Consider the following 144,179-nt stretch of genomic DNA (forward strand, 5'->3'; position numbering starts at 1 on the left):
AAAAATTAAGGAGGGGGGGGGGGGTGTTATGTGTGCCTTTAAGACAAACAGTTGTTTGTCTCTCTGGAAACAGTGTGCAAGCTGCAAGCCTGCTCCTAAGCAACAGCAAGAGAGAGGTCACATGCCGTATTTTATCAGTTTGACTTTGTGTAAAAACTGGCTCAAATCGGTTTGATCTGGCAGATCAGTGAAGTGTGCTCTCATTGAAGGAAGGAATTGGGTCTCTCAGCAAAAAATCTACATTGGCCTACAGGCTGCTTTTCACCTAAAGAGGAAAAAACCCTGAAAAGGAATATTTGCATTGTTGGAGGTAGCAAATTCCTTTTTTTTTTACTTCCAGTAAAGTCTCTGCCTCAGGCGTGACTATCTGTCGCCTTTTTGTGTTTCTGGGAGTTCTGGAATTTTCAGTAAAGTTTCCACTATTAGACTGCTAATTTAAAAATCCAAAGAGGCCTGTTGCTATACCCCTTGTTGAAAGAGCCATGTGATGCCTGCTGCAGCCGAAGTGCCGTAAATGCCTAACCATTACAAACTGTTCATCAAATTTGCCTGGAGACTTCAAGTAGCATCTAACTATTCGAATCTGGGACACCTCACCAAACCGGGAACGTAACCCACCAAGACTTACAACCCAGTTATTTTATTATCCTAACAAACAGCTTTAATTTAAAACATAATTTTAAAACCGGTTAACCTTTAGTTTTTTAATGTATATGTGTGTATGCATGAGAGTTTGGAGGAATTAGAAGTTATAAAGTCTTTTCAGATATAGATTTATCTCAATATTGTTTAAGATTTAGTTTATTAATAAATAGTTAATTTGTTTTTGTTTGAAGATACCTGGCTTGGTATATTTTATTCTGGGGGTTAATAAAGTGCTTAATTTAGCTAATTTCCAGTAGGTGGGAAACTTTAATAACTTTACTGTGGAGTAATGGGACTGAATTGGCAGTGCATTACCCCTGCCTTGGTCATAACAATATTGTCCTCCATCAATTTAGTCAGCTGTTCAAAGAATTTCTGTAGACTTCTGAGGCTAACACTATGTTGCCTCTATACATATCCAACCAATGCAGCACAGCAATCAGCAGACCCAACAAAATGTTGAACTACAGAGCAGTAGAGTGTAAATCAGAGGAAATTGTACTAAAACTGTACCGCACTCTGGTCAAACCCACCGCCATCTTCTCATGAATGGGAAGTAAATTCTTGCATTGCCAGTGACTCCAAATTCTGAGACCAATTTTCTTTTTTTTACATATAAAACAAGCCTTTGAAACGAAAATGCTTTCTGGTCTCTGAGATATAAAGATGACATTCAAGCAATGGAGGCAGTGAAGAGAGGATCCACAAGGATGATCCCTAGCCTTCAACATCATGGTAAATACTAGAGACCTGAACTTTGAGAAATGACATAGTGGCATGTTGTTTAGTCTAACTTTCGGGTCATGTTTTCTTCTTGGTATAAATGATTCTAATTTTCTAAGAGTGAAATAGTTTTGTATATAATTTGCAGTGTTACTGAAGAGAGGCCTGGATTTAACTTCAAAAGCATCTCTGATTTCCTGGAAGGATACAAGTGGAATGCAAATGTAAAATGTCAGTTAATTAGTTCCTTATTGTCCCTTCTCCTACCCACCCCCCCACCTCACCCACCCCCCCTCCAAGACTTTTTAGAAATGTCTAGCAGTTCAGTGGTTCTGAAAAAAAATCAGTGGTAGCTGAGAATACTGTACTAGTCCCAAGTCAACTGCCTCGTGCCCCTCCTCCAGCCCAAACTTTTACAAGTATGGAATTAAAATATGTTGGAAGTGTTGAAAGAAAAGAATATTCTATGCTTGTCTAAAGTATTCTTTATGATCAATACTGGGGATCATATAGATGTTAACCCATCATAGACCAGAGTCCAAGCGTGAATGCCTTACTTCTGAAAGCATTTGACAACCGTAGTGATAAGAGCAGTGTGTCCAGTAGCTGAGGAACAGAATCTGAGGAATAAAAATACACTTGGTTTCTATTTGCAAATATAGATAATGAACATTAATGACAATATAATTGGCTAAAGTACCAAATGAAAGCAATTGTAACAACTGCGGCTTTCTAACTATAAATGCGATGTAGGCTCCATTGGTTAAAATGTGACCATGATTTCTGCCACCCAAGATCTGTCATATGATGACTGTCTCATATTCCAGCAGTGTTTTTGTCGATAATATGATAATCATTATTAATATGATGTCAATAGGAGCAATGAATGATGGGAAAGATCATGGCCGTGAGGCAGCCCAGGGTCCATTTGGCCAGTGAGGCAGTGACTTGTGCATTGGTTAAGCTATTCATGCAGTGAAATGTAACACTTTCATTGAAGATGTAGCTGTGCAGTTTGAATGCTCAGACCTAAATTTTTGAACCAACAGGGGATAAGTGAGACTTTTCATTTTCCAGTTACATTGAAGTATAATGCATGCAGCTGCCGGTGGAATTTAATTAGATTATAAATAACAATGCAGTTATTACGAAATGCTGGCAGCTATTGACAAAAATGGTTTAAGACTGCCTGTTACTATATTCAAATATACTAAGCAGAAGCTGTTGACTGTCGTACTCAAAGGCCTGGTACAATCATTACATTATTGTATCTGTCACAGTTGGATAATGTAAGGTACACTTACTGCTTAAGAGATTTCTCTGGTAACATTATTTACATTTGTCTGGTTCCATGTTATCACCAGGCTGGGACTGTTTATCTGGGTGAGGAGCAAGAAACTGAGGATGCCACAATCACAAGAAAATTCTGAGAGGTTGGACCAGTTGTCAATGTTGTGTCCAACACGCATGCTTGGATTAAGCATGACTAGCTGCAACGACAACAAGTGAAAGTGTGATTATCCGGACCACGTAGATTTGGCTTCTGCTGTTTTCACTCCATAACCAAAAGACAGATTCTTTTATAAATCTGTTTCATGAAGCAAGTATTCTAATGCCTGTGCAGTCAACAAAACAACAACCACCACTTGCTTTTCTACATTTTCTAACATTGTAAAACATCCCAAGGCGCTCTAGGGGAACATTATCGAACAAAATTGGAAACTGAGCCAAGCAAGTTGCTGTTATTTGAAGACTTGGAGTCTAGTTTCTCAACTATGATCATATCCGTGGATGTACACCGAACATTCTGTACAGATCTTTTTCCCCTCTACTGTATTTCTGGAGGGCGACATTTGGCAAAGGCACATTTCCCTGCAATATATGTGCTAACTGCTGTTGTAGAAACAATACACTAGGGAGGATGGAAGACACTTTGGGTGTTGCCATAGTGCTTTGTAAATTGAGAGGAGCAATTCATGAAGACACAGCATCTCCAGATCCAGTGATACTTCAGGCAGTATACATTTATACAGGCAGGTCACACATTTAAAACTGAGATGCGAAGGAATTTCTTCTCTGAGGGTGGTGAATCTCTGGAAGTCTCTACCTCAGAGAGTTATGGAGGCTAGGTCACTAAATGTATTTAAGGAGGAGGTAGATAGATTTTTGAAATCTCAGGGAGTCGAGGGTTATGTGGAGCAGGCCCGAAAGAGGAGTTGAGGCCTGGGACAGATGAGCCATGACCTCATTGAATGGCAGGGCAGGCTTGAGGGGCTGAATGGCCTACTCCTGCTCCTATTTCTTAAGTTTTTATACATGCTTCTCTGAGGACCTAATGTATAATAATTGCAGAGTGCACCATTCCTACCGAGATATATTAAAGGACACCCATTCTCAGTGCCTACACTTCACTCCAGTGGTATGCTAGCTGCTGCAGGCTGGCTTACTGATAACAGATGAACATACGAATTAGGAGCAGGAGTAGGCCACTCGGCCTCTCGAACCTGCTCTGCCATTCTACAAGATCACGGCTGTTCTGATTGTAACCTCGACTCCACATTCCCGCCAACCCCCGATAATCTTTCACCCACTTACTTATCAAGAATCTATCTGCCTCTGCCTTAAAAATATTCAATGACTCCGCTTCCTCAACTTTTTGAAGAAGAGAATTCCAAAGACACACGACCCTCCAAGAGAAAAAAATTTCTCCTCTTCTCTGTCTTAAATGGGCAATCCTTATTTTTAAATAGTGACCCCTAGTTCTAGATTCTCCCACAAGAGGAAACATCCTTTCCACAACCACCCTGTCAAGACCTCTCAGGATTTTATATGTTTCAATCATGTCACCTCTTACTCTTCTCTTACTCCGACATTCTTCCTTAAAAAGGAGACCAATACTGCACACAGTATTCCAGATGTGGTCTCACCAATGCCCTGTATAACTGAAGCATAACCACCCTACTTTTGTATTCAATTCCCCTTTCAATAAATACTTACAATAACAATAAATACTATTATCTTTCCTAATTACTTGCTGTAACTGAATATTAACCTATTGTGATTCATGCAACAGGACATCTCGGCATCACAGAGCTCTGCAAATTCTCACCATTTAGATAATATGCTTTTTTATTCTTCCTGCCAAAATGGACAATTTCCATTTTCCCACATTATCCTCCAATTGCCAGATCTTTGCCCACTCACTTAACCTATCTATATCCCTTTGTATCCTCCTTTTGTCCTTTTCGCAACTTATTTTCCTACCTATCTTCATGTCATCAGCAAATTTAGCAACCACACCTTCAATCCTACATCCAAGGCATTTACATAAATTGTAAAAAGCTCAAGCCCCAGCACTGATTCCTGTGGCACACCACTCTTGCTAACCAGAAAATTACCCTTTTATGCCTACTCTCCATTTGCTGTTAGCTAGCCAATCTTCTATCCATACCAATATGCTACTCCCTAAAGCAAGAGCGTTTATTTTAGCAATAACCTTTAATATGGCATCTTATCAAATGTCTTCTGGAAATCTAAGTACAGTACATCCACCTGTTCCCCTTTATCCACAGCACATGTTACTTCTTCAAAGAACTCCGATAAATTGGTTAAACATGATTTCCCTTTCTTTAACTTTGATAACATCTTTCACTTTTTCAGTTAAGCACAGATGGTGGGTCCTCTCCTTGGAATTTTCTTTCTGATTGGAATGTATCTATTCTGTGCATTCTGAAATATCCCCTTAAATGTCTGCCACTGCATCTCTATTGACCTCTCTCTTAAACCTACTTTGCCAGATCACTTTTGCTAGCTCTGCTTTCATGCCCTCAAAATTGCCCTTATTCAAGTTTAAAATACTTAAGCTTAAACTTACTCTTCTCTCCCTCAAACTGAATGTAGAATTCAATCATATTATGTTTGCTGCTGCATAGGGATGCCTTCAATATGAGAAAATTAATTAATCCTATAACAGCAGCAGCTGGTATGGTTCTTCCTATAACTATGAAGAGCTATAGAGATATGTTTGTTTGTGAGGTAAATCAGAATTGTTCATGTTTATGAAGAACGCATTTGGTGACAACACAACCCCAGATGTTAAATGCCATATAGATGGAGAACTCTTTCACCTCATTTGCCTCAGAGCCAAAGCCAAAGTGACTGCCATAGATAAGCATGATGTACAGTTTGTGGATGACTGCATTGTTATTGCCCAGGCCGCACCAGATTGGCAGGCCGCTCTCAATCTTTTCAATTAGAAACTCGGCCTGTCCCTTGTACCCGAATCTTGGCAAAGGGGACCTCATCCAGTCACTTAGAGCAGTCTTGTAAAGGTTTGACACCGACCTATGGGAACATTTTAAAAGTCACGCTCTTACGTTTGTCTTTACTTAATACTGCATTAAACACTTGTTGATTCCTTGCCCCACTCACCTGCAACTGCACTTCCAATATTCCAACTGTCTAGCGTCTACTTTTGTGTACGCACACAGGCAGTTTCATTTTTAACTACTCCTCTAAGGACCATATGTTTTGTAAATGATTACAGTTACACATTACAGGTTAACATATGTCTGATTATTATTCTTTACACCATTAATTTTATGGAGGAGCTTGTTTGTTGCAGCATAGGCACTTGAAGTTGAGAGAAATCTAGCAATGAACCCCGCCCCCACCCCCCCAACCCTCACCCCGTACATACTGTCTCACTTCCATGTTTCCTTTCTCCATCATCCTTCTTCTGGACCAACTTCACATCATTCCTACCATTCTGCTGCAGACCAGCTTGGTGGAGATGTGAAGTGTTGTAAGGCCACAGATAATAGTATCTGTCATCCTGTTTAAGGCAGCAGACATCTCCTGCATGGCTGTGGTCAGGGCCTGCATGGACCCATTTCAGAGCCACCTCCATGGAGGTGTCCACTCTCTCCATGGCAGACAGTCTCTGGAACCTCCTCCAGTCCTACGATCGTCCGAACTCCCTGGGCTCCTTCAATTCTGACCCCTTCCATACCCCCCACTTCCATCACACTACAGTTGGCAGCTGGGCCTTCAGCTGTCGAGGTCCCAAGCTATGGAATTCCCTCCCTAAACTGCTCTCTCCTTCTCAAAATCTACCTCTTCAAACAAGCTTTTGATCATCTGTGAAGCACCTTGGGGTGTTTTACTACGTTAAAGTGACTATATAAAGACAAGTTGTTGTTATTACCTTACACTGGTAGACTCAGGACTGCCACACAAACATTTTAAATCTCCACAGAATAACCACCTCAGTAATTTTCAGACTGGGAACTTAAACCTGCCGTTTCACTTTCAGTCAGGAACAGATCACAGTTCTACACCAATCTCTGATCTTACAGCATGTTTCCAGCATTTACTGTCATTCTTCCTTACTCTAAAGCAGCCTTCCGTTCTGTGCCTAGGAGCTCTGAAACATGGTCACATTTTTTATATGCCTCAAGATTAACCCGCACTTTCCGTCTTGCATGTGACTAAAAGCAGTAATAACAGCAGAATCCAACCCCTGCCATCAAAAGATTGTTTGTGGATATAAAGCTCTTCTCACAGTTAGAACATCTGTAAGATCTTTTATCTGTGTGAACTCACTGGTGTGTAGTGACATGGGTGAACATGTGAATCCCTTCCCACACATGCAACTGGTGAATGGCCTTTCCTACACATGCACACGCTGGTGTCTTAGCAGATCGGAGGAATGGATGTATCCCTTTCCACACACTGAGCAGGTGAATGGCCTCTCCCTGGTGTGAACCCGCTTGTGTGTCAGAAGGTGGGACGAACAATTAAATCCCTTCCCACACACCGAGCAAACGAATGGTCTCTCCCCAGTGTGAGCATGTAGGTGTGTCAGCAGGGTAGATGAATGAGTGAATCCCTTCCCACACTCAGAACAGGTGAACGGCTTCTCCCTGGTGTGAACTCGCAGGTGTGTCAACAGGTGGGATGACTGAGTAAATCCTTGGGCACAGATGGAACAGGTGAATGGCCTCTCACCAGTGTGAATTCGCTGGTGTTTGATGAGCTGTGATGAAGAAGTGAATCCCTTTCCACACTCAGAGCAGATGAATGGCCTCTCACCAGTGTGAACTCGTTGATGTGCTGGTAGTTGTGATGACTGAGTGAATCCCTTCCCACATACGGAGCAGGTGAACGGCTTCTCCCCAGTGTGACTGCGTCGATGAGTTTCCAGCAGCGATGGGTAGTTAAATCCCTTCCCACAGTCGCTACATTTCCACGGTTTCTCCATGTTGTGGGTGTCCTTGTGTCTCTCCAGGTTGAACAATCAGTTGAAGCTTCCTTCACACACACAACACGTGTACGGTTTCTCCCCACTGTGAATGATGGGATGTTTTTTCCGACTGTGTAACTGGTTAAAGCTCTTTCCACAGTCTGTAAACTGGAATACTCTCACTCGGAGTGGGGTGGGGGTGGGGGTGGGGAGGAGGTTTCTCTGTGTTTTCCCAGTCACGCTAATGTTTGAAATATTTTCCCACAGACAGAACTGATAAACATTTATACGTCCGCATTTGAAGGCTGATAATATTCAGGTCCTGATGAGCTGAATGACTGTCAGATCTGGATGTTTGGTTTGAGTTTCCCTCTCTGCAAACCCTCCACTTCTAATCCCCTATAAAATGAGTTTACAAAAGTCATCACTGTAAGTACAGAATAGAAATTCGGAACAGACATTCTAGATTCTATGGCATATTTTTTCCTCTCTTGTTCCCCCAAAGCTGTAAATCTCTGTCCCACACACTCTCCCTCCTCCCTGTGCTGAAATCCAAACCCATCACACCATTTCTTTCCTCCACTACCAGTTTTCCCCCTCTCTCTACTCTGGTTGGGTTCAGTTCTCCAGCCCGTGTGCAGAGTAGAATAAAATCAATAGCCGGAATTTTTGGGCTCTCAAACAAGCGGGCTGGTAGTGGGGGACAGCGTAAAACTGAGTGGGAGGTGGTGGGGGAGGGCCCGTTCCCAACTCCCTCCTCCCCCACTGCAATTTAACCGGGGCAGCGGTGGAGAGATACAGCCCATCTGCTCCAGGCCAATTAAGACCCTTAAATGGCCAATTAACTGGTACTTAAGGGCCTCCTCCCGCTACCGCAGGTATTCTACCCTTGGCGGCCGGACGGCAAAGGCCTCAGGAACCCTGAAATGAGTCCAGAAAGTGCCGGAAATACTGAGCCGGTCAGGCAGCAGAACATTTCTGATGAAGGGTCACAGACCTGAAACATTAACTTAGTTTCTCTCTCCACAGATGCTGCCCGACCTGCTGAGTATTTCTGGCACTTTCTGTTCTCATTTCAGAGTTCCAGCATCTGCAGTATTTTGCTCTTGCCTCAAGAACCCCGCCTGCTCAAACCAGACAGACCTCTGGTGGGTTGTGGGGGAGGAGAACCTTCCTTATCAGGCACCCTGTGCTCCACAGAGGGCCGCCTTCAAAGCCCCAACCGCTCCCAATGCACAACACTCCCCCCCCCCCCCACCCCCAGGCCCAGCAAGTTGTCCCCAGCAAGGTCCTAAAAACTTACCTCTGTTCAGGCATCCTTCCACTTGCCTCCCATGGCTGGGTGCAGTCTCAGCAGTGGCCACTGCTCCCAGTGGCGTTGCTGGGACTAAGCTGCGAGCCCGCTGATTGGCCAGCAGTGGAACTAGGGGGCAATTAAAATTAGGGGTCACCCTTTTAGGATAGAGATGAAGAATTTTTTTCTCTGAGAGTTGTGTGACTTTGGAACTCTCTGCCCCAGAAGACAGTGGTGGCAGGGTCATTGAATATTTTTAAGGCAGAGGCAAATAGATTCTTGTTAGGCAAGGAAATCAAAGGTTAGCGGGGTAGATGGGAGTGTGGAATTCAAAACACAAACAAATCAGCCATGATCTTATTGAATGGTGGAGCAGGCTAGAGGGGCCGAATGGCCCACTAATATGACTTCCTCAAGGAGGTGGAAGTCCCGCTCAAGACCAATTAAGGGCCTCGGGTGCCAAAAATCCGATTGGGCTCCCCTAGCCAGCTTCCCGCCCAGCCTAAAATTCCGAGCAATGATTTTCTCTCCTGCTCCCCTAAAGCCCCGCCCATTCTCTGTGCCATCACCAACATGTCCACGCATGCGCTCCGCTGCCCGCTCAAATAAGATGGCGGGCATTAAGCGAATGTTTCCGGAAAAAAGCCCCGGAGCTGCAAACGCCGGACCTGGAGGTTCTTATTCGGGTTTTACGGCCTACACCAGTTTTTTGTGGTCGCCCCGCCCACCCACCTGCTCGATTCCTCCCCTGCGCCCCACCAGCTCTCACCCGCTGCAAAAGCGTCTCCAGCCCTCCCATTGCTCCGATCAGTGACATTGCGCATGCTCCAGATACAGTCCAGCACCGCGCCTGCGCACTGAGCTCCTTTGGAGTCAGCACGATATCCCCACCTCCGCGGGGAATTCTCGGTAACACATCCGCTATTCCAAGCAATAAACGTGAATGGGAAATGATTTTCTGTGATCCTATGAGTCATACAGAAACACGAGTGCATGGATCCTCCGCCATGGTTCAGTGCTGGATGTGATTAATAACAACTTTGTGTACAGTAATATAAAAACGAAATACTGCAGATGCTGGAAATCTGAAATAAAAACAAGAAATGCTGGAAATCGGAAATAAAAACAAGAAATGCTGGAAATCCTCAGCAGGTCTGGCAGCATCTGTGGATACAGAAGCAGAGTTAACTTTTCAGGTCAGTGACCCTTCATCAGACCTATTGTATTTGGTCAGGTAACTAGATGGAGAATAAACACTATGTTTGATTTTATCCAAACGGGACAAGATGTGGATGGTAATCGTGCTCCTGGGCTGTGCCCAGGCTGAAGTTCTGTTCCTGCCGTACGATCCTCCCCAAAGATTGTCCTTTCTGAGCTCCAGCCAGGTGATGCTAAACACTCAGATGGAAAAGACAAAAATCTACAATAATGTTTTTTAAACAAAGCTGAATTATTTCACATTTATCCAGAATATTAAACTCCAGCCCAGTTAGAGGGGTTATTATCAGTGAAAACAAACCCCAATGGACAAAATGATCATAGTTCAGTCCTGGATGTGATTAACAGCAGCAATAACAGCAGAATTCAACCCCTGCTGTTGCATGTGAACTCTCTGGTGCGTCAGTAGGTGAGTTGACTGAGTGAATCCCTTCCCACACACAGAGCAGGTGAACGGCCTCTCCCCTGTGTGAACTCGTTGGTGTCTCAGCAGGTGGGATGAACAAGTGAATCCCTTCCTACATACTGAGCAAGTGAATGGTCTCTCCCCAGTGTGACTGCATTGGTGTTTCAGCAGGTGGGATGAATAAGTGAATCCCTTCCCACACACAGAGCAGGTGAATGGCCTCTCCCCAGTGTGACCTCTCTGGTGTGTCAGCAGATCCCTTTTGGTCTTAAATCTCCTCTCACAGTCAGAACATTTAAAAGGTCTCATGTTATTGTGAACAAGCTGGTGTCTCAGTAGGTGGGATGACTGAGTGAATCCCTTCTCACACATGGAGCAGGTGAATGGCCTCTCCCCAGTGTGAACTCGCTGATGTATCAGCAGGATGGATGACTGAGTGAATCCCTTCCCACAGTCAGAGCAGGTGAACGGCCTCTCCCCAGTGTGAACACGCTGGTGTATCAGCAGGTGGGATGAACGACAGAATCCCTTTCCACAGTCAGAGCAGGTGAACGGCCTCTCCCCAGTGTGATTATGCTGGTGTGTCAGCAGCTCATTTCTGCTTTTAAAGCTCTTCTCACAGTCAGAACATTTAAAAGGTCTCTTATTGGTGTGAACAAGTTGGTGTGTAGTGAGGTGAGATGCACAAGTGAAGCCCTTTCCACACAAGGAGCAAGTGAACGGCCTCTCCCCAGTGTGAACCCGCTGGTGTACAGTGAGTTGAGATGATCGCCTGAACCCAGTCCCACATTGAGAGCACCTGAATGGTCTCTCCCCAGTGTGAACACGTTGATGGCACGTCAGTTCCTCAGAGCTTTTATAGCACTGGCCACAGTCTGGGCATTTAAAAGGTCTCTCGTCAGTGTGAACTCGCTGATGCTTCAGCAGGTTGGATGAATTACTGAATTTCTTCCCACACTCGGAGCAGGTGAACGGCCTCTCTCCAGTGTGAACGTGTTGATGTCTCAGCAGATCCTGTTTGCTTTTAAATCTCTTCTCACAGTCAGAACATTTAAAAGGTCTCTTGTCAGTGTGAACATGCTGGTGTCTCAGCAGGTGGGATGACTGAGTGAATCCCTTCCCACATGTGGAGCAGGTGAATGGCCTCTCCCCAGTGTGAATGCGCTGGTGTCTCAGCCGGTGGGATGAATCAGTGAATTCCTTCCCACACACGGAGCAGGTGAATGGCATCTCCCCGTTGTGAATGTACCTATTAGGTCCCAGCTCAAACAGGTAATTAATCCTTTCCCAATGTCCCCACATTTACACTGTTTCTCTCCAGTGTGACTACAGTTGTGTCTTGACAAGCCAGATGATCGGTTGATGATGCCTCATCCACACACAGAACACATGTACAGTTTCTCCCGAGTGTGAATGGTGCTGTTTGCTTCAATGTGCAAAGGCTGATGACATTCATATCTGATGAATTTAGTGCCTCTCAGATCTTGATGTGATGCTTAATTTGAGCTCCCTATCTGCAATTCCTCTCCTTCTAATGCCTGTAAAATTAATTTAAAACAGGGGAAAAGGAGCGTGAGATAGAAGCCATAAAAATAAAAAGGCACATTGTGAAATTGAGCTGAATGACTCTGGTAAGTGGGGCTGGCACTAGAAAAGGTGACCATGAAGGCTGCCAGACTGTTGTAGAAACCTAACTGCTTCACTCATGTCCTTCACAGAAGGAAACCTACCAACCAGTCTGGGCCTACACAAGACTCTGAGCCACTATGGGAGGAGAGAGGTAGGAAGGCGTCAATGAGCGGGATTTTATACATCAGCAATTCTACCAGAACTTTGACAGAATCTCCCAAACCCACAATCTTCACCACCTGGCAAGACAAGGGAAGCAGGTGCATGGGAAAACATCACCTCCAAGTTCCACACAATCACGACTTGGAGATATATCGCCGTTCGGACTGCAGTGGTTCAAGGAGAACACTCATCGTCACCTTCTTAATGGGCAACTGGAGATTGGTGACAAACAAATGTAGGCCTTGCTGATGATGCCCACATCCCAAGAATGAATTAGAAAATTGGTATATGTAAAATAGATAAGGAACCTCTAAATAAATACTTGGTTCTAAAATAGTATTCTTTTACCTTGCACAGACAAGACCTGTTTTGCAACCCAATCTCCCCCAGAATCTACCTCCCTTGACAGTCCCATATCAGAAATTGTTGGGCCCAACTAGGCTCAAAGGTACTCGGGGATAAACACAGCAACTTTTCCTGTCTCCACTCCAGCTCAAATTGATGCAACAAAAAACAGAGAAGGCCAGAGACTGAATTCCCCATGCAACATGCACGCTGATTATAAAATTACTCTGCGTTTCTAGACTCCGTTCTAAGGCCAACATCTGTAATAAAACAAAGGCTGCGATGGCTGACAATGTAACCACAAGGTGGCGCAGTACTGGCACATGCAAAAATGCAGACTCATTAACTGAAATATCACTGTCTGCGACGTCTCAGCCAGCTGCCAGTAATAAAAATGTAGTTGCCCATTTTGTCACAAAAAACAAATTAAACCCAAACCCCCTTAATGGCTGCGATCACCGTCTCCATCCCATCCCCAACAATACCCCGCTTCTCTTTTGCTCTCTCCCGTGCCCGTCTGCTCACCGCCTTGCCACTGCCTCCCGTTTCCCCCCCTCAACCACTCGCTCCCTGCCTTGCCACTTCAGCCGCTCGCTACCCAGCTCGCTCCCCACCTCGCCGTTTACCCCCCCCCCCCTTGGCCGATTGCTCCCCACCTCGCCGTTTACCCCCCCCCCCCCCCCCCCCCTTGGCCGATTGCTCCCCGCCTCACCACTTCGGCAGCTTACTGCCCACTGCCTCCCCACCGGCTGCTCGTTCCCCACATCACTGCTGCCTCCCCTCAGCCGCTCACTCCCTTGTCAACTTCCCCGCCCCGCCACTTCGGCAGGCAATGTGGTGGGTAACAATCATCAGGTGGTTGCGGGGGGGAGGTAAGTGTGAGATACGAGTGGCCGAGGAGGGCAGGCAGCGAGGTCAGGAGCAAGTGGCCGAGGAGGGGAAGCGGGAAGTGAGCAGCCAATGAGGGGGGAGCAGTGACCTGGAGTGAGCGGCCGAAGCGGGGAACTGTTTGGGGGAGGGGGAGGGTCCTTTGGAGGTGGCATATGGAGGTGGGAATTGCAGCCATTGAGGGGTGGTGATGCAACGCTCAGACGTCATTATGTCTGGAGTTATTGCGTAATGACGTTGGTGCGTTCATGCACAGTTTCATACTGGCAAGCTGGCAAATGTTCGGATGCACTGATGGTGTTGACGATCACTCTGTGCATGCTCTGCATTGTCATTAGACATTTCGTAAAACAAAAGCAAAATATTGCGTATGCTGGAAATTTGAATAAAAAAAGATGCTGGAAACATTCAGCAGTTGGTCAGTATCTGTGGAGAGAGAAACAAAATTGATGTTTCAGGTCGCTGACCTTCTGTCAGCCTGCAGTAAAACACTTACCAACAGCTCTGACTAATGGCGTCCGCAATTTCCACAATTCTCTGCGTCCCAGAAATGGCTCTATCCAATGTGCTGCTTTCCCCCATGCACTTCAAGTGCGCATGCTCCCCAGGTCCAGACGCACAGCATTCTGGGTGACTTTTTGTCCTTTGTTGCGAATCGGACTCGGTTGAAATGGGAGAAGCCGGGAAGCGGCGAGCAGGATGGGGGAGGCGCTGCACCATCAGGTTAATGGTGTCCCCAAACCCCCGGGGTCCTCGCCGCACGTCCGCTAAGCCCAACGGCTTTGTTTCAGGGCCTGAGAAGCGCTGAGATTTGGTTTTGCTGAGGCTGCGCTCGCTCCTGCTCAGCTTCCTGGAGCCGCATCGCGCATGCTCTGAGTAGATGGGCGGGTTTCGGGGGCGGGGCCTTGCTGCGCCTGCGTATTGCAGCCCTTCTGATGGAGAGGGGCTATCTTCTACCGCAAGGCTGCCATTGTGCCAGAATTGTCAGCATCGCGCAAGGCTAGTTTGGCACAGTTATCGCATCGGCTTACCGGTCGAGTTGTACTCGGCCCTGTGGGACTGGGTCGGCCCGGACCTGCTGGAAGTATACGAGAGTATGCTCCTGGCCGGCAGCATGGCAGAATCCATGAGGAAAGGCATCATCACCCTCATTTACAAGCAGAAGGGGGAGAGGGCAGAAATCAGAAATTGGCGGCCCATCTCACTGCTTAATGTTGATTACAAGATTCTGTCCAAACTCATAGCCAGTCGAGTCAAATCTGCTCTGGAGTTGGTGATTCACCCCGATCAGACCTGTACTGTACCCGGCAGGAAGATCTCTGATAGTCTCGCGCTACTCAGGGATACGATCGCCTACGTACGGGACAGGAGGGTGGACACCTGCCTCATCAGCCTGGACCAGGAGAAGGCTTTTGACAGGATATCGCACACCTACATGATGGACGTGCTTTCCAAAATGGGGTTTGGGGAGGGAATCTGCAATTGGATCCAACTACTCTACACAAACATCAGTAGCGCAGTCTCAATCAACGGGTGGGAATCGGAAAGTTTCCCGATCAAATCTGGAGTCAGACAGGGCTGTCCTCTCTCCCCAGTCTTGTTTGTTTGCTGTATTGAACCCTTTGCTGAGTCTATTAGGAAGGATGCGAGCATAAGAGGGGTGACAATCCCAGGCAGCGGAGGCACTCAGGTTAAAACCTCCCTGTACATGGATGACGTCGCCGTCTTCTGCTCGGATCCGCTGTCCGCGCGCAGACTGATGAGCATCTGCGACCAGTTTGAACTGGCCTCGGGAGCCAAAGTTAACCACGGCAAGAGCGAGGCCATGTTCTTTGGCAACTGGGCTGACCGATCCTTTGTCCCCTTCACCGTCAGGTCAGATTACCTGAAAGTGCTGGGGATATGGTTTGGAAGGGCCGGGGCGTGCACCAAAACCTGGGAGGAGCGAGTAGCCAAGGGTACGACAAAAGTTGGGCATGTGGGGGCAGCGATCTCTCTCCATTGTGGGTAAGAACCTGGTCATCAGGTGCGAGGCGCTCCCGTTGTTGCTCTACGTGGCGCAGGTCTGGCCCATACCCCACTCCTGCGCTGTGGCAGTCACCCGAGCCATTTTCCGCTTCATCTGGGGATCTAAAATGGACCGGGTCCGGAGGGACACGATGTTCAAATCTCTGGACAAGGGCGGGAAAAATATACCCAACGTGGCCCTCATCCTGATGACCACCTTCGTGTGCGGCTGCATCAAGCTGTGTGTAGATCTCCAGTACGCAAACTCCAAGTGTCACTACGTGCTGAGGTTCTATCTGTCCCCGGTGTTGCGAAGGATGGGCCTGGGCACATTGCCGCGGAACGCTCCATGCAGTTGGGCCATGCCGTACCACCTATCCTTCGTGGAGCAGTTTCTGCGGGAAAATACCTTTGACCACCGGTCCATCAGGCAGTGGTCTGCACGGAATGTCCTCAAGGCCCTACGGGAAAAGGAGACGGTGGATCCTGTCGGATGGTTCCCCGAGCAGCCCGTCAAAGTCATTTGGCGGAATGCCTCATCACCAGAACTTTCAAACAAGCACCAAGACGTAGCTTGGCTGGTGGTGAGAAGGGCCCTCCCTGTCAGATCCTTCATGCACACCCGAAGTCTCGCCCCCTCCGCACAATGCCCCCGCGGTGGCTGTGGTGGGGAAGAGACGGTCGCCCACCTCCTCCTGGAATGTGTCTTCGCAAAGCAGGTGTGGAAAGAGATGCAGTGGTTTTTGTCAAAGTTCATCCCAAGCAGCTCTGTAACACAGGAGTCTGTGCTCTACGGGTTGTTCCCAGGGACGCACACCGAGACAAACATCAACTGCTGCTGGAGGACTATCAATTCGGTGAAAGACGCCCTTTGGTCTGCCTGAAACTTGCTGGTCTTCCAGCGCAAAGAGTTGTCCACCACCGAATGTTGCAGACTGGCACATTCCAAGGTCCAGGACTACGTGCTGAGGGACGCACTAAAGCTTGGGGCAGCCGCAGCAAAGGCTCAATGGGGAAAGACCACGGTGTAAGGTCCCCCACCAAGCTGGACTGAGGGGCTGGATCCATGGGAAACCCCTCAAACTGTATCGTTAATATTTTCATTTACTGTAAATGTAAAACTGTAATTGGCATGACAATTGTGAAATGGAAGGGTTGTGAAGAAACTCATGATAGTATTGAAGGAAACTGATCTCCCTTGCAATGTTTGTATTTTTTGGTGCTGTTTGAAACTGTTTGGCAATGTAAGTTTTACAGATTTTTATGAATAAAGTATATTTTGGAAAAAAAAAGTTATCGCATTAGTCACTTATCAGTCCATTTATTGGTAAAACAGAAGGACCCTATGCGCTCTACATGCCTATACCAACTGTTTTTAGAGCCACTGAGTCCCACTCCCCTGCGCTTCTGCACGGTTTGAAATTCTTCCCATTCAATTCTCTATGCAATTCTGTTTTGAAAGTTACTATTGAATCTGCTTCCAACACCCTTTCAAGCAGTGCATTCCAGATCACGACAACTCGTTAAGTCTAGAAATGTTTCCTCCTGTCCTCTCTAGTTTTGCCAATCATCTGAAATCTGTGTCATCAAACCAGCACGTGCAGGAAATACTCAGCAGCTTTGATTGTATTTGTGAGGAAGAAACAGAGTAAATGTTTCAGTTCAATGACCTTCCATCACAACTGGAAAAAGTTATAGATAGATCAGGTTCCAAACAAGAGGCAGAGAAAGGAGGGAGGGGAGGAAAGAACAAAAGGGAAGGTGGGTGATGGGCTGGAAACCAGAAGAGATTAAATGACAAAAGGGATGATGGTGCAAGACAAAAGGAGATGATAATAGGACAAATAAACAAACAATATGAATCTAGAAAAGGTGAAAATGGTAAAAGCAGAATACCAACAGCTGCCATCCAAAAATAAAATAGGGCAGAGGTTATGATCTGAAATTGTTGAATTTAGCATTGAGTCTGAAGCTGCAAAGTGCTGAATCGAAAAAGGAGGTGCTGTTCTTCGAGCTTCATTAGAACTGTGGAGAAGGCTGAGGACAAAGAGGTCGGAGCGGGAGTGGTGCAGAAAATTAAAGTGACAGGTGACCAGAAGCTTACTGAATGGAGGTGTTTTGCAAAGCAGTCACTCAATCTGTGCCCAGCTCCCCAGTATAAAGAAGACTACATTGTGAGCAGTGAATACAGTAGACTAAATTGAATGTAAAGAGTTTTCACCTGGAAGGAGTGTTTGGGGCCTTGGACAGTGAGAAAGGAAGATGGAAAAGGGCAGCTATTGCAATTCCTGAGCTTGCATTGGAAGGGGGTGTTTGGGGTAATTGCAGAGGGCATCAGTGTGTTGAGGAAAGAAGATTCCCTATGGAATGGTGAAAGGGGAGAGAAAAGGAAGATGTGTTTGGTGGTGGCATTGCATTGGATGTGGTGGAAAATGCAAAGGATGTGGAGGCTGGTGGGGTGATAGGTGAGGGCAAGAGGAACCCTGTCATGCTAGGATGGAGGAGAAGGGGTGAGAGCAGATGTGTGGGAAATGGAAAGCACACGGTCGAGGGCCCTATCACGAATTGAGGGGGGTAGCAGTCCTCGGTTGAGGAAAAAGGAAGACAGACTGGAAGCATAGCTGTGGAAGGTAGCATCGGAAAAACAGGTACTATGGAGACAGAGAAACTGGGAGAATGGAATAGTGTCCTACAGGGAGCAGGGTGTGAGAAAGTGTAGTCCAGGTAACTGTGAAGATCAGTGGGCTTCTCGTGAAGACTGATCGATAGCCTATGCACATAAAAGGAGACAGAGAAGTCAAGTAAGTTTAGACTCAGAGATGGACCATGTGAATGTGAGAGATGGGTGAAAATTGCTGAAATTTTCCAGTTCAGGTTGAGAGCAGGAAGTGGCACCAATACAGTTATTAATGTATCTGAAAAAGAGGTAAGGGAATGGGCCTGGGTAAGATTGGAACAAAAATGTTCCACATGTCCCAGAAAAGGCAGGAATAATTCAGACCTAACTGGATATCCATAGTAACACATATTATTTGGAGGAAGTAAGTGGAATTAAAGGAGATGTTCAATGTTTACCCGGGATTCCTGGCATGGCAGAACGTGCCCCATCGATGGCTACAGGAGCCGAGTTCACATACTCAGCCCAGAACTTTACTCTGAGCATGTGCAGTGTGATTCTCACTTTGCTCATAGGAGACGTACACCTGAACCCAGCCAGAGTAGAGCGAGGAAGTAAACTGGAAGTGGAGGAATGGAATGGTGCAGATCATGCAATGGGTTTGGATTTCAGCACAAGGATGAGGGAGAGTGTGTGAGACGGGGATTTACAATTTGGGGAAACAAGAGAGGAAAGTTTTTTTTCCAGAGTGGTGACATAGGGGTATGTCTACGCATGTTATTTATGTGGACATAACAACGGTATTGACAAAGATTTTTTAAAATCTTTCATGGGATGTGGGCATCGCTGGCGATAGCAGCATTTATTACCTACCCTAATTGCCCTTGAAAAGGTGGTGGTGAGCTGCCTTCTTGAACCACCGCAGTCCATCTGGGATAGGGTCACCCACAGTGCTGTTAGGAAGGGAGTTCCAGGATTTTGACCCAGAGACAGTGAAGGAACGGCGATATAGTGCCAAGTCAGGATGGTGTGTGGCTTGGAGGGGAACATGCAGGTGATGGTGTTCCCAACCATTTGCTGCCTTTGTCCTTCGAGGTGGTTGAAGTCACTGGTTTGGAAGGTGCTGTCTAAGGAGCCTTGGTATGTTGTTGCAGTACATCTTGTAGATGGTACACACTGCTGCCACTGTGCGTCGGTGGTGGAGGAAGTGAATGTTTGTGGATGGGGTGCCAATCAAGCAGACTGCTTTGTGCTGGATGGTGTTGAGTTTCTTAAGTGTTGGTGGAGCTGCAGCCATCCAGGCACGTGGAAGTATTCCATCACACTCCTTACTTGTGCCTTGTAGGTGGTGGACAGGCTTTGGGGAGCCAGGAGGTGAGTTACTTGCCGCAGGATTCCTAGCCTCTGACCTGCTCTTGTAGCCACGGTATTTACATGCCTACTCCAGTTTCTGGTCAATGGTAAACCCCAGGATATTGATAGTGAGGTAATGCCATTGAATGTCAAGGAGAAATGGTCATTGCCTGGCATTTGTGTGGCACAAATGTTACTTGCCACTTATCAGCCCAAACCTGGATACTGTCCATGTCTTGCTGCATTTCTACACATACTGCTTCAGTATCTGATGAGTTGCAAATGGTGCGGAAAATTATGCAATCATCAGTGAACATCGCCGCTTCTGACCTCATGATGGAAAGAAGGTCCTTGATGAAGCAGCTGATGAAGGGCCTAGGACAGTACCCTGAGGAACTCCTGCAGTGATGTCCTGGAGCTGAGATGATTGACCGTCAACAACCACATCCATCTTCCTCTGTGCTAAGTATGATTTCAACCAGTGGAGAGTTTCCCCGATTCCCATTGACTCCAGTTTGGCCAGTGCTCCTTGATGCCATATTCAATCAAATGCTGCCTCGATGTCAAGGGCAGTCACTCTCATCTCACCTTTGGAGTTCAGCTCATGTCCATGTTTGAACCAAGGCTGTAATGAGGTCAGAAGCTGAGTGGCCCTGTCGGAACCCAAACTGAGCATCACTGAGCAGGTTATTGCTAAGCAAGTGCCACTTGATAGCACTTCGATGACACCTTCCATCACTTGACTGATGATTGAGAGTAGACTGATGGGGCAGTAATTGGCCAGGTTGGACTTGTCCTGCTTTTTGTGTACAGGACATACCTGGGCAATTTTCCATATTGCCGGGTAGATGCCAGTGTTGTAGCTGTACTGGAACAGCTTGGCTAGGGGCGTAGTATGTTCTGGAGCACAGGTCTTCAGTACTATTGCCGAAATATTGTCAGGGTCCATAGCCTTTGCAGTATCCAGTGTCTTCAGTCATTTCTTAATATCACGCGGAGTGAATCGGATTGACTGAAGTCTGGCATCTGTAATGCTGGGGACCTCAGGACGAGACTGAGATGGATCATCAACTCGGCACTTTTGGCTGAAGATTGTTGCAAATGCTTCAGCCCTACCTTTCGCACTGATGTGCTGGGCTCCCCGATCATTGAGGATGAGGATATTTGTGCAGCCACCTCTTCTTGTTAGTTGTTTAATTGTCCACCACCATTCATGGCTGGATGTGGCAGGACTGTCGTGCTTGGATCTGATCCGTTGGTTATGGGATCGTTTACCACTGTCTATCGCACGCTGCTTACACAGTTTGGCACGTAAGTAGTCCTGTGTTGTAGCTTCACCAGGTTGACACCTCATTTTGAGGCATGCCTTCCTGCACTCTTCATTGAACCAGGGTTGGTCTCCTGGTTTCATGGTAATGGTAGAGTGGGGAATATGCCAGACCATGAGGTTACAAATTGTGGTTGAGTACAATTCTGTTGCTGCTGATGGCCCACAGCGCCTCATGGATGCCCAGTTTTACATTGCTAGATCTGTTCGAAATCTATCCCACTTAGCATGGTGGTAGTGCCACACAACATGATGGAGGGTATTCTCAATGTGAAGGCGCCACACAACACGATGGAGGGTATTCTCAATGTGAAGGCTGGACTTTGTCTCCACAAGGACTGTGCAGTGGTCACTTCTACCAATACTGTCATGGGCAGATGCATCTGCAGCAGGCAGATTGGTGAGGACGAGGTCAAGTAGGTTTTTCCCTCTTGTTGCTTCCCTCACCACCTGCCACAGACCCAGTCTAGCAGCTATGTCCTTTAAGACTCGGTCAGCTCGGTCCTTAGTGGTGCTACCGAGCTACTCTTGGTGATGCACATTGAAGTCCCCCACCCTGAGTAAATTCTGTGCCCTTGCCACCTTCATTGCTTCCTCCAAATGATGTTCAATATGGAGGAGTACTGACACATCAGCTGAGAGAGGGCAGTAGGTGGTAATCAGCAGGAGGTTTCCTTACCTATGTTTGACCTGATGCCATGAGACTTCATGGGGTCCAGAGTCGCTGTTGAGGACTCCCAGGACAACGCACTCCTGATTGTATACCACTGTGCCGCCATCTCTTCTGGGTCTGTCCTGCCGGTGGGATAGGACATACCTGGGGATTTAAGGCCTGCTACCTGATCCGAACACGACGACATGTGCCGGATTCAGGTCCGGCTTTCGGGCTCGGGTTGGGTCGGGCCGAACACACACGGTAAGTGCTCTGCTGTTAAGTATAAAAAATAAAAAACTTACCTGAGCTGGAAGTCCGGGACGAAACTGAATCTACGCAGTGAGCAAGTGACGTTACTATGATGTCATCACTCATGCACTGCAGCTCCGTGGAGCTTCCCAGTTGGAAGGTAAGTAAAGGGATGGTCGGGTTGGGTCGAGTCGGGGGCGGGCTCAGGTCAGGCCAGCTGTGGATCGGTCAGGTTCTTTTTCCCGACCTAAGCAGGCGATTACCGGGGATGGTGATTGGCAGTGTATGGGACATTGTAAGGTATGATTCTGTGAGTATGACAATGTCAGGCTGTTGCTTGACTGGTCTGTGCGACAGCTCTCCCAACTTTGGCACAAGCCCCCAGATGTTAGTAAGGAGGATTTTGCAGGGTTGACAAGCTGGGTTTGCTGTTGTTTTTTCCAGTGCCTAGGTCGATGCCAGATGGTCCGTCCGGTTTCATTCTTTTTTATTGACTTCATAACAGTTAGATACAACTGAGTGGCTTGCTAGGCCATTTCAGAGGGCATTTAAGAGTCAACCATATTGCTGTAGGTCTGCAGTCACACGTAGGTCAGACCAGGTAAGGATAGCAGATTTCCTTCCCTAAAGGCCATTCGTGAACCAGATGGGTTTTTACAACAATCAACAATGGTTTCATGGCCATCATTAGCTTTTTTAATTCCAGATTTAGTAATTGAATTCAAATTCCACCTTCTGCTGTGGTGGGATTCAACCCATGTCCCCAGAGAAATACCCTGGGTTTTTGGGTTACTAGTGACAATACCACTGCCTCCCTTTTTATACCTGTATACTGGGCCTGTATTATCCAGAGTTTCGAAGAATGAGAGGTCATCTCATTGAAACTTACAAAATTCTTATAGGGCGTGACAGGGTAGATGTGGATAGTGTTACGATCGACCGCTCAAGACAAAGACCCCAATCAAAATATATGATTCTGATTGCGGTGGGAGAAACACACTGTTGATTCAGTTCCCCCCTCCACAGATTGCCTAACATATCATTTTAAACTTTCCAAATTAAAGAACCAGCCAAAATGTACCATCTATTAACCCCGAATGAGGCGAACCAAACCAGGTATCTATAGATCAATAAATTAACTGTTTAATTAGAAAAACTAAATTCATAAACTACTGAGATATAAACAACATTTAAAATAAAAAATTAGTGTCCTTGCAGATTTACGCTCCTGCCGCAGTGGTATCTTCCAATGTAGAACAGTCCAAGGTTGCTTGAAGTCCTCACCGCCGTCCGATGGGGGAAAAGAAAATGTCCAACATCCGAAACTGCAGCTCCTCTTTCGTCCAGTGATGACCTCAGCCAATCAACAACTTGCAAACACTTCAATGAATCAATTTGGCTTTAGAATTTTGAGGGGTGAAAAAGTGATCAGTCTAAAATTCACCTTCCTTCAGTTTAAACTATCAGAGAACTCAGTTAAGTTCATGCTGGTCCAGCTGTCTGTCTGTGTCTGAGAGTTAGAGCAGTCTGTTTCCACTATAAGCCAGTTCAAAATTAAATTGCAACATTGTATCTCTCGATCCTCAGAATGCACTCTTTGACTCAGTTCCTGAAACTTGCTGCCTTAAAGCAGTACTGATACATTTCCAGCCTTAAAGGCATACCGCATACTTCCCGGAAAAGAAAAAAAAACGACAGGACCATAACACCTTCGCCCCGGCAGAATGAAACGCCATTCCTGATATGCATTTTATTAGAATCTGTAAAAAAAAATACAATGTGAAAAAAAGCGCTAACACATTTTTTCCCGCATTTACAGATGTACAATCTTCTAAAATGGTACGATTCCAGTAACAAGCTCCACCAGAACAATTGCAGCTTTAAATTTTTTCAAAGTTTGTCCCAATTAACCCATTTCAAATTTCCAAGCATAGTCTTCCAGTTGTTTCGTGTTTGCCTTCCAAGTGTCCCTATTGTCCATCACCTCAGCTAGGTGAACTACACAGCTAGGAGCACTGACCACTACAGGCTTCACTATTCTCTGAGAAGTTTCTCGAGTACCCCCTTAATCTACGTGGCATCACTTGACACTGGAAAACCCTGTCGGGTGTAACAGAAGCTGAATTTTTCTTACCCTGGGGTGTCAAAGGAATTTGACAGTATCCCTCCGACACATCTGTCTCTTTAAGACACACTGTTTTGCCCACTCTGTCCATACAGTCCTTTAAATAAGAATTTGGGTAGGAGTCTGCCTTCTTTACCACAGTGACTTTTCTAGAATCTATGCAGGTTTAAGCATCAAGACCACCTGCGAATTCCAGCTGTCCTGACGAGATTCAACTTAGCTGCCCTTCAGCATGCATTATACCTCTGCTTCCACTTGGGCATGTCTGTCTGGGCCTAAGCAGCAAGGATGTTGTTTTAAAGGAATGGCTCCCCCTATACCCACATCATGTGTGGCTAAGGTTGGACATCCCAGCTTATCCTTACAAACTCTTTGTATTCGTTAATCTGATAGTTGAAGGTATTGACAAATACATGAATAGGATGGGAATAGAGGGATACGGTCCCCGGAGGTGCAGAAGGTTTTAGTTTAGGCAGGCATCAAGATCGGCGCAGGTTTGGAGGGCCGAATGGCCTGTTCCTGTGCTGTACTGTTCTTTGTTCAATCTGAGAATTTCCTAGGCCTGCTTCTACCTCATCCTCACTATCCTTTTCCCTCTCAACAGTCCCCATTACCTGGCATACCTGTACTGGCTTATGCTCCTCCCTGCGGTAATATTGCTTCAGCGTATTGATGTGACACAACTAGTTCTTCTTCCGGCGATCAAGGATGTCAATCATGTAATCTACCTTACCCACTCTTTTGATCACTCTATATGGGCTACTGAACCATGCTTTTAATGGTTCTCCCTGTAACAGTAACACCACTAGTACTTCATCCCCTGGTTTTATGGTAGGTTGTGGTTTTCCCTCCATTTGACAGGTTGGCATGTCCTACAAAATTGTCTCTCATCCTTTGTAAGACCTGGCCAGTAATGATGTTTGCTTATGCGTGATTTGGTCTTCCGAATTCCCCTATGTCCTGCAAAAGGAATGTTAATAATCCTTGTTGATATTTTGGGTGGTACCATTATCTATTCAACAACTGTCCAGTCTTCGTCGACAGGTCTATGAGGCGGTCTCCATTTCCTCCTCAAAACCCGGTTCGCCACATAATAGCCGTCCGGAACTCCCTTCACCTCAGCTTCTGACAGAGCTGTCTGTGCTATTTGGTACATCTCTGGATCAGCTTGCTGTGCTGCAATGATAGACAATCTGTTAAACATCTAATTTGGATTATCTAAATTCCCAAATAAGGTTTCAGATACTTGGCTGTCTATTTGTGGTGCCCCTTTAACCTTAAGCTTCATGCTGGTCCAGCTGTCTGTGTCTGAAAGTTAGAACTATAAGCCAGTTCAAAATTAAACTGCAACACTGTATCTCTTGGTCCTCAGTCTGAGTGGCTGTACCCAAGGGCAACCAGAATGCACTCTTTGACTCTCAGTCCCTGGAGCTTGCTGCCTTAAAGCAGTACTGATCCTTGTCCAGCCTTAAAGGCACACTGCATACTTCCCGGAAAAGAAAAAAAAACAATAACAATAGGATGCTTCCTGTGTCTGGTGAGTCTAGAACCAGGGGACAAAGTCTCAGAATAAGGGGCAGGCCACTAAAGACTGAGATAAGGAGGAATGGCTTTACTCAGAGGATGGCGAACCTTTGAAATTCTCTACCCCAGAGGCCTGTGGAAGCTCAATTACTGAGCATGTTCAAGACAGAAATCACTAGATTTCTGGATACTAATGACATCAAGGGATATGGGAATAGTAGGGAAAAATGGCGTAGAGGTAGATGATCAGCCATGATCTGTTTGAATGGCAGAGCAGACTCGACGGGCTGAATGGCCTGCTCCTTCTCCTATTTCCTATGATCCTATAACCCTGAAGCCCCGCCCACACTCCATGCCGTCACCAAGATAGCCGAACATTCAATGACCCTGCCTCCACCGCTCTCTGGGAAAGAGTGTTCTACAGACTCATGACCCTCAGAGAAATAATTTCACATTTCTGTCTTAAATGGGTGCCCCATAGTTTTAGTCTCTCCTACAAGGGAAAACATCCTTTCAACATCCACCCAGCCAAGTCCCCTCAAGATCTTATATGTTTCAGTAAGATCACCTCTCGTCCTTCTAAATGCCAATGAATACAAACCCAATCTTTCCTAAGAAGATAATCCTCTCATCCCAGGAATCAGCCGAATGAACCTTCTCTGAACTGCTTCCAATGCAATTACATCCTTTCTTAAGTAAAGGAGACTAAAACTGTACACAATACTCTAGATATGGTCTCACCAAAGCCCTGTACAAGTGTAGCAAACCATCTTTACTTTTATATTCCATTCCACTTGCAATAAACAACAACATTGCATTTACCTTCTGAATAATTTGCTGCATACTAACTTTTTGTGTTTCGTGTACTAGGACAGCCAGATCCCTCTTCATCTCAAAGTTCTGGAATCTCCCTCCATTTAAATAATATGTTGCTTTTCTATTTTTTCGGGCAAAGTGCACAGGTTCACACTTTCCCACATTATACTCCATCTGCCAAATCTTTGTCCCCTCACTTAACTTATTTACATCCCTTTGCCGATTCCTTATGTCCTTTTCACAACTTGCTCTCCTACCTATCTTTGTATCATCAGCAAATTTAGCAACCATTCACTGTCCCGTCATCCAAGTCATTGATATAGATTGTAAATAGTTCAGGCCCCAACACTGATCCCTGTGGCACTCCACTAGTTACAGCTTGCCAACCTGAAAATGACCCATTCATGTCTAATCTCTGTTTCCTGTTAGCTAACCAATCCTCTTTCCATGCTAATATGTTACCCCCTACACTATGGGCTCTTATTTTGATTAGTAACCTATGATGTGGCACCTTGACAAATGCCTTCTGGAAATCCAAGTACACCACATCCACAGGTTCCCCTTTATCCACGTTGCTTGTTACTTCCTCAAAGAACTCTAATAAATTAGTCAAACACAATTTCCCTTCCACAGAACCAAGCTGACTCTGCCTGATTGCACTGAGATTTTCTAAATGGCCTGCTATAACCTCCTTAATAGATTCCACCATTTTCCCTATGACAGATGTCAAACTAACTGGCCTTTAGTTTCCTGCTTTCTGTCTTCCTCCTTTCTTGAACAGAGGAGTCACATTTGCTATTTTCCAATCTGATGGGACCTTTACAAAATCTAGAGAATTTGGGAAAATTAAGCCAATGCATCACTATCTCAGCAACTACTTCTTTTAAGACCCTAGGATGAAGTCCACCAGGACCTGGGGACTTGTCAGTTTTTAGTTCTACTAATTTTCTCAGGACACTTTCCCTGGTGATTGTAATTGTTTTAAGTTCCTCCCTCCTTTTCAGCTCTTGATTCTCAATTATTTCTGGGATGTGATTTGTATCCTCTACAGTGAAGACAGATGCAAAAAAATCTGTTCAATTCCTCCACCATGTCCTTATTTTCCATGATTAACTCACCAGACTCTCACTGTAGAGGAGCAACACTTACTTTACTTACTCTTTTCCTTTTTAAATACCTGTAGAAACTCTTACTATCCGTTTTTATATTTCTAGCTAGCTTTCTGTCATACTCCAATTTCTCTCATTATTCGTTTAGTCAATCTTTTGCTGTTTTTTTATATTCTGTCCAATTTTCTGACCTGCCACTACTCTTGGCTGAATTATATGCTTTTTCTTTCAATTTGATACTATCTTTAACTTCGTTAGTTAGCCACAAATGGTACATCCTTTCCTTAGAGTCTTGCTTTCTCACTGGAATGTATCTTTGTTGAGTGTTATGAAATATCTCCTTAAATGCCACTGCATCTCTACTGACCTAATTAACCTAATTTTCCAGTTTACTTTAGCCAATTCTGTCTTCAAACCCTCATAATTACCCTTATTTAAGTTTAAAACCCTAGTCTTAGATCCACTCTTCCCACCCTCAAACTAAATTTGAAATTCAATCATGTTGTGATCACTGCTACCTCGGGGCGCCTTTACCATGAGGTCATTAATTAATCCTATCTCGTTACACATTACCAGATCTAGAGTAGCCTGCTCTCTTGTTGGTTCTAGAACATGCTGCTCTAAGAAACTGTCCCAAAAGCACTCCATGAACTCATCTTCCTAGTTTCCTTTGCCAATCTGATTCGTCCAATCTATCCATAGATCAAAATCACCCATGATTATTGCCGGTCCCTTTCTCACAAGCCCCCATTATTTCTTCCTGTATACTCTGTCCTACAGTCTGGCCAGTATTCGGGGGCCAATAAACTACGCCCACAAGTGACTTCCTCCCTTTACTATTTCTCATCTCTACCCAAACTGAATCAACATCTTGATTTTTAGAACTAAGGCCACCTCTCTCGATTGTACTGTCATCCTTAATTAACAGAGCTAACCACCCCCCCCCCCCCTTTTTCATTCTGCCTGTCTTTTTGAAATATTGTGTATCGTGGAATATTTATTTCCTAATCTTGGTCACCTTGTAACCATGTCTCTGCAATGACGATTAGATCTAAACCATTTATCTCTATTTATGGCACTACTTCATCTATCTTATTGCAGATGCACCACGCATTCAGATAAAGTGACTTCAATTTTTTTTTACTACTATTTCCTGCATGGATCTTACTCTCTGATGCACTATTACTGTTAAACTCTCTGTCCCTTCCTGTCCCACTCAGCTTCTCTTTACCTTCATCAATATACTTTTCCATTGCCTCAACTTTCATCTTTGGATTGCTAAATCTCCCTTCACCCAAACTATCCTTCCCCTCTGATAGTTTAAAGCCATTTTCCCCTACTCTGACCTTATTTGCTGGTGCATTCTTATGGTTGTATGCTCTGTCCCTTCCTGTCACACCCTGGTTACCATTACCTTCCCTAGTTATACGACTCATCGGGACATTGGTCCCAGCATAGTTCAGGTGAAGACTGTCCCAACTGCTCTACACCTCCATCCCCCACCAGGATGGTTTGAGGGCTCTCCGCTTCTTCCTGGAACAGAGGCCCAACCAGTCCCCATCCACCAACACCCTCCTCCGCCTGGCTGAACTTGTTCTCACATTGAACAACTTCTCCTTCAACTCCATGCATTTCCTTCAAGTAAAAGGTGTCGCTATGGGTACCCGCATGGGTCCTAGTTATGCCTGTCTTTTTGTGGGATACGTCGAGCATTCTTTGTTCCAGTCCTACTCAGGCCCCCTCCCCCAACTCTTTTTCCGGTACATTGATGACTGTATCGGTGCCGTTTCCTGCTCCCGCCCCGAACTAGAAAACTTTATCAACTTTGCTTCCAATTTCCACCCTTCTCTCACCTTTACATGGTCCATCTCTGACACTTCCCTTCCCTTCCTCGACTTCTCTGTCTCCATCTCTGGGGATAGGTTGTCTACCAATATCCATTATAAGCCCACTGACTCCCACAGCTACCTCGACTACACTTCTTCACACCCTACCTCCTGTAAGGACTCCATTCCATTCTCCCAGTTTCTCCGTCTTCGACGCATCTGCTCTGATGATGCTACCTTCCATGACGGTGCTTCTGATATGACCTCCTTTTTCCTCAACCGAGGATTTCCCCCCACTGTGGTTGACAGGGCCCTCAACCGTGTCCGACCCATTCCCCGCACCTCTACCCTCACCCCTTCCCCTCCCTCCCAGAACCGTGACAGGGTTCCCCTTGTCCTCACTTTTCATCCCACCAGCCTCCATATCCAAAGGATCATCCTCCGCCATTTTCGCCACCTCCAGCGTGATGCCACTACCAGTCGCATCTTCCCCTCCCTTCCCCTGTCAGCATTCCGAAGGGATCGTTCCCTCCGCGACACCCTGGTCCACTCCTCCATTACCCCCACCACCTCGTCCCCGTCCCAGGGCACCTTCCCTTGCAATCGCAGGAGGTGTAATACCTGCCCATTTACCTCCTCTCTCCTCACTATCCCAGGCCCCAAACACTCCTTTCAGGTGAAGCAGCGATTTACTTGTACTTCTTTCAATGTAGTATACTGTATTCACTGCTCACAGTGTGGTCTCCTCTACATTGGGGAGACCAAGCGCAGACTGGGTGACCGCTTTGCGGAACATCTCCGCTCAGTCCGCAAGCAGGACCCTGAGCTTCCGGTTGCTTGCCATTTCAACACTCCCCCCTGCTCTCATGCTCACATCTCTGTTCTGGGATTGCTGCAGTGTTCCAGTGAACATCAACGCAAGCTCGAGGAACAGCATCTCATCTACCGATTAGGCACACTACAGCCTGCCGGACTGAACATTGAGTTCAATAATTTCAGAGCATGACAGCCCCCCACTTTACTTTGATGTTTAGTTATTTTTTCTTCCTTTTTTTTGCATTCCTTTTTACATTTTTTACAATCATTTTTTTGCATTTATTTCATTTCATCTTAGTTTGTTCAGTTTGCTTACCCACTGTTTTTTTCAGGTTGTTTTTCTTCAGGTTTGCACTTGCTGATGTTCAATATTCAGTATATTCACACCTAATCTGTACTAATGCTTTGTCTTTCAACACACCATTAACATATTGTTTGCCTTTGCTCCGTGACCTTTTGGTCAGCTACGTGGCCTGGTCCAATCTGCACCTTCTCCTTTGTTATCTCTTGCCCAACCCCCACCTCACTTGTTTATAATCTGTGACTTTTCTAATATTTGTCAGTTCCGAAGAAGGGTCACTGACCCGAAACGTTAACTCTGCTTCTCTTTCCACAGATGCTGCCAGACCTGCTGAGTGAATCCAGCATTTCTTGTTTTTGTCCCTCTTTCCCCAGTACTGCTGCCAGTCACCCATGAATTGAAACCCATTTCTCCCATACCAATCTTTGAGTCACACATTCAACTCTCTGATCTTATTTACCCTAAGCCAATTTGCTCGTGGCTCAGGTAATAATAGAGATGATCATCTTTGTGGTTCTTTTTAAATTTAACCCCTAGCTGCTCACACTCCCTCAGCAGAATCTCTTTTAATTCTACCTATTTCGTTGGTGCCCACATAGACCATGACATCTGGATCCTTCCCCTTTCACTCTAAGTTCCTCTCCAACCCTGAGGAAATGTCCTTAACCCTGGCACTGGGCAGGCAACACAGCCTTGGGGACTCGCTCTCAGCCGCAAAGAACAGTATCGATCCCCTAACTATACTGTCCCCTACCACTACATTCCTTATTACTCCCCCCACTTGAGTGGCCCCTGCACCACGGTCCCATGGTCAGTTTGCTCATCCGCCCTGCAGTCCCTTCCATTGCTACCTTCTGGATCCCCATACCTGCCTCACTTGTACTCACACCCTGCTATCCCAGACACCAAATCTGAAGTACCCAGTCTAAGGGGTGTGACTGCCTCTTGGAACAAAGTGTCCAGGTAACTTTCCCCCTCCCTGATGCACAGTGTCCAAAGCTTGGACTCCAGCTCATCAACTCTGAGCTGATGTTCCTCGAGCTGCAGACACTTACTGTTGATGCAGTTGCAGTGGATCACATTGGTGTCCACTAGCTCCTACATGCTACAACTGCAATACATCACCTTCCCTACCATCTCTATTGTGTTTTATTTAACTAATTAGGCTTCAAGTTCAGAAATAGCACTGATAATTTGTAGTCATATTAAATAGTTAGTTAACCTACAAATTTAATGCAATACTTATATCATCCCAGTACCAATTTAAACTACTGCCCCAGTTTAGAAAGGTAAAAAAAAAACTTAACTCACCAAGAAATCACCTACCTGCTCCCTAATTAATGCCTCTGGGCTTCAGCTCAAGTGTCACTGTCCCTGGTTCCCGCTCTTGGATCACTGCATGTTCTGTAAAAGACCAGAACATCGCCTCCTCCTTCACTGCACCAAATTCCCGAGGACAGAGTCAAGCAGAACTTTGTGCGTTAGTAAAACCTCCTGTATCTTTACTAGCTGGAATTCCAGAGACCGGAGTCGGGCCCTGCTGACTGGGGAACCAGTTCTAACTAGCTACCTAAGTAACCAACTTTGCAGCTGCCATTTGCAGACAGCTTGTTTACCATTGAATAAAACTGAAAGAAACTACAATTTAATGTTAAAGTTAAGTTAAATGTGAAATGCAAACTTGACTATATTTTAGAAAATCAACTCTTGAAATTCCCACACTCACCAAATACCGAGTTAAGCACTCGGTCACATAGCACTCAGTCGAGCAAACTTCATGCTACTTGTGACTCTGTTTCATTAATCCAGAAACCGTGAGTTTGAATCCTGTCATGGCGGTTTGAGAATTGGAAGTCAAAATCTGGAAATAAAAAATCTGGTTGTAAGAGTGAGCATGAAGCTGCTGGATCGCATTTTATACAACACCTTTCCCGACCTCAGGGCATTCCAAAGTGCTTTTCAGCCAATTATGCATCTTTAAAATGTGTTGTAGTATTATGTTTGATGTGAGCAGCCCAAGCTGCACATAGCAAGATCCCATAAACGACAAGGAAATAGACAGTCCCTTTTTTCACAATTGGCATAAAATTGGTTCGTTAATGCCCGTCGAGGAATTGAAACCTCTGGACCTGTATATGTGACTGAAGTCATACACTAACATGGTTGCCTATTAACTGTCCCTGGAGTGACCGAGCAAGCCACTCAGTGGGAGCAAACTGGTTCAAGAAGGCAGCCACCCCCAGCAGCACCTTCTCAAGGGGTGACTAGTAAAGTCTGGCTAGGGTATAAAATTCAAACCCGACCTGGGCCCGACCAGACCACAGCCAACCCGGGCCCAAGTCCTTCAATTTTTTTTCATGCCCTACCCGAAAATATCAAACATGTTATTAATACAGAAAAATAAAAACACGTCAAAACGTAGATTAAAAAGAAAATACAAAACAAAGCTCGACCACAGCCAACCCGAACCTGAATGCTGGACACCGAATATAGACAGGTAGTCTATAATAAATGCCAACTTTGCCAAATACGCCCACATCCCAAGGATGAGCCTGTAAAAATCTGCAGCCAGTCCTTTCCTCAGAGACCGTAGAATGATAGGTAAATTGGCCATTGTAAATTGCCCCTAGTGTAGATAGGTGGTAGGGAATATGGGATTACTGCAGGGTTAGTATAAATGGGTGGTTGTTGGTCGGCACAGACTCGGTGGGCCGAAGGGCCGTTTCAGTGCTGTATCTAATAAAATAAATAAAAATCAGAACCCCACCCACCGGAGACACTTAACCCATCCAAGCTCAGTAATTATCAATCCAGTTTTCTAACACCCATTGCCTCTCCCCTCAAAGGCTGTCATTAAGAAACCCTGTATTTCAGCGTTTTGGGTGGCCCCAGTCAGATTGGTGATCTCCCCTGGAGAGAGGCCAGTCCAAGGCCTGCCGCCTCCCACTCGAGCCCCAGGCTCTCTCTGCGGCCTTACTCCCGGCCGCTCACCTGCTGCTGCTCAGCCCTACGGCCCAACTGTGCCAGCGCACGCCTTTGCCAAGCATCATTACAACCCCCAAAATCCCAACCATGGCAACGGCAGCAACCGTTTCCCATTCAAAGTTCTCGAGTGGGGTGGGGGGAAGGGGAATCCTCGGCGTACCGACAACAATTGAAACTCGCGCAACAGCAGCTGCGGTCAGCGCCGAATTATCAGGCGTCCTCGGAGTTTGCAAACAACACCCCCATCGTCGCCATCTTTGTTAGGGGCACATCTTGGCCAACGCCATTAAGCCAGGCGAAATGAAGCCCCACTGTCCCGTAGAAAAATGGACGCCACTCCCAGCGGGACATTCCATTAAATAAAAACAGAAAGTGCTGGAAATACTCAGCAGGGTCTGACAGCATCTGTGGAGAGAAAAGCTTGAGTTAACTGTTTCAGGCCAGTGAGCTTTCATCACCATCCGCAGTATTTTGCTTTTAAGGACATTGCATTGCTTGTTTTTAAAAAAAAAATAGGTATTTATCTTTTGCAAGCCGAGATGGACCTCATTTGCAGGGCTTCTTGGGTAAAATATGTAGTTATATTTTAATCTTGTTAGTTTACTTGTACTGCTTTGTCTCCGCTTACAAAGATGGCCGAAATCTCCGAGGCTGTTACCCAGCAATGAAGACAGCAGTGAATGTGCCACAGTCACACAACGGGGCCAAGCGCAGTGCCATTTAGATCACACCCTGAGTGCTACAGATGCTTTTGAGGTGGGTGAGGAGAATTGCAGAAACACCTGGTGTAGGCCCCAGACCCCGCGTTTGTAGCTACGCGGCTTTTCCCGGCAACAGGTTCAGGTTAACGGCCGCCATTTTAGTTGAGCGAGGAGCAGAGCGCATGCGCGGGCGTCTGTGACGTTCATGTATAGGCGGGGCTTTATGGTCCCATGACCAGGAGAGAAAATCTTTGACACAATCCCAGAAAGTGCTGAAAATACTCAGCAGGTCTGGCAGCGCCTGTGGGGAGAGAAGCAGAGTTAACGTTTCAGGTCAGTGACCCTTCATCAGAACTGACAAAGCTTATAAATAAGCAAATAGAGTGGGAGTGAAAGAGAACAAAAGGCAAGGTTTGTGATAGGGGGCCAGAATGATTACTGACAAGGAGATTATGGGGCAAAGGCAAAGAGAGTGTAGGAACATAGGAGTAGGCCATTTAGCCCATTGAACCTGCGCTGCCATTCAGTATGGTCATGACTGATCATCCACTTCAATGTCTTTCTCCCACACTATCCCCATATCCCTTTATGTCGTTGTTATTTAGAAATCTGTCAATCTCTACTTCAAACATACTCTGACTGAGCTTCCACTGCCCTCTGGGGTACAAAATTTCAAAGATTCACAACCCTCTGAGGAAAGAAATTTTTCCTCATCTTGGTCCTCAGTGGCTTCCCCCTTATTTTGAAATTGTGTCCCTTAGTTCTAGACTCCCCAGCCAGGGGAAACATCTTACCTGCATCTACCCTGTTTATTCCTTTAAGTATTTTGTAGGTTTCAATGAGATCACCTCTCATTCTTCGAAACTCTAAAGAATACAGGCCCAGTTTTCCCAATCTCTCTTCATAAAACAGTCCTGCCATCCTGGGAACAAGGCTGGTGAACCTTTGTTGCACTCCCTTTATGACAATAATATCCTCCTTAAGGTAAGAGGACGAAAGCTGCACACAGTCCTCCAGGTGCAGTCTAACCAAGGTTCTATACAATTGAAGCAAGACTTCACGTCTCCTGTACTCAAATCCTCTTGTGATAAAGGCTAACATACCATTAGCCTTCCTAATTGCTTGCTGCACCTGCATGTTAGCTTTCAGTAACTTATTGACCAGGACTCCCTTTGTACATCTACACTTCCTAATCTCTTACCATTTAAGAAATTCTCTCCAAATCTGTTCCTCCTACCAAAATGGATAACCTCACATTTTTTTCACATTATATTCCATCTGCCACATTCTCACTAACCCTGTCCAGATCCCCTTGAAGCCATCTTCCTCAACACACATTCCAACCTAGGTTGTGTCATCTGCGAACTTGGAAATATTACATTTGGTCCCCACATCCAAATCATTGATATATATTGTGAACAGCCTGCCAACACAAGAATGACCTGTTTATTCCTACTCTCTGTTTTCTGCTTATTAACCAATCATTAATCCATGCCAGTATATTACCTCCTATCCCATGTTCTTTAATTTTGCAAACCAACCTCCTCAGGGGACTTTATCAAAAGCCTTCTAAAAATCCAAGTATACTACGTCCACCGACGACTCTTCATCAATTCTGTTAGTAACATCCTCAAAAAACTCCAACATGTTCGTCAAACATGATTTCCCATTCATAAATCCACATTTACTATGCCCAGTCAGATCATTATTATCCAAGTGTCCATTTATCACATCCTTTAGAATAGATTCTAATATTTTCCCAATGACTGATGTAAGTGAACAGGTCTGCATTTCCCTGTTTTCTCTCTCCCTCCCTTCTTAAATAGTGGGCGACATTTGCTGTCTTCCAATCTGCAGAAACCGTTCCAGAATTTGTAGAATTTTGGAAGATGATCACCAATGCATCCACTATCTCCATAGCTACCTCTTTCAACACTCAACAGAATATCAGGTCCTGGGACTTATCGACCTTCAGTCCCATTCATTTCTCCAATACAACCTTCTTACTAATACGAATTTCCTTCAATTCCTCATTCTCCCTAGTCCTTTGAATCTCTAATTCTGGGAGATTTCTTGTATCTTCCTCAATGAAGACAGACACAAAGTAATCATTTAGCTTCTCTACCATTTCTCTATTCCCCATTATAAATCTTCCTGACTCTGCCTGTAATGGAAATGTTTCCTTTTTATGTATAGAAGCTTTTACAGTCCGTTTTTGTTTTTTGATAGTTTACATTCATATCCTATTGTCCTTTTCTTTGTCAGTTTCTTGGTCCTCTGCTGTATTCTAAAATCCTCCCAATCCTCAGGTTTACAACTATATCTGGCAACTTTCTAGGCCCTTTATTTTAATCTTATACAATCCTTAACTTCCTTTGTTAGCCACGGTTGACTGCCTTTACTTTTGGGGTTTTTGTGCCTTGAAGGAATGTATAGTTGCTGTAAACTATGGAATAATTCTTTGAAGACTATGCATTGTCATACCTTTTAAGGTATTTTCCCAATCCACCTCAGCCAATTTGCCCCTCATACCTTCATAATTTCCTTTGTTCAAAGTTAACAGCCTGGCTTCAGATTGAACTACCTCACTTTCAAACATAATGTAAAATTCTGCCATATTATGATCACTCATCCCTAAAGGTTCTTTTACAACAAGATTATTCATTCGCCCTTTCTCATTACCTAATACTAGGTCTAAAATAGCGTGTTCTCTAGTCAGTTCCTCATACTACTCTAGAAAACTATCCCTAACCCACTCGAGAAACTCGTCCCCCACAGCATTAGTGCTCATTAGGTTTACCCAGTCTATGTGCAGATTGAAGTCACCCATAATTACTGTATTACCCATGCTACATGCTTTTCTAATCTTCTGATTAATACCATGCCCCACACTACCACTACTGTTTGGTGGCCTAGGAACAACAACTACCAATGTTTGCTGCCCTTTGGTGTTTCTTAGCTCCACCCAAACAGATGCCACATTTTGTTCTTCCGATCTGAGATCGTCCCTTACTAATGTACTGATCCCATCCCGTGTTATCAGTGCAACAGCACCTCCTTTTCCTTTTTTCACGTCCTTCATAAATGTTAAATATCCTTTAATATTCAGTTCCCAGTCTTGGTCATCACCCTGTAGTCACATTTCCGTAATTGCAATTAGATCATACCCATTTACCTCTATTTGTACCTCTAAATCATCTAACTTGTTGCAAGTGCTGTGTGCGTTCAGGTAGAGTGCCCTTAACGGTGTGCTGATGGTGTGGTGAAAGACAAAGCATTAGTGCAGAGAGAGTGTTCATGATAGAATAATGAACAGCCCCAGCCAAAAGCACAAACATGAAAAAAAACAGTGTAAGGCAGACACATGGTTAAAAAAAATGAAATAAACTAAAATAATAACAAAAAAGGGCCAGCCATACTCTGAAATTATTTAACTCAGTGTTCAGTCCTGAAGGCGGTAGCATGCCTAATTGGAAAATGAGGTGCTGTTCCTCAAGCTTGCATTGATGTTCACTGGAACACTGCAGCAGGCCAAGGACAGAAATGTAGGCATGAGAGCAGGCAGATGTGTTGAAATGGCAAGTGACCAGAAGCTCGGGGTCATGCTTTCGGACTGAGCGGAGGTGTTCTGCAAAGCAGTCACCCAATCATTGAGAAAATCATTGACTCATTGATATTTATTCTCTCTCTGCACTCACGGGCTGGAGAACTGAACACAGCCAGAGTAGAGGGAGGGAGAAAACTGGCAGTGGAGGAAAGAAGGTGCAATGGGTTTGGATTTCAGCACAGGGAGGAGGGAGAGTGTGTGGAATGGGGATTTACAGCTTTGGGGAAACGAGAGGAAAAAATATTCCATAGAAACTAGAATTGTCTGTTCTGAAATTCTGTCCTGTACTTACAGTGATGACTTTTGTAAACCCCTTTACAGGTTAGTGGAAGGGGACAATTTGCAAACAGGAAACTCAAACCAAACATCACAACAACATCTGACAGAGTCACTCAATTGATCAGGACCCGAATGTCATCGGCCTTTGAATGTGGAAGGAGAAATGTTTGTTGTGTGTGTGGGAAAAGATTTCAAACATCAGTGTGCCCCCACTCAGTTTACAAGTTGAATCCTGTTTCTCTAATTGTATTTCCCAACTCTGATTCATAGTTTTTTATTTATTTTTTTAAATTTATAGATACAGCACTGGAACAGGCCCTTCGGCCCACCGAGTCTGTGACGACCAACAACCACCCATTTATACTAACCCTACAGTAATCCCATATTCCCTACCTACACTAGGGGCAATTTACAACGGCCAATTTATCTATCACCTGCAAGTCTTTGGATGTGGGAGGAAACCGGAGCACCCGGCGAAAACCCACGCAGACACAGGGAGAACTTGCAAACTCCGCACAGGCAGTACCCAGAATTGAACCCGGGTCCCTGGAGCTGTGAGGCTGCGGTGCTAACCACTGTGCCACCCACATTTGTTTTCTTCCTCTGAGCCTCCTGAACAACTTCTGGCAATGTCATGTTGATTGGCTGATTGGTTGTCCTGGGAAGCAATGGGGGCCGGAGGGCCAAGGGAGCTGCGGCTTCTGTAAGCAATTGTGGGCTTTGAGGGCTGGAACCTGAGTCAGCCAGTCAGGCGAGTCAGTGTGAACCCCAAGCAAACAATTTATCCTTTCAAAGTTAAATCATTGTTTCTTTCATCAACTAAACAGTTTAATATTTGCCAGTATTTTCTTTTCCTGGAATTCCTATTCTGAGTTTCAGACACTTCAGTGCCAAGTGGACCAGGTGTTTAAAAGTCATTCATTTCTCTCTTTCCATAGAATCATAGAATAGCCTCCTTCATGTTGTAACCATTCAGTCCATCATGTCTGTGCTGACTACATGAAGGAGCAATTCACCTATTGCCACTGCCCCACCTTTTCCCCATAGCCCTGCACATTCTTCCTTTTCAGATATTAATCCAATTCCCTCTTGATTGCCTCGATTGAACCTGCCTCCGCTACACCTTCAGGCAGTGCATTCCAGATCCTAATCAATCGCTGCATAAAAAAGTTTTACCTAGTGTCGCCATTTCTTCTTGTGTCAATTACCTTAAATTTGTGCCCTCTGGTTCTCAAACCTTCCATCCTTGGGAACAGTTTCCCTTTATCTACTCTGTCCAGACCCCTCATAATTTTGAACACCTCTATCAAATCTCCTCTCATCTTTCTCTTCTCCAAGGAACACAGTCCCAACTTCTCCAGTCTAACCACATAACTGAAGTTCCTCAGCCCTGGAACTACTTTCATGAATCTTTTCTGCACCCTCTCTAATGCCTTCACATCTTTCCTAAAGTGTGGCACCCAGAACTGGACACAGTACTCCGGTTGAGGCCAAACCATTGTTCTATACAAGTTTAACATAACTTCCTTGCTTTTGTACTCTATGCCCATATTAATGAAGCCTAGGATACTGTATACTTCATTAACTGCTCTCTCAACCTGTCCTGCCACCTTCAATGATTTATGCACATATACACCCAGGTCCCTCTGCTCCTGCACCCCCTTTAGAATTGTACCCTTTATTTTATATTGTCTCTCCGCATTCTTCCTACCTGTTACGACCAGGTGAGAAAGGTGTCTAGGGGTACCTCTCAGCCTCCACCTGGTCTTACCGTGACAGTGTTTAATTTTAAACACACCGTGTTTTTAGCTCCCCCTTGGTGAATCCTTGTTCACAGCTTTCCAATTATAAGGCAAAGAAAGCAGCGCAAATAGGTTTTCTTAGGTTTAAAGAAGAAAGATTGAAATTTATTAAACTTAAACTCTAATTCGGTTAATGCCTACGGTTACACAACGTGCCCACGCTAGCATGCCTACGCTATACACACATGCAGATAGAGATAGAAAAGAGCAGAAGAAAAGTGGAAAAGTTTGAGGCAATATCTGAAGAGTTTTTGTTATGGTTCTTCGAGCTCACTGTAGAGTCCTTGATTTTAGGTAGGTTTTGCTTTTTGTTGGGGCCCAATATTCTTCTTAAGCCTTGTTCGATTTAGGAGACTTTTCTCTCTTGGGGTTCATGTGTCTTCAGTGGATTTGGAGTTCTGTGAGAAAGAGATGGGAGCAGACAGGAGAGATCTTCTCAGTCCAGGAGCAAACAGACAATCTGAGTTCAAACCGTTTGTACAATTCAGAAAAACCCAGATTGCCAAGCAGGTTAGTTATGAGACTAAGTGGTCTGACCACGTCTTGGATTGTATCACCTTAGCAGTCTCAGGAATGCTCCTCTTACACACAATACCTGGTGATCAAGGTCCATTGTGGGTTGAATGTGTCAGGGAATGGTCCTTTGTCCTTCCAAGCACCTTCTGTTAACATGCAAATGTTTTTTCCAGCCACAGCTGATCTGTTTAACAAGCCCTTTCTTCACTCCAGTAACATTTTGAAATCAATGTTTGTTACAAAATTAATGTGCCTCATTCTTGGCAGGTGGGGACCTAGCATGACACTACCAAAATGAATCACTTGACACGTTTCTGCATTAAATTTCATCTGTCACTTGTCCGCCCATTCCACCAACCTGTCTACCTCCTTTTGAAGGTCTAACTATTCACCTCACAGTTCAGTGTTTCCAAGTTTCATATCATTCACAAATTGTGAAATTATGCCCTGTACATCAAGGTCTAGGTCATTGAATATATATCAGAAACAGCAAGGGTCCTGACCCCAACCCTTGGGGATATGCACTACAAATCTTCCTCCAGTCTAAAAATTATCCATTAACCACTACTCTGTTTCCTGCAGCTCAGCCAATTTCATATCCATGTTGGTACTGTCCCTTTTATTCCATGAGCTATAAGTTTGCTCACAAGTCTGTTGTGCACCACATCAACTGCATTACCCTGACCAACCTTCTCTGTTGCCTTATCAAAAAACTCCAGCAATTTAGTTAAATATGGTTTGCCCTTCACAAATCTGTGCTGGGGGTTTCAACTACCCTGATATTAATTGGACAAAAAAGGGGATAAAGGAATGGTGTTCCTACAATGTGTATAGGACTTTCTAACCCAATACATAAAAAGCCGAACAAGGGAAGATTTGCTATTGAATCTAGGAACGGGGAATGAACCAGAGTAGGTAAGAGAAGTAAAAGTAGGGGAATATCTAGGCAATAGTGACCATAATATAATAAACTGTAAGATTATGATAGAGGAGGACATAAGTATAACAAAACCATGTTAATTGATTGGAGTAAAACTGATTTTGAGGGGCTGAGAAAAAGCACTTGGAAAAGTAAAATGGGCAATAATATCGGCAAACAATGAGTAGAACAACAATTGGAAACATTTAAAATGGTGTTCAACTGGCAGGGAAAATATATTCCACTAAAAGCAAAGAAACTAAACACTAGTGAGACTCCATGGATGAATAAAGACATAAGAGACCAATTGAGGGTTAGGAAAGAGGCATAAATTAAGTATATAGACATCAGAGGTGTGCATGACAAGAGAACAGAAGAGATTAGGAGAGAAGTCAATAAAACAATTAGGAAGGCAAACAGGAACTATGAAATTAAATTATCAAGGAACATGAAACAAAATAGTAAGTATTTTACAGGCACAGCAATAAAATAAGGAAGGCTGTGATGGGCATAGGACCATTAAGGGATAACGATAGAGAGACCGCAGAAATATAAAATAGTTATTTTGCTCTAGTATTCATCAGGCCCCTCGAGCCTGCTCCACCATTCAATAAGATCATGGCTGCTCTGATTGTAACCTCAACTCCACATTCCTGCCTATCCCCAATAACCTTTCACCCCCTTTCTTATCAAGGATCTATCTAGCTCTGCTGTAAAAATATTCAAAGACTCTGCTTCCACCGCCTTTTGAACATGTTGTCACGTCCCAAGTCCATGTCCCTGTTTGAATCCCTCCAATCAGGTTTCCTGCCACAGTACCGAAACAGCTCTTATCAAAGTCACAAATGATATTCTGTGTGACTGTGACAAAAGTAAACTATCCACCCTCATCCTTTTCGACCTGTCTTCAGCCTTTGACACGGTTGACCAAACCAACCTCCTCCAACACCTCTCTACTGTCATCCAGCAGGGTGAGACTGCACTCGACTGGTTTCACTCTTACCTATCTAATCATAGCCAGAGTATCATTTGCAATGGCTTCTCTTCCCACTCCTGCACAATTACTTCTGGTGTCCCCCAAGGATCTTTCCTCATCCCTCCTTTTATTTCCCATCTACATGCTACTTCTCAGTGACATCGTCTGAAATCACAGTGTCTGTTTTCACATGTACTCTGACAACACCAAGCTCTATCTCACCACCACCTCTCTCAACTCCTCCACTTTTGCTAAGGTATCAGATTGCTTGTCTGATATCCAGTGTTGGATGAGCAGAAACTTCCTCCAATTAAATATTGGGAAGACCAAAGCCATTTTCTTTGTTCCTGCTGCAGACTCTGTCCCTAACTATGGACTCTATCCCTCTCCCTGGTAGCTGTCTGAGACTGAATGAGACTGTTCACAGCCTTGATGTCATATTTGTTTGTCAGCTGTGGCTCAGTTGGTGCACTGTCACCTCTGAGACCGAAGATTCTGGGTTTAATTCCCACTTGAGGAATTGAGCACAAAAGTCAAGGCTGATTATCCAGTACAGTACTGAGGGAGTGCTGCACTGTTGGAAGTGCCATCTTTCAGATGCGATGTGAAACTGAGGCCCGTTCTGCCCTCTCAGATGAACGTAAAAGATCCCATAACAATATTTTGAAGAGCAGCAGAGGAGTTATTCCTGGTGTCCTGGCCAATATACTTTCAATCAACATCGATTCGATTCACTGCACGTGATATCAAGAAATGACTGAAGGCACTGGATACTGCCAAGGTTTTGGGCCCTGACAACATTCTGGCAATAGTACTGAAGACTTGCGCTCCAGAACTAGCCACACCCCTAGCCAAGCTGTTCCACGACTGCTACAACACTGGCATCTACCTGGCAATATGGAAAATTGCCTAGGTATGTCCTGTGCACAAAAAGCAGGACAAATCCAACCAGCTAATTACCGCCCCATCAGTCTACTCTCGATCATCAGTAAAGTGACAGAAGAGGTCATCGACAATGCTATCAAGCGGCACTTGCTTAGCAATAAGCTGCTCTGTGATGCTCAGTTTGGGTTCCACCAAAACCACTAAGCTCCTTCCCCAATGACCTTCCTTCAGTCATAAGGTCAGAAGTCGGGATGTTCGCTGAAGATTGCACAATGTTCAGCACCATTCATGACTTTTCAGATACTGAAGCAGTCTGTGTAGAAATGCAGCAAGACTTGGACAATATTCAGGCTTGGGCTGACAAGTAGAAAATAACATTCGCGCTGCACAAGTGCCAGGCAATGTCTATCTGAAACAAGAAAGAATCTAACCATCTCCCCTTGATACTCAATGGCATTATGATTGCTGAATCCCCCACTATCAACATCCTGGGGGTTACTATTGACCAGAAACTGAACTAGAGTAGCCATTTAAATATCATGGCTACAAGAGCAGGTCAGAGGCTAGGAATCCTGCAGTGAGTAACTTACTTCCTGACTCCCCAAAGCTTGTCCACCATTTACAAGGCACAGGTCAGGAGTATGGTGGAATAGTCTCCACTTGCCTGGATGGGTGTAGCTCCAACAACACTCAAGAAGCTCGACACCATCCAGGACAAAGCTGCCCGCTTGATTGGCATCCCATCCACAAACATTCACTCCCTCCACCACCGACATTCAGTGGCAGCAAGATGCACTGCAGCAACTCACCAAGGCTCCTTAGACAGCACCTTCCAAACCCATGAAATCAATCACTTAGAAGGACAAGGGCAGCAGATGCATGGGAACACCACCACCTGCAAGTTCCTCTCCAAGCCACACACCATCCTGACTCGGAACTATATCACCGTTCCTTCGCTGACACTAGGTCAAAATCCTGGAACTCCCTTCCTAATAGGACTGTGGGTGTACCTACCCCATATGGACTTCAGCGGTTCAAGAAGGCAGCTCACCACCACCTTTTCAAGGGCAATTAGGGATGGGCGACATATGCTGTCCTAGCCAGCAACGCCCACATCCCATGAACGAATAAAAAAATCATAAAAACAGATTATCTGGTCAGTATCACATTGCTGTTTCTGGGAGCTTGCTGTAGACAAATTAGCTGCTGCATTTCCTGCATTACTTCAAAACTTACTGTAAAGCACTTTGAGACATTCAGTGCTCATGAAAGGCACTATATAAATGCAAATCTTTCTTTTGACCCCAAGATGTGCTTCCGACCACATATGCACACAATCACTCATACCAACTACTTCCACCGACTCTGCCCCTGCTTCCCAGTGTGAATGCATTGGTGTATTATCAGTTCCTGTTTGCTTTTAAAGCTCTTCTCACAATTAGAACATTGAAGAGGTCTGTTATCAGTGTGAACATGTTGGTGTGTCAGAAGGTTGGATAAAGTAGTGAATCCCTTTCCACACATAGTGCAATTGAACAGTTTCTTCAGTGTGACTGCACCTGTGAGCTTCCAGTTCCAATGGGGAATAGAATCCCTTTCCACATCCCCACATTTATACCATTTCTCCCTACTGTGGGTGTCCTTGTGTCTCTCCAGGTTTGTGTATGGTTTCTCCCCAGTGTGAATAATGTAATGTTTTTTCAGGCTCTGTAACTGATTAAAGCTCTTTTCGCAGTCAATGCACTGGAACACTCACTTGAGTGTGTGTGTGTGCTTTTCCAGCCTTAATGATGATTTAAGTCTTTTCCCACAGACAGAACAAACAAATATTTCTCCTTCCATAATCAGAGGCTGATCATACATGAATTAAGTGATTCCTTAAGATCTTGCTGAGGTTTTTGGTTTGAGTTTGCTGCATACAAACCCTTTCCTTCTAATATCCTGTCAAAGGAGTTTACAAAGGTCATTACTGTAAATAGTTACAACTGAGGTGGGAGTAGTGCACTGTCATTTCTATCCCACTTCTCTACAGGTCACAATAATATATTTTTAAAATGTTCATCTAGTTACCGATTTGGTCAATCATATACACTACTCTTTATCCTGGAATGAAATACACCAACCGGATTTCTTTAATAAACAACAAAGTTTTCCATTTATTATATAAACAAGACTTAGCCAGTAACAGAGCAAAGCATTAACACACAGATTGAAGTATGAAAGTACCTTTTTTAAATCCCCCATACACAAAGGGGAGGTGGTGGTGAAGTGATAATGTCACTGGACTAGTAATCCAGAGCCCAGGCTAATGCACTGGGGACATGGATTTGAAATCTCACCACGGCAGCCGGTAAAATTTGAATTCAGTTAATAAACCTGGAATTAAAAAGCTAATCTAATGGTGACCATGAAACCATTGTCGATTGTTGTAAAAACCCATCTGGTTCACTAATGTCCTTTAGGGAAGGAAATCTGTCGTCCTTACCTGGTCTGGCCTATGTGTGACCCCAGACCCACAGCAATGTGGTTGACTCTTAAAATGCCCTCTGAAATGTCCTAGCAAGCCATTCAGTTCAAGGTTGTTTAGGGATGGGCAGTAACTGCTGGCCTAGTCAGCGACGCCCACATCCCACAAATGAATAAAAAAACTCACACATACACTGAAAAGATCAATTCTCTCTGCAGCACTGTGTTCCAGAAAAATGACAATAAAGGAATACTTTGGCCAAATACATGCTAATTTTTGAAGATTAAAAAGATATGGAAAGATGTCAGTTATCTCTGTGGGTCTGGCATCCCAGTACACATAGACATAGCTGGTTTTTTCCAGCTTCTCAGGAGAAATGTGGCATCAGGGGTTTTGGTTATCACACTGACTGCACAGAGTTTTTACAAAAACAGGAGGAAAGAGGAGCTGACACACTGGACCTCTCAGGGTCTCTTAGAGAGGTGCAGGAAAGATGAGCTAGTTGTTATTTCCTTGGCAGGTTGATCTTCAACTGCTTTTCAACACTGTCCACACCCCAACCGAACCAAAACAATATCTCAGAATCAAAATCCCAAACAGCAGGTCGAAACCTCCTGACCGCTATAAATCTTAACATGCCACTTCTCTGTAAACATTATCCCAATGTCACCAAGATTTGTATTATTTATTGAGCAGAAGGCAGGTGAAATCTAGTAAAGGTTGTTTCAAACACAACATCTCAGTATCCTTTCAGTGAACTATCAAAACAAAACAAAGTCCAGAAACTATGAAATTTTCAGCCTTCCAAAATTGAATCCATTTCCACCATTTAAATATGAATCCTCAGAAAAATATTTAACAAAAAATGGAAGCATTTTCAAAACACCTCCAGGAATGAAATGCCATTTTTAAATGCATTTCATTACAAAGTATGGAAACACCGAAAATGAAAAAAATAATTAAAACACATGTACACTCTCCATTCTCATTCACTCTTTACCTGCAGCAAATACGTATCTGCTTTGTACCATCTTTGCACTCAGATAACTCAAAGCAGATTTAAATCCTAGACAAATCCTAGGCATTATGATCGCTGAATCCCCCACTATCTACGTCCTGGGAGGGTGGGGGGTTACCATTGACCAGAAACTGAACTGGAGTAGCCATATAAATACTATGATTACAAGAGCAGGTCAGAAGCTAGGAATCCTGTGAAAAGTAACTCACCTCCTAACCCCCCCCAAAGACTGTCCTCCATCTACAAGGCACAAGTTAGGAGTGTGATGGAATACTCTCCACTTGCCTGGATGGGTGCAGCTCCAACAACACTCAAGAAGCTTGACACTGTAAATCTGAGTTCTTTTTGCCCTCAGTCTGGTTCAGTAAATATACCGAGTCGGATGTGTAGGTAAAATCAATTACTTTATTTGCGCATTAGCCGGCGGACTTATTCTGACACAGCGGCACTGACTCCACCGGAGTCTGTCGGGTCCACCAGAGTAAGTGACCGTTTGTGATACAGATACTACTGTTTATACATTAAGATTCATGCTACACCTCCTTGTTTAACCAATCAGTGCGGTACAATTCAACTTCACCCACGTGGTGACATGCAGTACATCTGTTACTGAGGTTAACAATATACTCCATTCTCCATACATACTTGTTACTAACATAATATTGTTTTGCACCAGCAAGATAAAAGAAAGCAGACAAGCAAGATAATTAGCAAGAGCATAGGAATCATCAATAAACATTCTGGTCTCACTCCCTACATTGATCATGAGTTCTGTCTCTACCTTGTGACAAGTAATTGCGGCGCATCCTGCTATCTCTATTAGGTTTGCATTCCTGAGTGCTTCGTGCAGTCTGCAGCTATATCATGCAGTGGCAGTACACGAAGATAAGAGAGGCCCTTCATTCCTTATTATCACTCACACAGGGATGGACAGCATTTGTTTCACAGGAGTCCATTTGTTCCAAACCACAGGGAGTCCACACAATCAGGCCATAAAAGAACAGATGTCCTTGCAATTACCGGTGTCGGCTAGTCTTCACAATCTCACACTCTCAGCTTTTACCTTTAACTATCTTATTGTGGTTTCTGCCACTTAAAATCATACTATCAAAGCTCAGCAAAGCTACTATTCCTAACTTGGCTATATTTCCCATTACGCACAGGGCCATGCTGTTCTGCTCAATTCTACAACACCATCCAGGACAAAGCAGCCCACTTGATTGGCACCCCATCCACAATCACTCACTCCATCCACCACTGAGACACAGTTGCAGCAGTGTGTACCATCTACAAGATACACTGCAGCAACGCACCAAGGCTCCTTAGACTGCACCTTCCAAACTTGCGACCACTACCACCTAGAAGGACAAGGGCAGCAGATGCATGAGAACACCACCACCTGCAAGTTCCCCTTCAAGTTACACACCATCCTGACCTGGAACTATATCGCCATTCCTTCACTGTCACTGGGTCAAAATCCTGGAACTCCCTTCCTAACCGCACTGTGGGTGTACCTACCTCACATGGACTGCAGCAGTTCAAGAAGGCAGCTCACCACCACATTCTCAAGGGCAATTTGGGATGGGCAATAAATGCTGTCCTAGCCAGCAACGCCTACATCCCATGAACGAGTAAAAAAAAAAGCATCTGCAATTACTTTATGTTGCCCCACAATGTGGATAATCTTAAACTGATATGGTTGCGATAGTAAACTCCATCGGAATAATCTGGCATTCTGGCTTTTCAATTTTTCCACAAAGGCGAGGGGGTTATGATCAGTATATGCCAGTATCTCTCTGTATTCATCACAGACATAGATGTCAAAATGCTTAACAGCTAGTAATAAGCCCAGAGTTTCTTTTTCCACCGTTGAACATCTTTTTTTGTGTTAATTTAGCTTGATTTCTCACTTAGTCTTAGAGGTAGGGAACTCCACCAATACTTGTACTTTTGCTCTTCTTGGCAACACTTCTCCTTACCCTACTATATACCCGAGGTACTTACTCTGGCTTTTGAAAATTCACTTTTGGCAAGGTTTATCACTAAATCAGCTAATTATAATTTTCTAAACAGAACTTCTAGTTGTTCCAAGTGGTCCTTCCAATTGTCACTGTATACCAGCACATCTTCAAGATAAACCACACAGTTAGGAACATTGGCTACCACTTGGTTCATTAGTCTCTGAAAAGTGGCTGTGGCAATTTTTAGTCCAAATGGCATCAATTGGCATTGGAAAAGATCGTCTAGTGTGACAAAGGCCAATATTTCTTTAACTTGAGGTGTCAAAGTAACTTAAAAGCAAAATACTGCGGATGCTGGAAATCTGAAATAAAAACAAGAAATGCTGGAAATACTCAGCAGGTCTGGCAGCATCTGTGGAGAGAGAAGCAGAGTTAACGTTTCGGGTCAGTGACCCTTCTTCAGAAGAAGGTTCTGAAGAAGGGTCGCTGACCCGAAACGTTAACTCTGCTTCTCTCTCCACAGATACTGCCAGACCTGCTGAGTATTTCCAGCATTTCTTGTTTTTATGTCAAAGTAACTTGCTGGTATCCTTCTAACAGATCTATTTTTGTAAGAAATGTGGCACTGCCCACTCTGTCAATAGTCTTCCAAGTGAGGAATTGGGTAGGAGTCTGCCTTTGTTACCGCATTAACCTTTCTGTAGTCTATGCAGAATCTAACTGAACCATCAGATTTAGGCACTAACATGACGAGGGAACTCCAGCTGCTTTGACTGGGTTCAGTTGGATGGTTTTTCAACATGTATTGGATTTCTGCTTTCACCTGGCCTGTTTCTCTGGACTTAAGTGATAAGGATGCTGTTTTATAGGAAAGGATTCCCCTAGATCCACATCATGTGTGGCTAAGGTTGTACATCCTGGTTTGTCTCTACAGACTTTTTTAAATGCTGTGAGTAGCCTTGTTAGGTCTTCTTATTCTTCTGCATCTAAATATGAAAGCATAGTGTCCAATCTCCCTAGCAATTCAGTATTAGCTAAGTGGATAGTAGGAGGTTCAATTTGACAATTGTGTCTAGGTCTCCTTTGCCTCATCCTAACGATCCCTTTCACCCTTCACTGTCCCTACTACCTGACCTACCTGTGCTTGCTTATCCTCCTCCCGGCGGTGATATTGTTTCAACATATTGATTTAACACAGCCGATTCTTTTTCCAGCGATCTGGGGTGTCAATCAAATAATTGGCTTTACCAATTCCTTTGACCACTTTATATGAACCACTGAACTGTGTTTTCAGCCGTTCACCCTGTAAAGGCAATACTACTAACACGTCATTCCCTGGTTGAAATGTTTGAGTCTTGGCATGCTTGTCTGCCCATTTCTTCATGGTTGTTTGGGAAGCTTTCAGGTGTTCCTGAACCATTTTGCAGGCTCTCATGAGCCACTCCCGGAACATGGATACATAGGGCTGAATTTTAATAGTGGCGAGCTTCCAAGATGGCGCGGCACATGTCTCACCGCCACGATATTGCGGTCAGTGACTCATTAACATGGAGGGGGATGAACGCCCATCCCAAATGATGTCGAGGGGGCGGTTGCTCATCCCCGGCAATGGCGCCTGGTGCCACTGCACAAGTGCAGGCACTGGCGCTATTTTTAAAGGGCTTCTAGCCCTTACTGGTATTTTTACTTTTTAAAGTGATATGGATGTAACACGGACAGTAATAAATTGAATGAAAGATCAAAGGCCATCTCCCATCCCCCCAATGACCATACACTTCATTTATTGTTACCTCCCCACTATTGACGTGGGATGGCTGTCAGGACAAGGTAGATGTTTATACAGTCATTATAATTTATTTAAATATTTATATTAAGGCTCCGCTGCCGATCGGCAGGGGCCCGCCCCGTGGCTTCGCCATCGATAAAATGGGGCAGGGCCTTCCTGGCACTGAGGCCCTTGGCGGGCCTCTCCCGGAAGTATTTTCCAGGCCCCCCTGCCACAACCCCCCGACGCCAGGGTGCTGGTAAAATCCAGCCCTATCTAACACAGAAGATTTATTCCTCTGTTCAAAAATCTTTTCTTTAATTAGTTTTAGAGGACCTCTTATTTTAGGGTTGTCCAACATACAGTCCACCAAAGATTTCCATCTGGCCCACGGGTGTAAACTGTATCGGGGCTGTTCCTCAGTCTCATCAGTGGTCCGTGACTGGAAATGGTCATGGAAGTATATATTTTTTTCTATTTAAAACAGTGTGCCTTTAAGACTCTGTTTGAAAAACAATGTGCCTTTAAAAACAAAGGGGGCACAATGTTCCAGCTGCATCTGTTTCCTAGGTCACAGCAGGAGAGAGAGAAGGTCACATGGTGCACTGTAACTTTTAACTGTGGGTAAAGACTGGCTTTAACTGGAGAAAAATGAAGCGTGCTGTTCACTGACGGAAGAAGCTGCCTTTTTCTCAGCAGAGAAAATCTACATTGAGCTCAGATGTGTTTGCCTAAGGAGAAAGGAACCCTGAAAAACAACAATTTGCATTGCTGGAGGTAGTAAATTGTGTTTTACTTCGAAACTCTAAGAAGTCTGCTACAGAAGTAACACTCTCTATTGCGTGTTTGCTGGAATTCTCAGTAAAGTTTCTACCAAAAGACTGCCAATTTTAAAATCCGAGTAGACCTATTGCTGTGCTTCTCGTTGAGGGAACTGTGTGACACCTGCTTTGAATACTTTGAATGCCTATCTGTTAAAAACTGTTTCGTCAAATTTGTCTGGAGACTTCGCGTAGCATCTGATTACTCTACTCTGGGACACCTCAACAACTAGGAATGTAATTCACCAGGACGTACAACCCAGCTACTTATTTTTAGTCCTAAGAAACACTATTTTTAAAACCGATTAGCGGTTAGTTTTTGAATGTATATGTGTGAGCATGGGCGTTAGATTAAATAAGAAGTTATAAGTTCTTTAGACATAAATTTATCTGAAGAGTGTTAAGATTTGATTTATTAATAAATAGTTAATTTGGTGTTGTCTAAAGATACCTGGTTTGGTGTATTTTATTCTGGGGGTTTATAAAGTGTTTAATTTGGCTATTTTCTGGTTAGGTGGGAAAACTTTAATCATATGCTGTGACCTGTGGAGTAATGGGACTGAATTGACAGTACATTGCTCCCGCCTCAGTCGTAACATATTAATTGGGGGCTCATCTCTGGGATCATATTAATTGGGGGCTTGCGTCTGGGATATCGTATTAATTACTCTCGTCTCTGGGATCGTATTAATTGCTCTCATGTCTGGGATCATATTAATCGGAGACTCGATTGTCCAGGATCCAATCCAAATCCAACGTCAATTACGTGAATTATAAGGGGAGTAATAATTTGAAAGAGAAAAAATAAAAGTAACCAGTTTTATTGTATATAAGGGTATAGGCTGTCTCATCAGAATGGCATTAGCAGTTGCAGCAGAGTTTCTGGGAAAAGAGATTGTGTCCCTCAGTGACCTGATAACTTTAATTAAGAACAAATTAAAAGAATTGCCAACAAAATTGGGGTTAGAATTGAAATCAGGTGCCAAAAAAGCAGTGATAATTGACCTAACAGCCCAACATCTGGAATTGGAAGAAGAGGGAAAAGATAGTAAGTCAGAGAGTGATGCAGTGGAATTGGCTAGAATTCGGTTAGAAATGAAAAAACTTGAGCAGGAAAAAGAAATAGCAATAAAAAAACTTGAACTTCAGAGAAAAAGTGAAAGAGAAGAGAGGGAATTTAGGTTAAAAGAGATGGAACAGAGACAAAGGGGTGTCTTGAATCCAGGGAACGTTCTGGTCAGAAAGAATCTGAATTCATCCCAGGATCCAGTGAAAAGCTGTTTAAATTTATACAAGCTTTTCCTAAGTTTGAGGAAAGGGATGTAGAGGAATTTTTCATATCTTTTGAAAAAAATAGCTAAACAAATGAAATGGCTGAAGGAAAGCTGGACACTGCTTATGCAAAACAGGTTGATAGGCCGAGCTCATGAAGTTTATGTCATGCATCCTGAAGCAGCTTCTGCAGATTATGAGATGGCAAAAAAAGCTATTCTTGCTGCATATGAGTTAGTCCCTGAAGCTTACCGACAGAAATTTTGGAATTTACGGAGATTGGCTGGGCAGACGTATGTAGAATTTGAGAGGGTTTAGCAAATTAATTTTGACCGTTGGATACGGGCATTAAAGATGGAAACCACATATGAGAACCTTAGAGAATTGATTCTCTTGGAAGAGTTTAAAAATTCCATCCCTTCAGTAATGAGTACTCATATGGATAATCTGAAAGTTTTGAAAGCTAGGCAAGCAGCAGAAATTGCTGATGATTTTGAGCTTGTGAATAAGCCAAAACCTTTTTGTCCATCACCCCCATAAACCCGTGAAGGATAGAAAGTGGGAGAGTGAAAGGAAGGCAAGTAGCCAGGAACAAGAAGGAACAGCTGGGAATGCCCCAGGATCACATCCTCAGTCTGAAAGGAAGGTGCTGAGGGTACGAGTGAGATTAACAAGCTGAAGTGTTATCATTGCCATAAAATGGGTCATTTTCGCTCAGAATGCTGGAAATTGCAATGTAAACCCTTGGACTTGTTGGGGTACACAAAGCTAATGCAGAGAAAGTAGCTTTGACAGAGAGTACAACAGACCAGGCTGTAGGTTTAACGGCAGCTGTAAAACCAGTTACAAAAACTAAAGCGAGTGTAGAGGTTGAGAATAAGATACCCGAAAGCTATAATGAATTTTTGTCAAAGGGGAAAGTAACTCCGTATCCTGTAACTAAGGCAGGAAAACCTATCATTATACTTGGATATAGGAGCAACCCAAACACTCTTGCTGGGGAAAGATATAACATCTTTTACCAGAGAGCGCCCTGAACGCTAAAGTTTTAGTTAATGGAATTGGCAGGGAGTATATACCCATACCTTTATATAAAGTGCATTTAGAGTGTGACTTAATACCTGGGATGGTAACTGTAGGAGTTGTCCACAGTTTGCCAGCAGAGGGAATTGATCTACTCCTAGAAAATGATTTGGCCGGATCAAAAGTATCATTTTCTCCTATAATTACAGAGGAATCAAGTGAAGTTAGAGAAACAGAAGAATTACAGGAACACGTTCCTGGAATATTTCCTGCATGTGTAGTCACCTGAGCAATGGCAAAACAGGTTCCATTGTTGGAGGTAAAAGTGGCACCACAAAGAGATAGCCAAGTATCTGAAACCTTATTTGGGGATTTAGGCAATCCAAATGCGATGCTTAACAGATTTTCTAGAACTGCAGCACAGCAAGCTGATCCAGAGTTATATAGAATAGCACAGACAGCTCTGACAGAAGCTGATGCGAAAGGAGTTCCAGAAGGCTATTGTATGGAAAGCTGGGTTTTGAGGAGGAAATGGAGACCACCTCATGGACCTGTGGATGAATATTGGACAGTTGTTGAACAGATAGTGGTACCACCTAAAAATCGCCAGGGATTATTAAGGTTAGCACAAGACATTCCTTTAGCAGGACATAGGGGGATTCAGAAGACTAAATCACGTGTAAGCCAACATTATTACTGGCCAGGCCTTACAAAGGATGTGATACAATTTTGTAGGACATGCCAAATTGTGGGAAAACCACACCTACCATCAAACCGGCACCACTAGTTACCATACCAGTGATGTAGGAAACATTTAGCAGGGTATTGGTAGACTGTGTAGGATCCCTGCCAAAAACAAAAGTGGGATATCAATATATACTTACTATCATGGATATGGCTACTCGATTTCCAGAGGCCATTCCTTTGAGGACAATTACTGCTAAAATAGTAGGAGAAAAGTTAACCCAATTCTTTACGAGATATGGATTACCACTTGAAGTTCAATCGGATCAAGGTTCTAATTTCATATCTAAGATACTTCAAGAAGTCATGGGCATTTTAGGTATCAGACAGTTGAAATCTTAAGCATATCACCCACAGTCACAGGGAGCTTCAGAGAGGTACCATCAAACTCTCAAAACAATGATCAGAACATAATTTCACGAATATCCGCATGACTGGGATAAAGGGCTGGACTTTATTTTATTTGCCACCAGAGATTCACCGAATGAATCTACAGGTTTCAGTCCTTTCGAACTGGTTTATGGACATGAAGTAAGAGGTCCTATAAAACTCATCAAAGATAGATTCTTAGAACAAAGAAGTGAATCTTCGATACTAGTCTATGTATCTGTGTTCCGAGAAAGGTTCACGAAAGCTTGCAGTGTGGCTCAGGAACATGTTAAAGCATCCCAAGCCAATATGAAAAAATGGGCTGACAAGAATGCAAAGACCAGCAATTTTCAACCAGGGGATGAAGTATCGGTGTTATTACCATTACGGGGAAACCATTAAAAGCACGGTTCAGTGGTCCATATAAAGTAATTAAAAGAGTGGATAAGGCAGATTACTTGATTAACACCCCTGATCGCCAGAAAAAAGAACCGGTTATGTCAGATCAATATGTTAAAGTATTATTATAGCAGGGAGGAAGATAAGCCAGTACAGGTATGTCAGGTAATAGGGAGGTGACGGCGTAGTGGTATTGTCACTGGACCTGTAACCCAGAGACCCAGTATATTACTCTGGGGACATGGGTTTGAATCCCACCACAGCAGAAGGTGGAATTTGAATTTAATGAATAAAAAAAAATCTGGAATTAAATACGAAACCATTGTCGATTGTTGTAAAAACCCATCTGGTTCACTAATGTCCTTTAGAGAAGGAAATCTGCTAACCGTACCTGGTCTGTGACTCCAGACTCACAGCAATATGGTTGACTCTTACATGCCCTCTGAAATGGCCTAGCAAGCCACTCAGTTGTATCTAACTGCTATGAAGTCAATAAAAAGGAATGAAACTGGACGGACCACCCGCCATCGACCTAGGCACCAGAAACAACTACAGCAAACCCAGCCCTGTTGACCCTGCAAAGTCCTCCTTACTAACATTATATCAAAGTTGGGAGGGCTGTCCCACAGACTAGTCAAGCAACAGCCTGACATAGTCTGCTCACAGAATCATACCTTACAGACAATGTCCCAGACACTGCCATCACTATCCCCGGGTATGTCCTGTCCCACCGGCAAGACAGGCACAGTGGTATACAGTAGGGAGGGAGTTGCCCTGGGAGTCCTCAATATCGACCCCGGACCCCAATACGTCTCATGGCATCAGGCCAAATATGGGCAAAGAAACCTCCTGCTAATTACCACCTACCGCCCTCCCTCAGCTGATGAGTCAGTACTCCTCCATGTTGAACACCACTTGGAGGAAGCACTGAGGGTGGAAAGGGCACAGAATGTACTCTGGGTGGGGACTAAACTGTCCATCACCAAGAGTAGCTAAGTAGCACCATAGCTGGCTGAGTCCTAAAGGACATAGCTGCTATACTGGGTCTACGGCAGGTGGTGAGGGAGAAACATACTTGACCTCGTCCTCACCAATCTGTCTGCCGCTGATGCATTTGTCCATGACAGTATTGGTAGGAGTGACCACCGCACAGGCCTTGTGGAGACAAAGTCCCGCCTTCACATTGAGGATACTGTCTATCGTGTTGTGTGGCACTATCACCATGCTAAATGGGATAGATTTCGAACAGATCTAGCAATGTAAAACTGGGCATCCATGAGACACTGTGGGGCAGCAGCAGAATTGCACTCAACCACAATTGGTGACCTCATGGCCCGTCATGTCCCCCACTCTACCATTACCATCAAGCCAGGAGACCAACCCTGGTTCAATGAAGAGTGCAGGAGGGCATGCCAGGAGCAGCACCAGGCATACCTCAAAATGAGGTGTCAACCTGGTGAAGCTACAAGACAGGACTATCTGCGTGCCAAACTGCGTAAGCAGCATGCGATAGACAGAGCTAAGCGATCCCATAACCAACGGAGCAGATCTAAGTTCCGCAGTCCTGCCACATCCAGCCGTGAATGGTGGTGGACAGTTAAACAACTAACTGGATGAGGTGGTTCCACAAATATCCACATCCTCAATGATGGGGGAGCCCAGCACATCAGTGCGAAAGATAAGGCAGAAGCATTTGCAACCATCTGAGTTGCTGATCCATCTCGGCCTCTTCCTGAAGTCCCCAGCATCACAGATGCCAGACTTCAGCCAATTCGATTCACTCCGCGTGATATCAAGAAATGACCGAAGGCACTGCAAAGGCTATGGGCCCTGACAATATTCCGGCAATAGTACTGAAGACCGGTGCTCCAGAACTTGCTGCACCCCTAGCCAAGCGGTTCCAGTTCAGCTACAACACTGGCATTTACCCAGCAATGTGGAAAATTGCCCAGGTATGTCCTGTACACAAAAAGCAGGACAAGTCCAACCTGAGCAATTACTGCCTCATCAGTCTACTCTCAATCATCAGGAAAGTGATGGAAGGTGTCATCAACAGTGCCATCAAGCAGCATTTGCTTCCAGTAACCTGCTCAGTTTTGGTTCTGCCAGGGCCACTCAGCTCCTGACCTCATTACAGCCTTGGTTCAAACATGGATAAAAGAGCTGAACTCCAGAGGTGAGGTGAGTGACTGTCCTTAACATCAAGGTAGCATTTGACTGAGTATGGCATCAAGGAGCCCTAGCAAAACTGAAGTCAATGGGAATCAGGGGGAAAGCTCTCCACTGGTTGGAGTCATACCTAACGTAAAGGAAGATGGTTGTGGTTGTTGGAGGTCAATCATCTGAGCTCCAGGACATCACTGCAGGAGTTCCTCAGGGTAGTGTACTAGGCCCAACCATCTTCAGCTGCTTCATCAATGACCTTCCTTCAATAATTAGGTCAGAAGTGGGGATGTTCGCTGATGATTGCACAATGTTCAGCATCATTGGTTAAAAAGGTAAGAGCCCATGGGATCCAAGGCAATTTGGCAAATTGGGTCCAAAATTGGTTTAGTGGCAGGAGGCAGAGGTAATGATCGAGGGTTGTTTTTGTGAGTGGAAGCCTGTGACCAATGGTGTACCACAGGGATCGGTGCTTGGACCCTTGCTGTTTGTAGTGTACATTAATGATTTAGACGTGAATATAGGAGGTATGATCAGTAAGGTCGCAGACGATACGAAAATTGGTGGTGTCGTAAATAGTGAGGAGGAAAGGCTTAGATTACAGGACGATATAGATGGGCTGGTAAGATGGGCGGAGCTGTGGCAAATTTAATCCTGAGAAGTGAGAGATGATGCATTTTGGGAGGACCGACAAGGAAAGGGAATATACAATGGATGGTAGGACCCTAGGAAGCACAGAGGGTCAGAGGGACCTTGGTGTACTCGTCCATAGATCACTGAAGGCAGCAGCACAGGTAGATAAGGTGGTTAGGAGAGCATATGGGATACTTGCCTTTATTAGCCAAAGAATGTAAGAACAGGGAGGTTATGATGGAGCTGTATAAAACGCTAGTTAGGCCACAGCTGGAGTACTGTGTACAGTTCGGGGCACCACACTATAGGAAGGATGTGATTGCACTGGAGAGAGTGCAGAGGGGATTCACCAGGATGTTGCCTGGATTAGAGCATTTCAGCTATGAAGAGAGACTGAAAAGGCTAGGGTTGTTTTCCTTAGAGCAGAGAAGGATGAGGGGAGACATGATTGAGGTATAAAAAATTATGAGGGGCATTGATAGGTTAGATAGGAAGAAACATTTTCCCTTAGTGGAGGGGTCAATAACCAGGGGGCATAGATTTAAGGTAAGGTGCAGGAGGTTTAGAGTGGATTTGAGGAAACATTTTTTCACCAGAGGGTGGTTGGAATCTGGAACGTACTGCCTGAAGAGGTGGTAGAGGCAGAAACCCTCACAACATTTAAGAAGTATTTAGATGAGCACTTGAAACGCCATAGGATACAAGGCGACGGGCCGTGCTGGAAAATGGGATTAGAATAGTTAGGTGCTTGATGGCCGGCACAGACACAATGGGCTGAAGGGCCTGTTTCTGTGCTGTATAACTCTATGACCATTCGTGACTCCTCAGATACTGAAGCAGTCCATGTAGAAATGCAGCAAGACCTGGACAATATCCAGGCTTGGCCTGATAAGTGGCAAATAACATTCGCGCCACACAACCGCGAGGCAATGACCATCTCCAACAAGAGGGGATCTAACCATCTCCCCTTGACATTCAATGGCATTACCATCACTGAATCCCCCACTATCAACATCCTAGAAGCTACCATTGATCAGAAACTGAACTGGAGTAGCCATATAAATACCGTGGCTACAAGAGCAGCTCAGAGGCTAGGAATCCTGCGGCGAGTAACTCACCTCCTGACTCCCCAAAGCCTGTCCACCATCTACAAGGCACAAGTCAAGAGTGTGATGGAATACTCTGCACTTGCCTCGATGGGTGCAGCTCCAACACTCAAGAAGCTTGATACCATCCAGGACAAAGCATCCCGCTTGATTGGCACCACGTCCACCAACATTCACTCCCTCCACCACCGACGCACAATGGCAGCAGTGTGTACCATCTACAAGATGCACTGCAGCAACGCACCAAGGCTCCTTAGAAAGCACCTTCCAAACCCACGACCGCTACCAACTCGAAGGACAAGGGCAGCAAATGCATGGGAACACCACCACCTGCAAGTTCCCCTCCATGTCACACACCATTCTGACTTGGAACTATATCGCTGTTCCTTCACTGTCGCTGGGTCAAAATCCTGGAACTCCCTTCCTAACAGCACTGTGGGTGTACCTACCTCACATGGACTGCAGCGGTTCAAGAAGGCAGCTCACCATCACCTTCTTGAGCAATTAGGGATGGGCAATAAATGCTGGCCTAGCCAGTGATGCCCACATCCCACAAATGAATAAATAAATAAATAATCGGCACTGTTGAGAAGGAAAAGGATGGTGAGGATGAGGCACAAGGAGGCCTCGAAAATTCTCAGATTGAATTTTCAACTATCCGGTTAGTGAATACAGAATGGCTAGGAAAATTGGACAACGTGCTTTTCCACTTAGAAGCAAAACAACATGAAGACCTAACTCGCTTTCACAACATTTAAAAGAGTTTGTCGGGATAAGCTGGGATGTACAACCTTAGCCACACATGATGTGGATATAGGGGGAACCGTTCCTTTAAAGCAACATCCTTACTACTTAAGTGCAGTCAAACAGGCCCAAGTAAAAGCAGAGATCCAATACCTGCTGGAAAACAACTTGATCGAACCTCATCAAAGCAGCTGGACTTCACGAATAGTTCTAGTACCTAAACCTGATGGGTCAACCCAGTTTTGTATAGACTACGGAGAAGTCAATGCAGTCACGAAGACAGACTCTGACCCAATTCCACATTTAGAAGACTATATCGACAGAGTAGCCAGTGCTAGGCTTCTTACCAAGATTGACTTGTTGAAGGGATCCTTTGACTTCTTGAGCCAAAGAGATATCAACTTTTGTAACACCAGACTGTCTTTATCAGAGCTGGGTGATGCCATTTGGGCTAAAAATGCCCCAGCCACTTTTCAAAGATTAATGAATCAGGTGGTAGCCAGTGTTCCCAACTGTGTAGTGTATCTGGATGATGCACTAATATACAGTAACACTTAGCAAAAACACTTAAATCAGTTAAAAATTCTGTTTAAAAAAACTACATGAGAAGGCTGTTTAAAAACTTTAAAAAAACTATGAGGGGCATTAATAGGATAGATGGGAAGAAACTTTTTCCCTTCGCAGAGGGGTCAATAATCAGGGGGCATAGATTTAAGGTAAGGGGCAGAAGGTTTAGAGGGGATTTGAGGGAAAAAATTTCACCCAGTGGGTGGTTGGAATCTGGAACACACTGCCTGAAAAGGTGGTAGAGGCAGGAACCCTCACAACTTTTAAGAAGTATTCAGATGAGCACTTGAAACACCATAGCATACAAGGCTATGGGCCAAGTGCTGGAAAATGGGATTAGAATAGATAGGTGCTTGATGGCCAGCATGGACAAGATGGGCTGAAGGGCCTGTTTCTGTGCTGTACAACTCTAAGACTTCCTCATCATTTTGATTTGGAACTTGCTTCGCCTCAGCTTCATTGTGTCACTCAGCTGATTGTGTCACTTTATTTAAGTCTGGATCAGCTTGCTGAGCCTTGATCAAAGAAGATTTATTGAACATTTCCTTCAGATTATCCAAATCCACAAAGAAAGTTTCAGATATTTGGCTCTCTGTCTGTGGTGACAATTTTACCTCCAACAATGGAACTTATTTAGCCATTTCTCGGCTCACTATACATGAAGGAAAAATTCCTGGAACCTCTTCCTGCAACTGTTCTGTCTCTTTAACTTCACTTCGTTTTTCCGTGAAGAGTGGAGAAGCTACTACCTTCGCTCTGGTCAAATCATTTCCCAGCAGTAGGTCAACTCTGTTTACAGGCAAACTATGGACAACTCCTACAGTTACCGTTCCAGACATTAGGTCACACTCCAGGTCCACCCAATACAAAGGTACGGGTATATGCGCCCTGCTGATACCATTCACTAAAACCTTGGCATTCAGTGCGCTCTCTGGTGGAAAAGTTATGCCTTTCCCCAGCAAAAGAGTTTGGGTGGCTCCTGTATCCCTATATATAAATATAGGCTTACCCGCCTCACTTGAGGGATAAGGGGTTACTTTCCTTTTGATAAGAATTCCCTATAACTCGCAGGTATCTTATTCATGACTCCTGCACTCACAGCAGTTTGTGTACTTGGCCTTATAGAGGCAGTCAGAGCTGCAGCCTGCTCTGTTGTACTCTCAGTCAGGGCCCTATTCTCTACATTGGCTTTGTGTACCCCAATAAGTCCCATGGGTTTACCCCACAACTTCCAGCATTCTGCACGAAGGTGCCCCACCTTGTGACAATGGTAACATTTAGGCTTGCGGACCTCACTTCTGCTCTCAACATCTTCCTTTCTGGCCTGAGGCAGAGATCCTGGGTCATTCCCAGCTGTCCCTTCATGTCCCCAGCTGCTTGCCTTCCTTTCACCCTCCCACCTTCTTTTCTCGTGTTTGTGGGAGTGACGGACCAAGGGTTTGGATTTGGAAACTAGCTCATAATCATCACTAATTTCAGCTGCCTGTCTGGCTGTTGAAACCTTCTGGTTCTCTACATGCATCCTTACTAATGGATAGAGTGAATTTTGTAATTCTTCCAGGAGAATTAATTCCCTAAGGGCCTCATACGTGGCCTCTACCTTTAGTGCCTGCATCCAATGATGAAAATTAATTTGCTTTGCCCTCTCAAATTCTATATAAGTCTTCCTAGGCTGTCTCCAGAGGTTCTGAAATTTCTACCTGTACGCTTCAGGGAGCAATTCATAAGCAGCGAGAATAGCCTTTTTTGCCATCTCAATCTGCAGAAGCCTCCTCAGAAAGAATGGCATAAACTTCATGAGCTCTGCCCATCAACCTGCTTTGCATAAGTAGTGTCCAGCTTTCCTTCAGCCACTTCGTCTGTCTGGCCATCCTTTCAAAAAAAATGAAAAATGCATCTACATCGCTTTCCTCAAACTTGGGAGGGCTTGCACAAATTTAAACAGCTCTCCACTGGGTCCTGGGCTGCAGTCAGAACTTTCCTTGGAGCCAAGGCCACTCTTTTGACTTAATTCTAGCTTTTCAACTTCGAATTCCCTTTCTTCTCTTTCTTTTTAAATGCTCTCTCTTTTGCCATTTCCTCGCTGTCAAGTTCAAGTCTTTTCATTGTCAATTCTCTTTCCTGTTCAAGATTAAGTTTTTTCCAATTCCTCTCCCCGTTCAAGTTCAAGTATTTCATTTCCATATCTTTTTCTTTGTCAAGTTCAAGCTGCCTATCTGTAACTGGAGTTTACCTAATTCAACTGTACTATCATCTGGTTCGCCTTTTTCTTCTTCCAATTTCAAATGCGGTGTGATTACTTCAATTATGTCTGCTTTCTTAGATCCTGGTTTTAACTCTAACTCCAATTTTGCTGCCAACGCTATTAGCTTAACCTTGGTTAATTTTCTCAAATCACTCAGCGATAAGTCCTCCTTCTCCAGAAAGGTTGTAGCAACTGACCAAGACATTCTGGTAGTGTAAACCAAGGTTTCTGTTGTTTTTCTGAGCCTAAGGCAGGTAACATCCAGTAAACGTTGTTTTCAAACACAACGGGCTGAATTTTACAGACCGCCCCCCCGACATCAGGGGCCCTGGCGAGGAAAGCCGGAAAATGCCTCCAGGAGAAGCCCGTTATGGACCTTAGCGTCGCAAAGGCCCAGCCCCATAATTGCCGGTGGCGAGGTGGTGTCGTGGTGGCAACCCCCCCACCCCCCCCCCCCCCCCACCCCCCCAACGCTTGGCAACGGGAACCAAATTTCAATTTGTTAATTGATGTAAATAAATGAATTAATGACTGTCGTGCACCCGCTGTTCATCCTGGAGCAATATTGGTGCCGGTGGCCTGCACTCCCGTGCCTTCAGATCCCCATCCGAGGATCCGAGGCAGAACACTATTGCGAGTGCAAGCAGGTACGTTTTCCAGTGCGGGGGAGGGGGTGACGGGGAGCAGGCTGAAACTCCTGTCATTGGTGTAGCGAATGGTGGGAATGGGTAAAATTTAAAGCTTATGAACTTTGGGGAGGGGGAGAAGGTCAGGTGCACAAGTTAAGTAATTTGGGAGGGGGAAGAGGGCAAGGAATTAAATCTGTGGTTGATGGAGAGGAGGGGCAACATCAATTAATTTAATTTTCTAAAATCCATTCTCCTTTAAATATTTTAATTTAACGATAGGGCTTCCAGCCCTTTTAAAATGGCATAGTGCCTGCGCAAAAGGCAGCTGACACCTTTGCCAGGGACGGACCGCCTGCCCCCTCCACGTCATCGGGGGCGGTGGGGCTGCAATCTGCCCCGGCCATTTAAATGAAAGCAACAGCTCCGTGAAGTGCGGCCCGCACATTGTTTACATCAGTCGCCTTTTATCTCAGCGTCCTTCCAGTGAACTGTCAACAACAAACCAAAGTACAGCATCTATGAAATCTTCAGCTTTTCAAAATCAAATCCATTTCCACCATCTAAATATGAGTCCTCAAAAATAATAACTAAAAATGGAAGCACTTTCGTAACAAAGCACAAGGCAGAAATTCAGCACAGACAATTCTAGTTTCTGTGGAACATTCTTTCCTGTCTTGTTGCTCCAAAGCTGTAAATCCCTGTTGCACACACACTCCCTCCTTCCTGTGCTGAAATCCAATCCCATTCCCCTTCTGCACTCAGTGTGCACTCTGCACTCTCTCAGAGCCGCTGGAAGGGGTTTCCCCTCCTCAGAGATGGCCTGGCTGCGTGGCCACCATTTATTTTTTTTAAAATGGAAACTTCACAGGGCACCTCAAGATGGAGGCTCCCCTTGTGGTTCCTCCTACAATAGCAGGGCCCACTGACAGCCTGCAGTACACTGGGTCAAAAACAATCACAGTACCACAGGAGCTGATGGTCCAGGTCCATACATGCAGGTAGTTCAGTCCCACCAGTGCTGATGTCTAGATCCTCACGTGCCAAGGGACCATGTCCCAGAGCTGCTGCTGTCTGCCTTCTGATACCTCACCCTAAAGGTTGTGTTCAATTTATACACCATGCCCAAGGTTTATTTGCACAGAACCGTTACTATTCCTGTATTGTTCATTAATTTTGTTTCGACTGGAGACGAGATAGCCAGACACCAGACAGATTAAAATCCTGTTTTAGTTCATTCAATATTTATACAATATATAATCCATGATACAGTATGATTCTCACATCCAGAATTTGTATTTATAAAGCTCCTTTTACAAACTTCCCAAGGTGCCTCACAGTCATGTTATCAAACAAATGTTGACACTGAACAACCGAAGGAGATGTTAGGGAACATGGCCAAAAGCTTGGTCAAAGAGGTAGATTTGAAGGAGAGTCTTAAAAGATGAAAGAGGTGGAGAAGAGAAGAGGTTTGGGGAAGGAATTCCAGCACTTACTGACTGCTAACAGTCTTCCCATCTACCTGTCAAAATCTTTCATGATTTTGAACACCTCAAAGAATAATATGTGGAAACCTGCTTGCTTAATTTCCCACAGTTTGAGAGGTCAATCTTCCTCCTGTTTCCAAATCTCTCATTTAATCTGATTGTTCAGAATCCTGGCTTCAAGCCCCCAATTTGTTATAGATGGGTGGGAGATGGTGCAGCTGGTTTCCACTATTCACCTCTCAACTGACCACAGATTGTGTTTTTTGTGTTTTGTTTCGGCCCCTGTGGCTTGTTGGCCAAATAAACAGATAATGACAGGTTTTCTCACGAGCTTAAAACAGAAGATTAAATTTTCATTGAACAATAATCACCAAAAATGTTCACAACACCACCCATGCACACATTGATGCACACATGCATACACAAGAAAGGAAAGATAGATAGAAAGGGTAAGAGGTGTTAAGAATTAAAGTGTCATAGTCTGTTGCTTCAGTGGGATTCTCTTGGAAGGTACGTTTTAAAGTTGCAGGCATGTTTGCCAGTTGACTTGCACTCACTGGGTTGCTGAAGTCTTCTGGCAGTCAACACTTCAGTTTGAAGACGGTGCTGGTATTTCTTAGTTCAATTCTCACAGGTTGAGTAGTTGTTTAAAAAGGTACTCTCTTATTCTCTGCTGCAGCTGGTTGCCAAATCGTCCCAGCAGGGTTCAAATGTCTTAGCTGGAAATGATTTCTCTCTCTCAGTCGTGTACTGGAATTCAGGACGGCTTTCAAAGTTCTGATGATTTGATGATTGATGAAACTGTTGTTCTCCAGAAAAGTTACCTTTAAAGGGAAACTCTAAGTGTAGTCTTGTCCATGTGACTTTAGGTTTGGGGTTCCTGAAGGGCTATACAATAGCTTCTGATTGCAATCCATTTGATGAGATGAAGTATTTTCACACTTTATTCTAGTGACTAGCTGTGGACGGAGCATCTGCTGGTGCCTTTGTTTTATCTCGCTTTGTGGATAGCTCACAGCCATGTGTGATGAGCAATCTAATTTCAATGCAACTGGGTTAATGAGCATGGATAGAGGTTTAGCTAACTCACAGGAAAGAGAGAGTCAGGATAAATGGGTCATCTTCAGGTTGGCAAATTGTAACTAGTGGGGTCACACAGGGATCAATGCTAAGGCCTCAACTATTTACAATCTATATCAGGGTTGTCCAACACATGACGTACAGGCCAGGATCCGGCCCATCAAAGGTTTCCATCTGGCCCGGGGATATAAACTGTACCAAGGCCATTCCTCATCGTCGCCAGGGGTCAATGACTGGAGATGAGAAATTTCCCATTGTCAGACCGGCTTTTTAAAAAAGATTGCAGTTAGTTTCACAGCTGATAGATCCCGCCATTTTTTAAAAAGTCTGCCAGAAAATCTCGAATCTGTGCAAAGTTCAGAAACTGCTAATCCCGATGTCAGGATCTGCCAGCTGTGAAACTGACTTGCAATTTGAAAACAAACTTGATCAGCCATCTGCTGAGCATTCCCGCTCTCTGCATCTGTCAGACAGAGAGAGAAAGGGGACAGAGAGAGAGAGAGAGAGAAAAGGGGACTGAGAGAGAGAGGGGGCAGAGAGAGAGAGAGAAAGGGAGACAGAGTGAGAGAAGGCAGAAGGGGGCGGGGCAGAGAGAGGTGGAGAGAGAGTGATCAAGATCACTCCTGACAGAATTACATCTATCCAGAATACTCTGCATCACTACAACTGTGCGGACAAACATTGACTACTTGTGCAAGCAAAAAAATGCCAGGTATCTCACTAAATCAGTGTCCAACATAGTGACCAGAAAGTCAGTCAATAAATTAGTCTTTTCATTTAAAGCTTCTTCACAAAAATGCACCTTTGTTGTTTTGATTAATAGTAAGATAAATTTTTAATGCCTTTATCTTTCCAAAATTGTCTCACCGGCCCCCCATGTAAGTCAAAAATTGTAATGTGGCCACCCACGCAAAAAGGTTGGACAATCCTGATCTATATTAATGGCTTGGATGAAGAGAACAAGTGTGTAGCCAAATATGATGATACAAAGCTAGGTGGGAAAGCAAGTTATGAGGAGGACACACAGTCTGCAAAGGGATACAGTTAAGTGAGCGGACAAAAATTTGGCAGATAGAGAATAAAATGTGAGGGTCTCCACTTGGTAAGAATAGCAAAACAAAATATTACTTAAATGGAGAGAGACTACAAAATGCTGCAGAACAGAAGGATTTGGGTGTCCTCGTACAAAATGTTAGCATGCAGGTACTGCAAATAATTAGGAAGGCAAATGGAATGGTGGCCTTTAGTGTAAGAGGGATGCAGTATAAAAGTATGAAAGTCTTGCTACAACTGTACAGGGTGTTAGTGAGACCACACCTAGTGTGTATAGTTTTTGTCTCTTTATTTAAGGAGGGATATACTTGCATTGGTGGTAATTCAGAGAAATTTCACTAGGTTCGTTCCTGGGATGAAGGGGTTGTTGCATGAGAAACAGTTGAGCAGGACGGGCCTATACTCATTGCAGTTTAGAAGAATGAGAGGTGATCTTATTGAAACATGTAAGATCCTGAGGGGGCTTGACAGGGTAGATACTGAGAGGATATTTCCCCTCATGGGGAATCTAGAACTAGGGGGGAATAGTTTCAGAATAAGGAATCTCCCATTTTTGACAGCAATAAGGAGGAATTACCTCTCTCATAGGGTTGTGAATCTTTGGAATTCTCTACCCAGAGTGCAGTGGAGGCTGAGATAGACAGATTTTTGAACATTTAGGGGAATCAAGGCTTATGGGGGGCAGGTAGGAAAGTGGAGTTAAGGCCCCAATCAGATCAGCTATGATCATATTGAATAGCGGAGCAGGCTCGAGGAACCAAATGGCCTACTCCTGCTCCTATTTTTTATGTTCTTAAGAACTTTCTTGCTCTAATAGCACCCATTTAAAGTTGTAGTTTTGTTCCAAATATTAAATTAGCATTTATATTCAAAGCTATTGATTTTATTGCAGAAGTAACATTAGTGAATTATGAGGAAAGATCGCCGATGGCGATTTTTCAAGTACATTGCAGGCCCGACAGCTCAGGAGACCTCTCCCACTCCACATGCTGTCCACAAGGAAATCTCCTGTTGCAGTGGGACCAACACCACCATAAAAACTCGATCAATCAGTCACCTCATTGTTGTTTGTGTGGCTTTGCTGTGCACAAGCTGTTTCCCTTGAAAGAACAGGGAGAGCAATTCAAAAGGAACGATCTTCCTTCGAAATGTTCAAAAGAATTGACACACTGTGTGTTTCACATAAAGCTGATTTGGCAATTATCCAAAATATTAGCCCCTAGAACTGGGCTGGAGTTTATTAACATCAGCAGAAACAGTCTCCACCTGAACAGAATGAACATGGTTCAGTCCTTGATCTGATGAACAGCAGAATCCAGCTCCTGCAGTCGTTGGTGAATTTGCTGGTGCGTCAGCAGGGTGGATGAACGAGTGAATCGCTTCCCACACATGGAGCAAGTAAACGGCTTCTCGCCAGTGTGAATTTGGTGATGTCTCAGCAGGTTGCAAGAACGAGCAAATCCCTTCCCACACACGGAGCAGGTGAATGGCCTCTCCCCAGTGTGAGTGCGACGGTGTACAGTGAGGTCAGATGATCGCCTGAAGCCAGTTCCACAGAGAGCGCATCTGAAAGGTCGCTCATCAGTGTGAACTGGCTGGTGATGCGCCAGGTCCCCCGAACATTTATAGCACTTCCCACAGTCTGGGCATTTGAATGGCCTCTCCCCAGTGTGAACTCGCTGGTGTATCAGCAGGTTAGATGAATTAATGAATCCCTTTCCACACTCAGAGCAGGTGAAGGGTCTCTCCCCAGTGTGAACTCGCTGGTGTATCAACAGGCTGGACGATCGCCCGAACCTCTTCCCACAGTGAGAGCAGCTGAATGGTGTGTAACCAGTGTGAATGCGCTGGTGCTCCCTCAGTGTATATGGGCATTTAAAGCTCTTTTCGCAGTCAGTACAATTAAACTGTCTCTCGTCATTGTGAACTTGCTGGTGTCTCAGCAGGGCAGAGTAAAACATGCATCGCTTCCCACACACAGAGCAAGTGAACGGCCTCTCCCCAGTGTGAACTCGCTGATGTGTCTGCAGAGTCGATGAATGAGTGAATGCCTTCCCACACACGGAGCAGATGAACGGCTTCTCCCCCGTGTGACTGCGTCGATGACTTTCCAGCTCAAATGGGTAATAAAATCCCTTCCCACAGTCCCCACATTTACATGGTTTCTCCCCAGTGTGACTGCGCTTGTGTTTCGACAGGCCAGATGATCGACTGAAGCCTCGTCCACACTCAGAACACGTGTACGGTTTCTCACTATGAACAGGTCTTTTTGCTTCCATGTTCAAAGGCCGATGATATTCAGATACCGATGAACTGAGCATCCCTGTGAGATCTTGGTGTGATGTTTGGTTTGAGTTTCCAGTCTGTCCATACACCCCTTCTAATGTGCTGTAAAATGAATTTAAAAAAGGAAAAAAGGAACATGAGATGAAACCCATAAAAACAATAGAGCTGAATGAATCTGGTCATTTGAGGGAAGGCACGAGGAAAAAGTGAACAAGAAAGCTACCTGATTGTCATACAACCGCAACTGGTTCATAAACATCCTTCACCCGATCTGGACCTATGCAAGGCTGCAGCCTCTATGGCGGGGGTGGAGGGGGGAAGAGAGAGAGAGAGAGAGAGAGAATCTATCTACCTCTGCCTGACAAATATTCAAAGACTTTGCATCCACCCCTTTTGAGGAAGAGAATTCCAAAGACTCACGACTCTGAGAGAAAAAAAAATTCTCCTCATCTGTCTTAAATGGGCAACCCTTTATTTTTAAACTGTGACCCCTAATTCTAGATCAGGGTTGTCCAACATGGCACATGGGCCCGCCAAAGGTTTCTATCCAGCTAGCAAGTGTAAACTGTACCTGGGCTGTTTCTCATCCTCACCAGGGCTCGTGACTGGAAATGCGAAATTTCCAATTGTCAGACCAGCTTTTAAAAAAGATTGCAAGTAAGTTTCACAGCTGACAGCTGCTGACGTTGGGAACAGCGGGAACTTCAGACAGATTTGCGGTAAACTGACGAGTTCTTTTTTTAAAAAGCCAGAACTTGCTGGAAAACTCCGAATCTGTCCGAAGTTGGGAAGCCACTGTTCCCAATATCAGCAGCTGTCAGCTGTGAAACTGCCTTGCGATCTTTGTAAAAAACTGACCAACCATCTGCTCAGCATTTCCGCTCTCCACAACTGTCACAGAAAGAGAGAGAGAGAGAAGGGTAGACAGAGAAATAGAAAAAAAGGGGGATACAGAGAGAGAGAGAAAGGAGGGTCAGAGAGAGTGAAAAAGGGGGGAACAGACAGAGAGCGAGATGGGGGGACAGAGAGAGAGAGAGAGAGAAGGGGGGACAAAAGAGTGAGAGAAAGGGGCAACAGAGAGAGAGCGAGAAAAGAGACAGGCAGACAGAGATGGGGGACAGAGAGAGAGAGAAGGGAAACAGAGAGAGAAAAAGAGAAGGGAAACAGAGAGAGAAAAAGAGAAGGGAAACAGAGAAAGAGAAAAAGGGGAGAGAGAGGGGGGGGGGAACGGAGACACAGAGAGGGAACAGAGAGTGACGGAACAGAGAGACAGAAAGAGAAGGGGGTACAGAGAGAGACAGAGAAACGGGGAATGGAGAGAGTGAGAAAAGAGAGAAAGATGGGAGGACCGAAAGAGAAAGGGGGGGCAGAGCAAGGGAGGAACGGGGGGGGGGGGGGGGAACGGGGGAACAGAGAGGGGGATAGAGAGGGGAGACGGAAGGGGGGGACAGACAGAGGGGGTAGGGGGGACAGAGGGGGTTGGGGGGGACAGAGGGATGGGAATGGGGGGGAACGGAGTGGGTGACAGAGGGGGAGACAGTGGGGGAGAAGGAAAGGGGGAACGGGGGGGGGGGCAACGGGGACGGGGGACACCTGCTGGCCTTGTTCTTATCTATTCTTGTCTAGCAACCTTCGCAACCGCAGCAGTTTCACACATCTTATCACACACTGCCTATTCAGCAGGCTGGGTTCGTTAAACTGCAACTACAGCTGTTTCACAGTCCTTGTCCTTGTGTAAGGCCGACTATTTTTCCCTTCATGCTCTGCAGATGCTTAGCTGTTAGCCTTCTGGCTACAGTCCCCCCTTTGATCCATTAAGCATTAGTGAATTGGATCATAAAGGAGCCCTGTTCATACCCCATCTCGCAACAGCAAATATTAAAGTCCAAGCCATGAGTCTTGTGATTTATTGTAACAAGTAGTTTAACAAGTGAAATAACAGGTAGCTTAATAAGTGATTTAAGTATCAATAAACATGTTTATACGAAGTATCTTGTGTAGCTGTCTTTTGTCCACCCCGCCAGTTGACACCCTAGTTTGAGGGTCAATATTTTGATGTCCCTGGGTGGGCATGGTTAAATGATCGCCTTAAAGTCACACCATGTCCAACCCATAGACTTGGCGGACAAACAGCAGAATGATGGATGCCTGTCCAGATTGGGAAGAGGTGCTCTGACAGCCCCAAGTGGGTTGAATATGCTGATAAGGTTTTTGAGGATACGGGACCCATTGGACAGAAACACTGAGAACAGACTAGAAAAGAACAAGTGAAACGCGCCTCTAAGCTTAGTAAGGCGACAGCAATGGCTAGTTGTATAAGGGAATTGTGTGAAAAGGAAATGGAGAATGTTAGGTTAAAAGCAGAATCGAGGGGACCAAACTGACTAAGTTAATGGCAGAGTGACATAAAAACACTATGATTTAGTGAAATTTCAAGTGAGTAAAAACAAGTTACTGTGTCTTTTGATTCGAATATGTGAATGTTGGCAGCTTCCACGAATTAAACAAATGTCCTTGGGATGTGCAGCTTGTGTTCTGTAGAACTGACAGTCGTTAACTCTTTGTTGTCTGGCCTTAATGTTGAAAGCATGAGTCTGTTACTTGTTCTATTTTTTTTACACGTGTATATTTTGTGGGAACCTTGAGTCATGTTCTGGTTGTGAACTAGTTGAACTTGTGTGTGTTCCTTGGCATTGGGACAGGAAATTTGACACAGATTTTCGTACTTTGAACTCATAACCCATTACAGGAAATCAATTTTCTAAATTGTTTGGAATTGAATGAGTGTGAAAAGTGATTGTTGAGTGTATTCATTTCAATTTAAGATTGTGCACCCAGGAATTGAATATAAAATTGAATTATATTTTTATTTTAAAAGTTGGTTTTGCAACTGTGAAAAGGCAATGAACAATTTTCGAACAGATCAGCTTCAGCCTTGAAGGTCTGAAAATGTTTGGCAGAAATCCAATTTGAAGTTTAAAACACTGCTTTAATTGGAGTTCCAGTTTAAAATCTTTTTTTTTGCAGTTTAAGTTAAAGACATGTTTTACCGACTGTTTTAAGTAGCAAATGTCAGGAACTGGATATTGGTTTAAGGGAGAGAAGGATAAACAAAGGAGATATGGGAAAAATTCTGTCTATTTAAAGTTTGTTTAAGAAGCTGGTGTTAAATCTTTTGTTGTAAGAATGTTAAGTAACTTTTCCTTTAGTTTTTGGGTTTTATTACAGTCATTTGAAAAGGCGCCTGAAGAAAGAACAAGAAAAATGACGTAATTTACCTATCTTTAAAAAAAAGCACATGCTATTCTGTTCTGTGTGTAGCTAATAAGAATTATAAGTTAATAAGTCTGAATTAAGTTTATACTATTAAGGTTAACTGACCTGTTATAGAGTAATAGAGTCATACAGCACAGAAACAAGCCCTTTCGCCCATCGTGTCTGTGCGGCCATCAAGCACCTAGCTATTCTTATCCCATTTTCCAGCACTTGGCCCGTAGCCTTGTATGCTATGGCGTTTCAAGTGCTCATCTAAATACTTCTTAAATGTTGTGAGGGTTCCTGCCTCTACCACCACTTCAGGCAGTGTATTCCAGATTCCTCAAATCCCCACTAAACCTCCTGCCCCTTACCTTAAATCTATGCCCCCTGGTTATTCACCCCTCCGCTAAGGGAAAAAGTCTCTTCCTATCTAACCTATCAATGCCCCTCATAATTTTGTACACCTCAATCATGTCCCCCCTCATCCTTCTCTGTTCTAAGGAAAACAACCCTAGCTTTTCAGTCTCTCTTCATAGCTGAAATACTCCAGCCCAGGCATAATCCTGGTGAATCTCCACTGCACCCTCTCCAGTGCAATCACATCCTTCCTTTTATGTGGTGCCCAGAACTGTACACAGTACTCCAGCTGTGGCCTAACTAGCGTTTTATACAGCTCCATCATAACCTCCCTGCTCTTATATTCTGTGCCTCGGCTAATAAAGGCAAGTATCCCATATGCCTTCCGAACCACCTTATCTACCTGTGCTGCTGCCTTCAGTGATCTATGAACAAGTACACCAAGGTTCCTCTGACACTCTGTACTTCCTAGGGTCCTACCAGCCATTGTATATTCCCTTGCCTTGTTAGTCCTCCCAAAATGCATCACCTCACACTCCTCAGGATTAAATTCCATTTGCCACTGCTCTGCCCATCTTACCAACCCATCTATATTGTCCTGTAATCCAAGGCTTTCCTCCTCACTATTTACGACACCACCAATTTTCATGTCATCTGCAAACTTACTGATCATACCTCCTATATTCATGTCTAAACTACAAACAGCAAGGGTCCCAGCACCAATCCCTGTGGTACACCACTGGTCACAGGCTTCCACTCGCAAAAACAACCATCGACCATTACTCTCTGTTTCCTGCCACCAAGCCAATTTTGGATCCAATTTGCCAAATTGCCCTGGATCCCATGGGTTCTTAACCAATCTCCCATGCGGGACCTTATCAAAAGCCTTACTGAAGTCCATGTAGCCTACATCAACTGCTTTTCCCTCATTTACACATCTAGTCACCACTTCGAAAAATTCAATCAAGTTAGTTAGACACGATCTCCCCCTGACAAAGCTGTGCTGACTATCCCTGATTATTCCCTGCCTCTCCAAGTGGAGATTAATCCTCTCCCTCAGAATTTTTTCCAATACTTTCCCAACCACTGATGTTAGACTCACCGGCCTGTAATTACCTGGTCGATCCCTGCTACCCTTCTTGAATAATGGTACCACATTCGCTGTCCTCCAGTCCTCTGGCACTCTCCCGTGGCCAGAGAGGATCTGAAAATTTGTGAGAGAGCCCCTGCTATCACCTCCCTTGCCTCACATAACAGCCTTTGTACATACATCTCATCTAGGCCTGGGGATTTGTCCACTTTTAAGCCCGCTAAAGCATCTAATACTTCCTCCCTTTCAATGTTAATGTGGTCAAGTATATTGCAATCCCCCTCCCTGATCTCTACACCTACATCGTCGTTCTCCGCAGTGAAAACAGATGAAAAGTAATCATTTAAAACCTCACCTATGTCCTCCGGCTCCAACACACATTGCCACTTTGGTCCCTAATGGGCCCTACTCTTTCCCTAGTTATCCTCTTGCCCTTAATATACTTATAAAATGTCTTAGGATTTTCCTTTATATTGACCGCCAACTGTTTTTTCATGTTCCCTCTTCGCCATCCTAATTACTTTTTTTAAGTACCCCTCTACACTTTCTATACTCCTCTGGGGCCTCTGCTGTTTTCAGTGCTCTGAATCTGCCATAAGTCTCCTTTTTTTCCCCCTGATCAATACTCTATATCCCTTGACATCCAGGATTCCCTGGACTTGTTGGTCCTGCCCTTCACCTAACGGGTACAAGTTGGCTCTGAACTCTTACTATTTCCTCTTTGAATGCCTCCCACTGGTCTGATGTAGACTTTCCTACAAGTAGCTGCTCCCAGTCCACTTTGGCCAGATCCTGTTTTATCAAATTGAAATCGGCCTTCCCCCAATTCAGTACCTTTATTTCTGGCCCGTCTTTGTCCTTTTCCATAACTACCTTAAATCTTAGAGTTATGGTCACTATCCCCAAAATGCTCTCCCACTGATACTTCTACCACTTGTCCAGCTTAATTCCCTAGGATTAGGTCCAGTACTGCCCCTTCTCTTGTTGGACTTTCTGCGTACTGGCTCACAAAGCTCTCCTGTATGCATTTTAAGAATTCCTCCCCCTTTTAAGCCTTTTGCACTAAGACTATCCCAGCTGATATTAGGTAAGTTGAAATCCCCTATTATTACCCATTTATTTTTACACCTGTCTGAGATTTGCCTATGTATCTGTTCCTCTCTCTCTCCCTGACTGTTTGGAGGCCTGTAGTACACTCCCAGCCAAGTGATTGCCCCCCTTTTGTTCTTAGTTCTACCCATATGGCCTCATTTGAGGAACCTTCTAAGATATCATCCCTCCTTTCTGCAGTAATTGACTCCTTGATCAAAGTGCAATACCACCACCTCTTTCACACCCTCCCGTCACGCCTGAAGATTCTATACCCTAGAATATTGAGTTGCCAGTCCTGCCCCTCCCTCAGCCATGTCTCTGTGATAGCAATAATATCATAATCCCATGTGTTAATCAATGCCCTCAATTCATCGGCCTTATTAGTAAGACTTCTTGCATTAAAGTATATGCAATCCAGCCTTGCATTTTTCACTTGCGCTTTAACAGGTCTATATTTGCTCTGCCTTCCAGGCTGACTCAGTTTCTCTTCTATATTTTGCTGTGCCTCACCCCCTACTGTACCTCCACTCTGTATCCCATCCCCCTGCCAAATTAGTTTAAACACCACCCCCCGTAACAGCACTAGCAAACTTCCCAGCAAGGATGTTGGTCCCGTTCCGGTTCAGGTGCAACCCGTCCAACTTGTACAGGTCCCACCTTTGCCAGAAACAGACCCAGTGATCCAGTAACCTAAAGCCCTCCCTCCTGCACCATCTCCTCAGCCATGCATTTGTCTGCTCTATCCTCCTATTCCTACACTCGCGAGCACGTGGCACAGGGAGTAATCCAGAGATTACAACCTTTGAGGTCCTGCTTTTTAATCTGCTACCTAGCTCCCTAAATTTTTGTTGCAGGACCTCATCCCTCTTTCTACCAATGTCGCTGGTACCAATGTGTATAACGACCTCTGACTGCTCACCCTCCCCCTTCAGAATATCCTGCAGCTGCTCCGAGACATCCTTGACCCTAGCACCAGGGAGGCAACATACCATCCTGGAGCCTCGCTTGCAGCCACAGAAACGCCTATCTGCACCCCTTACGATAGAATCCCCTATCACTATAGCGCTTCCTCCCCTGCTGTGCAGCAGAGCCCTCTGTGGTGCCATTAACTTGGCTGTTGCTGCTTTCCCCTGGGAGGTCATCCCCCCCAACAGTATCCAAAACGGTATATCTATTTGAGAGGGGGATGGCCACAGGGGACTCCTGCACTACCTGCCTGCGCCTACTACTCCGTCTGGTGGTCACCCATCCCTTTTCTGCCTGTGCTGCCATTACCTGCAGTGTGACCACCTCACTAAACATGCTATCCACGATGTCCTCAGCATCGCGGATGCTCCACAGTGAATCCACCCGCAGCTCCAGCTCGGTAATGCAGGTAGCCAGTAGCTGCAGATGGATACACTTCCTGTACACATGGTCATCAGGGACACTGGAAGCATCCCTGATTTCCCACATAGCGCAGGAGGAGCAGATCACGGGGCTGAGCTCTCCTGTCATGACTTACCCTGAGATTAATTAGTTACTCCCTTAATTAAAAAATACTGGTTACACTAGGGGCCTTGTTCTACCCACTACAATCTAAAGTCCTTAATAAGTTACACTGAATTTAAAAAAAAACACTTTGGTAGTACTCACCTTATCACCAGAAGTTTTTTTTTCAACAAAAAAAACTTTCCCCTTATTTTTTAAGCTATTTAAATGCATTAACAGCTGCTACTCACCTAACCAATCACCTTGCAGATTTCCTGTGATGTCACTGTAAGTTTTTTTTTCGAATCTCAGCGTGCACCGAGAGGGAGAGCAGGTCCACCAGCCGCCGCAGCTCCTGTCTTCAGGTAAGTGAGGACCTCGAGTCCCGCGCTCTCTTTTACAGCTCCCACTCCGGATCAGCTTCCGCCCAGGTCCACCAGCCGCCGCAGCTCCTGTCTTCAGGTAAGTGAGGACCTCGAGTCCCGCGCTCTCTTTTACAGCTCCCACTCCGGATCAGCTTCCGCCCAGGTCCGCCAGCTGCCGCAGCTTGAGAAAACTGGAAATTTCATTTGTGGCCACAATGAACTTTCAAGTTGAAAATGTCAAGTTTTGGGGGAGTCTTTAATTCCAGACTTAAGACTTGCTCATATAACATTGGCAGTTTAGATTTTTAAGTGTTTATTGCTGTGAATTGGAATTTGGAATCATCTTTGTTGTATAAAAAAACCCTGGATTAGAAACTTCTTACAAAAGATGCTAAACATTTGGAAACAATTGAAGTTTAATGCTGTCTTTCTTGATGGAGATGCTTTCCTTTGAAGTTGATAATGTTACTAATGATTTTGTTGTCATCAAACCCCAAGGATACCAAAAGAATTGAAATAAAAACAGTTTAAAATGGAGAGTAGTTCTTTTCGATCTAATAAAATTGTATATGATAATATACAGCATGAGTTGGTACCGATAATATTGAATATCTCAGATATCCAGCTACCTGACTGGTGCCCTGAGAAGACCTGAGAGTTCTACAAGGTACTACTATAACGATGAATGTGTTTGTAGTACGTACAGTTCATGGATGTTAGAACAAACAAGGGAATATTTAAGGCAAATAGATGAGGGACAGGTGCCAGTTTGGATAAATGACACCCAGTTGGAGGATGTAGCCAGTCTCACAAATGATAAAATTACCAGGTGCCAACTCAGAAAACTTGTTAGGGTATGGAAAGGTCAGGAATGTGTAAATAGGAGTTCTATGAGTATTGGAGTAGTGTTGGGAATACCTGTAATTCCAAGAGATAAGTTAGGGATGCAATTATACAAAGTAGAAAATATAGGGGTGATAAGGGGAAAAGATTACGTAAAATACTACAATACAATGCCCTATGTTGTGGAAATTGGAAAAGAGATAGTGGGAACAATGTTGTCTGAGTGTAGTCTGGAAAACCAGGTGGTCATATGTCCTCATCCTATATATAAAACAGCAGAATCAAAATGTGGATTTAATGCCGCTGTGAACTGCACCATGGAGACTAGGGAAGCATTGTCAGGGCTAACCCTTGTGTCCTATATGGAAAAGGGGAGAAATTGCTTAACCACCATGGCGAAGGAATACCAGTGTGGACATAACTGAACTTGTCCAGTGAGCAACAGTACGTTCTGTTTCAACCGACAAATACCAACCCGAGTAAGAAAGATGGAGTTGGTAGACATACATAAACGAAAGATTGAAACGATTAGAGTAACCAACTGGGGGGATGATATTTTGAATCGGGATACCAAAATACAGATATAGCCGTGGATAAGAATTGTTTCGCACATTGTGATTATTGGTATGATTGTGATTTTGATGTATCAAATGTATAATATGATTATGTTTAAACGTCGGAAAGTTGAAATGGAAGGAATGTTGGAAATGGACTGGTATGTGCGGAAACGCGAACAAATGATCGATATAACTAAATGTAACATGGCACAGACTTGAATATCTGCTGTCATTAGGTGGGGTATGATCAGGGCTCCTTTATGATCTAATTCGCTAACGTTTAATGAATCAAAGGGGGAATTGTAGCCAGAAGGCTGACAGCTAAGCATCTGCAAAGCATGAAGGGAAAAATTGCCAGCCTTACACAAGGACAAGGACTGCGAAACAGCTGTAGTTGCAGTTTAACGAACCCAGCCTGCTGAATAGGCAGTGTGTGATAAGATGTGTGAGACTGCTGTGGTTGCAAAGGTTGCTAGACAAGGATAGATAAGAAGAACAAGGCCAGCAGATGTATTTTGTCTTGCAGCTAGTAGCTAAGCAAACGGATGACTCCATGTCATGGGTGTACGTGACTAAGGACATTCTCGATGCTGGGAGCAACTGGATAAAAAGGGGAGGCCAGGAGCCTCCGTAGCGAAGATCTGCAGGAACAACCATTACGGACGGGAACCCTGAGTCTGGGATTCAGTGAAGAGAATCCATCGGGAGGGAGACTGATCACCTCGCCTCGCAACGAGTAGTATTTAAGTCCAAGACGTGAGTCTTGTGATTTATTGTAACAAGTAGTTTAACAAATGAAATAACGAGTAGCTTAATAAGTGATTTAAGTATGAATAAAAGTGTTTATACGAAGTATCTCGTGTAGGTGTCTTTTGTCCACCATGTCAGTTGACACTCTAGTTTGAGGGTCAACAGGAAGGGGGGGGGGGGGAAACGGGGGGCGGTGGGGGGAGAGGCGGGGGGGGGGGGGAAACGGGGGGCGGTGGGGGGAGAGGCGGGGTGGGGGGAACGGAGCGAGAAGGGTGGGAGGAACGGGATGAGCAGGGCGGGGACAGAGAGAAGCGGGTGTCCGAGGGAGAAGGGGGTGTCCGAGGGAGAAGGGGGTGTCAAAGAGAGAAGGGGGTGTCAAAGAGAGAAGGGGGTCAAAGACAGAAGGGGGCTCAGAGAAAGAAGGGGGTTCAGAGAGAGAAAGAAGGGGGACAAGGGCGGGGGAACACAGAGAGCGAGGACAACACAGAGAGAGGTAACAACACAAAGAGGGAGACGGGGTGAGGGGTTGGGGATACTAGAGAGTCAGAAAGAGAGCGAGGGAGAGAGAGAGTGATCAAGATCACTCCTGTCAGATGAACATCTATCCAGAATATTCCGCATTGCTACATCAAGTGTGCGGGCAAACATTGACTACTTGTGTAAGCAAGAGTAAGCAAACAAAGTCAAGCAACAAAAACAAGAAATGCTGGAATCACTCAGCAGGTCTGGCAGCATCTGTGGAAAGAGAAGCAGAGTTAACGTTTCGGGTCAGTGACCCTTCTTTGGAACTGACAAATATTAGAAAAGTCACAGATTATAAACAAGTGAGGTGGGGGTGGGGCAAGAGATAACAAAGTCAAGCAACAGTCTGACACAGTCATACTCACTGAATCATACCTGACAATGAAGAGTGCAGGAAGACATGCCAGGAGCAGCACCAGGCATACCTCAAAATGAGGTGTCAACCTGGTGAAGCTACAACCCAGGACTACCTGTTTGCCAAACAGCGGAAGCAGCATGCAATAGGGCTAAGCAGACCCACAACTAACGGATCAGATCTAAGCTCTGCAGTCCTGCCACATCCAGTGGTGGACAGTTAAACAACTAACTGAAGGAGGTGGCTCCACAAATATCCCCATCCTCAATGATGGGGAAGCCCAGTGCAAAAGATAAGGCTAGATGATCAATCGCGACCTCCTCCTGAACTCCCCGGCATCACAGATGCCAGTCTTCAGCCAATTCGATTCACTCGCGTGATATCAAGAAACAACGGAAGGCACTGGATACTGCAAAGGCTACGGGGTCCTGACAATATTCCAGCAATAACACGGAATACCTGTGCTTCAGAACTTGCCACGCCCCCTAAACAAGCTGTTGCAGTACAGCTACAATACTGGCATCTACCGTACACAAAAAGCAGGACAAGTCCAACCCGGCCAATTACCGCCCCATCAGTCTACACTCAATCATCAGTAAAGTGATGGAAGGTGTCGTTGACAGTGCTATCAAGCAGCACTTACTTAGCAATAACCTGCTCAGTGATGCCTAGTTCGGGTTCCGTCAGGGCCACTCAGCTCCTGATTTTATTACAGCCTTGGTTTAAACATGGACAAAAAAGCTGAACTCCAGAGGTGAGGTGAGAGTGACTGCCCTTGACGTCAAGACAGCATTTGGCTGAGTATGGCATCAAACAGACCGAGCAAAACTGGAGTCAATGGGAATCAGGTTGAAGTTGTCGCTAGCACAAAGGAAGATGGCTGTAGTTGTTGGAGGTCAATCATCTCAGCTCCAGGACATCACTGCAGGAGTTCCTCAGGGTAGTGTCCGAGGCCCAACCATCTTCAGCTGCTTCATCAATGACCTTCCTTCAATCCTATGATCAGAAGTGGGGATGTTCAGCACCATTCGCGACATCTCAGATACTGAAGTAATCCGTGTAGAAATGCAGCAGAACCTGGACAATATCCAGGCTTGGGCTGATAAGTGGTAAGTAATATTTGCGCCACACAAGTGCCAGGCAATGACCATCTCCAACAAGAGAGAATCTAACCATCTCCTCTTGACATTCAATGGCATTACAATCGTTAAATCCCCCACTATCAACATCCTGGGGGTTATCATAGACCAGAAACTGAACTGGAGTAGCCAAATAAATACTGTGGCTACAGCAGCAGGACAGAGACTAGGAATCCTGCGGCAAGTAACTCACCTCCTGACTCCCCAATGCCTGTCCATCATCTACAAGCCACAAGTCAGGAGTGTGATGGAATACTCTCCACTTGCCTGAATGGGTGCAGCTCCAACAACACTCAAGAAGCTCGACACCATCCAGGACAAAGCAGCCCACTTGATTGGAATCCCATGTACAAACAATCACTCCCTCCACCAGTGGTGCACAGTGGCAGTACAAGATGCACTGCAGCAACACACCAAGGCTCCTTCGACAGCACCTTTCCACTTTTGCTCCCCGCACCCTTTCACTTCTCCTCCCCGCACCCTCCTGCTTCTGCTTCCCGCAACCTCTCGCTCGCAGTCTCCCTCCCCTCCCCATCTCATCACTTTCTCTCTCCCGCTTCCTCTGTGCAGGGAATTGAGACGGCGATCGCAGGAGGGAGCGGGAGCAGGGGCAGAGCAGAGGCGGGAGAAGTGGCGAGGTAGGGAGCGAGTCACCCACAGGTCAGGGGGAGGGGGTGAAGCGGGGAGCGAGGTGGAAAAGTGGTGAGGTAGGGAGCGAGTGGCCCACAGGTCGGAGGGGCTGATGCAGGGAGTGAGGCGGGAGAACAAGCGAGGTGGGGAGCAAGTGGCCCACAGGTCGGGGGTGTGGCTGAAGCAGCGAGCGAGGTGGGAGCGAGTGGCCCACAGGTCGGTGCGGGGTTGGGGGGTAGGGGGTGGGAGAAGCGGGGAATGAGCGGCTGAGGGGTGAGAAGTGGCGAGGTCGGGTGTGAGTGGCGAGCAGATGTTGCAGGATGGGATGACGCTTTTTCGCAAATTAGACGATGCTGCATTAACATCTCACACTGAAGACTGTCTGCAGAGTTCCATCGACAGGTTTGCGGCTGCCTGCAACTAATTTGGCCTAAACATCAGCCTCAAGAAAACGAACATCATGGGACAGGACATCAGAAATGCTCCATCCATCAATATTGGCGACCACGCTCTGGAAGTGGTTCAAGAGTTCACCTACCTAGGCTCAACTATCACCAGTAACCTGTCTCTCGATGCAGAAATCAACAAGCGCATGGGAAAGGCTTCCACTGCTATGTCCAGACTGGCCAAGAGAGTGTGGGAAAATGGCGCACTGACACGGAACACAAACGTCCGAATGCATCAAGCCTGTGTCCTCAGTACCTTGCTGTACAGCAGCGAGGCCTGGACAACGTATGTCAGCCAAGAGCGACGTCTCAATTCATTCCATCTTCGCTGCCTCCGGAAAATCCTTGGCATCAGGTGGCAGGACCACATCTCCAACACAGAAGTCCTCGAGGCTGCCAACTTCCCCAGCTTATACACACTACTGAGTCAGCGGCGCTTGAGATGGCTTGGCCATGTGAGCCGCATGGAAGATGGCAGGATCCCCAAGGACACATTGTACAGCGAGCTCGCCACTGGTATCAGACCCACCGGCCGTCCATGTCTCCGCTTTAAAGACATCTGCAAAGGCGACATGAAGTCCTGTGACATTGATCACAAGTCGTGGGAGTCAGTTGCAAGCGATCGCCAGAGCTGGCGGGCAGCCATAAAGGCGGGGCTAAAGTGTGGCGAGTCGAAGAGACTTAGCAGTTGGCAGGAAAAAAGACAGAAGCGCAAGGGGAGAGCCAACTGTGTACAGCCCCGACAACCAATTTTTACTGCAGCACCTGTGGAAGAGTCTGTCACTCTCGTATTGGCCTTTATAGCCACTCCAGCGCTGCTCCACAAACCACTGACCACCTCCAGGTGCTTACCCATTGTCTCCCGAGACAAGGAGGCCAAAGAAGGAGGCCAAAGAAGAAGTCCTGGCAAGACGGGTGTTGATGTAGGCTGCTCATGTGCAGCACCATACTGACAGCAAGAGTCTGTTCTGCGCATGTGCGATGCTGGGAGCACTCTGATGTTGGCACTGGGCTGCATTGTCAGGAGTCACTTTGTAAAAAAAAGGCAAAAGCATACCAGGTGTCTCACTAAATCAGCGTCCTATACATTGTCGAAAAAGTAAGTTAATAAATTAGTTTTCTCAATTAAAGCTTCTTCACAAAAATGTACATTTGTTGTTGTTTTGATTAACAGTGAGATAAATTTTTAATGCCTTAATCTTTCCGTAATTGTCTCAGCAGCTCCCTACGTACGATAAAAATTGTAATGTGCCACACGAAAAAGTTGGACAACCCTGTTCTAGATTCTCCCACAAGAGGAAACATCCTTTGCACATCCCTCAGGATCTTTTCAATCAAGTTGCTTCTTACTCTTCTAAACTCTAGCAGATACAAGCCTAGCCTGTCCAACCTTTCCTGCCCATGTAAATGTACATGTAAAATGGATTATAAGCCTTTACAGAAACACTAGTCCCTAAAACAATACTCTTTTACATTGTTAGACAGTGTCTGTTTAGCAGCCTAATCTGCCCTAGAATCTACTTCACTTGAGAGATCACATTGGAAATTGTTGGACCCCACTGGGCTGGTAAGTACTCGGGGTTAAACCCAACAGCTCCTCCTTCATCTCCACACCAGCTCAAGCGGATACAACTAAAAAGACCTACACAGGAAATCAGGGACCGACTTTCATATCCAGCACCCACCCCGACACAAACCAGGTCCATCTGTGTTTCTGGACTCTGTTCTGTGAGCAACACAAGCAACATAAATGAAGCAAAATACTGTGGATGTTGGAAATCTGAAATAAAACAAAGAAAATGCTGGAAACACTCAGTAGATCAGGCAGCATCTGTGGAGAGAGAAACAGAGTTAACGTTTCAGGTCGTTGACCTGCTGTCAGCCTGCATTATAACACTTACCAACAGCTGCCGGCAAATGGCGGCCACGATTCCCACAATTCTCTGCGCACCAGAAACCGCTCTATCCAACGCGTTTACTCCAGGGGTTGAAAGTGCGCATGCTTCCTAAGGCCAAGCGCGGGACATTCTGGGCGGACTCGGTCCTGTCCTTTGTTGCGAGTGGGACTCGATGGAAACGGGAGAAGAAACTGGGAAGCGGCGGGAAGGATGGAGGATCGGCTTAATGGTGCACGTCTGTCCTGGGCTCTCGCCGCACATCCACCGGGCCTGGCGGCTCTGATTCGAGGCCTGGGAACCACGGACACTCGGTGTTGCACAGGCTGCTCTCGTTCTCAGTCAGCTTCCTGGAACCGCACCGCGCATGCACCGCGCTGATAGACTGTCTCCGGGGGCGGGTTCCTTCCTGCGCCTGCGTATTGCGGTACTTCTGATGGCGATAAGCCGTATTCATAAGCGTACAGTATTCTGGGTAAAACAGACGACCATTATGCCAGTGTTGTCAGCATGGTGGAAAGCCTGTTCCGGTACTTTGGCAGAGTTATCGCATGAGGCACTTACTAGTACATTATTTACTTATAGGGGCGGCACAGTGGCGCAGTGGTTAGCACCGCAGCCTCACAGCTCCAGGGACCCGGGTTCGATTCCGGGTACTGCCTGTGTGGAGTTTGCAAGTTCTCCCTGTGTCTGCGTGGGTTTTCTCCGGGTGCTCCGGTTTCCTCCCACAAGCCAAAAGACTTGCAGGTTGATAGGTAAATTGGCCATTATAAATTGTCACTAGTATAGGTAGGTGGTAGGGAAATATAGGGACAGGTGGGGATGTTTGGTAGGAATATGGGATTAGTGTAGGATTAGTATAAATGGGTGGTTGATGTTCGGCACAGACTCGGTGGGCCGAAGGGCCTGTTTCAGTGCTGTATCTCTCTCTCTAACAGAGGGCCCCTATTCAGTCGATTCTGCCTGTGCCGTTTCTTTGTTAGAGGAGGTCCCACGCTCCAGACAACATCTTCTCTGGCTAAAATAAAAGCAAAATACTGCGGATGCTGGAAATCTGAAATAAAAACAAGAAATGCTGGAAATACTCAGCAGGTCTGGCAGCATCAGCACTCTGCTTCTTGCTCCGCAGATGCTGCCACACCTGCTGAGTATTTCTAGCATTTCTTGTTTTTATATCTTGTCTGGATGACTTGATTGAATTTTTTGAAGAAGTAACGAGGAAGATTTATGAGGGTAGTGGAGTTGATCTGGTCAACATAGATTTTAGCGAGGCTTTTGACAACAGTCTACATGGCACACTGGTTTTAAAAAACGCCCAGGGGATCCAGGGAAATGTAGCAAGGTGGATACAAAATTGATTGGCAGGAAATGAAAGTTAATTGTTGATGGATGTTTTGCGACTGGAAGGCTGTTTCCAGTGGCATTCGCAGGGCTCAGTACTAGGTCCCCTGCTTTTTCTGGTATATATTAACGATTTGGACATAAATGTAGGCAGCATAATCAAGAAGTTTGCAGCCAACACAAAATTTGGCCATAGTGAGGAGGACAGCTGTAAGCTGCAGGAAGATATGAATGGACTGGCCAGGTGGGTAAAAAAGTGGCAAATGGAATTCAACTCCGAGAAGTGCGAGGTGATGCATTTGGGGAGGTCAAACAAGGCAAAGGATTACACAATTAATGGGAGAATACTGAGAGGCGTAGAGGAAGTGATGGACCTTGGAGTGAATGTTCCCTGAAGGTAGCAAGACAGGTTGATAAGGTGATTAAGAAGGCATATGGAATATTTTCCTTTATTAGCAGAAATCTAGAATATAAGAGCAGGGAGGTTATGTTATGCTGGATCTGTACAAATCATTAGTTAGGCCACAACTCTGTGCAGTTCTGGTCACCTCATTACAGAAATAATGTAATTGCACTAGAGAAGGTACAGAGGAGATTTACAAGGATGTTGCCAGGGCTGGAAAATTGCAGCGATGAGGGAATATTGGATAGGCTGCGTTGTTCTCCTTGGAACAGAGAAGGCTGAGGGGAGATCTGATTGAAATGTGCAAAATTGTGAGGGGCCTTGGTAGAGTGGAGGTGAAGGGCCTATTTACCTTAGTAGAGAGGTCAGTGACTAGGGGACATAGATTTAAAGTGATTGGTCGAAAGATTAGAAGGGAAATGAAGATTTTTTTCACCCAGAGGGTGGTGGGGGTCAGAATTCACTGCCTGAAAGGGTACTTGAGGCAGAAACCTTCAGCTCATTTAAAAAGTGTCTGGATATCCACCTCAAGTGCCATAACCTGCAGGGCAATGGACCAAATGCTGGAATGTGGGATTCGGCTGGGTGGCTTGTTTTTTGGCCAGCACAGACATGGTAGGCCAAGTGGCCTCTTTCTATGCCATAAACCTTCTATGATTCCTGCTCTTCCGCATGGTTTGAATTTTTTCCCATTAAATTCTTTATACAATTCCCTTTTGAAATTTACCCTTGGATCTGCTTCCAACGCTCTTCAAGCAGTGCATTCCAGATCACAAAATCTCATGGTGTAAAAAGGTCGCTTCTCCTTATTTCGCCAATCGTCTAAAATCTGTGTCACAAAACCAGAAGCTGCTGAAAATACTCAGCAGCTCTGGCAGTATTTGTTGAGAGGGAAACAGAGTTAATGTCTTAGTTCAATGATGTTCCATTACCACTAGATAAAGTTAGAGATGGATCAGGTTTCAAACAACTAATGAAGCAGGGAAAGGAATCAAGAGAGGGGAGGAAACAAAAGGGAAGGCCTGTGATGCTGTGATGGCGTGGAAGGCATAAGAGATTAAATGCCAAAAGAGGGGATGATGGTGCAAGGCAAAAAGAGATGGTAATGGGACAAGAAAATAAGCAAAATACTTACACAGGAGTGTAAATGGGAAATGCAGAATAATTGCCAACAGCTGCCGTCCAAAAATAAAATGAGGGCAGAGGTTTTTCGGAGAGGTGACTAAAGTAGTGCATAGGGGGATGTCTATAGATATTATTTATATGGACTTCCAAAAGGTACTTGATAAAGTCTCTCATTAAAGTCTGTTAGCTAAAGTTAAAGCCATGAAATTGAAGACAAATTATTCACCAGGTCAGGAAATTGGCTGAGTAGCAGGAGCAGAGAGCAGGAATAATGAGCATGTATTCTAATTGCCTATCCCCTGAAATAATGAGCAAGATGTGATCCCCCCAAGGATCTGTTTTGGGGGACTTCAACTATTTACCATATTTATTAACAACAGAAGTGATTAGATAGAAAGCCACAGATTCAAGATTGCCAATGTTTTTTGGCCAGCACAGGGGCGGCACAGTGGCGCAGTGGTTAGCACCGCAGCCTCACAGCTCCAGGGACCCGGGTTCGATTCCGGGTACTGCCTGTGTGGAGTTTGCAAGTTCTCCCTGTGTCTGCGTGGGTTTCCTCCGGGTGCTCCGGTTTCCTCCCACAAGCCAAAAAAGACTTGCAGGTTGATAGGTAAAATTGGCCATTATAAATTGTCACTAGTATAGGTAGGTGGTAGGGAAATATAAGGACAGGTGGGGATGTTTGGTAGGCATATGGGATTAGTGTAGGATTAGTATGAATGGGTGGTTGATGTTCGGCACAGACTCGGTGGGCCGAAGGGCCTGTTTCAGTGCTGTATCTCTAATCTAATCTAATCTAATCTAATGACTCAAAGATGGGCAACATTGTTAGCAGTGTGAATGGAAGCATAAAATTACAAAGAGATGTGAATAGATTAAGTCAATGGGAAAAACTCTGGCAAATGGATTTCAATGTAGGCAAATGTGAGGTCATCCACCTTGAATCTAAAGAGGATAAAACAGGGTACTTTCTAAATGGTGAAAAACTAGAAACAGTGGAGGTCCAAAGCGACCTGGGTGGCCAGTACATAGATCATTAAAATGTCATCAACAGGTACAGAAAATGACCAAAAGACGAATGGAATGCTGGCCTTTTATCCAGTGGACAAGAATACAAGGGGGTAGAAGTCATGCTTCAGATTTATAAAGCCCTGGTTAGACCACACCTGGAGAGTGTGAGCAGTTCTGGTACCACACCTTAGGAAGGCTATATTGGTCTTCAAGGGAGTGCAGCATAGATTTACCAGTATGATAACTGGACACCAAGAGTTATATCTCAAGGACATTACACAAACTAAGGTACTTCTTGGAATTTAGAAGGTTGAAGGATGATTTGATAGAAGTTTTCAAGATAATAAGGGGTAGATAGAGAGATACTATGTCCACTATTTGGGGAGTCTAGGACTATGGGGGCATAGTCTAAATATTAGAGCCAGACCTTTCAGAAGTGAAAATATTCAGCAACTCTGGCAGTATTTGTTGAGAGGGAAACAGAGTTAATTAGAAAACATTTCTACATGCAAAGGGTGGTAGAAGTTTGGAACTCTATTCCATGAATGGCAATTAATGTGAGATTAACTGTTAATTTTAAATCTGAGATTGATAGATCTCTGTTTTTTTATTTGTTCATGGGATGCAGGCATCACTGGCTATGCCAGCATTTATTGTCCTTCCCTACTTGCCCTTGAGAAAGTGGTGGTGAGCTGCCTTCCTGAACCACTGCAGTTCTTGGGGTGTAGGTACACCAACAGTGCTGATAGGAAGGGAGTTCCAGGATTTTGATACAGAGACAGTGAAGGAACGGCGATATACAAAGAACAAAGAACAGTACAGCACAGGAACAGGCCATTCGGCCCTCCAAGCCTGCGCCGATCTTGATGCCTGCTGAAACTAACACCTTCTGCACTTCCGGGGCCCATATCCCTCTATTCCCTTCCTATTCATGTATTTGTCAAGATGTCTCTTAAACGTCGCTATCGTATCTGCTTCCACCACCTCCCCTGGCAGCAAGTTCCAGACACTCACCACCCTCTGTGTAAAAAACCTGCCTCGCACATCCCCTCTAAACTTTGCCCCTTGCACCTTAAACCTATGTCCCCTAGTAACTGACTCTTCCACCCTGGGAAAAAGCTTCTGACTATCCACTCTGTCCATGCCACTCATAACTTTGTAAACCTCTATCATGTCGCCCCTCCACCTCTGTCCTTCCAGTGAAAACAATCCGAGTTTTTCCAACCTCTCCTCATAGCTAATGCCCTCCAGACCAGGCAACATCCTGGTAAACCTCCTCTGTACCCTCTCCAAAGCCTCCACATCCTTCTGGTAGTGTGGCGACCAGAATTGCACGCAATATTCTAAGTGTGGCCTAACTAAGGTTCTGTACAGCTGCAACATGACTTGCCAATTTTTATACTCTATGCCCCGACCGATGAAGGCAAGCATGCCATATGCCTTCTTGACTACCTTATCCACCTGCATTGCCACTTTCAGTGACCTGTGGACCTGTAGGCCCAGATCTCTCTGCCTGTCAATACTCCTAAGGATTCTGCCATTTACTGTATACCTCCCACCTGCATTAGACCTTCCAAAATGCATTAATTCCAAGTCAGTATGGTGTGTAGCTTGAGGGGAACTTGCAGGTGGTGGTGTCCCATGCATCTACTGCCCTCGTTCTTCTAGGTGGTAGAGGTCACGGGTTTGGATGGTGCTGTTGAAGGAGCTTTGGTGAGTTGCTGCAGTGCATCTTGTAGATGGTACACACTGCTACCATTGTGTGTCAGTGATGGAGGGAGCGAATTTTGCATGTGGTGGATAGGGTGCCGATCAAGTGGGCTGCTTTGTCCTGGATGATGTCCTTCTTGAGTGTTGTTGGAGATGCAAACATCCAGGCAAGTGGAGATTATTCCATCACATTCCTGACTTGTGCCTTTTAGATGGTGGAAAGTCATTGGGGAGACAGGAGGTGAGTTACTCGCCACGGTGTCAGACCTTTTAGAAGTGAAATTAGGAAATACTTCTACATGCAAAGGGTGGTAGAAGTTTAGAACTCTCTTCTATGAATAGCATTTATAGTTCTTGTAGCTACAGCATTTATCTGGCTGGTCCAGTTCAGTTTCTGGTCAATGGTAAACCCCAGGATATTGATAGTGGGAGATTCAGTGATGGTAATGCCATTGGACATCAAGGGAAATGGTTAGATTCTCTCTTTTTTGAGATGGTCATTGCCTGGCACTTGTGTGGCACAAATGTTACTTGCCACTTATCAGCCCAAGCCTGGACATTGTCTAAATCTTGCTGCATCTGGACATGGGCTGCTTCATTATACGATGAGTCTGAGGTATTCAGGGATATGCGGAAAAGGCAAGTTTACAGAGTTAGGTCACAGATCAGTCACTCATTGAATGGAGTAACAAGTTCAAGGGGCTAAATGGCTTCCATTGGTTCCTATGTTCCATAGAAACTAGAGTTGTCTGTTTTGAATTTAGATTTAGATTTAGAGATACAGCACTGAAACAGGCCCTTCGGCCCACCGAGTCTGTGCCGACCATTAACCACCCATTTATACTAATCCTACACTAATCCCATATTCCTACCACATCCTCACCTGTCCCTATATTCCCCTACCACCTACCTATATATAATTTATATCCTATACTTCCAGTGATGACTTTTGTAAATTTGTTTTACAAGGAATGAGAAGGAGAGGATATACGGATAGGAAACTCGAAGCAAATATCACAGTCAAGATCTGACAGTCACTGGATTCATCAGGACCTGAATATCAGTGGATTTTGAGTATGAAAGGCAAAAGTACTGTTCACAGTGGGGAGAAATCATGCATATGCTCAGTCCGTGAACTAGGCTTCAGCCAATCATCCAGCTGGTCAAGACACAAATACAGTCACTTCCGGGGGAAACTGTGGAAATGTGGAGACTGTGGGAAGGGATTCAGTTCCCCATCCAAGCTGAAACTCACCACCTCACTCACACGGGGAGAGGCTATTCACCTGCTCTGCATGTGGGAAGAGATTCCATTGTTCATCCGCTCTGCTGACACACCAGCGAGTTCACATTGGAGAAAGACATTTTAAATGTCCGGACTGTAGGAAATGCTATAAAAGTTTGGGGCACCTGATGCGCCATCAATATGTTCACACTAATGAGAGACCATTCAAGTTCTCTCACTGTGGGACTGGCTTCAGGTGATCATTTCAACTCACTGAACACCAGCACACTCACACTGGGGAGAGGCCATTCACCTACTCCATGTGTGGGAAGGGAATCAATCAGTCATTACACCTCACTGAACATCAACGTATTCACACTGATAACAAACCCTTTAAATATACCAACTGTGAAAAGAAATTTAAACGTAAAACTAATCTGCTGACACACCAGTGAGTTCACACTGGGGAGAGGCCATTTACCTGCTCCGCATGTGGGAAGGGATCCACTCATTCCCCCTACCTAGAGAGACACCAGTGGCCTCACATGTGACTGCAGGGGTTGGATTCTGCTATCATTGCTGCTGTTAATCACATCCAGGACTGAACCATGTTCATTCTGATAGTTGGAGTTTGTTTCTGCTGATGTTAATAACCCCTATAACAGGGCTGGAGTTTAATATTCTGGATACATATCAAATAAAGCAAAGGGTGAAGGGTCACTTTTTAAAAGGCTTACTTCCAGTAATGTAAACTACCATGAATGTGGTGAATCTGTGTCAAACAATTGGAAAATAAATGTTTGTAGCTGGACATTGCATTTGGATTACTGTGGGAAATAGCTGGCAAAGACAAGATGGGGCTTGTGATACCATCTGTATCAGAGGAGGCGGTCCCTCCTTTAAACTCCTTCTGAGAGGAGTGTGATTGCCCCCACGCAGGATGAATGAGGGCAACTCAGGGTCAGACAATGAACACACTGCACCCCACAGGAACATCAGAAACTGCCCTCTCCCTGGGGCAGCTCAGGGTCAGACACTGAACACACTGCACCCCACAGGAACATTAGAAACTGCCCTCTCCCTGGGGCAGCTCAGGGTCAGACACTGAACACACTGCATGATAGACTCATAGAAAGTTTGCAGCCCATCATGGCTGTGCCGGCCGAAAAACGATCCACCCAGTCTAATCCCACCTTCCAGCATTTGGTCTGTAGCCCTGCAGATTATGGTACATGAGGTGCATATGCAGACTCCTTTTCAATGAGTTGAGGGTTTCTGCCTCAAGTACCCTTTCAGGCAGTGAGTTCCAGACCATCACCACCCTCTGGATGAAAAAGAATCCTCACCTCGCCTCTAATCTTTTTACCAATCACCTTAAATCTATGCCCCCTAGTTACTGACCTCTCTGCTAAGGTAAATAGGCCCATCAAAATTTTGTACATTTCAATCAGATCTCCCTTCAGCCTTCTCTGTTCCAAGGAGAACAACCCCAGCCTATCCAATCTTTCCTCATAGCTGCATTTTCCCAGTCCCAGCAACATCCTCATAAATCTCCTCTGTACCCTCTCTAGTGCAATTACATCCTTTCTGTAATGAGGTGACCAGAACTGCAAACAGTATTCAAGTTGTGGCCTAACCAATGAGTTATACAATTCCAGCATAACCTCCCTGCTCTTATATTCTATACCTCGACTAATAAAGGTATCCCACAGGAACATCACAAACTTCCCCCCGCCCCCACTCCCAGTACATTTCAGAGTCAGACACTTGATCTCAGTCAAATAATTCAAACATACAGCTGGTTCTCTAAGATAAGAGAAGATTAATTGATACAAAACCAGAAAGTGCCGGAAATACTCAGCAGGTCAGGCAGCATCTGTGGAGAGAAAGACAGAGTTAACATTTCATAGAAACATAGAAAATAGGAGCAGGAGTAGGACATTCTCCCCATATCCTTTGATCCCTTTCACCCCAAGAGCTATATCTAACTCCTTCTTGAAAACATACAATGTTTTGGCCTCAACTGCTTTCTGCGGTAGCAAATTCCCCAGGCTCACCACTCTCTGGGTGAAGAAATTTCTCCTCATCTTGGTCCTGAAAGGTTTACCCCGTATCCTTAGACTGTAACCCCTGGTTCTGGACACCCCATCATTGGGAACATCTTTCCTGCATCTACCCTGTCAAGTCCTGTTAGAATTTTATAGGTTTCTATGAGATCCCCCCTCACTCTTCTGAACTCCAGCGAATATAATCCTAACCGACTCAATCTCTCCTCATACGTCAGTCCCACCATCCCAGGAATCAGTCTGCACTCCCTCCATAACAAGAACATCCTTCCCTCAGATAAGGAGACCAAAACCGCACACAATATTCCAGGTGTGGCTTCACCAAGGCCTTGTATAATTGCAGAAAGACATCCCTGCTCCTGTACTCGAATCCTCTCACTATGAAGGCCAACGTACCATTTGCCTTTTTTTTACCTGTCTGGGACCTTTCATCAGAACAGGCACAGACCTGAAATCTTAACTGCTTTTCTCACCACAGATGCTGCCTCACCTGCTGAGTATTTCCAGCATTTTATATTTTTGTTTCAGATTTCCAGTATCCACAGTATTTTACTTCTGTATTAGTGGAGATTAATTGATGTCCTGTTACCAACTGCTCCATTTTGGGCCTTTTCTCCTTTTTAACTTTCATGGACAAGTTCCAACTCTCCATACCTGCCAGAGTGATTCTCCAGGGAAGGTATCAGTAACATGTCTGGGATCAACTGAACACAAAACCCAGTCTGTTAATCACTTTCAGCTACTGAGCTTAGTGTGTGTCCCACATCTCTCTTGTCTTCGATGTCTGAATAGAGCATCACGCCTGCAAATGTGGTTTAAATTTGAATTTAAATTTGCTTAGCAAATCTATTTCACAAAGGATGAACACATCAAATAATTGCCCAAATATTCAGCGAGTTGCGGTGATCTGGAATGCACCGCCTGAAAGGACGATGGAAGCAGATTCAATAATAACTTTCCAGAAGGGAATTGGATAAATATTGAAAAGGAAGAGTTTTCAGGGCTCTGGGGAAAGACCAGGGGAGTGGGTTTAATTGGCAGCCCTTTCAAATATGCTGCCGGCTTTACAATGCAGCTCCATATTGACAGGAAACAGTCTGATATCCAACTTCCCGAGAATAAAGATCCAAACTCTCTGAATACACCAGCTTTATTTCAAACCATTTGCAGCAAATTGGGCTCCAGTTGCTCCGCTCCCCCGTCCCTGGGGTATAAATTGTGAGTTGCTGTGCGCTCTAATTATGGCCCTGAGGCCGCGCTCCCAGTTTAAAGCACTGCGGCGCCACCTCCCGCAGTTTATCCTCTGCTGTACCCGGACTGGCTTCCCGGCTCTGGCTGCTGCGCGCGCAACCCGTTCCCGCGCCATGCGCGCTGGGCTCCTTCGACAAGAATAGGGCGGGTTCGATCGCGTCGTGCATTCTGGGGAATAACAGCCACCATTCAAAGCCATTGATTGCAGGAGGCTTTGATCCTCTGAGATGGGAGCGGGAATCGCCGGAAGGAATTAGAATAGATGAGATGGGGAGAAACACAAGAGCCCGTGACCCACCACCACATAGAGGGATGTCAAGGAGTTTACAGAGGCAGAAAAGGAAAGTTTATGTCTGACACCGGAAACTCAATACTACTGAAAGCCGAAAGGAGTATAGAAAGTGGACGGGTGAAATCAAAAAGGAAATTAGGAAAGCAAAGAAAGGGCATGAAAGAATATTGGAAAGCAAAATCAAGGTGCACCCAAAGATATTTTATCAATACATTAAGGGTAAGAGCATAACTAAGGAAAGAGTAGGGCCCATAAAAGACCAAAAAGGTAACCTATGTGTTTTTTTTATTCATTCATGGGATGTGGGTGTCACTGGCTAGGCCAGCATTTATTGCCCAACCCTAATTGCCCTTGAGAAGGTGGTGGTGAGCTGCCTTCTTGAACCGCTGCAGTCCATTTGGGGTAAGTATACCCACAGCGCTGTTGGGAAGGGAGTTCCAGGAATTTGACCCAGCGACAGTAAAGGAACGGCGATATAGTTCCAAGTCAGGATGGTGAGTGTTAGCGGGAATGAATCTAGAAGAATCACTCGACACTCAGGTCTGCTCCAATGTCAAACAGTTCATTTAGTTACGCCAGCGGGGAGCAGGTCACCGGTCTGTCCAGATGCCTCTCCACCGAACAAAGGAAAATCATGCATACTTATACATTTTTCAAACTGTTACTCAGCCCATCCTGGCTGGACATGATCCAATCATAACAGTTATTGTACATACATTACACATATTACCAATTAGATTACTCATTAGGCATCATGTGGCTACGTGATCAGCTCATGCAAGCCCCCTGATCATCTTGTGATGTTTCCCAGACCCCCTTATCAACTATCCTTGAGTCTTCACAATGAATCCTTCTACCTTTATCAAGCTTGCATTCCTGATTGCTTCGTGCAATCTGCAGTTACACAAAGCAGCTGTCTTATACACTGATATGAGGGGCCGTCCTTGGTCAGGCTAATTGTCTGTGCTAAGCAATACCATGCTCAAGGCTGCAAGCTAACTAACTTGTCCCACAATGCCTTGGGTAAATACTCTATTTTGTAACAATGTGGCTATACTTTCATCTTATATATATATGTATTTATTTAGCTGCATCGTCCACAATTTTTTCCTTCTACAATCCCCCCTTTCGGTAAAGGACTACCCCTAGTCCTGTTAACCAACATACCTACTTTATTATCCCCGTTTTAACCCTGTCCGGTATTCCCTGCCTCTACTTGCTGGCCAGTCTCGTGATTTCAGAAATCCCGGTCACTTAAATCAAATCAATATGACCCAAATTATCGTGTCCCTTTGAGGTTAACCTCCTGTGTTGTTCCTTTACCAAAGCCTTTGCTTTCTTTCGCTTAGTATACTGTCCACATGATCTACAAGCCAATATTACCCCGGTGGGAGCCGGTACCAATTGCACTCCCACCAACACGTGTGATATTATCCTGATTCAAGGGTGAATATTGACGTTCATCCCCCAATACCAAACTCTTCCCCGCCAGCTTGTACTTTGTAGAGTTCTTGTTCATTATTTTCCTTGAGAACCTTTAACTTTCTTTTTAACTGATGGTAAAGCTTCACTGAGTGACCTACTTTGTCCCGTAATTCGCTCAATTTCTCATCTATGTGTGGGATTGGGGCTTGCTCTGACTCTTTATAATGCTGGAGGTGATCGTGGAGCTGATCAGTTGCATTAATGGTTTCCAGCCCCCGCTGTTGGATATAAACTATCCAGGCTAGTCCTATATGACTGGTTGTTGAGGGGTAAAACAGAAGTCTGGGTATGGTATGGGACAGTGTCAACTTCCATAGCAGTATGATGTTTCGATGGTGGAAACGCAGTACTTCCCATTTCCCTGGTACCCCGACCTTGCAAAATCTCTGTCAGATAATATCGGAGGGAGGTATTGCCCTGTCGATCCAATCTGATACCTCCCCCCTTTGGAGCTGATCGAGGTTGTGTCTCATATGTTCCACCATCCACAGCCCATAAGTGTGGCATAATTGTCCCTGCCGGGTATGGCATCCAAAGTGATTAAAAGTCTTGGCATAGGCCTCCAGCACCGCTATTCCATCTAATTGTATTTCCATTGTTCTCTGCCCCAGACCTGTTTGATTGGGCCCCCTCAGCTTGAATTATGAGCTCCCTTATAACCCTCCAGAGTCGTTCTACATTCTCATTTACCGCTTGTGTATGTAAAGAATTGATTAAAGAAGTCCCAGTATTGATCCCTGTTAACTCATCACTTAATATTTTTTTCTCTTGTATCTATGAAATGGGTTACGCCCCCTTATCCTTGTGGCCCCTGTGGCGTCAGCAACTTGTCGCACTATTACAGTGGCTAACATACTATACATATTCTTAGCCTGTTCTGAACAATACTCTGGCATCCGGATACCTGAGACATTGATCAGCACAGGCACAATTTCATGTTTTACATTATCATACAATGCTGCCCCTGGACTTGATGTACCCACACATATCCATGTTCCTTTCAACTTTCCTTATCATCTGTTGCCCAATGGGAGGGGCACAAACAATTCCAAAGACACAGCTCTCAGTTACCCCTTCCCCTTTCTGTCTGGTCACGCAGTTAGCGCGGGTCATCTGTGGAACACCGTACACATACTGCATCTTTGCCCGGATTCACCGTAAGCCATGCAGTCAAGTAGGTTTACTCACCGTTATACACTTCCCATCCAACATGTTGTGCAATGCCCCATAGTTCATATAGTCCATATTAATACTCCTTTCATTAATCCGTTGTGCATCCATTACCGGGTCTTTGTTCTTCCTCTCCGGATATTAGCATCAGACCCCACAGCCACTGCAGTCCGGTTCTTTCCCATTCTCCACTAGTGGTTATATCTGTAATTTAAACACACTGCCCTGGTGGTCACCAGGTGTTAGTACTTGTCTATGTTGTGAGTATCCCCTAACGAGGGATACATGTCTATCTGTGGGGACCGAACATGTCCTAGGGAGTCCAGGAGTTAATTTATATTCTTGGAAATTAGCTGTTTATTTCACTATTTGTTTATCGCCAGAATTCCTTTATTAGCGCTTGCATTAGCCAGATCTGATTGCCAATTCCCATTAATTATAATTCTATTTCATTTTGAGCCCTGGAGAACCTTTACAATTAATATTCATAATTCCTTAAAACAGAAATCAAACATTTCCGTTTGATTCCAGACATTAGTGTATATTGTTTGTGTTTTTTTTTAACCTTTGATGCTATTTTAATTCCTTAAATAACTTGTCAAATTAAACTGGATTTTCGACATCTCAGATTATTCCAAATTCAAATAACAGTAAATTTCCCTTTGAATGCTTTAATTAACCACTCATATCAATTTAATTTTGTTTATCGATTCCAATTTCTTATGCCCAGACTTGGTGATATTGCATTTTTTTTAGTAAAGACAGAAGTGCTTGCAACAATTTCTCCTTCTCAAGCACTTTGTCTCATTGATAAAGATAGTTGCAGCAGGGTTAATTTCTTGCTTGTCTCCAAGGGGGCGGAGCAAAGCATTCTCCGCTGCGTCGCTTTACGTAACCCTTTTTTTATCGAAAAGAACTAAACTCCATTTTAAATGGTTTTTGGTAACCTTAGGATTTTCAAACAACAAAATCTTTAGTAACATTATCAACTTCAAAGGAAACCATCTCCATCAGGAAAGACAGCATTTTAGATTAAACTCCAATTGTTTCCAAACTTTTAGCATCTTTTGTAAGAGGTTTCTAATCCGAGGATTTTTTATAAAACTAAGATGATTCCAAATTCCAATTTACTGCAATAAATATTTAAAAATCAAAACTGCCGATGTTATATGAGTGAGTCCTATGTCCGGAACTTAAGACTCCCCCAAAACTCGACATGCTAAACTTGAAAGTTCATTGTGGTTGCAAATGACATTTCCAGGTTTTTTTTTTTCAATTTAACAGGTCAATTAACCTTAACAGTATTAATTTAATTCAGACTTATTAACTTATAATACTTATTACCTACACACAGAACAGAATAGCATGTGCTTTTTTTAAAAAGATAGGTAAATTACGTCATTTTTCTTGTTCTTCAGGCGCCTTTTCAAATGACTGTAATAAAACCAAAAACTAAAGAAAAAGTTATTTAACATTCTTACAACAAAAGACTTAACACCAGCCCCTTACACAAACTTCAATCTTTCCCATTATCTCCTTTGCTTATCCTTCTCTCCCTTAAAACCAATATCCAATTCCTGACATTTGCTACTTAAAACAGTCAGTAAAACATGTCTTTAATTTAAACTCCAAAAAACTAGAACAGATTTTAAACTGGAACTCCAATTACAGCAGGAGTTGTAAACTTCAAATTGGATTTCTGCCAAACATCTTCAGACCTTCAAGGCTGAAGCTTATCTCTTAGAAAATTGTTCATTGCCTTTTCACAGTTGCAAAACCAACTTTTAAAATCAAAATAAAATTTTAACTTAAAATATAATTCAATTTTATATCCCATTCCTGGGTGCACAATCTTAAATCGAAATGAACACACTCAAAAATCACTTTTCACACTCATTCAATTCCAAACAACTTAATTGACTCATGCTTTCAACATTAAAGCCAGACAACAAAGAGTTAACGACAGTCAGTTCTACAGAACACAAGCTGTACAGAACACAAGCTGCACATCCCAGACATTCAATTCATTCGTGGACGCTTCCAACAATCACACATTCGAATCAAAGACGCAGTACCTTGTTTTTACTCTAAAACATAGTCCTTTGTGTCACTCTGCCATAAACTTAGTGAATGCTTTCTTTCTTTTTGTTTCTCTGCCAGTTGGCAGGTAATGGACCCCACTCGAGCTCTATCTTTTCACTGGCCATACTTGGGTAGGATTAGAACCGTCAGAATCTACTCTCAGAGGTCCGCTTTTAACCTAGTGCAACTTGTAGTAGACCGTCTCCTGGCCTACTGTCGGGTCACAAGTCTGTCCGTATTTCATACAACAAGCTTATGATATATATATGCATACATATATTCCAAACCCTTCTTGACAGTGCCTACATCTCTTAACGAACTACCTACCACCGTTTGACCATTGGTCAGATCCTATTCACAAACTTGGCATTCGTCGGTCGCGAAACACCACCCGGCCCTGGGATAAGCTTTAAAGATACTCACCCGGTATTCCTGATGGCATTGACGACCGCCGAATCCTGTTCTCAAGTTCGGGATCAGGCTCCAGCCAACTCCCCCTTGGCCCCTTCGGGGTTACAGAAGAGTTGACTTACACCTGATCCTGCCCACTACGCCAATTGTTAGCGGGAATGAATCTAGAAGAATCACTCGACACTCAGGTCTGCTCCAATGTCAAACAGTTTATTTAGTTACGCCAGCGGGGAGCAGGTGACTGGGCTGTCCAGGTGCCTCTCCACCGAACAAAGGAAAATCATGCATACTTATACATTTTTCAAACAGTTACTCAGCCCATCCTAGCTGGACATGATCCAATCATAATGGTTATTGTACATACATTACACATATTACCAATTAGATTACTCATTAGGCATCATGTGGCTACGTGATCAGCTCATGCAAGCACCCTGATCATCTTGTGATGTTTCCCAGACCCCCTTATCAACTATCCTTGAGTCTTCACAATGAATCCTTCCACCTTTATCAAGCTTGCATTCCTGATTGCTTTGTGCAGTCTGCAGTTACACAAAGCAGCTGTCTGATATGAGGGGCCCTCCTTGGTCAGGCTAATTGTCTGTGCTAAGCAGTACCATGCTCAAGGCTGCAAGCTAACTAACTTGTCCCACAATGCCTTGGGTAAATACTCCATTTTGTAACAATATGTGCCTATACTTTCATCTTATATATATATATATATATATATATATAGGTGTGTGTATTTATTTAGCTGCATCGGCCACAATTTTTTCCTTCTACAGTGAATGACTTGGAGGGGAACTTACAGGTGGTGGTGTACCCATGCATTTGCTGCCCTTGTCCTTCTAGTTGGTAGAGGTCGCAGGTTTGGAAGGTGCTGTCTAAGGAGCCTTGGTGCATTGCTGCAGTGCATCTTGTAGATGGTACACACTGCTGCCACTGTGCGTCGGTGGTGGAGGGAGTGAATGTTTGTAGATGGGGTGGCAATCAAGCGGGCTGCTTTGTCCTGGATGGTGTTTAGCTTCTTGAATGTTGTCGGAGCTGCACCCATCCAGGCAAGTGCAGAGTATTCCATCACACTCTTGACTTGTGCCTTGTAGATGGTGGACAGGCTTTGGGGAGTCAGGAGGTGAGTTACTCGCTGCAGGATTCCTAGCCTCTGACCTGCTTTTGTAGCCACGGTATTTATATGGCTACTCCAGTTCAGTTTCTGGTCAATGGTAGCCCCTAGGATGTTGATAGTGGGGGATTCAGCAATGGTAATGCTGTTGAATGTCAAGGGAAGATGGTTAGATTCTCTCTTGTTGGAGATGGTCATTGCCCGGCATTTGTGTGGTGCGAATGTTAATTGCCACTTATCAGCCCAAGCCTGGATATTGTCCAGGTCTTGCTGCATTTCTACACGGACTGCTGCAGTGTCTGAGGAGTCACGAATGGTGCTGAACATTGTGCAATCATCCGCGAACATCCCCACTTCTGACCTTATGATTGAAGGAAGGTCATTGATGAAGAAGCTGAAGATGGTTGGGCCTAGGACACTACCCTGAGGAACTCCTGCAGTGATGTCCTGGAGCTCAGATGATTGACCTCCAACAACCACAACCATCTTCCTTTGCGCTAGGTATGACTCCAGCCAGCGGAGGGCTTTCACCCTGATTCCCATTGATCTCAGTTTTGCTAAGGCTCCTTGATGCCATACTCAGTCAAATGCTGCCTTGATGTCAAGGGCAGTCATTCTCACCTCACCTCACCTCTTGAGTTCAGCTCTTTTATCCATGTTTGAACCAAGGCTGTAATGAGGTCATGAGCTGAGTGGCCTTGGCGGAACCCAAACTGAGCGTCACTGAACAGGTTATTGCTAAGCAAGTGCTGCTTGATGGCACTGTTGATGACACCTTCCATCACTTTACTGATGATTGAGAGTAGGCTGATGGGCGGTAATTGGCTGGGTAGGACTTGTCCTGCTTTTTGTGTACAGGACATACTTGGGCAATTTTCCACATTTCAGGGTAGATGCCATGTTGTAGCTGTACTGGAACAGCTTGGCTAGGGGCGTGGCAAGTTTCTGGAGCACAGGTCTTCAGTACTATTGTCGGAATATTGTCAGGGCCCATAGCTTTTGCAGTGTCTAGTGCCTTCAGTCGTTTCTTGATATTACGTGGAGTGAATCGAATTGGCTGAAGTCTGGCATCTGTGATGCTGGGGACTTCAGGAGGAGGCCGAGATGGATCATCACTCGGCACTTCTGGCTGAAGATTGTTGCAATGCTTCAGCCTTATCTTTCGCACTGATGTGCTGGGCTCCCCCATCATTGAGGATGGGGATATTTGTGGAGCCACCTCCTCCTGTTAGTTGTTTAATTGTCCACCACCATTCATGGCTGGATGTGGCAGGACTGCAGACCTTAGATCTGATCCGTTGGTTATGGGATCGCTTAGCTCTGTCTATCACATACTGCTTACGCAGTTTGGCATGCAAGTAGTCCTGGGTTGTAGCTTCACCAGGTTGACACCTCATTTTGAGGTATGCCTGGTGCTGCTCCTGACATGCCCTCCTGCACTCTTCATTGAACCAGGGTTGGTCTCCTGGCTTGATGGTAATGGTAGAGTGGGGGATATGCCGGGCCATGAGGTTACAGATTGTGGTTGAGTACAATTCTGCTGCTGCTGATGGCCCACATCGCCTCATGGATGCCCAATTTTGCATTGCTAGATCTGTTTGAAATCTATCTGATTTAGCATGGTGATAGTGCCACACAAAACGATGAACGATATCCTCAATGTGAAGGTGGGACTTCGTCTCCACAAGGACTGTGCGGTGGTCACTCCTACCAATACTGTCATGGACAGAAGCATCTGCGGCCGGCAGATTGGTGAGTACAAGGTCAAGTATGTTTTTCTCTCGTGTTGGTTCCCCCACCACCTGCCGCAGACCCAATCTAGCAGCTATGTCCTTTAGGACTCGGCCAGCTCGGTCAGTAGTGGTGCTACCGAGCCACTCTTGGTGATGGACATTGAAGTCCCCAACCCAGAGTACATTTTGTGCCCTTGCCACCCTCAGTGCTTCCTCCAAGTGGTGTTCAACATGGAGGAGTACTGAGTCATCAGCTGAGGGAGGGCGGTAGGTGGTAATCAGTAGGAGGTTATCTTGCCCATGTTTGACCTGATGCCATGAGACATCATGGGGTCCGGAGTCGATGTTGAGGACTCCCAGGGCAACTCTCTCCCGACTGTATACCACTGTGCCACCACCTCTGGTGGATCTGTCCTGCCAGTGGGACAGGACATACATGGGGATGGTGATGGCAGTGTCTGGGACATTGTCTGTGAGGTATGATTCGGTGAGTATGACAATGTCAGGCTGTTGCTTGACTCGTCTGTTGGACAGCTCTCCCTACTTTGGCACAAGCCCCCAGATGTTAGTAAGGAGGACGTTGCAGGGTCAACAGGGCTGGGTTTCCCGTTGTCGTTTCCGGTGCCTAGGTCGATGCCAGGTGGTCCGTCCGGTTTCATTCCTTTTTATTGACTTTGTAGCGGTTAGGTACAACTGAGTAGCTTGCTAGGCCATTTCAGAGGGCATGTACGAGTTAACCACATTGCTGTGGGTCTTACCTTACCAGGTAAGGACAGCAGATTTCCTTCCCTGAAGGACATTAGTGAACCAGATGGGTATTTACAACAATCGACAATGGTTTCATGGCCATCATTAGACTAGCTATTAATTCCAGATTTATTAATTAAATTTAAATTCCACCTTCTGCTGTGGTGGGATTTGAACCCATGTCCCCAGAGAAATACCCTGGGTCTCTGGGTTACTAGTTCAGTGATAATACCGCTACACCACCAACTACCCCTGTAGAGACAGGAAGTGTTGGTATGATTCTTAATGGATACTTGTGTCTATTTTCACAAAGGAGGGCAATAATGCAGATATTGTAGTTAAGGAAGAGGGGTGTGAAGTATTGGATGTGATAAGCACAGGGAGAGAGGGAGTATTAATGGAATTAGCATCCTTGAATAAAAACAAGAAGTTCTGGAAAGTACTCAGCAGGGCTGGCAGCATGTGTGGAAAGAGAAGCAAAGTTAACGTTTCAGGTCAATGACCTTTCATCAAAACAGTTCTGATGGAAGGTCACTGACTTGAAACACTAACTTTGCTTCTCTTTCCATGGATGCTGCCAGACCTGCTGAGTATTTTCCAGCACTTATTGTTTTTAATTTCAGATTTCCAGCATCTGCAGTATTTTGCTTTTATTCCAATATCCTTGAAAGTGGATAAATCACTACGGCCAGATGAAATGTACCCCAGACTGTTAAAAGAAGTGAGGGAGGAAATAGTGGAGGGTCTGTCCATCATTTTCCAGTTCTCACTGGATAGAGGTGCGGTACTGAAGGATTGGGGGACTGCTAACGTTATACCTTTATTTAAAAAGGGAGTGAGGGATAGACCGAATAATTACAGGCCAGTCAGTTGAAACTCAGTCGTGGGCAAATTATTGGAATCAATTCTGAGAGACGGAATGAACTGTCACTTAAATGGGCACAGATTAATCAAGGATAGACAGCATGGATTTGCTAAGGGAAGATCTTCTCTGATTAAATTGATTGAATTTTTTGAAGAAGTAACAAGGAGGATAGATAAGGGTAGTGCAGTTGATGTGTTCTACATGGATTTTAGCAAGGCTTTTGACAAGATCTCGCATGGCAGATTGGTTTAAAAAAAAATCCCATGGGATCCAGGGAAATGTAGTAAGGTAGATACAAAAATGGATCAGTGGCAGGAAACAAAGGGTAATTGTTGACAAGTGTTTTTGTGACGGGAAGGCTGTTTCCAGTGGCATCCCACAGGGCTCAGTACTAGGTACTCTGCTTTTTATAGTAGAAAGATTAAAGGGGAGATGAGGATTTTTTTTCACCCAGAGGATGGTGGGGGTCTGGAACTCAGGGCAGTAGAGGCAGAAGCCCTCAACTCATTTAAAAGGTGTCTGGATATGCATCTCAAGTGCTGTAACCTGCAGGGCTACGGACCAAATGCTGGAAGGTGGGATTAGGTTGGGTGACTTGTTTTTTGGCTGGTGCAGACAAAATGGGCCAAGTGGCCTCTTTCTGTGCTGTACATTTTCTATGATTCTATAGGGCGGGTTCACTCGCCCGAGGCTCGCTGGGTCACAGCAAACACCATGAATGATCAGAATAAGGAGACCACCCAGAAAACTATCAATAGGAATCTTCAGCTGAACGCACCACTCATTCATAAAGGAGAATAGGGGTCATACAGTTAATGGCACAGACACAACTTCACCCTTCTGTATGTTTCTTATTTTTTGTTAGATACGTAAGAACATAAATAAAAGCAGGAGTAGGCCATTCGGCCCCCCCGAGCCTGCTCCGCCATTTGATAAGATCATGACTGGTCAGATTGTGGCCTTAACTCCACTTTCCAGCCTGCAAACCCACACCACCCCCCAACACCCCGCCCCTCAACCCTTGATTCATTCCCTTGTAGATCACAGCACCACTGCTTTGCTGTGGGATTGAGGTAGATATTTAAAAAGGGACAATATGTGGGACGCACACATCAACAAAACTAGGAATTCATGGAACTACGTTACAAGTTTTTCATGATATACAGATCAAATGTCTGTTGCATAATTGTACCACTAGTTAACAGTCTCCTGTGAACTCCTCAATTTGCTATTTTAATGCAGTCTTTAACTAATTTATTTTTAAAGAAGTGTTGAAATGGTGGACTCTGATTTCTCACACAAACATGCTGTATCTTTGTAGGATTATTAACAGTCATTTTTAGGCTGGAAACTTAAACCTGTTGTTTTACTTTCAGTCAGGAGCAGATCACAGTTTTACACCGATCTCTGATTTGACAGCACGTTTCCAGCATTCACCATTGTTCTTCCTGACTCTAAACAGAATTTCAGTTGTAAAGGAGCCTCCTGTTCTTTGCCCAGGAGCTCTGAACCATGGAAGAGAGCAGCTGGAACACAGCATTAACCCACACGGGGACTTTGCTATCAGTGAAGAGAGGTGAGAAAGACCAAAGTGCCATTTGTCCCTTTCATTATGACTCTGAAGGCCTGGTTTCGGGCTGAAGTTCTGTTCCTGCCATACGATCCTCCCCCCAGATTGTCCTTTCTGAGCTGCAGCCACGTGATGCAAAACACTCAGTTGGGAAAGAGAAAAATCGACAACAATGCGTTTAAAACAAAGCTGATTTATTTCAGTTTCCCATAACATTAAATTCCAGCCCTGTTCTGGGGGTTATTAACATCAGCAGAAACAAACGCTAACTGTCTGACAGTATGGTAGAGGCAGAAATCCTAACATTTAAAAAATACTTGGATATGCACGTGAAGAGCCGTACCTATAAAGCTACGGGCCAACAGCTGGAAAGTGGGATTCTGCTGGATGGTTACTTGTTGGTCAGTGTGGACACGATGGGCCAAATGGCCCCCTTCTGTGCTGTAAAACTCCATGATTCTATGATTTCTATGTCGGAATGAACATGGCTTAGTTTTGGATCTAATTAACAACAGCAATAACAGCAGAATCTAACACCTGCAGTCACTTGTGAACTTGCTGGTGTCTCAGCAGGTGGGATGAACAAGTGACTCCATTCCCACACATGGATTCTGGCTCCTCTCCAGTGTGAATTCGCTGGTGGATCAACAGGTTTGGTGAATCAGTGAATTCCTTCCCATGCACAGAGCAGGTGAACTCGCTGGTGTGTCACCAGATGATTTTTGCTTTTAAAGCTTTTCTTACAGTCAGAACTTTTAAAAGGTCTATCACTGTGAACAAGTTGGTTGTTGTGAGTTGGGATAAAGGAATGAAAACCCTTCCTTCACACGGAGCAGGTGAACGGCGTATCCCCAGTGTGACTGTGCTCATATACAGTGAGGTCAGCTAATCGCCTGAACCCTGTCCTGCAGTGAGAGCACCTGAACGGTCTCCAGTCAGTATGAACACATTTATGTAATGTCAGTTCTCCAGACCTTTTATAGCACTTCCCACAGTTTGGGCACTTAAAAAGTCTCTCATCAGTGTGAACTCGCTGGTGCTTCAGCAGGGCAGAGAAATGAGTGCATCCCTTGCCATAGACAGAGCAGGTGAATGGTCTCTCCTCGGTGTGAATGCGCTGGTGAATTTCCAGCTCAAATGGGTAATTGAATCCCTTCCCACAGTCCCCACATTTACATGGTTTATTTCTGGTGTGGCTGCACTTGTGTCTAGACAGACCAAATGAATGGCTGAAGCCTTGTTCATACAGAACACGCATACGGTTTCTCCCCATTGTGAATGGTGCTTTTTCCTTCCAGGTTCAAAGGTTGATGATAGTCACATCCTGATGAAGTGAATAACTGTCAGATATTGAAGTCATAGGAACATAGAACATAGAAGCAGGAGTAGGCCATCGACCCTACCCATGAGACTTCATGGGGTCCAGAGTCAATGTTGAGGACTCCCAGGGCAACTCCCTCCCGACTGTATACCACTGTGCCACCACCTCTGGTGGGTCTGTCCTGCCGGTGGGACAGGACATACCCGCAGATGGTGATGGCAGCGTCTGGGACATTGTCTGTAAGGTATGATTCGGTGAGTATGACTATGTCAGGCTGTTGCTTGACTAGTCTGTAGGACAGCTCTCCCAACTTAGGCACAAGCCCCCAGATGTTAGTAAGGAGGATTTTGCAGGGTCGACAGGGCTGGATTTGCCATTGTCGTTTCCGGTGCCGAGGTCGATGCCGGGTGGTCCGTTTGGTTTCAGTCCTTTTTATTGCTGGTAAGTGCCCAGGACAAATTGCAATTTGCAAGGTGAAGGTACATCAGGAGCAGGAGTTAGTGAAGAGGGTGACAGTAATAATCAGGCGACTTACTCACCAGGAAAGCTGCTATGGAGAGGATTCAATGGGATTCACCCAAAGAACAATCACTGGTACCGGTATAACAGACTCCAGTTATACCTGATTTAAAAACTTGTCAGGACACTGACCCTGATGTGACTATTGTCAAAGAGGCCGTACACCACGGGAAAGACTTTCCTTCATCTCTCTCACCAAATAAGGACTCACGCATCCTACATGAGGGTTTGTGTCACAAGAACGGCACGAACTTGACTTGGGTCACACTTTATGCCTCAGAAAATAACTAATTTTGTTTAAGCATCAAACTGGGGGCATGTTTCTGTTTCTCGAGTTCTCGATATGTTACATAATTATTATCGGTGGCCGATGATGCACCTGAACCTGTGTCTCATCTGTGCCCAAATGAATCCAACCCTCGATAACAACTTGCATTTATATAGCGTCTTCAACGTAATAAATCCTCCCAAGGCACTTCACAGGAATGTTACAAGGCAAAATTTGACTCTGAGCCACATAAGATGACATTAGGTCAGATGACCAAAAGCTTGGTCTAAAAGGGAGGTTTGAAGAAGCATCTTAAAGAAGCAAAACGAGGTAGAGAGGCAGAGCAGTTTTGGAAGGGAATTCCAGAGTTTAGGGTCCAGACAGCTGAAAGCACTGCCACAAGTGGTGGAGCAATTAAAATCAGGGATGAACAAGGTGACAGAATTAGATGAGCACAGATACCTACATAAGAACATGTGAAATAGGAGCAGGAATAGACCATATGGCCCCTCAAACCTACTCTGCCATTCAATACGATCATGGCTGATCTTCTGACTCAACTCAAAAAAATACGGAAGTATGGGGTTGAAGGTGATTTAGAGCTTTGGATCAGAAATTGGCTAGCTGAAAGAAGACAGAGGGTGGTGGTTGATGGCAAATGTTCATCCTGGAGTTTAGTTACTAGTGGTGTACCGCAAGGATCTGTTTTGGGGCCACTGCTGTTTGTCATTTTTATAAATGACCTGGAAGAGGGTGTAGAAGGGTGGGTTAGTAAATTTGCGGATGACACGAAGGTCGGTGGAGTTGTGGATAGTGCCAAAGGATGTTGTAGGGTACAGAGGGACATAGATAGGCTGCAGAGCTGGGCTGAGAGATGGCAAATGGAGTTTAATGCGGAAAAGTGCGAGGTGATCCACTTTGGAAGGAGTAACAGGAATGCAGAGTACTGGGCTAATGGGAAGATTCTTGGTAGTGTTGATGAACAGAGAGATCTTGGTGTCCAGGTGCATAAATCCCTGAAGATTGCTACCCAGGTTAATAGGGCTGTTAAGAAGGCATATGGTGTGTTAGCTTTTATTAGTAGGGGGATCGAATTTCGGAGCCACGAGGTCATGCTGCAGCTGTACAAAACTCTGGTGAGACCGCACCTGGAGTATTGCGTGCAGTTCTGGTCACCGCATTATAGGAAGGATGTGGAAGCTATGGAAAGGGTGCAGAGGAGATTTACTAGGATGTTGCCTGGTATGGAGGGAAGGTCTTACGAGGAAAGGCTGAGGGACTTGAGGTTGTTTTCGTTGGAGAGAAGGAGGAGGAGAGGTGACTTAATAGAGACATGTAAGATAATCAGAGGGTTAGATAGGGTGGATAGTGAGAGTCTTTTTCCTCGGATGGTGATGGCAAACACGAGGGGACATAGCTTTAAGTTGAGGGGTGATAGATATAGGACAGGTGTTAGAGGTAGTTTCTTTACTCAGAGAGTAGTAGGGGCGTGGAACGCCCTGCCTGCAACAGTAGTAGACTCGCCAACTTTAAGGGCATTTAAGTGGTCATTGGATAGACATATGGATGAAAATGGAATAGTGTAGGTCAGATGGTTTCACAGGTCGGCGCAACATCGAGGGCCAAAGGGCCTGTACTGCGCTGTCATGTTCTAATTCTAAAAAAAAACTTCACTTTCCCATCTGCTCCCCCTATCCCTTGATTCCAAATGACCAAAAATCCGTCTATCTCAGCTTTAAATATATTCAACGACGGAGCATCCACAATGCTCTGGGGTAGAGAATTCCAAAGATTCACAATCCTCTGGGGTGAAGAAATTTCTCCTAATCTCAGTCTGAAATGATTGGCCTCTTATACTGAGACTGTACCCCCCCACCACCCCACTCTCCATTCTTGGTTCCTGAGTCAGGGGAAACAACCTCTCAGTTTCCACCCTGTCAGGCCCCTTAAAAATCGTGTACGTTTCAATAAAATCATCTCATTCTTCTAAACTCCAGAGAGTATCGAGTCAATTTACTCAGTCTCTCATCATAAGACAACCTTCTTATCTCAGGGACCAATCTAGTGAACCTTCACTGTACCACCTCAAAAGCAAATATATCCTTCCTTAGATTTGGGGACCAAAACTGCACACAGTATTACAGATGAGGTCTCACAAAAGCCCTGTGCAATTGTAGCAAGACTTTATTATTCTTGTACTCCAATCCCCTTGTAATAAAGACCAACATGCCATTTGCCTTCTAAATTGCTTGCTGTACCTGCATGCTAACTTGCTGTAGCTGCATGTTAACTTTTTGTGTTCCTTGTACACATCAACATTTACAAGTTTCAAGCCTTTTAAAAAATATTCTACTTTTCTATTCTTACTACCAAAGTGAATAACTTCACACTTCCCCACATTATCAGGGGAGGCGGTGAGTGGGAGTAATGTCACTAGAATAGTAATCCAGAGCCCCAGGCTAATGCTTTGGGGACATGGGTTCGAATCCTACCATGACAGATGGTGGAATTGGAATTCAATTAATAAATCTGGAATTTTTTTTAAAAAGCTAGTCTAGTGGTGACCATGAAACCATTGTCAATTGTTGTAAAAACCCATCTGGTTCACTAATGTCCTTTAGGGAAGGAAATCTACCATCCTTACCTGGTCTGGCCTATATGTGACTCCAGATCCACAGCAATGTAGTTGACTCTTAAATGTACTCTAAAATGGTCCAGCAAGCCACTCAGTTGTATCAAACTGCTACGAAGCCTAAGAAAAGGAATGAAACCGACAGACCACCCGGCATCAACCTAAGCACCGGAAACGACAACGGCAAATGCAGCCCGGTTGACCCTCAAAGTCCTCCTTTCTACATCTGGGGGCTTGTGCCAAAATTGGGAGAGCTGTCCCACAGACTAGTCAAGCAACAGCCTGACATAGTCATAATCATGGAATCATACCTTGCAGACAATGTGCCAGACACCACCATCACCATCCTTGGGTATGTCCTGTCCCACTGGCAGGACAGATCCACCAGAGGTGGCAGCACAGTGCTATACAGTCAAGAGTGAGTTGCCCTGGGCGACCTCAACATTGACTCCGGACCTCATGAAGTCTCATGGCATCTGGTCAAACATGGGCAAGGAAACCTCCAGCTGGTTACCACCTACTGGCCCCCCTCAGTGATGAATCAGTGCTTCTCCACGTTGAACAGCAATTGGAAGAAGCACTGAGGGTAGGTAGCAAGGGCACCAAAGCACTCTGGGTGGGGACTTCCTTGTCCATCACCAAAAATGGCCCAGCAGAACCACTACCAACTGAGCTGGCTGACTCCAAAAGAACCTAGCTGCGAGACGCAGTCTGCGGCAGGTAATGAGGAAACCAACAAAAATGAAAAACCTACTTGACCTCATCCTCACCAATCTACCTATCGCAGATGCATCTGTCAATGACAGTATTGGTTGGAGTGACCACCGCACAGTCCTTGTGGAGAAGAAGTCCCAACTTCACATTGAGGGTACCCACTATTGTGTTGTGTGGCACTACCACCATGCTAAATGGGATAGATTTCAAACAGATCTAGCAGCTCAAAACTGGGCATCCATGAGGTGCTGTAGGCCATTAGCAGCAGAATTGTATTCAATCACAATCTGTAACCTCATGTTCCGGCACTCTACCATTACCATCAAGCTGGGGGATCAATGAAGAGTGCAGGAGCGCATACCAGGAGCAGCACCAGGCATTCTTAAAAATGAGGTGTCAGCCTGGTGAAGCTACAACACAGGACTAATTGCATGTCAAACAGCGGAAGCAGCATTCAATAGACAGGGCTAAGCAATCCCACAACCAATGGATCAGATCTAAGCTCTGCAGTCCTGTCACATCCAGTCGTGAATGGTGATGGACAATTAAACAACTTACAAGAGGAGGAGGCTCCACAAATATCCCTATCCTCAATGATGGGGGAGCCCAGCACATCAGTTCAAAAGACAAGGCTGAAGCATTTGCATCCATCTTCAGGTAAAAGTGCCGAGTGGATGATCCATCTCGGCCTCCTCCTGAGGTCCCCAGCATCACAGATGCCAGTCTTCAGCCGATTCACTCAATGTGATATCAAGAAACGGCTGAAGGCACTGGGTACTGCAAAGGCTCTGGAACCTGACAACTTCCAGCAAAAGTATTGAAGACTTGTGCTGCAGAACTAGCTGCACCCCTAGCCAAGCTATTCCAGTACAGCTACAACACTGGCATCTACTTGGCAATGTGGAAAATTGCCTAGGTATGTCCTGTGTACAAACAGCAGGACAAATCCAACCTTGCCAATTACCACCCCATCAGTCTACTCTCGATCATAAACAAAGTGACAGAAGAGGTCATCGACAGTGCTATCAAACGGCACTTGCTCAGCAATAACCTGCTCACTGATGCTCAGTTTGGGTTTTGTCAGGACAACTCAGCTCCTGACTTCATTACAACCTTGGTCCAAACATGGACAAAACAGCTGAACTCCAGAGGTGAGGTGAGAGTGACCGCCCTTGACATCAAGGCAGCATTTGACCGAGAATGGCATCAAGGAGCCCGAGCAAAACTGAAGTCAATGGGAATCAGGGGGAAAACTCTCAGTTGCTTGGAGTCATACCTAGCACAAAGTAAGATGGTTGTGGTTGTTGTACATCAATCATCTCAGTCTCAGGACATCACTGCAGGAGTTCCTCAGGATAGTGTCCTAGGCCCAACCATCTTCGGCTGCTTCAATGACTTTCCCTCCATCATAAGGTCAGATGTGGAGATGTTCACTAATGACTGCACAATGTTCGGCACCATTTGTGACTCCTAAAGTGATGAAGCAGCCCATGTCCATATGCAGCAAGATGTGGACAACATCCAGGCTTGGGCTGATAAATGGCAAGTAACATTTGCGCCACACAAGTGCCAGGCAATGACCATCTCCAACAAAAGAGAATCTAACCATCTTCCCTTGTCATTCAATTACCATCGCTGATTCCTCCACTATCAACATCCTGGAGGTTACCATTGACCAGAAACTGAACTGGACCAGCCACAAAAATGCTTTGGCTACAAGAGCAGCTCAGAGGCTGGGAATTCTGCAGCAAGTAACTCACCTATCTCCCCAATGCCTGTTCACCATCTACAAGGCAGAGTAATGGAATACTCTCCACTTGCCTGGATGGGTGCAGCTTCAATAACACTCAAGAAGTTCAACACCATCGAGGACAAAGCAGCCGCTTGATTAGCACCCCATCCACCACCTTCAACATTCACTCCCTCCACCACTGACGCACATTGGCAGCAGTGTGTACCATCTACAAGATGCACTGCAGCAACGCACCAAGGCTCCTTCGACAGCACCTTCCAAACCCGCGACCTCTACCAACAAGAAAGACAAGGGCAGCAGATGCATGGGAACACCACCACCTGCAAGTTCCTCTCCAAGCCACACACCATCCTGACTTGGAACTATAGCGCCGTTCCTTCACTGTCGCTGGGTCAAAATCCTGGAACTCCCTTCCTAATAGCACTGTAGGTATAACTACACCCCAAGGACTGCAGCGGTTCAGGAAGGCAGCTCACCACCACCTTCTCAAGGGTAATTAGGGATGAGCAATAAATGCTGGTCTAGTCAGTGATGCCCACATCCCACGAAGGAATAAAAAAAATACTTTATCTGCCACTCACATAACCTGTCAATATCTAATCATTTGGTAGTACAGAACTTGAATATTTGCTGAAAACAGAGACATTTTGTCTTGCACTCATCAGGACAATTCAGAAGACTACCAATGTAAGGGAAAGCAACAAATTTATACAGTATGAGAAGAGACTGCTGATTGGTTGGCAAGTGGACTCTGATTGTTAGAGGCATTGCCATGGAGAATGCACCAGTTTACAGTGACTGACAGTTAATGCCAAGCTTTGTTTGAAATTTAAACCAAGCAGCTTAACTCTGATTGGTGAAGGCATTTTCTTGAGGAATGTATAAGTGAATGGCTGTCACTTATTTTGTTCAGCTGAAACAGGCACAATGTGTGTACATGTTCTTTCTATCTGCAAAAAACAGGGCCCCGTGTATTCATATATGTAGCTTCCAGTATGCGTAAATGTGCCAAACTGCGAGCCCTACCGACAATCTTAAAATGGTTCTCAGCATAATTCTAGCACACTGTGGATTATTTAGCAAACATTGTCCAAACGCAGAATCACATTTAATGTTGATCACTGTGTTTTGAGTTTTGCAAGCATGGGCTGGTTGGGTACAGCCTGTACCTTGACAGTTACAAACAGTGGAAGGGACGTGTTGTTTGATATTATCCGCCAGTCTGTACAGCCTATATACCTTGTATCACACTGTCACTGAAATTCATATATCACCAGCTGCCTGATTTAAATTTCATAGCTTGGCAGTTAACTGTCAGTCACCATAAACTGGTGCATTCTCCATGGCAACACCTCTACGAATCAGAGCTCACTTGCCAACCAATCAGCACTCTCTTCTCATACAGTATAAAGTTGTTGCTTTCCCTTACCTTGGTATTCTTGCGCATTGTCCTGATGAGTACAAGGTGAAAAGCTTTGACAATATGTGTCTATTTTCAGCAATATGTGTTTTTGTGGGTTCTCTACTGCCTTCTCCTGTTTTAAATCTATTTTACAGATTATTATTAGAAGGGGAGTATTTGTAGGCTAGAAGCTCAAACCAAACATCATCAACAGATCTGACACAGTCACTTGATTCATCAGGACCTGCGTATCATTGGCCTTTGAATGTGGAAGTAAAAAGCCTCGTTCAGTGTGGAGAAACCATATATGTGTTATCTGTGGGTGAGGCTTCAGTCAATCATCTGATCTTTTGAAACATAAGCACAGTCACACTGGGGAGAAGCCATGGAAATGTGGGGATTGGGGGAAGGAATTTAATTACCCATCTGAGCTGGAAACTCATTGGTGCAGTCACACCGGAGAAAGGCTCCGTGTGCGGGAAGGGATTCACTCAGTCAGCCAGCCTCTATACACACCAGCGAGTTCACACTGGAGAGACACCATTCACCTATATTGAATATGGGAAGGGATTTATTGCTTTATTAAACCTTTTGTCACATTAGCAATCTCACAGTGATTAGAGACCGTTCAAATGTTTTGACTGTAAGAAGGGCTTTAAAAACACAAGGGATTTGCCGAAACACTAGTGAGTTCACACTGGGGACAGGCCGTTCACCTGCTCCTTCTGTGGAATGGGATTTAATTGATCAAGTGACTGCAGGGATTGGACTCTGCTGTTAATCACATCCAGGACTGAACCATATTCATTCCAACACTTGGGGTTTATATCTGCTGATATTAATAATCCCTATAACTGGTCTGGAGTTTAATATTCTTGCAATCTTATTGCTTTATTTTGTAACCTTTACTCTTCAAATAAAGTCTCTCTCTTCGGGCTATGTTCAAGGTTTTGTGGGATGAAACCAAACAGTAATTTACATGTACTTTTCTCAATATTGTATTCACTGCTTATGATGCAGTCTGCTCCACAGTGGGGAGACCGAACATTGACTGGGTGATCACTTTGCGGAACACCTCTGTTCAGTCTGCAAGCGTGACTCTGAGTTTCCGGTTACCTGATATTTTAATTCTCCGTCCCACTCTAATCTCTATGTCCTTGGCCTCCAGCACTGTTCCAATGAAGCTGAATGGGAGCTTGCGGATCAGCAGCTCATCTTTCGATTACAACAAAGTTCAGCAGTTTCTGTACCAACACAGAGTTGTCGGGATCTGGAACGCTCCACCTGAAAAGGTGTTGGAACCTGATTCTGTCAGTAATTTTAAAAGGGAGTTGACAGGTATTTGAGAATGAGGAACTTGCAGGGTTACAAACAAAAAGTGGGTTGTGGGACTAAGTACGACTGCTCTTTCAAGGAGCCAGCACAAGCACAAAGGGTTGAATGGCCTGCTTCTGTGCTGTAAGTTTCTATGATTCAAGGAATTGGCAATTCAGCCCCTTGAGCCTGTTGCACCGTGCAATGAGATCATGGCTGATCTGTGACTTAACCCTATATATCTGTCTTTGCCCATTCCCTTCATATCTTTGGTTAACAAAAGATTATCAATCTCGGATTTAAAATTAACATTGATCTAGTATGAACTGCTGTTTGTGGAACAGAATTCCAAACTTCTACCTCCCTTTGTGTGCGGAAGTGTTTCCTAACTTCGCTCCTGAAAGGTCTGGCTCCAAGTTTTAGACTATCTCCCTTGTCCTAGATTCCTCAACTAGTGGAAATAATTTCTCACCAACTACCCCGAGTTCCAATTAATATCTTGAAAACTTTGATCAAATCACCCCTTAATCCTTTAATTTCCAGTCAATACAACCCTCATTAGGGAGATGATGCATTTTGGCAGAAGGGATAGTGTCATGAATAGATGAGAACCAACTATAAATTGTGTTTTTGTACACTTGGGTGTTATTGTCAACTGCCATGTTAAGTTTTTACTTCTGTGTTCCATTTGTTAAAATGGAGGAGGGAAATCAGGTGGGACAGCTAGTTGAAGTGGTCCAGGCACAGGACACAGAAGCCACCCTTTTCAGCCTGAATGGATTTGAAATTATAGCAGTTGAGGGAACAGCTCATTCAGAAGCCATAGCTGCCTTCAAGCTGCATTCGGACTTCTCTCTGAGGCCTTCCTACAAGAAACAGGAAAAGAAGACAGTCTGCAAACAGCAAGAAAATCAAAATGACAGTGTGCAAAACAACAAGAAAACCTGCGTTCTGCCAGTTTTCTCTCTGTCAAGAAAGGTGATGTCAGCAATTTAGCTGCCTCCATTTACCTCTGAGAGTGCAAGAAGAAGAAAGTGTAAGAGAAGTAGTATTTCCAACAACTGCTACCCCACTTGGCATTTCCAGTCGGTGATTTCCAGCTTTTGACTTTCTGTTAATTAAAACAGACTTTAGTTTTAACTGAAACTCATGTTAGTTTCTCCTTCTTGGCATTTCTTCACAGACAAAGATTTTGGGAAGGTTGTAGTCATTGGTTGCAGGCCTGCTGGTGGCTAGTCAGGCCTATCCGTGACCGGCAGATTCTCCCACAGCAGGTACATGTGAAGGTGCAATCGCTGCTGGGAGCAATTGGATCTATCTTTCTCCTCCTTTTCTCTTTCATGCTGGTTGGTTGCTCAAAGGTGTCTGTAGCCCTCCTGATGTAGCATCTCTAGGCATCACGATCTATGGCATGTGCCTCCCGCTGGCGATGGTCGATGTGGTCATATTAGTTTATAGCTCAGCTACTTGTCTATTTAGTAAATGTCCTTGCCTTTTTTATGCCTTTAACCTTTCCTTTTATGTTTGTGAGCATGCGTTGCGAAGTTAATCCCATTCCTGAGTTTAAGCGTGTGTGTTAATAAACTCTACTCCTTTGTTTTAACCTTAACAGCCTTGTTGTTGTTGCAGTCTTTGTAAATCAGGGTTTAAGGGAGGGAAAAATTCAAACACTATCTGCCTACAGACAGGTCGTGGGAAATACAGAGAAATTTGTTTAAAAAAAAGATTAACTATCTGTTTGTAACAATAGAGAGAGGCAACATATACTTAATGGTACAGTTAAGATCTTTGAAGGTGGAAGGAAATAGAGAGAGTAGTTAGCAATGCATAATATGGGATCTCAGGCTTCATAAATAGAGATATTAAGTTTTAAAAAATTCTTTCATGGGATCTGAGCATCGCTGGCAAGGCCAGCATTTATTGCCCATCCCTAATTGCCCTTGAGTAGGTGGTGGCGAGCCACCTTCCTGAACCACTGCAGTCCATGTGGCGTCGGTAGGCCCACAGGGAGTTCCAGGATTTTGGCCTGGCAACAGTGAAGGAATATAGTTCCAAGTCTGGATGGTGTGTGGGCTGGAGGGGAACGTGCAAGTGGTGGTGTTCCCATGCATCTGCTGACCTTGTCCTCCTAGGTGGTAGAGGTCATGGAGTTTGGAAGGTGCTGTCGAAGGAGGCTTGGTGAGTTGCTGCAGTGCATCTTGTATATGGTACACACTGCTGCCACTGTGCGCCGGTGATGGAGGGACAAAAGCAGGGAAGTTATGCTCAACCTTTATAAAGCTGTAGTTTTGCCACAACTACAGTACTGTGTCCATTTCTGGTCACCACACTTTGTTAAGGATGTGAAGGTCCTTAAGAGGAGATTTACCAGAATGGTTCCAGGGATGAGAGAATTTAGCTACAAGGTTCGATTGGAGAAGCTGGGGTTGTTCTCCTTGGAGCAAAGTAGTTTGAGGGAATATCTGATAGAGGTGTTTAAGATAATGACAGATTTAGATAAGGTAGACAAAGAAAAGCTGTTTTCATTAGCTGATGGTACAAGGACTAGGGGACATATCATTAAGGTTTTGAGCAAAAGATACAGGGGGAAATGTGAGGAAGATTTTTTTTTACACGGTGAGTGGTAATGACCTGGAACTCGCTGCCTACAAGGGTGACAGAAGCGGTGATGATCAATGATTTCTGAAGGGAATTTGATAGGCACTTGAGGGAAATAAACTTTTAAAAGTTGTTACGACCCAGGCGGGAGAGTGTACTGTCTTTTCTATTTCCACTTCTCCACAGGTCACAATATCTATTTTAATATTTACCCGGTTACCAATACAGCCAATCATATACTGTGTTCTTTATCCCAGAATAAAATACATCAACCAGGTTTCTTTAATAAACAACAAAATTATCAGTTTATATCAATCAAGACTTAACCAGTAACAAAGCAAAGCATTAACATACCGATTAAAATATGAAAGTTCCCTTCTTTAAAAATTCTGCAATTGCACTCACACACACTGGGAAAAAATACAGACATTCACTCTGCAGAGGTCTGTTACAAAAGAAAATAAAAAAAACGACTTTGGCCAAATACTTGCTAATTCTTGAAGAAAAAAGAGAAAGATATATTGAAGGAAGTCAGTTGTCCCTCGTTTGGTCTGGCTTCCTGGTTTACAGAGACAGGTCACTAGGATCATCTTAGAAGCAATCCGTTCTGGAGATGTCGAGAATTATTCTAGTAGGCTTTCTAGGAGAAATATGGCATTAAGGTTTTTCTGCCAGCACACACTCGAATCGCAGGATTTGTTTCAGCTCCTCAGGTCTCTGGCACTGAGCCTGGCTCTGTGGCTCAGAAGGGAAGGGGGGAGAATAGGAGAGCGATAGTGATAGGAGATTCAATGGTTAGAGGAACAGACAGGAGATTCTGTGGTCGCGAACGAGACTCCCGGATGGTATGTTGCCTCCCGGGTGCCAGGGTCAGGGATGTCTCAGATCGAGTCTACAGGATTCTTAAGGGGGAGGGGGAGCAGCCAGAAGTCATGGTACGCATCAGTACCAATGACATAGCTAGGAAAAGGGATGAGGACCTGAAAAGCGAATATAGGGAGTTAGGTTGGAAGCTAAAAGGCAGGACGAGCAGAGTAGTAATCTCAGGATTGATACCGGTGCCACGTGCTAGTGAGGCTAGAAACAGAGAGCGAGTGCAGCTGAACACGTGGCTTCAGAGCTGGTGTAGGAGGGAGGGCTTCAGATATGTGGATCATTGGGATACCTTCTGGGGAAGGTGGGACCTGTACAAGAAGGATGGGTTGCATCTGAACTGGAGGGGCACCAATATCCTGGGTGGGAGGTTTGCTAGAGCTCTTCGGGAGGGTTTAAACTAATTTGGCAGGGGGATGGGAACCAGAGCTACGGATCAGTGGATGGGGTAGCTGTTGAACAGGCAGATACAGAATGCAGAGGGTCTGTGAGGAAGGTTAGACAGTTGACAGGGCAAAGTTGCAGCCAGTATGATGGGTTGAAGTGTGTCTATTTTAACACAAGACGTGTCAGGAATAAGGGTGATGAACTTAGAGCATGGATCAGTACTTGGAGCTACGATGTTGTGGCCATTACGGAGACTTGGATATCACAGGGGCAGGAATGGATGTTGGATGTTCCGGGGTTTAGATGTTTCAAAAGGAATAGGGAGGGAGGTAAAAGAGGTGTTTTAGTTTAGTTTAGAGATACAGCACTGAAACAGGCCCTTCAGCCCACCGAGTCTGTGCCGACCATCAACCACCCATTTATACTAATCCTACACTAATCCCATATTCCTACCACATCCCCACCTGTCCCTATATTTCCCTACCACCTACCTATACTAGGGGCAATTTACAATGGCCAATTTACCTACCAACCTGCAAGTCTTTTGGCTTGTGGGAGGAAACCGGAGCACCCGGAGAAAACCCACGCAGACACAGGGAGAACTTGCAAACTCCACACAGGCAGTGCCCAGAATTGAACCCGGGTCGCTGGAGCTGTGAGGCTGCGGTGCTAACCACTGCTCCACTGTGCCGCCCAATGGTGGGAGAGTGGCATTGCTAATCAGGGGTAGTATCACAGCTGCAGAAAGGGAGGTCGTCAAGGAGGGTTTGTCTACTGAGTCAGTATGGGTGGAAGTCAGAAACAGGAAAGGAGCAGTCACTTTATTGGGAGTTTTCTATAGACCCCCCAATAGCAACAGAGACACAGAGGAACAGATTGGGAGGCAGATTTTGGAAAGGTGCAGAAGTAACAGAGTTGTTGTCATGGGTGACTTCAACTTCCCTAATATTGATTGGAACCTCCTTTGTGCAAATAGTTTGGATGGTGCAGATTTTGTCAGGTGTGTCCAGGAAGGTTTCCTGACTCAATATGTAGATAGGCCGACTAGAGGGGAGGCTATGTTGGATTTGGTGCTTGGCAACGAACCAGGCCAGGTAGCAGATCTCTCGGTGGGAGAGCATTTCGGTGATAGTGATCACAACTCTCTGACCTTTACTATAGTCATGGAGAGGGATAGGAGCAGACGGGATGGGAAAATATTTAATTGGGGGAGGGGGAATTACAATGCTATTAGGCAGGAATTGGGGAGCTTAAATTGGGAACAGATGTTCTCAGGGAAATGCACGACAGAAATGTGGAGGTAGTTTAGGGAGCACTTGCTGTGACTGCTCGATAGGTTTGTCCCGATGAGGCAAGGAAGCGATGGTAGGGTGAAGGAACCTTGGATGACAAGAGATGTGGAACAGCTAGTCAAGAGGAAGAAGGAAACTTACTTAAGGTTGAGGAAGCAAGGATCAGAAAGGGCTCTTGAGGGTTACAAGGTAGCCAGGAAGGAACTGAAGAATGGACTTAGGAGAGCTAGAAGGGGACATGAAAAAGTCCTGGCGGGTAGGATTAAGGAAAATCCCAAGGCGTTCTACACTTACGTGAGGAACAAGAGGATGGCCAGAGTGAGGGTAGGGCCGATCAGGGAAAGTGGAGGGAACTTGTGCCTGGAGTTGGAGGAGGTAGGGGAGGTCCTTAATGAATACTTTCCTTCAGTATTCACTAGTGAGAGGGACCTTGTCGTTTGTGAGGACAGCGTGAAACAGGCTGATATGCTCGAACAGGCTGATGTTAAGAAGGAGGATGTGCTGGAAATTTTGAAAGACATGAGGATAGATAAGTCCCCGGGAATTACAGACCAGTCAGTCTTACGTCGGTGGTGGGCAAATTATTGGAGAGGATTCTGAGAGACAGGATTTATGATTATTTGGAAAAGCATAGTTTGATTAGAGACAGTCAGCATGGCTTTGTGAGGGGCAGGTCATGCCTCACAAGCCTTATTGAATTCTTTGAGGATGTGACAAAACACATTGATGAAGGAAGAGCAGTGGATGTGGTGTATATGGATTTTAGCAAGGCGTTTGATAAGGTTTCCTATGGTAGGCTCATTCAGAAAGTAAGGAGGCATGGGATACAGGGAAATTTGGCTGTCTGGATACAGAATTGGCTGGCCCATAGAAGACAGAGGGTGGTAGTAGATGGAAAGTATTCAGCCTGGAGCTCGGTGACCAGTGGTGTTCCGCAGGGATCTGTTCTGGGACCTCTGCTCTTTGTGATTTTTATAAATGACTTGGATGAGGAAGTGGAAGGCTGGGTTAGTAAGTTTGCTGATGACACAAAGGTTGCTGGAGTTGTGGATAGTGTGAAGGGCTGTTGTAGGTTGCAACGGGACATTGACAGGATGCAGAGCTGGGCTGAGAAGTGGCAGATGGAGTTCAACCTGGAAAAGTGTGAAGTGATTCATTTTGGAAGGTAGAATTTGAATGCAGAATACAGGCTTAAAGACAGGATTCTTGGCAGTGTGGAGGAACAGAGGGATCTTGGGGTCCACATCCATTGATCCCTCAAAGTTGCCACCCAAGTTGATAGGGTTGTTAAGAAGGCGGATGGGGTGTTGGCTTTCATTAACAGGGGGATTGAGTTTAAGAGCCGCGAGGTTATGCTGCAGCTCCATAAAGCCCTGGTTAGACCACACTTGGAATATTGTGTTCAGTTCTGGTCGCCTCATTATAGGAAGGATGTGGAAGCTTTAGAGAGGGTGCAGAGGAGATTTACCAGGATGCTGCCTGGAGGGCATGTCTTATGAAGAAAGGTTGAGGGAGCTAGGGCTTTTCTCATTGGAGCGAAGAAGGATGAGAGGTGACTTGATAGAGGTGTACAAGATGAGAGGCATAGACGGAGTGGATAGCCAGAGACCTTTTCCCAGGGCGGAAAGGGCTATCACCAGGGGGCATAATTTTAAGGTGATTGGAGGAAGGTTTAGGGGAGATGTCAGAGGTAGGTTCTTTACACAGAGAGTGGTGGAATGCACTGCCAGCGGTGGTAGTAGAAACAGATACATTAGGGACATTTAAGCGACTCTTGGATAGGAACATGGATGATCGTAGAATGGAGGGTACGTAGGTAGTTAGATCTTGGAGTAGGTTAAAGGGTCGGCACAACAACGTGGGCTGAAGGGCCTGTGCTGTACAGTTCTATGTTCTATGCGGCACCAGGGACTTTTTTTGCCCTTCCACACCAACTGTCTTCAAACAGTTCAGAACACAACTAAAACTGAAAACAATGTTCAAACCCCAAACAGTGAGTCCACCTCCTCACCTCCATAAACCTTGACATGTGGCTTCTCTGTAACCATTTTTTATCCAGGTCACCAAGCTGTTTTCTGAGCCCAAATCACAGGTGGCCTTTAGCACAGGTGGCTTTCAAACAACATCTTGTCCTGTCAGTGAACTTGGTGAAAAAAAAATCCATGGGATCTTTTCAGTTTTAACACAAGTCCTCAAAAAAAAATGTTAAAAGTGTTATGACTGAGGTGGGTGTTAATTCAGTCCCACTTCTCCACAGGTCACAACACATCAATTAATTTTCCCACTTACCAAAATAGCCAATTAGATACTCTATTTGTCTCCAGAATAAAGTACACCAACCAGCTTTCTTCAATAAACAACAAAATTATCCGTTTAGTATAAAACCAAGTTTTAACCAATCATAACGTAAATATGTACATCAATTGAAATATTAAAGCCCCATATTATTTATATCCTAGCCCTCACACACACTCATATTCATCCACTAACCGGAAAAAAAGGATTTTTGTTTACAATTGTTTCAAAGGAATAAAAAAAAACTTATGACACAGAGACAGAAGTCCCTTTGGGTTGGTGAGGTGTCCCAAAGTCAAATAATTGGATGCTACTCAATCTTTCTAGGCGAGGTTAATGAACAGTCTGTTTTTGATAGGCATTCAAAGAAATTCAACTGCAGAAGCTTCACATAGGTCTTCCATCGGGTATCAGCAACAAGGATCTTCTTAGGTGTTACAGCAGCAGTACAGAGATAAAAGGTTTCTTCAAATACAGGAACTAACAGGAACCACACTTGACACCGGATTTGCTTTTCAAGAGAAAGATGGGCTGGCTGAATCTCCTGAATCCTGGTAGGTCAATAAGCAAACTTTTTCTGTCTTTAGTCAAAACAACTGGTCTTTTTTAAACAGTCCAATATGACCCTAACTGTTCAACAGCAATCCTGTGACAGTCATAAATTCTCTTTTGTCACAACAAAGAATAGCTCTTAAGTCCCCCTTGTGGTGTTTGCTTGAAATCACCTGCTTTCCAGTACTTGTTTACTGGTCAAAACCAGGAACCTCTTGTTGACTTTTTTTTTAAAAAGCATCCATAATGTTCAGCTATCTCCAGATGTTTCAATGTCCATGATGAACAAAAAATGGAACTCTCAACAAAAGAAATGGAAGCATTTTCGTAACTAAGTTACTTGAATCTGCTTCCAACACCTTTTCAGGCAGTGTATTCCAGATCATAACAGCTCACTCATGTCACCTCTGGTGCTTTTGCCAATTACCTTAAATCTGTGTCATCTACTTACTGACCCTTCTGAAACTGGAAACAGTTTCTCCTTGTTAAGAGGATTGTAGGGCTGGAGGAGGTGACAGGGATAGGGAGGGGTGAGGTTATAGAAGGAATTGAACAAAAGAATGAGAAGTTTAAAGACTGAAGCCATCAGACATCTCCCCCAGTACACCACTAACAGAAAGGATGTTTGTTTAATAAATGTGCAGAAAGGCTAGAGTGTCTTCCTCTAAATATCTCAAAGAGGTATGAGGCAGAAATCAATCTCTGCATCTTGAACTGACAGCGACATGGAGAGAGGAAAATGAACCTTTAAACACTTGGTCCACTTGGCACTGAAGTGTCTGAAACTCAGAATAGGAATTCCAAGGAAAAAAGCGCCCGCGATTGCTGACAGAAGCCGCTGCTCCCCTGGCCCTCAGCCTGAGCTTCTTCCTGTTACTGCCCAGGACAATCAATCAGCTCTCGGCAACATGACCCTGCCAGAGGGAATTCAGAGGAAGAAAACAAATGAGGCCATGAATCTGAGTTGGGAAATACAATGAGAGAAACAGGATTCAATTTATAAACTAAACTATTTCAAATCACATCATGAGAATAAAAAATACTGAAATGTTGTTTCTACAGCTTGTGGAAAATTACCAAGAAGTCATTTCCACACAACATAATGAAATCACTGAACAAGGGAACTGATAAGGGGATGTGAGTAAAGACCTTGAGACAGTACGGCAGTTAAAAATTGTACTTATGCACAGAAAAGAAAAACAGCAAGAGTTAGAACAAAGGATGTAGTGAATGAGTAACTGACAGCTGCAAGTTAACACACACACAGGAGGCTTGCAAACCAATGGAGAGCCAAATAAGGTAAAACAAAAACAAGAGTCAGGGGCTAGAAAGTTAGAGTAGGGGGAGAAGTAAACAGAGGAGGAGACTGTAGCAACCATAGAATAGGTTAGTGTCATAATACGTTATAACCAATAATGTAAAATAAAGGCGTGGACAAATGGATTTGTATTGTATAAACATGAACTGAATATGTTGATCGGTGTGCCTGCTTGTGAGGACACCCGATCTTGCAAGAACGTTAAATAAACTTACTTCTTCAGAGTTTGACTTGGTGTAAATTATTATTAAGTGGGCTACGTTTCTCACAACATCAAAGAATTATTGTCATTATTATATTTCTTTGGCGGGATGGAGAAGAGGTTGTGAGTCCCACCTGCAGCCGGTAAGTGGCGGCAGATCTTCTCCCGTTAACAGCCACCACCTTGGAGCTTCAAGCCCCTGTTCCCAACTGCTCCCGGTACCCAGGCTAGATAACCATTGGGATCACGTGTGTGTCCTGCAGGGCTTCTCACAGTGACAGCCCCGGGTTAACGGCCGCCATCTTTATGAGGACGAGGTGCAGCAGGGTGCATGCGCAGTTATCCTGGCACCGAAACAATGAATGGGCGGGGCTTCAGATTCCCTTTCCCAACTTTGATCAGAGCAGGAAGGGTCAGTGACCTGAAACGTTAACTATGCTTCTCTTTCCACAGATGCTGTCAGACCTGCTGAGTGGTTCCAGCATTTCTTGTTTTTATTTGATCAGAGCTGTGCGAGTGCTGGAGACGCTTTTGCAGCGGATGAGAATGGGCGCGGCGCAGGGGAGGAATGCAGCCGGCGGATGGACGGGGAGGCTTCAGAAACACCCCAAGATCCGAATTAGAATCTCCAATTCCCACGTTTGCAGCCCCGGGGTTTTTTTTCTGGAACAGGCCCAGGTTGACGGCCACCATCATAGTTGGGCGAGGAGCATGGCGCATGCGCGGCTATCTTCGTGACGGCATAGAGAGTGGGCGGGGCTTTAGGCTCCCAGTGACCAGGAGAGAAAAATCATTGACTCATTGATTTTATTCTCACTCTGCAAACAGGGGCTGGAGAACTGAACCCAGGCAGAGGGAGGGAGAGAGAAAATTGGCAGTGGAGGAAAGAAATGGTGCAGGTGGTGTAATGGGTTTTAGAGTTCAGCACAGGGAGAGTGTGTGGGACAGGGATTTACAGCTTTTGGGGAACAGGAGAGGAAAGATGTTCCAAAGAAACTAGAATTGTCTGTTCTGAATTTCTATCCTGTACTGACTTTGATGACTTTTATAAACTCCTATTTACGGGGTATGAGAAGGGGCAACTCAAACCAAGGATCACATCAAGATCTGACAGTCAAATGAATCATCAGGAGCTGAATATTATTGGCATTTGAATGTGAAAGGAGAAATGTTTGTTCTGTCTGTGAAAAGCACCGAGACACACAGACACAAGTGGGTCTGCACCGAGTGCTGCTGCAGGGCACAAAATGTGAAAAACTGAGTTTGGTAAGTGAGGGGATTTTAAGGGTTAAACTCACAAGTCTAGTTTTTGTTTTGTTTAAATTTAGCAATTTACTGAAAGTACTCTCTGCGGTAGAGAATTCCAAAAATTCACAACCATTTGAGTGAAGAAATTTCTCCTGCTCTTAGTCCTAAATGATCGACTCCTTACTCTGAGAGTGTGGCCCCGTGTTTTAGATTCCCCAGCCAGGGGGAACATCCTCTCAGTGTCTACCCTGTCGAACCCCTTCAGAATCCTGGGGAGAGGGGGTCAGGGAGAGAACAAAGGGGAAGGTATTTGATAAGGCAGAGGATGGCGTGACTGGCCTTTTAAAAAATATTTTAATTTAATATTTTATTTAATATTTTATTTTTTAACCATGTGCCTGCTTTTCATGTAGTTATGTAGCTGCTCATTATTCTGCTTTTAACAGTCTCTCTGGACTAATGCTTTGTCTTTTATCATTGTCTATAAAGATGTTTATGTTAGGATGATAAGGGAATTCGCCAAGGATTTCATAAAGCAGAAGGCAGGGAGGCACCTAAATGGACAATAACCACCCAGTAACCAAGACCCCAGTGTTAGGTAGACTGGGAAAGCAGTGCGATCACCCCCGGGATAGTCACAGCCAGTGAAAAGGGTGGAGGGAAGAGAGGGATCAGTGAATGGGGCCACTGGAAACCGCTTAGACATGGACAACGTGTGGGAACATGATGAAGCTGTGAGGCAGCAATGAAAAGGAATCTGGAGTAAAACAAATATAGAGCAGAGAGATGAAATCCTGGAACAAAAGAAGGACTGAAGTCCAGAAAAGCGATGGTGGACGGTCTGATCAAGATAAAGGGAACGGTCAATGAAATCATCCAGCAAAATAATAATGAGGTGAAAAGTCAAAACATGTCTAAAGCCATTTCCTGTGTGATGTTTGGAGGGATTTTCTGGATTGGAGAATGAGTAAATCGGAGGATCATCTCCTGGACCTGCTCTTTATTTTTACACTGAACTGACAGCACAGAAACAGGCCATTCGGTCCAACTGATCTATACTGGTGTTGTTTATTCTTTTTTATTTAGAGATACAGCACTGAAACAGGCCCTTCGGCCCACCAAGTCTGTGCCGACCAACCACCCATTTATACTAACCCTACAGTAATCCCATATTCCCTATCACCTTCCTACACTAGGGGCAATTTACAACAGCCAATTTACCTATCACCTGCAAGTCTTTGGATGTGGGAGGAAACCGGAGCACCCGGCGAAAACCCACGCAGACACAGGAAGAACTTGCAAACTCCGCACAGGCAGTACCCAGAATCGAACCCGGGTCCCTGGAGCTGTGAGGCTGCGGTGCTAACCACTGCACCGCCCTTTATGCTGCACACAAGCCTCCTCCCATTTTACTTCATCTCACTCTGTCAGTATATCTTTCATTTCCAATCTCGCTCATGTACTTATCCATCTTCCCCTGAAATACATTGCTATTCGCCTCCACCACTCCATGTGGTGCCAAGTTCCACATTCTCTTTGAGTAAAGGAGTGTCTCAAGAAGAAATAGGAGCAGGAGTAGCCCATTCAGCCCCTCGAGTCGGCTCCGCCATTCGATAAAATCATGGCTGATCTGATTGTCATCTCAACTCCGCTTTCCTGTCTGCCCGCCATAACCCTTGAGTCCCTTGTCGATCAAAAATCTATCTGACTCAGCTTTGAATATATTCAATGACCCAGCCTCCACTGCTCTCTAGGGAAGAGAATTCCACAGACTAACGACCCTCTGAGAGAAAAAATTTCTCCTTATCTCAGACTTGAGAGACTGCTAATTTTTAAACTGTGCCCCCTCATACTACACTCCCCTGCAAGGTGAGTTATTAGATTTATTAGTGACTGTCTTATACGTATGATCCTTAGTTTTGAACTCACCTTATTTTCTCGACGTCTACCCTATTGAACCACTTCGTAAACTGAAAGACCTCTACCTGATCACCCCCAGCCTGTTCAGTATTTCCAGAAAGTTATAACCTCTCAGTTTTGTACAAAAGAATATAATATGATATCAACAATTCCCCCATTTACTGGGGCTCTCTTTGGGGAGGCAGTGGCATAATGGTAATGTCACTGGACTAATAACCCAGAGCCTAGGCTAATGCCCTGGGGACATGGGTTTGAATCCCACCACGGCAGATAGTGAAATTTGAATTCAATTGATAAATGTGCAATTGAAAGCTATTCTAATGGTGACCATGAAACCAGTCTCAATTGTTGTAAAAACCCATCTGGTTCACTAATTTCCTTTAGGGAAGGAAAACTGCCATCCTTACCTGGTCTGCTCTACAAGTGACTCCAGACTCTCAGCAATGTGCTTGACTCTGAAATGCTCTCTGAAATGGCCTAGAAAGTCACTTAGTTTCAGGGCAATTAGGGATGGGCAATAGATGCTGGCCTAGTCAGCGACACCCACATCCCACAAATGAATAAAAAAAATCCTCCCATTTTCTGGTGCTCTCCCCCATTCCCCCTTTACTGGTCCTTCCTGCAATTCCCCCATGAATAAAAGAGACAGTGGCCGCATGGATACAAGATTGGCTGTGTGACTGGAATCAGAGATTAGAGGTGAATGATTATTTTTCAGTCTGGAGGAAGGAGTATAGTGAGGTTCCCCAGGGAGCTGTATTAGGAGGCTGCTTTTTTAGATCTGTATTAACAACCTTGACTTGGGTGTGCAGGGCACAATTTCAAAATTTGTGAATCACACAAAACTTAGAAATATTTTGAACTGTTAGGAGGATTGTGATAGACTTCAAGAGGAGGTAGATAGGCTGGTGGAATGGGTAGACATGTTGTCATAAGAGTTTCCTTTTTTTAAAAAAAACTAAGAGGTCTGTGTGCCTTTAAGACTGAGCATAAAAGGGTCTTTCTGTGAATTAAATGTTCACATTTGTTGCTTGAGGTGCAGGCTTGTGACTTCACTGTTGAAAGTACTTGATTTCAGTTCTGCAGTGTGAAACTGACCAGAGAGAACAGTGTGCTGGCTGGGAGCTGTGATCTGCTGATAGACCAGAACAAAAGACCTATTCTCTCGGAAATATAAGCTTTACATTTCATGGAAAGAAGTGCTACATTTAAGGTGTGGTTTTGACCTGCCTGTAGAGAGAGAAAAGACCCAGGAAAAGAGGAGTTGCTACACTCTGGAGGAACACTGCTTTGGAGAGAGGAAGCCTTATGTTTCAGGTGTGGCAGGTTGCTGTTGCCTCCAGTCTCAAGAATCCCTGTCTCAAGAGTCAGTCCTGTTGCTTTTTGTGTTTTTGGAAGATCCTGAAATCTCAAGAAAGTTTCTACTGTTTGACTGCTGCTTTAAAAACTTAAGTAGACCTGTTGCTACACCTTAAGCTAGAGAGCCATCAAGTCGCATCTGACTATCCGACTCTGGAACACCTCACCGATCTGGAAATATCCTACCTGAATTTACCCAGTTATTTTATTATTCCTAAGAAACAGTTCCAATTTAAAACATTTTGAATGTATGTGTGTGTGCATGAGGGTTTGAAAGATTAGGGAGTTATAAAATCTTTTCATACATATAAACTTATCCCATTATTGTTTAAGATTTAAATTTATTAATAAATAATTAATTTTGTTATTTAAAGAAACCTGGTTTGGTGTGCTTTATTATGGAGGATAAATAAAGTGTTCAATTTGGCTAATTTCTGGTAGGTGGGAAACTTACTAAGATGCTGTGACCTGTGGAGTAGTGGGACTGAATTAACAATGCATTACTCCCGCCTTGGTCGTAACAACATGGAAGATGAAATTTAATGCAGAGAAGTGTGGTGATACATTTTAGGAGGCAGAACAAGGAGAGGTAATATAAAACAAAGGATACATTTCTAAAGGGGGTACAGGAGCAGAGGGACCTGGGGGTATGTGCACAAATTGTTGAAAGTAGCAGGACAGGTGAAAAAGCGTTTAAGAAGGCCGACAGGATCCTGAGCTTTATAAATAGAGGCAAATAGTACAAAAGCAATTAAGTAAAACTGGTTCGGCCTCAACTGGAGTATTGTGTCCAATTCTGGGCACTGCACTTTAGAAAGGATATGAAAGCTTTAAAGAGGGTGCAGAAAAGATTTACGAGAATAGTTCCAGGGATGAAAGACTTCAGTTACAAGGATAGCCTAGTGAAGCTGGGGCTGTTCTCTTTATAGAAGGGAAGGTTGAGTGGAGATTTGATAGAGGTGTTCAAAATCATGAGTGGTCTGGACAGAGTAGATAGGGAGAAACTGTTCCCATTGATGGAAGGGTGGAGAACCAGAGGGAATTGATTTAAGGTGATTGACAAAAGAACCAGAGGTGACATGAGGAAAAATAGTTTTGCACAGTGATTGGTTAGGATCTGGAATGCACTGCCTGAGAGTGTGGTGGAGGCAGATTCAATTGTGGCTTTCAAAAGGGAATTGGATAATTATGTGAAGACAAAAAGTTTTCAGGGCTATGGGGAAAAGGCAGGCAAGCGAGACTAGCTGAGTCATTCTTACAGAGAGCCGGTACAGACATGACAGGCCAAATGGGCTCCTTCTGTGCTATTACCATTCTATGAACAAGACTGTAACAGACCAATACACCGTTGTTCTGCTATGTTTTGCATTTTAATGAGAATTACCAGATATTTGTACCAATGTCAGCTTGGGTTGTGGACAGTAACTTCTTCACTCTTTTCTGTTCTTGTGCAGAAGGGCTGGGATAGATAGAAGAACTTGGACTGAATGGTACAGTCTGTGTGAGAGTGATAATGGGACATTCTTTTGTCATAGTTCATGTACCAAGTGAGTGAGTACGTACAAGTGTAACCCAGTTTGTGCCATAGCTCTTCTTGAACCACTGCAGTCCATGTGGTGTAGGTAAACCCACAGTGCAGTTATGGGGGGAGTTCCAGTAGTTTGACCCAGTGAGAGTAGAAAGGGGCATATAGTTCCAAGTCAGGATCGTGTATGACTTGGAGGGGAACTTGTAGGTGGCAGTGTTGCCATGCATGTGCTTCCCTTGTCCTTCTAGAGATCACAGGTTTGGAAAGTGCTGTTGAAGGAGCCATGGCGAGTTAGAGTCATAGAGAGATACAGCAACGAAACAGGCCCTTCGGCCCACTGAGTCTGCGCCGACCATCAATCACCCATTTATAACTAATCTTACATTAATCCCATTTTCCCTCTCACATCCCCACCTTCCCTCAATTCTCCTACCACCTACCTACACTAGGAGCAATTTACAATGGCCAATTTACCTATCAACCTGCAAGTCTTTGGCATATGGGAGGAAACCGGAGCACACCCACGTGGTCACAGGGAGAACTTGCAAACTCCATACAGGCAGTACCCAGAACAGAACCCGGGTCGCTGGAGCTGTGAGGCTGCGGTGCTAGCCACTGTGCCACCCTATGCTGCAATGCATCTTGTACACACTGCTGCCACTGTGTGTCAGTGGTGAAGGGAGTGAATGTTGAAGGTGGTGGATAGGGTGCCAATCAAGCGGGCTGCTTTGTCCTGGATGATGGCGAATTTCTTGAGTGTTGTTGGAGCTGGAACCATCCAGGCAGTGGAGAGTATTCCATCGCATTCCTGACTTGTGCCTTTTAGATGGTGGACAGGCATTGAGGAGTTAGGAGGTGAGCGGTTCAGTAAAATATCAAACATGGCAAAAATACAGCCATTATTAGAGGCAGAGGAAGTTAGAAAATACCAGAAAGATGATTGGGGAGGGCAGGGGTGAAACATATCAGTGGATGGACATGGATTCAGATCCACAACAAAGGAACACATCAGCCCCAGAGCCATGGAATCTCTCATAGATAACACGACTTAGATCTAAAAGTTCTAAATTGTAGATAATTGTTCAAAAATAATCACCTCTGAAACTATTTCACTGTTTTCAATATGACAATCTCCTGTTGGAGCCTGGAGCTGGAACGATCTAAGTACTTTTGACATGAAGATAACCATAGCCAGCCTCAACATCAACAGCAGCAGGGGTCTCTCCACAGATTTCACAATCTCTCAGTGCTCAGGGAAGCGAGATATGCGGTGAGCTTTCTGCAGGAAACCCACACTGTTCCTGAAGACGAAGCCACTGGGATCCTGGAGTGGCAGGGTGGGGTCAACATGAGTCACCTCAACCCTATTCCTAGTGGGGTGGCTATCTTGGCCCCGACTTTTCAGCTGGAGATCTTGGGGGTCAAGGAGCTCATGCCAGGCCACTTGCTCCACCTCGCCGTTTGCCTGGGTAGTGTGCTGCTCCAATTTGTGAACGTGTATGCGCCCAGGCCCGCGCGTTGCAAGCGCGCTTCTTTGAAGAAGTGTCTGCTCTTTTGAGCTCTATCGCTAGCGGCGAGTGCATCATCCTCGGGGGATATTTTAACTGTATGCTCCGGTCCCCAGTGTGGCCAAGCATCGGTGGAGAAGTTGAGGGAACTGCTCAGCCCCCTCAGCTTGGTGGACATCTGGCGGAATCTCCATCCCGACTCCAGCACCTTCACATGGAGATCTGGAGGAGGAGGGTCCCGAATCGACCACCTCTGCATTTCACAGGCGTAGATCTCCCGCGTCTCGGCGGCCTCCATGCGGCTGGTGCTGTGCTCTGACCACCACCTGGTGTGGGTGGAGTTCACTCCGCTCAGCACACAGGCGGGGTCCGTATACTGGCACTTTAGCAACCGGCTGCTGAAGGACGAGTGACTCCAGGACTCGTTCCGTCGATTCTTGGCCAACTGGAGAAGGAAGCGGGGGCTTCCCCTCCTTGAGGCTATGGTGGAATGTGGGCAAGACTCACATCCGTGTCAGGAGTACGCAAAGTGGTTGACCAAGAGGCAGTAAGCCATGATCGGGCACCTAGAGAGGGAGGTGCTTGACTTGGAGTCCCGCCTTGGTCATGTCGTCACGTTGTTCTCTCCAGATTCGTCTAGCTCACGATGGGCGAATCTTCGGGGGTGGACAGGCTGACCGTGGAGTTCCTTGGTGTTCTGGGAAGTCCTGGGGGACAATTATGCGCAGGTCCTGGGGAACGCTTGGCGACCGGGGAGATGCCCCTCTCATGGCGCAGGTCGGTCATCGTCCTGCTGCTGAAGAGGGGCGATCTCCACCTGCTTAAGAACTGGCATCCAGTCTCCCTCCTCAGCATGGATTGTAAGATCTTTGCCCGGGCTATGTCTACTCACCTGGGCTTCGTGCTGGCCCACATGATCCATTCTAACCAGTCCTACACGGTCCCAGGCCGGTCCATCCAGGACAACATCCACCTGGTCCGGGACCTGATCCGTCTTTCCCAGAGAACTTGTCTGTTGGTCGCCTTTCTCTCCCTCGAGCAGGAGAAGACAGGGTGGATCACGTATATCTTTTCGGGACTCTGCGCGCATCGGACTCGACTTTTATACGCTGCCGCAGAGGACCTGGTCAAAGGTGATGGGTCCTTGATGGCGCCCCTTTGCTTTGGGAGAGGAGTGCGTCAGGGCAGCCCCATGTCCGGCCAGTTGTATACCATCTGCGTGGAGCCGTTCCTGTGCCTGCTTCACAGGAGGTTGATGGGTTCAGCTTTGCGTGGGCCGGCCATGTGGGTCATCCTCTCGGCTTACGCTGATGATGTAGTCCTCGCGGTCACAGATCCAGTTGACTTGCAGAGGATGCGCGACTGCCAGCAGATATTTTCTGCCGCGTCGTCCGCAAGGATCAATTGGGAGAAATGGTGGGTGCTCCAACCACCGATCGTAGAGCACCATCCTTGCAGCCTTTCTCTTCCTTCCACCACTTGGCCACCTCTCCTCTCCTCTCCCTTTCTACCCCTATCCTCCTCTATTCACCACCGCCCCCCCCACATCAAATTGCTTAAGTTTAAAAAAAAAACTTATTTGCTTTGTTTCTGTGGTGTGGGCGTGGCTCTTCGACCCCATGGCAAATCCCTGTTCACCAGTGGCAGGGCCTTCTCGCACTTCTACTGCTCCAGCAGCACCTGTTGCCCCGCCACTGTTTGCGCTGATAACTACTAAGCATGGGGTCAAGAGCTAGATCCACCCCAACATGTTAATGGATGCATGCGTGAAAGCAATGGTAGAGGTTGTTGGCCCCTCGACAATGTGAGGTTGCTGGTCCCGTACAACCCGAGCTGCCTCTCAAAAATGCCCTCCGTGCCATTCCAAATGGCGCAGAGGGGTTTCCTGTATGGGCTGCTCCTGCACACTCTCCACTTCCTCGCCCTCGTCAGTCGGCCGGACACGCCCTGGTAGTCCGTATTGCCATCTGGCGGTGTGGGAAAACGCAGTGGAGGTCTCTGTACGCGGGAGTCCTCCCCCTTTACATTGGGGACCTGGGGTGGAGAGTGATGCACGGGGCAGTACTGTACAGTCGGCTTTTAAGCAGGTTTACGGACTCCCTGGCCGCTTGTAATTTCTGTGGCCTGGGTGAGTCCGTGTCCCACGTGTTTATGGAGTGTGTGAGGTTGCGGCCCCTGTTTGCATATTTAAAGGGGCTGCTCCTCAAGTTGTGGCTGCACTTGAGCCCCGTGCTCCTGATCTTTGGGCACCCGGTGTGGAGGGGCATCGGCTGGAAAGAGGATCTCCCTGTCGGTCTGCTTCTGGGCCTGGCCAAGGTGGCAATTCACAGGTGCAGGCTGTGGGCCATCAGGAGGGTCCATCCGCCCTGATTGCCTGCCCCTCTTCCACGGTTACGTTGGCGCCCAGGTGTCCCTGGAGAAGGAGCATGCGGTGTCTGCCGGCACACTTGAGGTCTTCCACGACCGGTGGGCACCACAGGGGCTGGCGTGCATTATCGATACCGCGAATAAACAGTCATCAACAGTGCCATCAAGCAGCACTTGCTTAGCAATAACCTGCTCAGTGATGCTCAGTTTGGGTTCCACCAGGGCCACTCATCTCTTGTCCTCATTACAGCCTTGGTTCAAACCTGGACAAAAGAGCTGAGCTCAAGAGGTGAGGTGAGAATGACTGCCCTTGACATCAAGGCAGCATTTGACCGAGTATGGCATCAAGGAGCCCTAGAAAAACTGGAGTGAATGGGAATCAGGGGGGAAACTCTCTGCTGGTTGGAGTCATACCTAGCGCAAAGGAAGATGGCTGTGGTTGTTGGAGGTCAATCATCTGAGCTCCAGGACATCACTGCAGGAGTTCCTCAGGGTGGTGTCCTAGGCCCAACCATCTTCAGCTGTTTCATCAATGACCTTCCTTTAATCATAAGGTCAGAAGTTGGGATGTTCGCTGATGATTGCACAATGTTCAGAACAATTCACGACTCCTCAAATACTGAAGCAGACCGTGTAGAAATGCAGCAAGACCTGGACAATATCCAGGCTTGGGCTGATAAGTGGCAAGTAACATTTGCGCCACACAAGTGCCAGGTAATGACCATCTCCAACAAGAGAGAATCTAACCATCTCCCTTGACATTCAATGGTATTACCATCACTGAATCCCCTACTATCAACATCCTAGGGGCTACCATTGACCAGAAACTGAACTGGAATAGCCATATAAATACAGTGGTTACAAGAGCAGGTCAGTGGCCAGGAATCTTGCAGTGAGTAACTCACCTCCTGACTCCCCAAAGCCTGTCCACCATCTAAAAGGCACAAGTCAGGAGTGTGATGGAATACTCTCCACTTGCCTGGATGGGTGCGGCTCCAACAACACTCAAGAAGCTCGACACCATCCAGGACAAAGCAGCAGACTTGATTAGAATCCCATGTACAAACAACCACTCCCTCCACCAGTGGCGCACAGCGGCAGCAGTGTGTACCATCTACAAGATGCACTGCAGCAACTCACCAAGGCTCCTTAGACAGCACCTTCCAAACCCACGACCTCTACCACCTCGAAGGACAAGAGCAGCGGATGCATGGGAACATCACCACCTGCAAGTTCCCGTCCAAGTCACACACCATCCTGACTTGGAACTATATCGCCGTTCCTTCACTGTCGCTGGGTCAAAATCCTGGAACTCCCTTCCTAACAGCACTGGGGGTGTACCTACCTCACATGGACTGCAGCGGTTCAAGAAGGCAGCTCACCACCACCTTCTCAAGGGCAATTAGGGATGGGCAATAAATGCTGGCCTAACCAGTGACACCCACATCCCATGAATTAACAAAAAAAATAACATTTTAATTTGAGTTTTTAATTTATTTATGTTTTTAATACATATATAAAGGCCACTTTAAAAAATAAGGTTACAGAAAAAAAACCGAAAATTGGATTAGACTCAGGATGAGCCCCCCCCACCCCCCACACACACACTGTCCCAATATGCTTTAATGAAAAAAAAAGGGTTAGATACAGAGTAAAGAACCCTCTACACTGTCCCCAACAAACATTTCCAACCGATCATGATCAGGGCTCAGGGAGGTTGGTCACTAGGCACTTTAGTGATGTCATAAAGCTGCGCCATGCAGCCCAGCTGGTCCTCTCCTTGTCTCTTCAAAGATGGAGAGCTGGGACATCCTGTCTCAAAACACATCCCACCCCTTTAATACTGAGAATCCCAGAGTGGAGAGCTGGGACATCCTGTCTCAAAACACATCCCACCCACTTAATACTGAGAATCCCAGTGTGGAGAGCTGGGACATCCTGTCTCAAAACATCCCATCCCATTCATACTGAGAATTCCAGGAGAAGGGCCAAAGCCCGGAGGTTGGAATATGAACAAGATGGTGTGGGGTGGGTGGGGGAGGGGGCAGTGGGGAGGTGTGGATAAAGAGGAGGAGAGATGGTGCAGTGTGGGAGATGAGGGAAGAGGCTGCTAGTTCTCAGGGACAAATCAGACAAAGTGCTTTGATGGGTGGGTCCAGCAGTAAAACTAAATCCAAACCAAAGGGAACAAAGATAAAAAAAATCAAATGAACACACAGTGGAATGAGGAGAAACCACAATGAATGCAAAATTATTCATTGAGTGAGCATTGACTTCTTTTTTGAGAGAGTTCCAATCATCAAGAATAAAAACAAAATGTGCTGGAAATACTCAGCAGGTCTGGCAGTGTCTGTGGAGAGAGAAGCATAGATAACGTTTCACGTCTGTGACCTTTCATCAGAACTGGCAAAGGTCAGTAAAGAATTAGGTTTTAAGCAAGTGAAGGGGAGGGGGGAGGGGGAGAGAACAAAGGGGAAGGTGTTTGACAGGGCAGAGGGCAGGCGAGACTAAATAATAAAGCTATCCTGGTACAACGGCAAAGAATGCTTGTGGTGAAAGACAAAGCATTAATCCAGAGAGAGTGTGAATAGCAGAATAATGAGCAGCTCTGACTACATGAAAAACAGGCACATGGTTAAAAAATAAAATATGAAAAAAGGCCAATCATGCTCTGAAGTTATTGAACTCAATGTTCAGTCCGCAAGGCTGTAGAGTGCCTAATTGAAAGATCAGGTGCTGCTCCTCGAGCTTGCGTTGATGTTCACTGGAACACTGGAGCAGGCCAAAGACAGAAATGTTGGCATGAGAGCAGGGGTGTGTGTTGAAATGGCAAGCAACCGGAAGCTCGGGGTCATGCTTTTGGACTGAGCGGAGGTGTTCCACAAAGCGGTCACCCAATCTGCATTTGGTCACCTCAGTGTAGAGGAGACTGCATTGTGAGCAGTGAATACAGTATACTAGATTGAAAGAAGTACAAGTAAATCACTGCTTCACCTGAAAGGAGTGTGTGGATCCTTGGATAGTGAGGAGAGAGAGGAGGTAAAAAGGCAGGTATTACACCTCCTGCCATTGCATGGGAAGCGGACGAGGTGTCGGGGGTAAGGGAGGAGTGGACCAGGGTGTCACAGCGGGAACGATCCCTTCGGAATGCTGACAGGGGAAGGGAGGGAAAGATGCGTTTGGTGGTGACATCATGTTGGAGGTGGCGGAAATGGCGGAGGATGATCCTTTGGATGTGGAGGCTGGTGGGGTGGAAAGTGAGGACAAGGGGAACCTTGTCATGGTTCTGGGATGGAGAGGAAGGGGTGAGGGCAGAAGTGTGGGAAATGGGCTGGACATGGTTGAGGGCCCTGTCAACCACAGTGGGGGGGAATCCTTGGTTGAGGAATAAGGAAGTCATATCAGAAGCGCTGTTGTGGAAGGTTGCATCATCAGAGCAGATGCATCAGAGACAGAGAAATTGGGAGAATGGAATGGAGTCCTTACAGGAGGCAGGGTGTGAAGTGTAGTCGAGGTAGCTGCGGGAGTCGGGCTTATAATGAATATTAGTGGACAGCCTATCCCCAGAGATGGAAACAGGGAAGTCGAGGAAGCGAAGGGAAGTGTCGGAGATGGACAATGTAAAGGTGAGAGAAGGGTGTAAATTGGAAATAAAGTTGATAAAGTTTTCCAGTTTGGGGCGGGAGCAGGAAACGGCACCAATACAGTCATCAATGTATCGGAAAAAGAGTTGGGGAGGGAGCCTGAATAGGACTGGAATAAGGAATGTTCGACATATCCCATAAGAAGGCAGGGATAACTAGGACCCATGGGTACCATGCGGGTACCCATAGCAGCACCTTTTACTTGAAGGAAGTGAGTGGAGTTGAAGGAGAAGTTGTTCAATGTGAGAACAAGTTCAGCCAGGCGGAGGAGGGTGGTGGTGGATGGGGACTGGTTGGGCCTCTGTTCAAGGAAGAAGCAGAGAGCCCTTAAACCATCCTGGTGGGGGAATGAAGGTGTAGAGAAATTGGACGTCCATAGTGAAGAGGAGGTGGTTAGGGCAGGAAACTGGAAATTGTCAAAATGATGTAGGGTATCAGAAGAGTCATGGATGTAAGTGGGAAGAGACTGGACTGGGGAGAAAAGATAGAGCCAAGATAGGAGGAAATAAGTTCAGTGGGGCAGGAACAGGCTGAAACAATGGGTCTGCCAGAACAGTCCTGCTTGTGGATTTTAGAAAGGAGGTAGAAGCGAGCTGTCCGCAGTTGTGGGACTATGACGTTGGAAGCTGTAGAAGGAAGATCTCCTGAGGAGGTGAGCTTGGTGACAGTCCTGTGGACAGAAGTTTGATGTTCAGTGGTGGGGTCATGGTCCAGGGGGAAGTAGGAAGAAGTGTCTGAGAGTTGGCACTGAGCCTCTGCAAGGTAGAGGTCGGTACGCCATACAACAACAGCACCACCCTTGTCAGCAAGTTTGATCACAATGTTGGGGTTAGACCTGAGAGAACGGAGTGCAGCAAGTTCAGAGGAAGACAGGTTAGAGTGAGTGAGGGGAGCAGAGAAATTGAGACGGCCAATGTCTCGCCGACAGTTCTCAATGAAAAGATCAAGAGTGGGTAAGTGGCCAGCAGGAGGGGTCCAGGTAGAGGGAGAATGCTGGAGGCGGGTGAATGGGTCTGCTGGTCGGGGGAAAGTCTCCTGGTCAAAGAAGTGAGCCCGGAGGCAAAGGCAATGGAAGATGAGCTCAACGTCATGCCGAGCGCAAAATTCATTCAGGTGGGGGCACAAAGGGATAAAACTGAGACCTTTGCTGAGTACAGATTGTTCAGCATCAGAGAGGGGGTGGTCAGAGGGTATAGTGAATACATGGCAAGGGGTCAGATCAGAAGAGATGGGGTCAGAGGGAAGTGAAGGGGAAGAAGGTTCTGGAGGGGCATTAGTCCCCATCAGCTGCTGGAGCTTGCGTTCTTTCACACCTGAAAGGAAGAAAAAAAGTTTTTTGTTAATGCGTCGGATAAGATGAAGGATGAAATGAAACTGTGGAATAGAACAGCTTTGAGATAAGGTGATGCGGTGCTTCTGGAGAGAGAGGTCCAGTGTGTACATGTGGTGGCACGATGCACTGAGTGTGGATCTCTGAATGCGGCAAGAACAGCAGTCTGAGGAATGTTGTATTTCTCGGAGTTACCTATAATCCTGGGTGGATTCAAAACATGAAAGATGAAACTTTTTATCAAGAAGTGTTTCTTAACTTCATTAAGCTCCCTTTACATTGTCCCATCAAACACTCCCAGGCAGATACAGTGCATTGAGGCAGATCCGGGTATAATGATGGTGGTCTGGGGTAGTACAGAATAAAACTCTTTCGACACTGTACTTACCCTCCCCTGAAGGTGTTGTTTCTGGCTGGGTTCAGATCTCCACAAATTGCAAACTGGTTCTCCTCCCCTGAAGATGCTGACTCTGGCTGGGTTAAGTTCTACACTCACTGGGTCCTCTCGCTCCTTCGTGAATATTCACTGTTTTATAGAACGATATCATATAAATGGAAGCCATTCAGCCCCTCATGCCTGTGTTGGCTCTTTTGAAGATCTATCAAACTATTCCCACAACCCTTCAGGCAGTGTCAGAATGATGCCAATCTGTTGTGTACAATGCGAGTGTACATGGAAAAGGTATTCCAGTCAGATGCTTCTTGCACACACTGACTCTGTGATCAGTGTACTGAGCAGATATTAGGAGTTCACCTGTTAGCTAAGTTCACAAGTGACTGCGGGGCTTGGATTCTACTGTTATTGCTGTTGTTAATCACATTCAAGACTGAACCATATGCATCTGATAATCGGGATTTGTTGTTGATGTTAATAATCTCTAAGTGGGCTGGTGTTTAATATTCTGGACAAATGTCAAATAATCAGCTTTATTTGAAACACATTGCTGTAGATTTTCATCTTTCCCACCTGAGTGTTTAGCATCACCTGATTGGAGCTCAGAAAGGACAATCTGGAGGGAGGATCGGTGCAAAGTTACTGTCATTGAAGAAATGATCAGAATTTGGGAGAGGTGGGGAAACTCTTCCTGCAGTTGGGGCTGCTATCAAGGATGGGGTATAGAATTACAGAATCACACAGCACAGAAGCAGACTATTCAACCCATCGTTTCTGTGCTGGCTCTTTGAAAGAGCGATCCAATTAATCCCACTCCTCTCCTCTTTCCCCATTGCCCTGCAATGTTTTTCTTTTACACTTCCCTTTTGAAAGTTACTATTGAATCTGCTTTCACCGCCCTTTCAAGTTCATTCCAGATCACAACAACTCACTGAGTAAGAAACAAATCTGCTCAGTCCACCTCCCCCTCCCTAGCTTCTTTTTACCAATTATCTTAAATCTGTGTCCTCTGGTTTCTGATCCCCTTGACTGTGAAAACATTTTTTCCTTATCTGCTCTGTCATGCTGTCTCCAACGCCCCCCACCCCCGCCTTCTCCCAGCCCCTATAATTTTAAACAAGGAATTATTTCCAGAACACACCAGCTCTGCTCTTATCCAGTAAGTTCCCACTTAATATTCTCATGAATATTCATTGGAGTTAGGGAAAACAAGTTGAATGCGGCAGACCATTTTAATGATGTTTAACCTGCATCAAATAACTTCATTTTTATTGATGTACACTAAAGGTCCCTGGCTGTCATTGTTCCAGTCCACTGCTAACAGCTGATCAAAGCAGGTGTGGAATTGCCGTTGAGAGCTGAGCACCAAGCGCTGAATTTTCTTCAATTCTTCAAATCCAATTCCACACATCATGTCTCAGAATCACCGCTCTGAGAGTAGGAAACGGCTACAAATACTCAACAGGACGGGCAAATTGTGAAAAACCTTTCAATTTTTGGTGTACAAACTTTTCTTAAAACTGGACCATGTGACAATATAAACTGTGAGTGTGTGTCTGTGGCTGTCATGGTTCTGTAGAAACTGTGAGTCTTTATGTTATGAGGGCGATGCATTGTGAGTGTGTCAGTTGCAAATTTTTATAATATACATTAGGTTCTAAATATATAAATATTAGTGACTGATACTGTGATACTTGTAAATGTATTGTGGGTGTATCAGTGTGCTAGTTCTGAATAAATGTGAGTGTATGTGTGTGTTATTTTTCAATGTATTTGTGTGTATCTGTGTAGTGTATAAATATATGTCGGTGTAAATGAAAAGTAAGTGTTAAATAAATAGGCAGAAAGTACTTTCCGAATGAAGGCTGATTCAGCGGAAAAAATGAACGAAGAACACAAACACAGATAAGTAGGTTTGTAAGCAGCAGAGTCATGAAATGGGTTTACATCCAGCACAAGTCAAAATCATATCCAAATTAACACCGATACCTTCAATAATATCTACAATGACAGCAAAACTCATAATCTCTGTTCCTTGGTGGTCCAGTGGTTCGGATTCTCTTATCGCTGTGACCTGGGTTCGATTCTGGGTCAGAAAAGTATATTTTACAAAGTAGTTGATCTGTCAGATGAAGGGTAATGGTTTTCATCACAGTTTATAGACCAACAACGTCATATTACACACTGAAGAAAATGTTTCTCAAATGACTAGGATCCTTTCCTGTGTCAGGCAAAGCTGATATCTGCTACACTACATAAACATCTACATTTTTGGCCTCAGATCAGAGAAGGTGTTGAGGAAGAAGATGAAATACTGAATCCACTGCACTCACTCACTCTAACAAGCGCTTCACCACCACAAAACCACACAAGTCACATGGGAAAAATATGCATTATAAAGTCATTAAACTCCCGAAGAAGCTTCTGAAATTCCTTCCCTGATTCGGAATCAGATCACTCTCATTCGGATCCATTTGGATCCAGCAGGGTAGGTATACCCAGGAACTAGCACTGCGGGGCAGGTATAGGCAGGGACTAGCACTGCAGGGCTGCTATACACAGGAACTAGCACTGAGGGCAAGTATATGCAGGGAATAGCAGTGCAGGGCAGGTATACCTAGGAACTAGCAATACAGGGCAGGTAAATCCAGGAACTAGCACCTCTGCATAACGATACAGAGGGGCAGTACAGCTGGACAGGGGTTAGCATAGTCTATCAGAGTTAATTAAGAAGGTAAATGGTATGTTGGCCTTCAATGCAAGGGGATTTGAGTACAGGAGTAAAGATGTCTTGCTGCAATTGTATAAAGCCTGGTGAGACTGCAACTTGATTATTGTGTACAGTTTCGGTCTCCTTATCTAAAGAAGGATATACTTGCCATCGAGGGAGTGTAACGGAGGTTCACCAGACTAATCCCTGGGTTGGGATTGTCTTAGGAGGCAAGATTGCAGAAACTGAGCCTGTATTCTCTAGAGTTTCGAAGAATGAGAGGTGATCTCATTGAAACTTACAAAATTCTTGCAGGGCGACACAGGGTAGATGCGGATAGGTTATTTCCTCCAGCTGGTCAGTCTAAAAACAGGGGACACAGTCTCACAATAAGGGGCAGGCCAATTAAAACTCAGATAAGAACATAAGAACATAAGAAATAGGAGCAGGAGTAGGCCATTCAGCCCCTCAAGTCTGCCCCACCATTCAATAAGATCATGGCTGATCTGTCCCAGGCCTCAACTCCTCTTTTGGGCCTGCTCCGTATACGTCTCGACTCCCCGAGATTTCAAAAATCTATCTACCTCCTCCTTAAATACATTTAGTGACCGAGCCTTCACAACTCTCTGAGGTTGAGAATTCCAGAGATCCACCACCCTCTGAGGGAAGAAATTGCTTCGCATCTTGTGTTTGCATCTAGTGTTTGCATCTAGGGCGACAGAGTGGTGCAGTGGTTAGCACTGCAGCCTCACAGCTCCAGGGACCCGGGTTCGATTCTGCGTACTGACTGTGTGGAGTTCGCAAGTTCTCCCTGTGACCGTGTGGGTTTTCGCACAGGTGCTGCAGTTTCCTCCCACAGCCAAAGACTTACAGGTTGTTAGGTAAATTGGTCATTATAAATTGCCCCTAGTATAGGTAGGGGAATTGAGGGAAAGTGGGGATATGAGAGGGTAATGGGATTAATGTAGGATTAGTATAAATGGGTGGTTGATGGTCAGCACAGATTTGGTGGGCCGAAGGGCCTGTTTCAGTGCTGTATCTCTAAATAAATAAAAAATCTCATCTTTAAATGTGTGTCCACTTTTTCTGTAACTATGTACCCTAGTTTGAGATTCCCCCACCAGTGGAAACATACTCTCAACACCTATCCTGTCAAGCCCCCTTAAAATCTTATATGTTTCAATAAGATCACCTCTCATTCTTCTAAACGCCAATGAATAAAGGCCTAACCTGTTTAGCCGTTCTTGATAAGACAACCCCTTCATCCCAGGAATCAGTCTAGTGAACCTTTTCTGAACTGTCTCCAATGCTAGTATATCCTTCCTTAATTACGAGGACCAAAACTGTACACAGTACTCCAGGTGTGGCCTCACCAACACCCTGTACAGTTGTAACAAGACTTCACTATTTTTAAACTCTAACTCTCAGCAATAAAGACCAAAATTCCATTTGCCTTCCTAATTACTTGCTGCACCTGCATGCTAACTTTTTGTGTTTCATGTACAAGAACACCCAGATCCCTCTGCAATACTGCAGTATTTTGTAGTCTTTCTCCATCTAAATAATAATCTGAC

At 45.1% G+C, this 144,179-nt stretch overlaps 3 protein-coding genes and 1 long non-coding RNA gene across 5 annotated transcripts; all 4 read right to left on the bottom strand.

Moving 5' to 3' along the window:
• Positions 1-1,898: 1,898 nt before the first annotated feature.
• Positions 1,899-83,884, bottom strand: LOC137381545 (zinc finger protein 850-like). The gene is made up of 17 exons (XM_068054241.1): positions 83,554-83,884; positions 67,782-68,880; positions 62,789-62,995; positions 61,260-61,610; positions 53,375-53,473; positions 44,314-44,656; positions 38,440-38,585; positions 36,979-37,095; positions 21,698-21,786; positions 18,637-18,797; positions 18,214-18,331; positions 14,051-14,518; positions 13,819-13,927; positions 12,265-12,398; positions 9,676-11,812; positions 2,673-2,858; positions 1,899-1,988 (listed from the first exon to the last, which is right to left on the bottom strand). The coding sequence occupies exons 2-15, from the start codon at positions 68,811-68,813 to the stop codon at positions 10,450-10,452; spliced, it is 4,737 nt and encodes a 1,578-aa protein (XP_067910342.1). The 5' UTR covers positions 68,814-68,880; positions 83,554-83,884; the 3' UTR covers positions 1,899-1,988; positions 2,673-2,858; positions 9,676-10,449.
• Positions 6,063-8,836, bottom strand: LOC137381328 (zinc finger protein 239-like). The gene has a single exon (XM_068053736.1). The coding sequence runs from the start codon at positions 7,628-7,630 to the stop codon at positions 7,040-7,042; it is 591 nt and encodes a 196-aa protein (XP_067909837.1). The 5' UTR covers positions 7,631-8,836; the 3' UTR covers positions 6,063-7,039.
• Positions 22,884-34,129, bottom strand: LOC137381329 (uncharacterized). Of its 2 annotated transcripts, none has more exons than XR_010977144.1 (3): positions 33,893-34,129; positions 32,006-32,140; positions 22,884-23,522 (listed from the first exon to the last, which is right to left on the bottom strand). It is a non-coding gene; the product is annotated as an uncharacterized lncRNA (long non-coding RNA). The 2 variants fall into 2 exon arrangements; XR_010977145.1 differs by having other exon boundaries at positions 33,869-34,129.
• Positions 83,885-105,700: 21,816 nt separating the features above from the next.
• Positions 105,701-106,430, bottom strand: LOC137381546 (zinc finger protein 239-like). Its single transcript, XM_068054242.1, has 2 exons — positions 105,985-106,430; positions 105,701-105,857 (listed from the first exon to the last, which is right to left on the bottom strand). Exons 1-2 carry the CDS (start codon positions 106,428-106,430, stop codon positions 105,701-105,703), a joined length of 603 nt encoding a protein of 200 aa, XP_067910343.1.
• Positions 106,431-144,179: the final 37,749 nt, after the last annotated feature.

This window comes from Heterodontus francisci, chromosome 22 (assembly GCF_036365525.1).
Source record: "Heterodontus francisci isolate sHetFra1 chromosome 22, sHetFra1.hap1, whole genome shotgun sequence".
In the NCBI taxonomy this organism is placed as follows: domain Eukaryota; kingdom Metazoa; phylum Chordata; class Chondrichthyes; order Heterodontiformes; family Heterodontidae; genus Heterodontus; species Heterodontus francisci.

Coding starts and splice junctions, on each gene's coding strand:
- LOC137381328 (XM_068053736.1), bottom strand. CDS start 7,630: ATGGAGAAACCGTGGAAATGTAGCGACTGTGGGAAGGGATTTAACTAC.
- LOC137381545 (XM_068054241.1), bottom strand. CDS start 68,813: ATGCTCAGTTCATCGGTATCTGAATATCATCGGCCTTTGAACATGGAA. Junction 38,586..44,313: donor CACTGGGAAGCAGGGGCAGA/GTCGGTGGAAGT, acceptor TGGCTGACTCAG/GTTCCAGCCCTCAAAGCCCA. Junction 18,798..21,697: donor TGTCGTCGTGTTCGGATCAG/GTAGCAGGCCTT, acceptor CTCCACTTCCAG/TTTACTTCCTCGCTCTACTC.
- LOC137381546 (XM_068054242.1), bottom strand. CDS start 106,430: ATGGGGAGAAACCGTATGCGTGTTCTGTATGAACAAGGCTTCAGCCAT. Junction 105,858..105,984: donor ACGCCGTTCACCTGCTCCGT/GTGAAGGAAGGG, acceptor GTGACACACCAG/CGAGTTCACCTGCTCTGTGC.